At 44.4% G+C, this 144,179-nt stretch overlaps 5 protein-coding genes across 8 annotated transcripts in view; 3 read left to right on the forward strand and 2 right to left on the reverse strand.

Annotated features, from left to right (window-relative positions):
• adam15 (ADAM metallopeptidase domain 15) overlaps window positions 1-3,465 on the forward strand; it is a 50,106-nt gene extending 46,641 nt beyond the window's left edge. For all 4 annotated transcript variants that reach the window (XM_080768473.1, XM_080768474.1, XM_080768475.1 and 1 more), the window contains 2 exons: window positions 397-650; window positions 2,293-3,465. In XM_080768473.1, coding sequence (XP_080624599.1) covers window positions 397-650; window positions 2,293-2,359 — 321 coding nt within the window. In that variant the 3' untranslated portion in view covers window positions 2,360-3,465. The remainder of the gene's footprint in view (window positions 1-396; window positions 651-2,292) is intronic.
• A 14,687-nt stretch (window positions 3,466-18,152) lies between these two features.
• Window positions 18,153-33,475, reverse strand: LOC308317965 (CD82 antigen; the record flags this gene model as incomplete). The annotated part of the gene is made up of 7 exons (XM_080767311.1): window positions 18,153-18,182; window positions 18,236-18,415; window positions 19,574-19,678; window positions 21,527-21,601; window positions 21,853-21,965; window positions 31,967-32,059; window positions 33,382-33,475. 7 exons carry the CDS (start codon window positions 33,473-33,475, stop codon window positions 18,153-18,155), a joined length of 690 nt encoding a protein of 229 aa, XP_080623437.1.
• Window positions 23,387-26,386, forward strand: LOC308318472 (E3 ubiquitin-protein ligase TRIM21-like). Its single transcript, XM_080768041.1, has 2 exons — window positions 23,387-23,497; window positions 24,626-26,386. The coding sequence occupies exon 2, from the start codon at window positions 24,635-24,637 to the stop codon at window positions 26,273-26,275; it is 1,641 nt and encodes a 546-aa protein (XP_080624167.1). The 5' UTR covers window positions 23,387-23,497; window positions 24,626-24,634; the 3' UTR covers window positions 26,276-26,386.
• A 3,941-nt stretch (window positions 33,476-37,416) lies between the features above and the next one.
• Window positions 37,417-96,840, forward strand: gon4lb (gon-4 like b). Its single transcript, XM_080767312.1, has 37 exons — window positions 37,417-37,499; window positions 38,706-38,939; window positions 40,834-40,941; window positions 43,089-43,336; window positions 44,694-44,768; window positions 45,432-45,482; window positions 46,928-46,975; window positions 48,034-48,132; window positions 48,668-48,781; window positions 50,416-50,640; window positions 52,850-53,060; window positions 53,291-53,392; window positions 53,909-53,949; window positions 54,896-54,993; window positions 56,294-56,513; window positions 58,049-58,135; window positions 58,882-59,095; window positions 61,461-61,617; window positions 62,645-62,795; window positions 63,091-63,207; window positions 64,264-64,467; window positions 69,674-69,949; window positions 70,507-70,697; window positions 71,733-72,003; window positions 72,814-73,565; window positions 76,122-77,043; window positions 79,888-80,161; window positions 80,937-81,094; window positions 83,267-83,497; window positions 84,814-84,957; window positions 88,638-88,955; window positions 89,745-89,855; window positions 90,551-90,731; window positions 90,786-90,803; window positions 91,235-92,732; window positions 93,170-93,272; window positions 96,361-96,840. Exons 2-37 carry the CDS (start codon window positions 38,786-38,788, stop codon window positions 96,514-96,516), a joined length of 8,328 nt encoding a protein of 2,775 aa, XP_080623438.1. The 5' UTR covers window positions 37,417-37,499; window positions 38,706-38,785; the 3' UTR covers window positions 96,517-96,840.
• A 2,844-nt stretch (window positions 96,841-99,684) lies between these two features.
• Window positions 99,685-113,497, reverse strand: LOC308318346 (uncharacterized protein). The gene is made up of 11 exons (XM_080767869.1): window positions 113,281-113,497; window positions 110,067-110,221; window positions 107,865-107,994; window positions 107,179-107,466; window positions 106,044-106,205; window positions 104,768-104,905; window positions 103,648-103,847; window positions 103,335-103,433; window positions 102,411-102,629; window positions 100,722-101,993; window positions 99,685-100,376 (listed from the first exon to the last, which is right to left on the reverse strand). Exons 1-10 carry the CDS (start codon window positions 113,324-113,326, stop codon window positions 101,922-101,924), a joined length of 1,509 nt encoding a protein of 502 aa, XP_080623995.1. The 5' UTR covers window positions 113,327-113,497; the 3' UTR covers window positions 99,685-100,376; window positions 100,722-101,921.
• Window positions 113,498-144,179: the final 30,682 nt, after the last annotated feature.

The following is a 144,179-nucleotide window of genomic DNA, read 5'->3' on the forward strand; positions in this document are numbered from 1 at the left end:
TGTCATGGAAATCAGCGGACATTCCTGGTTCAATAATTAAATATACGGTGTTGCTGTGTTGCTTGTAATGGTGTTGACGGTGAGTTGTGATTTGGTGAACAGGTAGGTTGTAACTCAAAAGCAAGTAAGGTAAGGAAAGAATATAATGAAAAATAATACAATTTAAGATTGATTGATTGAATACTGTATTAACCCGATAATTAACCGCAGAGGTAGTACACACAAAAAACATTTTTGTTTCCATTGTGGTTCATTGTACTCAATTAATCAGTAATACGACGTATATCGCAATGAAAACTCCGTAAAATGCTTCAATAGCAACTCAAGCCCTAATGATTATGTCCCCATCTCTCTCTCTCTCCCTCTCTCTCTCCCCCCATCCTTCCATCCATCCAGGAATCAGTTCCACTCAAGCCGTTGGTGCCAAGGAAACCACCCCAGTTCCCCCCTAACCCTAATCCTCCTGTCCCCCAGTACCCCCCTAATCACACCCCTCCGCTGCCCCAGTACCCCCCTAGTCATCATACCCCTCCTCTGCCCCAGTACCCCCCTAGCCATACCCCTCCTCTGCCCCAGTATCCAGGCTGTTCAACGGTCTCTGCTCCCCTGCAACAACATGGAGACCACGGAGCAGCCCCGCCTCCTAACGGGTAAATACTACCACCACTACTAAATATAGCTGCAAGCAGCGATAAGACGGGGGGCACAAGCCACAACGTTGGAAACTGGAGAGATGACAAATGCTGACAGTTTTCTAAAATACCTGTGTTTCTTTATCAGTGGTGCTCAAATATTTCATGTCAAGGACGCCGAAAATGATATGTATTTGGCCGCCGACCCCCCCATCTGAAAATATGTTGTTCCAGGAACCCCCCAGAAGCAAATACTTGAGTTAAAAATGTTCACTTTGAAAGAATATAATATTCAAAGATTTGTGCCGCATTTTCACGATTTTTCAGTGCCGCACTATGAGCTTGTAGATCTGCTATTTTTCAACAGCTAACATGACATAATGCTTAAAAGGGGTTCCCGCCCAAAATGGGTTATGGGCAGAATGTGGTGAAAGAAAGAAAAAACTGTAGAAATGAGATGTTTTAACTCGACATTCGACCAGGGGGAGGCGCTAAGGCTGCCTCTCCGGCTGCAACTTCTTTGAAAAAACATGGCTAATTTAGATTTAAACGCTCGTTTCAACCTGTTTAATATTATTATGGATTTTCTTGTCCGGGGAATAAAGTAAAGTTAGTTTAGCTCATTATCGGACTTTAACTTTTTGGATATTATGTGCAGAAAAGGGTAAGAAATGTTCCATGCGGCGGTTTTGAAACGCGGCTGAAGGCTACCACGGTGGGACCTCATCTCGGAGCTACAGAATGAGCGTAGGGACTAGGGGACCGTATGGGGCTATAGGTAGGAGCTACAGAATGAGCGTAGGGACTAGGGGACCGTATGGGGCTATAGGTAGGAGCTACAGAATGAGCGTAGGGACTAGGGGACCGTATGGGGCTATAGGTAGGAGCTACAGAATGAGCGTAGGGACTAGGGGACCGTATGGGGCTATAGGTATAGGAGCTACAGAATGAGCGTAGGGACTAAGGGACCGTATGGGGCTATAGGTAGGAGCTACAGAATGAGCGTAGGGACTAGGGGACCGTATGGGGCTATAGGTAGGAGCTACAGAATGAGCGTAGGGACTAGGGGACCGTATGGGGCTATAGGTAGGAGCTACAGAATGAGCGTAGGGACTAAGGGACCGTATGGGGCTATAGGTAGGAGCTACAGAATGAGCGTAGGGACTAAGGGACCGTATGGGGCTATAGGTAGGAGCTACAGAATGAGCGTAGGGACTAGGGGACCGTATGGGGCTATAGGTATAGGAGCTACAGAATGAGCGTAGGGACTAAGGGACCGTATGGGGCTAGACCAACGAATGCGTCCTGATTCCTAGCAGGTTAGTTAGTAGTCAGCTAAGGTAAAGGAAAGGTAAGGAAAGGTTTACCCAGCAGGGTAACTGGACTAAGCTCAAGAACTTGTTTACAGCCAGGCCCTGCTCATAGAACATTTCATGGTAGGGGGTTCAATGCCTTGTCCAAGGGCACTTCAGCGGTGGTAATTTTAACGTGCCGGTCCGGGGATACAAACCCTACGACCTTCCGATAGCAAGACCGCTCCGCAAACCGTTCGGCCACCGCTGCCTCGCATTACTATTTGGAACTAATCCCCTTGGTCTGCACATAAGAAAAGATATATAAAATTTGATCTAAAAAGTCTTCTTCATTGTGTTACCTCCAGGGGCCGCCCTCTTCCTCCCTCGCGACCCGCCCACCTCAAGAAACCCAACGCCTCGCCTCGCCTTTGACCTTTCACCCTCAAGGTTCAACCTTTTCAAACCTTTCGCCTTAAGTTTCGCCCATTCTGGGTACAGGAAGTACCAGAAGCGACTATAAGCTGCTCTTCAGAAAAATTGTCAACTTTAAAAAAAAAGAAGAGAGAGAGAATCTTTTTGAAGAAAAGAAAACAGTTGAGCACATTGAGGTCTTGTGGTCAACACAGCTGGACTGTTGCACTGCAGTGACCTCTTGTGGTCACACAGCGGCACTGCTGTGTAGGTTGACTGTTTCCCCAAACAGTGGGTCGTGGGACCCATGTTGTGGGTAGCGCACATATTTGTATGGGTCCCGATATTGTTTTGTTTCCTACATTCCCTTTTATTTTATTTTGTTTTGTTTCCAACATTTCGTTTTTTAATTATTATTATTTTTTAAAACCTTCTAAATACCTTTAAAAAAAAAACATTCAATGATTTATTTTTCATTAATTTCATGTAATAAAAGACAAATTAGAAATCAGATGTTTGAGTAGTTGTGAAAATAGCCGCTTGGGGCCGCATTGCAAGCTTGTAGATGTAGCTGTTTTCTCTACAGTTTGGGGGTCCCTCCCTTCCGAGGAGTTCGACATCTAAATGTCTCTTTAGCCCCTTTGACCTCAAACGTTTGGGAACCAGGTGGACTGTTGCACTGCACTGACCTCTTGTGGCCGCACAGCCACACTGCTGGCGAAACAAAACATCAATTACAGGTTTGGACGGACACGTTGGAGGATGGTGTGGGAATCGAACCTGCTGGCACTGTCGTCCACGCCAAAGTGACTGATTGACTGATTGACTGACTGACGGGAAGCACGGGAAAGCAAAGTTCACTACAAGGTCTGGTAAGAAGATTTTAAACCCAAGAAAGCACTATGGATTGTTTCCATTGTGGTCCTTTTTTTACTCGATTCATCGACAGACGTTGCATAAGGGCCTTATGCATCATTCACTGTGTAATGGAGACATTGCATAAGGGCCTTATGCATCATTCACTGTGTAATGGAGACATTGCATAAGGGCCTTATGCATCATTCACTGTGTAATGGAGACATTGCATAAGGGCCTTATGCATCATTCACTGTGTGATGGAGACATTGCATAAGGGCCTTATGCATAATTCACTGTGTAATGGAGACATTGCATAAGGGCCTTATGCTTCATTCACTGTGTAATGGAGACATTGCATAAGGGCCTTATGCATCATTCACTGTGTGATGGAGACATTGCATAAGGGCCTTATGCTTCATTCACTGTGTAATGGAGACATTGCATAAGGGCCTTATGCATCATTCACTGTGTAACGGAGACATTGCATAAGGGCCTTATGCATCATTCACTGTGTAATGGAGACATTGCATAAGGGCCTTATGCATCATTCACTGTAATGGAGACATTGCATAAGGGCCTTATGCATCATTCACTGTGTAACGGAGACATTGCATAAGGGCCTTATGCATCATTCACTGTGTAATGGAGACATTGCATAAGGGCCTTATGCATCAAAGGGCCTTATGCATCATTCACTGTGTAATGGAGACATTGCATAAGGGCCTTATGCATCAAAGGGCCTTATGCATCATTCACTGTGTAATGGAGACATTGCATAAGGGCCTTATGCATCATTCACTGTGTGAGGGAGACATTGCATAAGGGCCTCATGCATCATTCACTGTGTAATGGAGACATTGCATAAGGGCCTTATGCATCATTCACTGTGTAATGGAGACATTGCATAAGGGCCTTATGCTTCATTCACTGTGTGAGGGAGACATTGCATAAGGGCCTTATGCATCATTCACTGTGTAATGGAGACATTGTATAAGGGCCTTATGCTTCATTCACTGTGTAATGTAGACATTGCATAAGGGCCTTATGCATCATTCACTGTAATGGAGACATTGCATAAGGGCCTTATGCATCATTCACTGTAATGGAGACATTGCATAAGGGCCTTATGCATCATTCACTGTAATGGAGACATTGCATAAGGGCCTTATGCTTCATTCACTGTGTAATGGAGACATTGCATAAGGGCCTTATGCATCATTCACTGTAATGGAGACATTGCATAAGGGCCTTATGCATCATTCACTGTAATGGAGACATTGCATAAGGCCCGATGACCTGGCTGCATATTTGGAACGACCTTTGAACTTTAATTTGAACGAACGAATTATCTTAAATAAAATCATGCCTTATTATCCCGAATGTAAAAAAAAACAAGCCTTTATATTACCCTGAATAAAAGCACGTCTTATACCATATATGACCATCTGTATGCTGTGTGTGTGTGTGTGTGTGTGTGTGTGTGTGTGTGTGTGTGTGTGTGTGTGTGTGTGTGTGTGTGTGTTTGTGCAAACTAGAGAAACGGTTGGATGGCACTTACACGGTGTAAGTGCCATCCAACCGTTGTCTCTAGACTCCTCGACAACTAAGAGAGCAAAGAGATAGCTCCGCCTCTGCAAGCCACAAGCCCAAACTCGTCGCTGATGCAACACGATGTAGGCTTGTGGATCAGCTATGTTCCCTGCGCGTCTATTAAGAGAAGAAAATAAATAAATATCGTGTGACTGCGTGTCCGTGGGAACCGATAGAGAGAACCGAAATTGAATTATTGTAATGGGTACCCGGTACCCAGGCACGTTCGGTTCGGTACATACTTGGTCCCGAGGTTCGGGACCCACCCCTACTTACACCCGCCTTCTAATGAGAGCGCAACATCTGTCTTTGAAGAGCCACCCATCGACTTCTCTAATTAAGCAATATTACACGAGAGTGCGTGGGTTAACGTGATTATTGCCACGACAGGGATATGCGGTCGGGAACGAGACGAAGTCGAGTTCCGTAAGCATCTCTCTCTCTCTGCATGTCTTTCATTGATTCAGTTAAAGTGCAGTAAACTAAATGTTTTATTATCTCAAAGTCAAATCAGCCAAAATATGCTCTTTAGGGATAAACAATCATCTCATGAAGACACTTAACAATGTGTGTAACTTATCACTTATTATACAGTATATGCATATAGCCCATTTGTCTGGCCGGGTAAAACACTCTAAATATTAGTTTTATCAGTTAAATGGTACCATAGTTGCTACATTTAGTCGTATGTTTATCTGATCATTCACACAACCATGTCCCTGCGTTACAGATAGTCACATGGTATACAATGTCACCAATGACAACATTAGAGGCTAATAAAGTCTGGCCTCCAGGTTGAATCTTATATTATCATATTATATTATCATCTTATAAAGTCTGGCCTCCAGGTTGAATCTTATATTATATCATATTTTATTATCATCTTATAAAGTCTGGCCTCCTGCAGGTTGAATCTTATATTATCATTATTATATCATATTTTATTATCATCTTATAAAGTCTGGCCTCCAGGTTGAATCTTGAAACACATCCTCTGTAAAGGTAAGAGAAATGACTTAATATTCACATCTATAGACCAAGGGTACAATGCTTTGGGATTTTTCATTATAGTTTAGTTTAAGCTTGTTTTGACTTTTCCCCCCTAATTCAATTAGTTTTAGTTACTTTTCAGAGCAGGTTTGCTACGAATGGCATTTTGTCTACGATTTATTCAGTTTGTTTTAGTCAGTTTTCTAAACACCATACAGTTATCGTTTATGTTCATAATAGGTTTTTTTTCTTTTATCGGTTAATGGAAATGTTTTTTTTTTTTGTGAGTTTTAGTATACACGCTAATGCTTTAAATGGTGTTATCCCACATAACAATTAGGCTATGTTGTAAATCAAATGTTCTACATGCATGCACACATAGAACCAGCCATGTTTAGTTTAGTTATGTTTAGTTTTCATTGTGTTGCTTTCTTGCGTTAACATATTTTTTCCCCCGACAGGTTTGTGTGAGTTGTGCAGTGTGTGGACCAGTGTGGTGTCAGCTGTTGTGTTGGTGGTGTTCATACACAATGCTAGTGGAAACCCAGCAGGTAAACTCACTATACGTAGAGATAGAATGATTAATATCATACATATTTATAGATATTATGACTTTATAGTGTTAATAATAATGATAATAAAACTTTATTTGTATAGCACCTTTCATGACATGAAATGCAGCTCAAAGTGCTTTACAGAACAATGGAGAATAAAATAAAAGCAAGGCAACAGCATTAAAAAACAAGCAGTAATGCAATACAGTGAGGACATGAATAACAAAAAAATAAAAGATCAATTAAAAGCAATGTTGTAGAAGTGGGTCTTGAGCTGAGCTTTAAAAATGTCTACAGAGGCTGCCTGACGAAGGTACAGTGGGAGCTTGTTCCATGCCGACGGCCCGTAGAAGCAAAAAGCTGCTTCCCCGTATTTTTTAGTTGCCATTTTTTTAGGCAAAGCGAGCAGGCCAGCAGTGGAAGACCTTAGGGGGCGGTTTGGGACATATTTAGGCAGGCAGTCATGTAGGTAGAGACCATTGAGAGCTTTATACATTATTAAGTAAAATAATTTTTAAATCAATCCTAAAAACAACCGGAAGCCAGTGCAGTGAAGCCAAAACTGGAGTAATACGTTCTCTCATCTTAGTTCTAGTTAAACCTCTGGCTGTGTCAGAGTTCTCTTCATGTGTCTTTATTCACTGAAGACCATGTATAGGTACAGAGCAGTTATAGGATATTAGGTATAGGATTTAAAACAAGCAATGGTGGAAAAAAGTGCTATATGTCGGATTATATGGCCGGAATGTATCTATGGCTGAAGTGGTTAATGTGTGTTTTATAATGATTCATGATGACAATTACTCAAATACTTAACACAATCGGTGCCGGGATTCCTTCTAAATAGGAGCTCTGGGGTGCCAGAAAGACATGGGCGCTTTTACTCTGATTGACCTATAGGGCTAAAGTGGCTAATGTTTGTTGTGCTAACTTGCATTAGAATCTCTAAAGCGACTATTATATAATTATGGTTTTCTAATAATTGCAGTGGGGTAAAGGCATAATAATTGCCTCTGAGATGATGTGGAGTAAAAGTATTAAAATGAATAGTATATTCAAGTAAAAAACGACCTAAAAATGAATGTACTGCAGACATACTTAGTTACTTTGTGTGTGTGTGTGTGTGTGTGTGTGTGTGTGTGTGTGTGTGTGTGTGTGTGTGTGTGTGTGTGTGTGTGTGTGTGTGTGTGTGTGTGTGTGTGTGTGTGTGTGCGTGTGCGTGTGTGTGTAAAATGTGATGTTGTTTGGAAAGAACCTTTTTTACTCCAACTCTCCAACCGTCAGTGGGAGGTCTTCTCCTCTATGCTTTCTCTCATGTTGATTTAGTGCACTCTTTGTGCGGAACCGTTTCCAACACTGGTTACAGTAGTAGGGCTTCTCTCTGGTATGGATTCTCTGGTGAACTTTGAGGTAACTGTTATGGCTGAACCGTTTCCCACACTGGTCACAGTGGCAAGGCTTCTCTCCAGTATGAATCCTTTGGTGAACTTTGAGCTTACTCATTTCTCTGAAGCTTGACCCACATTGGTCACAGGAGTAGGGCTTCTCACCTGTATGAATTCTCTGGTGAATCTTGAGATGACTGCTCTGACTGAACCGTTTCCCACACTTGTCACAGTGGCAAGGCTTCTCTCCAGTATGAATCCTTTGGTGAACTTTGAGATTACTCATATTGCTGAAGCTTGACCCACACTGGTCACAGTGGCAAGGCTTCTCTCCAGTATGAATCCTTTGGTGAACTTTGAGATTACTCATATGGCTGAAGATTGACCCACATTGGTCACAGGTGTAGAGCTTCTGGTCACAGGTGTAGGGCTTCTGTCTTATATGAATTATCTTGTGACTTTTGAGATGACTGTTCCTGTGGAACAATTTCCCACATTGGTCACAGGAGTAGGGCTTCTCTCCTGTATGAATCCTCTGGTGTTCTTTGAGATGACTGTTGTTGCTGTACTGTTTCCCACACTGGTCACAGTGGTAAGGCTTTCCAATATGAATTCTCTGGTGAGTTTTCAGAGAACTGCTCTGTCTGTAGCTAGTCCCACATTGGTCACAGGTGTACGTATGAATTCCCTGGTGATCTTTGAGATGACTGCTCTGACTGAACCGTTTCCCACATTGGTCACAGTGGTAGGGCTTCTCACCTGTATGAATTCTCTGGTGAGTTTTGAGATGGCTGCTCTGGCTGAACCGTTTCCCACACTGGTCACAGTGGTAAGGCTTCTGTCCAGTATGAATTCTCTGGTGTACTTTTAGTTCACTGGTTGTGCTGAACGATTTCCCACATTGGTCACAGGCGTAGGGCTTCTCTCCTCTATGAATCATCTGGTGTTTTTTTAGAGTACTGTTTGAGCTGAACCTAGTCCCACATTCGTCACAGGCGTAGGGCTTCTCTCCTGTATGAATCCTCTGGTGTTCTTTTAGAGTACTGTTCGTGCTAAACCTTGTCCCACATTGGTCACAGGCGTAGGGCTTCTCTCCTCTATGAATCATTTGGTGTTTTCTTAGAGTACTTTTCGAGCTGAACCTAGTACCACATTGGTCACAGGTGTAGGGCTTCTCTCCTGTATGAATTATCTGGTGATCTTTGAGATGACTGCTCTGACTGAACTGTTTCCCACACTGGTCACAGTGGTAGGTTTTCTCTCCTGTATGAATCCTCTGGTGATCTTTGAGATGACTGCTCTGACTGAACCGTTTCCCACACTGGTCACAGTGATAGGGTTTCTCTCCTGTATGAATCCTCTGGTGTTTTTTTAGATAACTGTTTCTGCTGAACCTAGTCCCACACTGGTCACAGGCGTAGGGCTTCTCTACTGTATGAATCCTCTGGTGTTCTTTCAGGGTACGGTTTCTGCTAAACCTAGTCCCACATTCGTCACAGGCGTAGGGCTTCTCTCCTGTATGATTCCTCTGGTGATGTTCGGGATGTTTACTTCCGCTGTAGATATGTTTGAGTTGGGCAGGAAAGACATCTGGGATAACATTGTGTTGTATAGAGCACCGAAGTCTGACGTCACTTTCAGTAGAGGGCGTCAGTCCCCAGGTTCATGTATTTGTTTAGTTGCATTGAAATCCCCATTGAAGCGATTTTAGATCGCCTCATATAACAACTGTGTTTGAAAAATAAACATGTCACCCCGTCCGCTTCACTCATATGGATATGAAGAATCAACTGACTGAGAGAAAACGCTAATGTTACTGCTGCTGAATTAGTTAGATTTTCGCTAGAAGCAGACTGTATCATATATGAGTGACTGACTGTTGCAAACGATACAGAGACACCTCCCTGACAATAACGCCGAGACAGCTTGTTTATTTTTGGACCACAACGCTTATAGTAGACGATATTAAGATCACCCCATGTTATTCTCCATAGAGAAATTACTTCCGCGAACCAGGGGAATCGTCGGGATGAGCGAGTTACGTCAGGACTTCGGTGCTCTATTACGAACTGATAATGTTCTAAATGTACATTAAATACTGCATGCAAGCTGTGTTGTATTACGAACTGATAATGTTCTAAATGTACAGTAAATACTGCATGAAAGCTGTGTTGTATTACGAACTGATAATGTTAGGGCTGATTCCTGGCCTGCCTGATGACTGATAGATCTCGCAGCCAGTTGTGATTTCAAATACATGAAATTAGGATGTTATCCACGTTTCCCAAAGAGCATACTGGGGGGGGGGGCGTGGTCATTTGGGCATTACTTCCCGTTGGCACTCATTCAATTAATTAATTTGAAGGATCAAATCAGAGAACAATAATGACCTGACAGAAATCAGAAAGGTCATATTATATTAGTCTGCCTACTTACTCTACAACATCTCCCTCCACACCGATGATTCAAACCACTTAACAAGCACCATGTGATCCCCATGCAGGGATCCAGGTGTCAGGGCCATGAGTTGCTCTCATGTCTGCTTATTAAAAGCAACTTTTGTCATGTTTTTCTGTAAAGTCGCTTGTAAATATAAATATTGGTATTTTGCAAGTTGTAATGTTGTAGTACTCGAGTCCGGTTAGAGCTGCCCCCCTAGCTAACGATGCCACTCCTAAAGTAAACCCTTAGATTTGTTTTTATCAGTACATTTTTTGTGACACTTTAGTGACACGCCTTCTTATTCGCTCCTAGCTGGAGGGGGGGGGGGGGGGCTCAGTAAAAGGCCTCCTGGTGGCGCTATAACAGGCGTGTTAACGGTGCCGGAGATTAGCTGTTCACACACGGACACACACACACACACACACACACACACACACACGGACATGCAAAACATACTCTCTCCCCATGCCTTCGGCCTGGTGGAGACAATAAGGCAGATGTTGGCAACTTTGATAATTAAGAGGGCCACTATTATTTCCACACTGAGCACATTTCTGTCGGGTAAAAACCTCTTATGTGCGCGTTTTTAATGCCCTACTTTGTCATTCTTTCAGTAGCAAAAAACAGCCAATCTACAAGCTCAAAACGTGTCTCAGTGTGACTTGTATATATCTTCTATTTTTGCTATTTTTTCATTGGAATTCTGAAAATCCTATTGGTAAATGGTGCATTTATATAGCGTCTTTATCCAAGGCGCTTTACATAGAATCCATGTAAAGCGCCTTGGATAAAGGATTTTTTTTTTTTTTTACGTTTCCTCCTCCTCCAGTCTGGAGGCTCCAGATGTGACACTCAGCCACTGCCTGAAACCTGATGCCGCAAACTCCCTCCCCCCCCAAACGCTCTGAAATGCGTCTCTCTCTCTCTCTCACTCTCTCCCTCTCACAGACAGACAGACAGACAGACAGACTCTACAGTAGGTTTAGTGCTGGGAGGAAGCATTAATGACTCCGTTACTCCACAGAGTACCGACCACATTTCTGTACATCTGCTTTGTTCAGGTTCAGGTTCAGGTTTATTTGTCATGTGTAATAGATACAGAGTATAAATACAATGAAAATTATTTTGCTCAGAGCACTCTCAGTCTTACATACACAGGACATAAACAACATCTACTGTATAGTGCAAGAAAAAGACAAAAAAACAGGAAAAGAAAAGTGCAAGTGAAGTGACAAAACAGTGGCAATATTAAGTTCAAGGTCAGCTGTTCAGCAGCCTGACTGCCTGGGGGTAGAGAAACTGTTACTGAGACGAGATTTGATGCTCTGGTAGCGTTTTCTGGAAGGGAGTGGTGTGTTTAAAGAAGATAAAGAAAAGATGAACAGTATAAACATATAAAAACATGCACACACCTATTCTGTGTAACTGTATCTGTTCCTCCTCTATTCTGTGTAACTGTATCTGTTCCTCCTCTATTCTGTGTAACTGTATCTGTTCCTCCTCTATTCTGTGTAACTGTATCTGTTCCTCCTCTATTCTGTGTAACTGTATCTGTTCCTCCTCTATTCTGTGTAACTGTATCTGTTCCTCCTCTATTCTGTGTAACTGTATCTGTTCCTCCTCTATTCTGTGTAACTGTATCTGTTCCTCCTCTATTCTGTGTAACTGTATCTGTTCCTCCTCTATTCTGTGTAACTGTATCTGTTCCTCCTCTATTCTGTGTAACTGTATCTGTTCCTCCTCTATTCTGTGTAACTTTATCTGTTCCTCCTCTATTCTGTGTAACTGTATCTGTTCCTCCTCTATTCTGTGTAACTGTATCTGTTCCTCCTCTATTCTGTGTAACTGTATCTGTTCCTCCTCTATTCTGTGTAACTTTATCTGTTCCTCCTCTATTCTGTGTAACTGTATCTGTTCCTCCTCTATTCTGTGTAACTGTATCTGTTCCTCCTCTATTCTGTGTAACTTTATCACGGGCTGCTTCAGCATGGCTCGCTGGTAGATCTCTCGCTGCTCGGCCTCTGACGCAGCGGCAGAAAAGCTGTCGGCCTCGGACGACATCTCTCTTTCAAAAGCCCCAAATAGTCCCTCTCCTTCGGTCCGCTCTGACGGTCCACAGTACTCCAGGCCCGCTTTTGCCGTCTGGGACGTGACTTCACTTGCTGACATTTTGTGGTCTTTAGTTTGAGGTCATATGAGTCGACCCAGTCCGATCTGCTCCGCTTCCTGGCTAAACTCTGGCAGATCAACTCTGTACAGAAGAGTTCTTACATAACCAGGACCTCGGGTGCGGCCACTGTCCAGTGTCCACCCACTCACTGTACTCTCTCTCTCCACCCACTCACTGTACTCTCTCTCTCCACCCACTCACTGTACTCTCTCTCTCCACCCACTCACTGAACTCTCTCTCTCCACCCACTCACTGTACTCTCTCTCTCCACACACTCACTGTACTCTCTCTCTCCACCCACTCACTGTACTCTCTCTCCACCCACTCACTGTACTCTCTCTCTCCATCCACTCACTGTACTCTCTCTCTCTCCACCCACTCACTGTACTCTCTCTCCACCCACTCACTGTACTCTCTCTCCACCCACTGCTGCAGCGCTCACAGTCTCTTTGCACAGTCTCTTTGTACAGATATGCGGCTACTGTTAGACGGATGAACCTTGATGACAAATTATTTATGTATTTGATGTATTATTGCCATTGGTGGTTTTCTTCCGTTATAGACCTAGATGACAGACGAGCCTATATGGTATTTAAGTAAAAAAGGTTTATTATAATCCAACAAAGAAATTAGTCCATGGTACAGCTAGTCCAAGATCGATGCATCCAAAGATACAAATCCCAAAAGAGGTTCATGCCCAAAGCATAGATCGGGCCGAGAGCAACCGAACCGCCTGCCTGGTTGGTTGACTAACTCCGTCAGTTTCTCGTGAGGTTATATACTTCCGTGTCCCAAAGATCGGTTCTCCCGCCGGCTCGTTTATCAACCCCTAAACTGGCTCGATCGGCACCGAACTCCATTTTTGGCGAGACTCTCTAGGGCGCCCAGCCGCCTTTACGATATTCGTGCGAATGTGTCGTCACTTTCATGTTGCAATACAACAACAACAACACCCCCATTCTCGGAGGGGTTGTTGAACAATTCAAGTCTCAATATTACGGTTATACTGTTGCTGTTATTGACACAACTTGGCCGGTATTATTACTTTTCTGTCAATGACAGCATCCCTCCGCCATCTCCTCCCATCAATCCAGGAGGCCTATATTGGCCCTGGGTGAACAGACCGCGTGGCCCGCGTGTATCACAGCCTGTCCCATTCTGACTTGAGATCAGATTCATACGAGGTTTCCACTGGACACACACTGGTCTGATTAACCCATTCTGACTTGACATCAGATTCATACGAGGTTTCCACTGGACACACACTGGTCTGCTCAAAGCCGCTGCCGATAAGGCCTTCCGTTTGTTAACCACAGAAGTAATTTCTAGATCAGTCAGGCTTTTCTCCCCCAGCACAGCTGCGTTATTTATGACTCCTGCATTCCATCTCCATTCCATCTTCAATACCCATGAAGTGAAACCGTGAGACTGCCATCGCGCACATTCCAGATTTTCACCAGAGGAGAAAAACTTTTTTTTCTTTTTCTTTTTCAAAATGAGTTAATAGCACAGGCAGACTCTTCACATATAGAGCATGTCTGAAATAAGTGTCAAAGCTGAAATTGACATGTAAATATGAAATAAATGCTTAAACATGTAGCTATAGGTGTAATGTTAGAGACCACAGAAGACATGTAAATATGAAATAAATGCTTAAACATGTAGCTATAGGTGTAATGTTAGAGACCACAGAAGACATGTAAATATGAAATAAATGCTTAAACATGTAGCTATAGGTGTAATGTTAGAGACCACAGAAGACATGTAAATATGAAATAAATGCTTAAACATGTAGCTATAGGTGTAATGTTAGAGACCACAGAAGACATGTAAATATGAAATAAATGCTTAAACATGTAGCTATAGGTGTAATGTTAGAGACCACAGAAGACATGTAAATATGAAATAAATGCTTAAACATGTAGCTATAGGTGTAATGTTAGAGACCACAGAAGACATGTAAATATGAAATAAATGCTTAAACATGTAGCTATAGGTGTAATGTTAGAGACCACAGAAGTGAACCTTTCAAGCCTGTTTACTCAACCAATATGTCAATTTGAAGCTATATGATTCCCTGCTTTGATATGAAAACAAAAATTCAAAAAGATCCAATGGCAGTCTCCTAGTCAAATGTGGTCACATTTTGTACACAGGCTGAAAGAATACATAGTGTTGGTACTGTAGCCTACATGAGCGTAGAGTATTCATTAGATACATGGTGAGAGTACATGACATTTGAGTGCCACTTGAGTGATTCATACAATACAGTCCATACAGTACAGTCCATACCTCAAATATTCCCCAACACCATGTGTTGTTCTTGCTTATGTATACGTCGCTCTGGATTAAAGGGACACTTCACTCTTTTTGCTAAAAAAAATATATATATATGTTAATGATGTTTATAAGATTTAGAACACTTTCATGGGGGGGGTCTTTATGTGATGATTATATTGATCACCCCCGGCTGGGTCACCACCTGAGTGCTCACTCACTCACTCAAGTGTCACCTGAGTGAGGGGTATGATGTTGGGAGACCCGAAACCCCTGATGATCTTGGGATACATCACTGAGGATACGTCCCCAGGTGGAGCATCATTGCGATGTGTTTTTGTTTTAGTCATTCTGTTTATAGTGACTCATAGGAATAGACTATACGTGCCGACCAGGAACATTCTGGTGACCACCGGAGAGACGGACCGTGGCAGCCGGAAGGTAGAGACGGCACCCGGCAGCAGTATGGGGTTCTCGATTCCCAACCACCTAGCATTATGTTATGCTTTAGCTATTGGAAAAATAGCAGATCTACAAGCTCGTAGCGCGCCACCGAGTGGCGCGCTACGAGCTTGTAGGTCTGCTATTTTTTTGAAAAATCGAAGAACCACTGACATTAGAAACATAGCTTTTTCAGAAAACTGTCGGGATGTAGAAGAACATTTTTAGAATCTGATCTCGGGTCAGAATGGAAAACTGTCCACCTATACTGTAAGACTGATATGAAAGAATATTTACAGTCTAGAAAATTGCATGGAATGGAACAGGTCGGAATAACGTGTCACCCCCTGTCGGGTGAAAAGAAGCAGCTTGGACTCCTCATGCATAGGAGGAAGCATGAGGTCAGTCCCCTGCAGGTTGGCAGAGGAAGTGTAGCGCCCAGGATTACATTAGCTAATAATGACACTGGGTGAAAAAATGGGTTGCAAAATCGTGGGATAAAATTTAGAGACAAAATAAATTGCCACGGTCAAAGAACTTATGGAGTACTAACCATATTTAAAGGATGCCCCCAAGGCTTATATGTAGCCTACACAAATTCCAAAATAAGTATTAGCAGGCTACCTCCCAGGCTGATTATAAGGCAGGCGAACACATGAACAAACCCACAGTTAAACTATTCCTTCAAAGCTGTCACAATTATGGTAGTCTCTCAAGACAACAGGGGAGGCGCTGTTTTCCCGAATATTTGACGATGGGATTCTCAGATTGCAATTATGGTAACAGACCTCCAAGTCACATAGGATGAACGTGTAGCCTTTCAGCCTGATAGGACTCACAGAACATGTATACTATGTATATATGATTCTAATCAGCTCGTATTCATTATAACGCACTTGGAAATCACAAAGTAATACAGGGTTAAAAAAAACAAAAAAGTGTGAGACAGATTCATTCTCTTCACTTTCTCTTGATTTTATTTTAGCTTGGTTGTGCCCATAACAAACAAAAAAGAGATGATTTTAATATTTACACACATGGATGTGGTTTAACGTTGTCCTTGCGGCGGTGGTTCTATGTAACCATTGTCATCATCATACAATGTAAGCCCGGTTCTCCGCTCCATTCTGCTCCGTGTAGTACTGCCCCGGGTCGCGGTGCTCATACTCTGGGTCGAATGGCTGGTGTTCTGGGTCGAATTGCTCATAGTGCGGGTCATGCTGGTGTTCTGGGTCGTATTGCTCGTCGTACGGGTCATGCTGGGGTTCTGGTTCCGGCGGTGGGTGGACCACGGCCTTGGCTCCCTTCAGCCGGGTCTTCTCGCCCACCGTCTGGTACAGATACACGAACAGGATGAACTGGAGCACCTAGAGACAGACAGACAGACAGACAGACAGACAGACAGACAGACAGACAGACAGACAGACAGACAGACAGACAGACACGACGCAGAGATGACGCAGAGGGGGTGCATGCTTAGTTACTTTAGACTAGTCATTGGTTAAACATGGGTTAAGGTTAGGTTTAGGTGTGCTGCCCCGTGGGAGAGGTTAGGTTTAGGGTGAGGGTTTGAGAGGGGTGCATACTTAGTTTAGACTAGTCATTGGTTAGACATGGGTTAAGGTTAGGTTTAGGTGTGCTGACCCGTGGGAGAGGTTATGTTTAGGGTAAGTGTTTGAGCTAGGTTGTAGTTGTATAGGACTAATGACAGGTCTATTTGGTTTAGACTATAGTCATTGGTTAGACGCCAGTCATTAGTCTATAGCAGTCCGACATTAGACATTAGTCCCCACATCCTATACCCAAAACCTATAACCTCACAGTGTACATTGACTTGTACAGTATACCGGATCTCTTGTCCACTATAGTCCCTTCCTAACATTTTAGTCTATAGTTTGTATCTGTTGACGGAATTTTCAATACATTTAAGTCTCAGTTTTAGTCGTCATAGATTAGTTTTCATTTAGTTTCCATTTAGTTTCCGTCAGTGAAAAAAAAAGGTATAATTCTTTCGTCTTAGTTTTAGTGGACAAAAACAACACTGTAGTAGTGTGGTATAGTTATACCTGTATCACTGTGAGACTGTGAAACAACACTGTAGTAGTGTGGTATAGGTATACCTGTATCACTGTGAGACTGTGAAACAACACTGTAGTAGTGTGGTATAGGTCTACCTGTATCACTGTGAGACTGTGAAACAACACTGTAGTAGTGTGGTATAGGTCTACCTGTATCACTGTGAGACTGTGAAACAACACTGTAGTAGTGTGGTATAGGTCTACCTGTATCACTGTGAGACTGTGAAACAACACTGTAGTAGTGTGGTATAGGTATACCTGTATCACTGTGAGACTGTGAAACAACACTGTAGTAGTGTGGTATAGGTCTACCTGTATCACTGTGAGACTGTGAAACAACACTGTAGTAGTGTGGTATAGGTATACCTGTATCACTGTGAGACTGTGAAACAACACTGTAGTAGTGTGGTATAGGTCTACCTGTATCACTGTGAGACTGTGAAACAACACTGTAGTAGTGTGGTATAGGTCTACCTGTATCACTGTGAGACTGTGAAACAACACTGTAGTAGTGTGGTATAGGTATAGTATCACTGTGAGACTGTGAAACAACACTGTAGTAGTGTGGTATAGGTCTACCTGTATCACTGTGAGACTGTGAAACAACACTGTAGTAGTGTGGTATAGGTCTACCTGTATCACTGTGAGACTGTGAAACAACACTGTAGTAGCGTGGTATAGGTATACCTGTATCACTGTGAGACTGTGAAACAACACTAGTAGCGTGGTATAGGTATACCTGTATCACTGTGAGACTGGCATCCATCCCTAGGACCGTCAGCGCATTCTCCTGCAGCCAATCATTGATCTGCGTTTCACAGCCCTATGGAAACAGTAGAGGGTATATGCGCGTGACATCATCATCAAACCAGGAAGTTATGCAGGAAGGTCTACTGAGTGGCAAAAAACTACTTTCTGGCCTCGACAGCCCAGACATCCACACAGAGAAGTCCTGTCTGATTGCGTTAAACAACATTAAACTCGCTTTGCCACTCGATGTGCCATTCACTTTAAGCATGCGCATACCCTCTATATAGGGGTCCACTCCTGAGTCTGACCCTGCACGTACAGTTGGGGGGGGTTACATGAAGGTTGTGTGTGGTACGATATACCTGCACATAGCTGTGGTTCCCCCGTCCAAACAGCAGCGTGTGGGACCCAGGGACGACGGGACAGCGCGTGGAGTTGAAACAGGAACAAGGAAGTAGGCGCTCCTCGCGGCCGGCGCTCTGGTTCTTAATGAAGGAGTTCCCTAGCCAATCGTCGGGGCCGATCCTCCCACAGCACCGCCCCTTTATGAATACATAATATGGTTATATACGGAGGTACAGTATACCTCAAAAACAGAACTAGATTTATGAGAGAATATATTCTTAATCACGTAACCCATTGTGGGCGGGAACCCCTTTTGGTGTTTTAAACATTATGTTATACTGATATACTCTATATAGCTATTGAAAAATATCAGATCTACAAGCTCATAGTGCAGCACCGAGTGCCGCGCTATATACGACCTTGTAGATCAGCTATTTTTTTGGTAAAATCGCGAAAATGTGGCAGCAAATCTTTGAATATACATTCTTTCAGAGTAGAATATTTTTTAACTCAAATCTTTGCTTCTGGGGGAGGGGGGGGGGGTCCCTGGAACAACATATTTTCAGAAGGGGGTCCGCGGCCAAATACAGATAATTCTGGGGGTCCTTGACATGAAAATGTTGACATATAGAAACATGGGTTTCTCTGAAAACTGGCGGACGTAGATGACACAGAATCCAAGATGGTGGCGTCCATGGCAGCTGTGGTGTTGTGGCGTTAGGGTAACCAGATCCAAACTGCTCATTTGAGGGACAGAAGTATCGCTTGTGTGGGACAAGTGGGATGGGGGGGACGGGGGTTTGCAACTTACTGCTTGAGTTGCTATTAAATGCCTTGATGTCATATTCGACCATAGGCCTATATATTGGCTATCATTTAATAAACTCCTTTGGTGTCTCACATTTTGTTTTAAAATCATGCTTTATTTTTTATTTTTATGCTATTTTAACAGGCTTAAAAACACATCTTGCAGGAAGAGACAAGGAGAGAGCTTTACAACAGAAGGCCAACTATTATAGGGCCGGGGACTATTACAACTATTAGAGCATTTGAACACTGATGCAATTGCCTGTCATGAGTCACAATGTGGGACAGACAGGGTCTCAATTTGTGGGACGCCTGAAAAGTCTTGGCAACGAGGGACTGTCCTACGAAAAGAGGGACATCTGGTCACCCTATGTGGAGTGTTTGTTTGAATATACCAATTTAATTAGTCTCATGTGGCAGACAGACTGTTTCCTCCCACAATTTCCAGTCATAGCATTCTGATTGATTGATTGATTGAATACTTTATTAGACATAAATGCAAACGGCAACAGAGTACAGGTCTCGGATCAAAATGGATGAATACTTACATAGCGTTGGACGTTGTCCAGGACCATGTCTTGTGGCTCTCTGTCTGAGGTGTGTCCATAGTTCACTATTACACCAGCTATCGTTTTGTCAAGACTCGCTCCGATCTGTGGAGAGAAAAGGTCATTAAGGAGCCTATATGGCTGGAAGTGGATTTTAAACCACATTCAACCTGTTCATCCCTATTGTGTGATTATAGGTTAAAGGAAAACGTTTAGAAACTGTCATTTTCAAATCATATAGCCGATCTACAAGCTCACAACGCGCTGTGGTGCAATGCATTCTGTGCTTACTGCATGTATACATTGGTTATGTGGTTATGTTATGTGTGTGGCTCGAACCCAAGAGAAGGTCACACATGTGCATATGTGTGCACATGTATGTGCATGCGCTGATTTCTGGGGGTGGTCTTTTTGTGGTGTCGGTCCCTTGTGTCATTTCATGTCATTGTAACAGTAAAATAAGCAATACATTCTATAGTCTGAATCTAAAACGGAGTGACGGATGGCAGCCAGCACATGTTCGTCCTGGCCTTAATGGCCCTTATGTGGACTGGAAAAAATAATCCTGCCCAATATCCGTGGCATAGGATTCTTTTTTCTTTTTTTTTTAGCGAAATGATATACTTTGAGGCAAAAGGGCAGCGGGGCTCAATTTAATTCGAACACAATTAAAACAAATACGAGCCGCTTTCATTTCGAACGTAATGCACGATGCGGAATCCACGTAATGCACAATCTGTGCATATCGCTACGTCATGTTGTAGTATTGTTTTGTAGTCATCAGGATGATATCGTTACGTCATGTTGTAGTATTGTTTTGTAGTCATCAGGATGATATCGTTACGTCATGTTGTAGTATTGTTTTGTAGTCATCAGGATGATATCGTTACGTCATGTTGTAGTATTGTTTTGTAGTCATCAGGATGATATCGTTACGTCATGTTGTAGTATTGTTTTGTAGTCATCAGGATGATATCGTTACGTCATGTTGTAGTATTGTTTTGTAGTCATCAGGATGATATCGTTACGTCATGTTGTAGTATTGTTTTGTAGTCATCAGGATGATATCGTTACGTCATGTTGTAGTATTGTTTTGTAGTCATCAGGATGATATCGTTACGTCATGTTGTAGTATTGTTTTGTAGTCATCAGGATGATATCGTTACGTCATGTTGTAGTATTGTTTTGTAGTCATCAGGATGATATCGTTACGTCATGTTGTAGTATTGTTTTGTAGTCATCAGGATGATATCGCTACGTCATGTTGTAGTATTGTTTTGTAGTCATCAGGATGATATCGTTACGTCATGTTGTAGTATTGTTTTGTAGTCATCAGGATGATATCGTTACGTCATGTTGTAGTATTGTTTTGTAGTCATCAGGATGATATCGTTACGTCATGTTGTAGTATTGTTTTGTAGTCATCAGGATGATATCGTTACGTCATGTTGTAGTATTGTTTTGTAGTCATCAGGATGATATCGTTACGTCATGTTGTAGTATTGTTTTGTAGTCATCAGGATGATATCGTTACGTCATGTTGTAGTGTTGTTTTGTAGTCATCAGGATGATATCGTTACGTCATGTTGTAGTATTGTTTTGTAGTCATCAGGATGATATCGTTACGTCATGTTGTAGTATTGTTTTGTAGTCATCAGGATGATATCGTTACGTCATGTTGTAGTATTGTTTTGTAGTCATCAGGATGATATCGTTACGTCATGTTGTAGTATTGTTTTGTAGTCAACAGGATCAATGTAAAGTGCTTTGGTTAAGAGCGCTATAAAAAAAATGCACCATTTAGACGAGGAACTAACTTACTTTGTCCTTGTTGATAATACAGCACGAGAGCGACAAAGGCCTGACCCAGGACCAGAACTAACTTACTTTGTCCTTGTTGATAATACAGCACGAAAGCGACAAAGACCTGACCCAGGACCAGAACTAACTTACTTTGTCCTTGTTGATATACAGCACGAGAGCGACAAAGGCCTGACCCAGGACCAGCATGACCAGGAAACTCATGTACTGCACGGGAAACAGCACGCACGCACACGCACACACACACACACACACACACACACACACACACACACACACACACACACACACACACACACACACACACACACACACACAGATAAAGTTTAAAATAATGGCATGATTTGACAATACCTTATAGCTTTTAACCACTTTTATAGTGGTTAAAAGCTAAGAAGGTGACACGCATGCTTTCCAGGTCTTAATGGGCTAAAAAACCTGCATTGTGGGTAATTCACCGTTATCATTAAGACTCTGCTCTCAGTCTGCGCTCCGGCGCAGCCCACGGCGAACACCGCGACCACCACCAGACCTATGACCAACAGCCCGCCGGCCGCCGTCTTCAACTCAACTGCACGCACGCACACACATACACACACACACACACACGCACACACACACACACACACACACACACACACACACACACATGCACGCACGCGCACACACACACACACACACACACACACACGCGGAAAGAAAGCGATAACAACAATTATTTCATTTGTTCATTTGTCATTGTCCTAGACATATACGTATAATATAACTGTTGGGGACAGGTTAGACAGCTCGATGGGTTGCTATGGTCACGTGGTGTCAGACAGGTAGTAAAGTCAGCTGTTCACCGGTGGCATTTTCATGAATGGAGAGAGAGAGGGGGTGAACGGGGAATGTCCAACTTTGTTGACCGCAAATCGCTTTTACTATATGCTGTGATTCACTGTGGTACTAAACTTTTAACTTTAATAAACATAACAAAAGCAGTAGCCTACCCTGGCCTGGAGCAATGATTCTCACATGACAACGAGTGAAGCAGCGAGTCTGACAGCCAAAACATTTCCCCGCTTTAGCCTCTCGGCGTCATACGGTATAGACGCCCTACAATAACCATATACTGTAACTATATATTGTGTGCATGATGTTGCAGATGCTTGCCGCAATGTGTCTTTTGATCTTATCAATATAAGTTATACCTCTCTAGTGATGTTGACTATATCATTGAAGAATGGATACTTCGATTTATTTATATTATGAACTTATACTAGATATGGGGCTATAATTATTATTTGAATAACACGCGATACAAAATGTAAAATATGATCTAAAGGCCATATCCTACTTTATAATTTAATGTTTATATAGAAATATGCTATGACTTGTTTATTTTTCTTTGTTTATTTATAGAACCATCATGGCAATCATCACTGTGAACCCAATGTCAATGACCTTTCATGAATTTCCTGCAAAATAAAACTGGATAATTAAAATGAATAAAATCCCTGTTTCCAGGTGGTTTGTAGCTCCAGTTTGAACTTTATAACCTAACCTAAGTACCACACGTATAACATTCTGGTGTAGCATGACTCATGAGGACCCATCCAGGGGTTTCTGTGGGGCTTGTGTTAGTGTCCAGCATTCACAGCCATAGAGGAGGACGGACTCCACCGGTAGCAGAGAATAAACTGATTCTTGATGTGTCTGTCGGGGGAGGTTGGATTTCCACACACTGGTCATACCGTTAAGAGTTCTCCATGCTAGGGTTCAAATAATCTGAGTTCCCAGAAGTTTTATTTTTCGCCACTATTAGTGGGGCGAGAAAGGTTCAAATGAAGTGTTTCTTCCAACAGGTGGCAGTACAGGGTTAACAGCTCCAGTTCCTTAGCCTGACACTCAGCCTGAATTTTCATTTCGTTTCACTAATCGCCTGAACATATTTTTTAAATGGGCGTGGCTAGCGATTCAGGGAATGGAGCAAGGCTACCTGAGTTCCTATTACTTCCTAGTGAAACGAAAGTATAAGCGACTCACTCTCTGTCTCTAGACCTTTCAACACTGACAACAACAACAGCACGTTTTACACGAACACTGACAACTTCAACATTGGTGAGTTCTGCATTTAGTTCATATAATTTATCCTAACAAGGAAATTAACCTTTCAGTCAGTCACTCTGTTTAACCCTCGTCTTTAACACACATGACCATCATTAACTATTGATTAGCACATGGACACTCACTGTGAGGAAGACGATTTTACACTTACCCCAAAATGTAAGCGTGTGTGTGTGTGTGTGTGTGTGTGTGTGTGTGTGTGCGTGTGCGACTTTAGAAACTGCCAATATTAAGAATGAATGTGTAGCCTATTGACGACAAAAAAACAACCTGATCAATGTGCACTTTAGACATAGTGAAATAATAAGATAATATTATCTATGGACCACAGCTAAGAAAATATGCAAATATGACCAACTGAATGACCTACACATACACCATCATACCGTTACGGCATCATTATATTTACACTGCAATCATTTTATAACGTAAGAAATCGACTTATATATTAACCAAATAGTAGCCTAATAAATGCAATGCAATTCGAAACTGGCCCCCGTAAAATCTGAATCCCCCACCCACCCCTTTCCCCCCTCACTGTATATGTTTCTTTTCCTTTTTTACCTATGATGATTTCCTGTTTTGACTTAGCCTGGGCACCATTTCATTTCTGGTATATGATCCTGTCGGGGGAGCGGATGATATGGTTACGTCATGTTGTAGTATTGTTTTGTAGTCGACAGGCAGGAACAACAGGAGGCAACTTCCTTTCCCCTCTCAATAAAAGCTACAGGCTAGAGAGCTTTTATTGAGAGGGAACAGGAAGTTGTGACTCAATGACTCAAAAGTCTTCCAAGACCTTCCAAAAAGTTTAGGCCTATTTGGCCATTTGTTTGTAAACAAACAAATCCCAAATATTTGTAAACAAATATCAAGTGTTTGTAAACAAACCCATAATGCTTATAAACACACAAACAAAACAAAAAAATCCAGAATGTTTGCAAACAAATCCTGAATGTTTGTAAACAAACACAAAATGTCCATAGGGCCATCAGCAGATGAACACTCATGTTTAGACATTATTTGAGTTTTGCGCAGGGCTGCCCACAACTTGACAGAAGCACGTTGGACTTTAATTGTCACTTTTATCCAAAACTAAATTTGTTTAATTTTTATTCTCAGTGTGAAGGAATGGCGTCGTCTGCCAGCTGTCTCCTGTCTGAAGAGCAGTTCCTGTGTTGCATCTGTCAGGATGTGTTCACTGATCCAATCACCACTCCATGTGGACACAACTACTGCAACGCCTGCATCACACGCTACTGGGACACTACGGATGTGTTTCAGTGCCCACTGTGTAACGAACCCTTCAATAAGAGACCGAAATTATCTGTTAATAAAGTTCTCTCTGAGATGGCCGATCAGTTGAGGAAGTCAAAGCAGCAGAGACAAACTTCCAGCACAAACCCGAAACCTGCTGAACCAGATGACGTCTCCTGTGACGTCTGTACCGAGACCAAACTCAAAGCCCTGAAGTCCTGCCTGGTGTGTCTGACCTCCTTCTGTGACGCTCACCTGGAGCCTCATCACAGAGTCTTGAGGTTAAAACGACACAAATTAATCGACCCTGTGAAGAACCTGGAAGACATTCTGTGTAAGAAACATGACAGACCTCTGGAGCTGTTCTGTAACACCGACCACACGTGTGTCTGTCAGTTCTGCACTGAGTCAGACCACAAGTTACATCAGATTGTATCTCTGGAAGAGGCATATGCAGGAAAGAAGGCTGAGCTGGGAGAGACAGAGGCTGGAGTTCAGCAGATGATCCAGGAGAGACAACAGAAGATTCAGGAGGTCCAACACTCAGTAGATCTCAGCCAGAAAGACGCAGACACAGTGATAGCAGACAGTGTGCAGGTCTTCACTGCTCTGATCAGCTGTATTGAGAAAAGCCAGGCTGAGCTCATTGATGTGATCGAAGACAAGCAGAAAACAACAGAGAAACAGGCTGAAGGCTTCATCAAAGATCTGCAACTGGAAATCACAGAGTTAAAGAAGAGAAGCTCTGAGCTGAAGCAGCTCTCACTCACTGAAGACCACCTCCACCTCCTCCAGAACCTCTCATCCGTCAACACCTCTCCATCCACTAAGGACTGGACAAAGGTCAATGTCCCTCAGTCTTCGATGGGGACTGTGAGGACTGCTGTGGCTCAGCTGGAGAAGAAACTCAGTGAAGAGATAGAGAAGAACCTGCGTGATGCTGAGCTGAGGAGGATCCAGCGACGTGCAGTAGATGTAACTCTGGACCCTGATACAGCACACCCCTACCTCATCCTGTCTGAGGATGGAAAACAAGTTTGTCTTGGAAAAGTAAAGAAGAATGTCCCAGACAACAAAGAGAGATTCTCTGTCTCTGTCTCTGTCTTGGGAAAACAAAGCTTCTCATCAGGAAGGTCCTACTATGAGTTTCAGGTTGGAGGTAACACTGAGTGGGATGTAGGAGTGGCCAGAGAGTCCATCAACAGGAAAGATGTAAACAAGCGGAGTCCCAACAATGGTTACTGGTTTATAGTGTTGAGGCATGGAAGGCTTTTCGCTTTTGCTAACCCTGATTTCCGCTTCCCTGTAAGAGAGGAGCTCCAGACAGTGGGAGTGTTTGTGGACTATGAGGAGCGTCTGGTCTCCTTTTATGACTTGGAGGCCAGAGTTCTTCTCTACTCTTTCACTGGCTGCTCCTTCACTGAGAGACTCTATCCATACTTCTGTCCACATCTTAATGATGATGGTGAAAACTCTACTCCTCTGATCATCTCTCCTGTCAATCATACAGATTAGACTAATCCTCAGCTAGCCTCGGAAACCCAGATGTTTTTATTTCCAGGGAGGGTGAAAAAAAGTCTGGGACCGAGTCCACTTCAATACGGCATAGAGTAGCGCAAACGTCGATCACTCTCTGCTGATTTCTGATCGTCTGCACCTTTGTTAAATTGACGCACACACATACACCTGGCCATACACACACACACACACACTCCTCTCTCTCTCTCTGTCGCTCTAATTAATTCGTCTCATGTCGCGCAGCTGTGTGTAGATTCTCCCGGCGGTCTGTGAGACTTCAGCATTCAGGTTTCAGTTCAACTTTAGATCTTTGTTCATTAATTAATGTGCAGGATTAATATCGTCATGAGTATTGTAATAATATCACTACGGAACATTTAATTAAATAGTAAAGCAAATATTCTGCAAGGTAGCATCATTCCCAAGTAGGCCGGATGTCCCACGGACACACAGGTCTAGTGTTATTATAGTAGGATGTCCCACGGACACACAGGTCTAGTGTTATTGTACACGATGGACATTATTGCTCTTCGTTGTAATTCATTATGTGCACATTCTTTTCTCAGTGCAGAGTTCTACTGATTAAGTTTACGTGATTGTTGGTGTTTGGGTTTAAAGGACCACTTCACCACTTTTCAACCTATCTTCATATAATAGGTCCTCACTAATAATCATGATAAAACGGCACGATTGTTTTCTACTCAGTCTGTGTCTCATAGGAGGGCTGTGGGCAGTTTAGAAACCGTCTTCCAGTGACATCATCATTAGGCAGATTGTTTTTTTTAAACAATATTCTTTTTACAAAAATGTTTAGATTTTCATTATCGTGAGAACGATGGCTTCCATTTTCGCATTGCAACTTTTCAGGACTAGAAAGCCTGCAGTTTCTATTAGCTTGTATTCCCCATCGATGATGTCACTGGGAGACGGTTTCCGAACTGCCCACAGCCCTCCTATGAGAGACCGACCAAGTAGAAAAACATTGCGCCATTTTTTCATGATATGAAGATAGGTTGAAAAGTGGTCCTTTAACCCATTCTGAACGGGAACCCATTTTGGTGTTATAGCATCATGTTATGCTTTAGCTATTGAAAAATAGCAGATCTACAAGCTCATAGCGCGCCACCGAGTGGCGCGCTATGAGCTTGTAGGTCTGCTATTTTGTTTTAAATCGAAGAACGACTGACATTTGTAGAATCTGATCTCAGGTCAGAATGGGTTCATCAGACCAGCGTGTGTCCAGTGGAAAACCTCGTATGAATCTGATCTCAGGTCAGAATGGGTTAATGGGTTATGTCACATTGATCAACGTTTATTTTGGGGTTCATCCAACGAGGAATTGTACCACGTTGTTTTTGCATGTCTTTGATTTGCTACAGAAGAGTTCTGTGTTTGAAACAATAACTGTTATCTGGTGGTTTTACCAATACATATTCATGGGAACATTATCCAGTGTGCAGACTCTATATTCATCTGTCTTTCACCTGTTCTTCTGTCCTGTAGTATTTTATTGTCTGGATGTATACCGACAATTTAGGCATTCAGCAGACGCTCTTAATCCAGAGCGACTTACATTAAGCAAGAACAAAAGCATGGGAATACATCACATAAAAGCATTTATCATGAAACATGCGTAAGCTAAGAAAATAACAGTGGAATATATATATATATATAATGAAACTATACATATAAACTATACATATATACTACTATGCTATACATATGTACTATGGCGTGCTATGACTACATACAATGCACTTATAGTGCTGTCTACATAACATGCTATAAGTCTGTATCAAATGCTATCTAAGTCTACAGAAATGCTATCTAAGGGGGGTAGGGTAAGTGCTATGGGCCATGATGGAGTCTGAAAAGGTGGGTTTTCAGACTACGGCGGAAGATTGGGAGTGATGCAGTGGACTAGATGTAGTATTTTATTGTCTGGATGTATACAGTGGACTAGATGTAGTATTTTATTGGTTGGATGTACTGTGTTCTAATAATAATATGAAGTTCAGTCCATTGGTTTATTCAGCATAGATTCAGACAGAACGCTGCAGCACTAGTTGGCTAGCCAATTCATTTGAGTTACTCTTATGTGTTTGCTACAAGAGAGAGACTTGGTTTAACTCTTTAACCCATTTAGTTAAAAACAAACACTTTGAAAGAATATATATTCAAAGATTTGCGCCCAACATTTCTACTATTTTTCAAAAAATAGCAGACCTACAAGCTCGTAGCGCGCCATTTTTCAATAGCTAAATTATAACATGTTTAAGCACTTTGATGTTGTCTGGTTAAAGCCACAGTAGTTATGGCTCCAGGTGACACATTGTGAATGTAGTACGTATAGGCTAATGTTCAGCAACTACAGACTAAGGACAATATATGTATATCAAAAAAGAGAAAAACCTTCCAAGGAAGGGACTGACCGCACACTCCAGGGAATACAGAGACGGACAACTTACTGCATCAAACTCATAATAAATAAGTTTGATGCAGTAAGTTGTCCGTCTCTGTTCCCTGGAGTGTGCGGTCAGTCCCTTCCTTGGAAGGTTTTTCTCTTTTTTGATGTCTATGCCTGCTAACTATAGACTTGCACCTCCTACGGGTCTTTTTGGATGTGCAGGAGTCCCTTTTTTGTGACAAAATATCTATATGTTTGCATGGAAAAAATTGAGAATCGTGATCTTAATTCTTTTTTTTTTATATATTATTTTATCCCACGATTTTGTAACCCATTTTTCACCCCTGTGTCAATCATCTACTGTGATCCTGGGCTCTACACACCCTCCGCCAACCTGGGGAGAGCAACGGACTTAACTCATGCTTCCTTTATGCTTGAGTGTCCAAGTTGCTCCTTTACACCTGACAGGGGGGAGATTCCCTGGTTGGACGTAGCGCGTGGAAGGAACACGTTATTCCAACCAGTTCCTTTCCCCTCCATCAGGCGCCCCGGCTGGCCAGGGGGAGGCAGTTTAGAGACCAGGATTACTGCATGTTTTTGTGAGGGTATCTACCCTAGGGGACACGGGGAGAACATGCAAACTCCACACAGAAAGGCCCTTTCGCCAACCCCACCTTCGGGTATGGGCACTGATGACGCGGAGGAGGAAACACGCCGCCAGCACCCACAGTTAATTCTTGTGAAGGAAAATCCAGATTCATATTTGAGCATGAATATAGTGCCGCACTACGTGCAAGGTGTGCATCATTTGAAGCCGGGCCTGATGCGCCTGTTCGGTTTGTGGTAGTGACGGGGGATTGATCGGCAAACGCATCGGTATGGGCCGATATTGACCTTTTAAAAGGATATATCGGTCATCGGTATCTGTAAAATAATATATCGGTTTTTAGAAGAGATTTTATTAATTTAATAATTATGTTGAAAAATCAAAGCCTTATAATAAAAAAAAGCCTGACTTGAAGGCTGCAAATTATATCAATGTTTTCTGGGTTTTGAAGTTTATAGGCCTATAAGCCTTTTTTTCAGAATGGCAAAAATGATTATATTTTCTTAATACACAATGAGATCATATCGACATCGGTTATTGGCCATAACGGCAATTAATTGTATCGGATATCGATATCGCCCAAAATGTCTCATGGGTACATACCGGTACATAGTTTAAACGTCTCATGGGTATACCGGTACCTAGTTTAAACGTCTCATGGGTATACCGGTACCTAGTTTAAACGTCTAATGGGTATACCGGTACCTAGTTTAAAGGTGTCATGGGTACATACCGGTACCTAGTTTAAAGGTCTCATGGGTATACCGGTACCTAGTTTAAAGGTGTCATGGGTACATACCGGTACCTAGTTTAAAGGTCTCATGGGTATACCGGTACCTAGTTTAAACGTCTCATGGGTATACCGGTACCTAGTTTAAACGTCTCATGGGTACATACCAGTACCTAGTTTAAAGGTCTCATGGGTATACCGGTACCTAGTTTAAACGTCTCATGGGTATACCGGTACCTAGTTTAAACGTCTCATGGGTATACCGGTACCTAGTTTAAAGGTCTCATGGGTACATACCGGTACCTAGTTTAAAGGTCTCATGGGTATACCGGTACCTAGTTTAAAGGTCTCATGGGTATACCGGTACCTAGTTTAAACGTCTCATGGGTACATACCGGTACCTAGTTTAAAGGTGTCATGGGTATACCGGTACCTAGTTTAAAGGTCTCATGGGTATACCGGTACCTAGTTTAAAGGTCTCATGGGTATACCGGTACCTAGTTTAAAGGTGTCATGGGTATACCGGTACCTAGTTTAAACGTCTCATGGGTACATACCGGTACCTAGTTTAAACGTCTCATGGGTACATACCGGTACCTAGTTTAAAGGTCTCATGGGTATACCGGTACCTAGTTTAAACGTCTCATGGGTATACCGGTACCTAGTTTAAAGGTCTCATGGGTACATACCGGTACCTAGTTTAAAGGTCTCATGGGTACATACCGGTACCTAGTTTAAACGTCTCATGGGTATACCGGTACCTAGTTTAAACGTCTCATGGGTATACCGGTACCTAGTTTAAACGTCTCATGGGTATACCGGTACCTAGTTTAAAGGTCTCATGGGTATACCGGTACCTAGTTTAAAGGTCTCATGGGTACATACCGGTACCTAGTTTAAAGGTCTCATGGGTATACCGGTACCTAGTTTAAAGGTCTCATGGGTATACCGGTACCTAGTTTAAACGTCTCATGGGTATACCGGTACCTAGTTTAAAGGTCTCATGGGTATACCGGTACCTAGTTTAAAGGTCTCATGGGTACATACCGGTACCTAGTTTAAAGGTCTCATGGGTACATACCGGTACCTAGTTTAAACGTCTCATGGGTATACCGGTACCTAGTTTAAAGGTCTCATGGGTATACCGGTACCTAGTTTAAACGTCTCATGGGTACATACCGGTACCTAGTTTAAACGTCTCATGGGTATACCGGTACCTAGTTTAAACGTCTCATGGGTATACCGGTACCTAGTTTAAAGGTCTCATGGGTACATACCGGTACCTAGTTTAAACGTCTCATGGGTATACCGGTAGTCCGGTACCTAGTTTAAAGGTCTCATGGGTACATACCGGTACCTAGTTTAAAGGTCTCATGGGTACATACCGGTACCTAGTTTAAACGTCTCATGGGTATACCGGTACCTAGTTTAAACGTCTCATGGGTATACCGGTACCTAGTTTAAACGTCTCATGGGTATACCGGTACCTAGTTTAAATGTCTCATGGGTATACCGGTACCTAGTTTAAACGTCTCATGGGTATACCGGTACCTAGTTTAAACGTCTCATGGGTATACCGGTAGTCCGGTACCTAGTTTAAAGGTCTCATGGGTACATACCGGTACCTAGTTTAAAGGTCTCATGGGTACATACCGGTACCTAGTTTAAACGTCTCATGGGTATACCGGTACCTAGTTTAAACGTCTCATGGGTATACCGGTACCTAGTTTAAATGTCTCATGGGTATACCGGTACCTAGTTTAAACGTCTCATGGGTATACCGGTACCTAGTTTAAAGGTCTCATGGGTATACCGGTACCTAGTTTAAACGTCTCATGGGTATACCGGTACCTAGTTTAAACGTCTCATGGGTACATACCGGTACCATATAGTGTGTGGGGTTTAAATTTCCTAATTGTAACACATGTTGTCAGGCTGAGTTACCAGACGTGTCTCCGAGGCTACCAGTCGTGAGGAAGGAGAGGAAACCGCTTCCATCGAACAGGATCCAGGCAGCACAGCCGAAGATACTCAGCCCTAGAATCTGAGGGAAGAGAAATGGCAGAAATGGTAAATAGTGCATTGATTTATAACGCCATTATCCAAGGCGCTTTACATATAGACTGTGTATTTCATTCACACAACGATGGCGGCGGAAACCATGCAAGGCACCAACCAGGAGGAATTATAGGGGTTCAGTGTCTTGCTCAAGGACACTTGGACACTAACTCTGGGGGAGCCCACAGGGTTTGAACTAATAACAGCCACTCTATACCCCTGAGCCACCTGTTGAACCATCCGTTAGTCCACGCTACGGTATATATATAGTTAAAACAACACTCATACAAACCAGTGTTCATTTCGTTGACTAAGACTAAAAGACTAAATATTCCGATATTTTAGTTGACTGAAACTAGATTAGAAATAAGACTAAAATGGTGTGTTAATAAAAAAAAAGCCCTATTGTGGTCATTTTTTTCTTCTTTTCTTTTTACTGTTTTTAAAAACATTCTTGAATAGTTCAAATAGCCCGATCTTCAAGATGACAAACGTGTCGATGTAGATTTAAAATGTGTTTCAAAATAGTACTAAATAGTTTAGGGATAATAGTTACGCCACTGACCGAAATAGGGTCACTGCATGAACCGAGACTGAATCAGAATGTGCTGTCAAAATGAACACTGGATCAAAACGTCATGCACTTATTAAAATCTATATATAACTATAGATCTGTTTCTGTGTTGCACGGCACAATCGAACCAACCATTTATTTGACTAAAGACTTAAACTAAAACAGAATTTAGTATCTAAGATTAACACTGACACAAACGAACCCAAGCATTGCATTCGCTCCAAGCTATATAGGCTATCACTTCTGTCAGGGCATAACATCTACCGAAAGTAGTCAGTGTATACTGTTATTGTATATAAACCATCACACTCTTAAAACTGGATTTTACAGTGTGCTATAGCTCTTATTAGGGTGAAAAGATGCCCCCCTATATGCGTGGGACAATCCAGTGTTCACTTCAAAGGCCCTAATATAGTTAGTCCCCTAATAGTTGACCTTCCTGCAAGGTGATATGTTTTTAAGCCTGTTAAAATAACATGAGTAAAATCCCTATAGGCTACACACAGCACCAAGTCGGCCATATATGACCAAGATTTGCATTTTATAATGAGACACCTCTCCATGAGGGTTTCATAATAACATTATAGCCAATATTATAGGCCTATAGTCGGATATGACATTTAATAGCACCTTAAATAATAACTTGCCAACCCCGTCCCCTCCCACTTGTCCCACACGAGTGATGCTTCTGTCCCTCAAAGGAACAGTTTGGATCTGGTGGTCAGACCATAGCTCTCGTCCTCCTGTCTGCTCACCAGGAAGATGGAGTTTAGAATCCCAGAGAAGAATCTGAGGACATGGATCTTCTCCTCCAGCTTCATGACTCTGCCTCAAGAAATGACAAGAAATGGACAATAAAAAAAAAAAACCTTCTAGCTCCTCTGTTAAATGTTCAGCTCTTCACTTCAATAAATGACCGGAAATGGACGATAAAAGCCCTTCCTTCCCCCCGTCTGTTGTATTTTAAGCTCTTCACGTCAATATGTCCCAAACCTCCCCCACTTTAGGTCCGCCACTGCTGGCATGCTCGATGTGCCTAAATAAATTGCATCTAAAAAAAATACGGTGAAGCAGCTTTCTGCTTCGACCCCCCCGACGGCCTGGAATAAACTCCCACAGCGATTTACAGTAAAGCAAGAACAACACATGATTTAAATAGTCGTTAAGAATCATAAGGAAGCTAAGTACCAAAAAGCAAAACAAAAATGCATCACATGGATGCACCTGGGACGTATCCTCAGTGTTGTGTCCTATAAGTTCATCAGGGTTTCGGGTCTACCAACCAACATCATACCCCTCACTCAGGTGACCCAGCCGGGGGTGACCAACATCATACCCCTCACTCAGGTGACCCAGCCGGGGGTGACCAAATCCCGACATACGTCCCAGTAGCTATACCCTCGATCAGTCCCATTAAGGGAAATATCCAGAATAAAATATGTCTGACGGGGGTTAGCGGCCAAATACATACAGTATCATTCTCTAGGGGTTCTTTACTTGCAAAAGTTTGAGCACCGTGATTTATAGAAACATAGGCTTTGTATAAGATAGGATTTAAGAGGAGATTTGTCGAATCGGGTCCTCAGGTGTTAGTGGGTTAATGTACAATAAAAGTATTTCATGTTAATAAGTAGGCTACTATTATGAGAGAGAATGAGAAGCGCTTACCTGCGTGGTGTGTTGTGTGTGTGTTGTGTGTGTGTGTGTGTGTGTGTGTGTGCGTGCATGCGTGTGTTTGTGTGTGTGTGTGGGTTGTGTGCGTGTGTGTGTGTATGTGTTGACCCGGGTGATGTGTCTAATTACAGGAATTCTCGCCAAGCTGCAACGGTGCCAGAGTTCACTTCACTTCCTTGTTGCTTGGCTGTTAATATTAAACTACTCGCTGTGTGTGTGTGCAGTGTGTGTGTGTGTGTGTGTGTGTGTGTGTGTGTGTGTGTGTGTGTGCGTGTGTGTGTGCGCGTGTGTGTGTGTGTGTGTGTGTGTGTGTGTGCGTGTGTGTGTGTGTGTGTGTGCGTGTGTGTCAGGGACACATATAAGGCCTACTTCCCATAACTTGAAGGCCTTCTATGGGGTCAGGGTGTCACAGTCCCGCCCCCTTTCATGACGCCAGGCCCAGGAAATGAATCCCAATGCATTTTTTTCCCATAGAGATTGACAGCCTTGAGGATCCCTGCAGGAACTGAAGCAAAATACAAACGGTTGTGGTGCACGTGACGTTCATCAAAAACATAAAATGAATAAAATATTGTCACTTATATCCTACATTACTGAATGCATCGCCACGGACCACATGCAATATATACACCGTTGAAAACCCCTGGATATCAAACTTTTCTTTTAAAATTTCAAGTAGCTGCCTACCCCCATAACTCTCACTGAGAGTACATGTGTACAAATGGAAACAATTGATTGATTGATTGATTGAAATATTTATTAACAGTTTGCAGAATTACAGTACATTTCAAGCACAAACTCAAGTCAATACAAAGACTGTTAACTGTGAGTGGACGACCCAATGAAGCATTACACTTGTTTACAACAGGGTCCGGTCCACATTGTTCAATTCATCAAAACATTTAGAGACATGCAAATAGACACTTCTATATAGTTAAAGAACAGAACAGGAATTCATCATTATATAGGAAGCAAAAAGGGAAAAGATACATAATTATACAGTGAGGGGAAAAAACAACACAATAATTGGTTCCATTTGTACACACTCAGAGTGGACCCCACTTTGAGAACCACTGGTCAAGGTCTATATAATATATTCAAACAACTGGCTATAGAGCACAGACTGCACAGCAAAGTATAGGCCTATACCAAGTGTAACCGAGACCCAACAGGGCCTCCTTATCTGGTCTTGTGAGTATGGTGCCGAAGGATTAGGGACAGGGCCTTATATTTCCTTTGAGCGCGAGTTCGAACTGGGGGTCACTTAATGAGACCTTGATATGGTCTCTACGTCTGCTACGTGATCCTGGTTCTTTCTCAATTCATACTGTCTTAAACTTGCATAGGCACGATATTTATAGTTCTGGGACGTCGGGGGTAACGTCACCCCTGACGTCCTGGTTGTGATGTCAGAGACATCGTTCACGTTCCTTCGTAACACCAAGCCTTTTGGTCTTCTGTCCACTACACCTCTGAGATGTATAGGCTACTGTAGTGGAGCCAGGGGTGGCCTTAACCCATTCTGACCTGAGATCAGATTCATACAAGGTTTCCACTGGACACACACTATGGTCTGATTAACCCATTCTGACCTGAGATCAGATTCTCAAAATGTCAGTCGTTCTTCGATTTTTCAAAAATAGCAGACCTACAAGCTCGTAGCGCGCCACTCGGTGGCGCGCTACGAGCTTGTAGATCTGCTATTTTTCAATAGCTAAAGCATAACATGATGCTAATACCAAAATGGGTTCCCGTTCAGAATGGGTTAAGGATCGGGGAGGCCTTGTTCTTGACGTCATCATTTTAATAATTAATAATTATTTAAATTAAATTAAAAAAAAGTCAGTGTGTATTATCATCGGATTATTCATGACAGGTTTTTGGTCGTGAACACATGGCAACATAATTATGACTAAAATATCTTAACCTTAAAGACCGCAAGGTCTTTCTTCGGTGCTGTCCTTTTGGACCAATGCTGTGCTTGACGTAGTACCCTGTACTGTTTGCATCTTATTGTAAATGGTAAATGGTGCATTTATATAGCGGATAAAGGCGCTTTACATAGATTGTGCATTACATTCACCCATTCATACACCGATGGCAGCGGAAACCATGCAAGGCACCAACCAGCACATCGGGAGCAATTAGGGGTTCAGTGTCTTGCTCAAGGACACTTCGACAGTAACTCTGGGGGAGCCCGGGTTCGAACTGGCAACCTTGCGGTTCCCATCCAGGCACTCTACCCCTGAGCCACCGCCGCCCCGGAATTGCCCCGGAATTGTCTAATAAGGCCTACAATTATCTATCAATCAATCAAACCCTCCCACATAATTTACACACAAAACCCACAGGAAAGTTTTCTTGTGTCCTAAACATCATTACAATAAGATCTGGTTGCAAAATGGGTGAAGTGGCCCTTTAAGGGATACTTGAGCTATGATACCCACGTAAACTTTTAATTCTAAATAAAAGAAAAGTGTGACAAAATACTGAATGGATCATATGTGGAGTATCAATGTTTTATTTTGTGTGTATATTATTTTTTATTTTCTCTGTTTTATGATGAACTATATATATATAACAAAAAATACTATAAAATGAAATGTAGGCTGTACAAAATTACAAATACAACTTGATTCATAGGCTACGTTTTTTTTTCCAACATTATTATATTATTATAATAATATGTTTCAAAGTCACTCACAATCCTGCGACATTTTCGACTAATCTTTTTGACTGCATTTCGCGGGATCATTAAATGTAATATAGGCTTCAATAAAACATATCGTCTGTGTTTTAATACAATTTATGAATCATTATGCTCTGTAGGCCTATCTGTATTTGACTGTATATGAATTTACTTTGTGTAACAAAGGGACATGCTTTTGCATACTTAGATTATACACAGTATAATGATTTAATGGATGATGTATACATAAATAGCCTACATGTTATTATAATAATTAATGGGGGAGGGAGGAGGATGCATATAATTAAATTACATCGAACGAAAGGCAAGTGGGAACAATAATCCAACAGCACATGCGTTTCTCTCTACCGGGACGGAGGCGTTTGAGTGGAACACACAGAGAAATGGCGCCCAGCGTTCGGCTCGGTGTTTATTAGCGTCGTTAGCTTAGCGTCGGTGTTATTTAAGCACAACACGAACAGGTAAGACGGACAAACAACTACTTTAATAAACATACGCGGTATCTGTGGTTGTTACATGTAATTCGTCTGGTTGCATAACAGCCAACATTCCGTATCTAAGCCTTCTGGCGACAGATAGCTGCTAGTTGCTAACGAGAGATAATAACAACAATAACAACGTTTTTTTACTTCTACGTGCTGCTTGCACGTTATTTATGGGGGATATTCGTATGATTCGTATACATTTTCATATGTATATCATTTATATATTCGTTGGGTGTTTCTCTAGTCTCAAACCCCCTTCAAATTAAACGCAAATGTGTACAAATATGATGAGAAAAGACCTAAGCAGATATTTGTAATCTTTCCATCTCTTTGTAGTGCCAGACAGTAGTTTCCAACTTTCCAAGAGGATGTGGCAGACTGTAAAAATAATGTCAATTTACAATTTAGATATTTTGCAGACCCTCTTAATCCGAAGCCATTTACTACAGTCGGTAAGCAAGAACATCACATGGCAATGCATCGAAAGCAAGATGTTAGGTTCTTAAAGAACCTATTGATTGAAATATGTATTAACAGTTTGCAGAATTACAGTATACATTTCAAGCACAGCTCAATGCAAAGACTGTTAACTGTGAGTGGACGACCCTATAAAGCTATTATGCTATCTAAATTACATAGGTGTAGCCTGTTGGCATACGCCTGTAAGGTCGTCGAGGCTTGTGTGTCAACTCTGAGACACTCCTGACGGTACTGTGGAGACGATATGAGATGAGTTCAGTTAATTAATGATTTGCACCTTGTTGAATGAGTGCGTCACACGGGTATTAGGGACACCATTTGCCACTGGTCCTCAGTGGCTTTTCAAGATCACTGGCCCCATTGCAGCTGCTGGACCGGGAACATTTTTGTTTTTGAGCGGTGCTAGCCCCTCCTATACGCCCAGCTTTCCGGGTTTGTGTGAACACCAACATTGGCTTGTGATTGGCTGATGATTGGATTGGCTAAAGCAAAGTCCATATTGAAGATAAAATTCACACCCGTGTGAATTCTAGTATAAAGCAATACGGTATAGGACTGCAAATCATAGACTGTGCATACAATACCTCCGAAAAGGCATGTCATGATGGAGACATCCAGATTGTATCATCTCGGCGATATATATATTCATCACCATAATGGCCCCACCCGTAACCGTAACGTTGTATACCCTCCTCCACACAGAGACTCTTCATGGTTTTCGCCACGCCGCCGGCGCCACCACCCCCGTCCTCACTGAGCCGCTCGGTGGCAGAATGAGACGCATGGCGGGCCGCAAGCGTAAGAGCAGCTCCCCGCCGGACGCGTCATGGCCGCCCGCCCCCGCCAGCAAGGCTCTGAAGAAGGACGACATGGTCTGCAGCTCGCTGCTGACCACCGATCTGGACGGACACCCGAAGCAGAGGTCTGCCCTCCCAGGTACACCACACTCTTCTTCTAGTGTCTAGAATGATGGACACCCGAAGCAGAGGTCTGCCCTCCCAGGTACACCACACTCTTCTTCTAGTGTCTAGAATGATGGACACCCGAAGCAGAGGTCTGCCCTCCCAGGTGAGTAACGCTCTTCTTCTAGTGTCTAGAATGATGGACACCAGAAGCAGAGGTCTGCCCTCCCAGGTACACCAAAACATGAGTCACGCTCTTCTTCTAGTGTCTAGAATGATGGACACCAGAAGCAGAGGTCTGCCCTCCCAGGTACAACACACTCTTCTTCTAGTGTCTAGAATGATGGACACCAGAAGCAGAGGTCTGCCCTCCCAGGTACGCCAAAACATGAGTCACGCTCTTCTTCTAGTGTCTAGAATGATGGACACCAGAAGCAGAGGTCTGCCCTCCCAGGTACACCAAAACATGAGTCACGCTCTTCTTCTAGTGTCTAGAATGATGGACACCAGAAGCAGAGGTCTGCCCTCCCAGGTATAACACACTCTTCTTCTAGTGTCTAGAATGATGGACACCAGAAGCAGAGGTCTGCCCTCCCAGGTACACCAAAACATGAGTCACGCTCTTCTTCTAGTGTCTAGAATGATGGACACCAGAAGCAGAGGTCTGCCCTCCCAGGTACACCACACTCTTCTTCTAGTGTCTAGAATGATGGACACCCGAAGCAGAGGTCTGCCCTCCCAGGTACACCAAAACATGAGTCACGCTCTTCTTCTAGTGTCTAGAATGATGGACACCAGAAGCAGAGGTCTGCCCTCCCAGGTACACCACACTCTTCTTCTAGTGTCTAGATTAATGATGGACACCAGAAGCAGAGGTCTGCCCTCCCAGGTACACCAAAACATGAGTCACGCTCTTCTTCTAGTGTCTAGAATGATGGACACCAGAAGCAGAGGTCTGCCCTCCCAGGTATACCAAAACATGAGTCACACTCTTCTTCTAGTGTCTAGATTAATGATGGACACCAGAAGCAGAGGTCCGCCCTCCCAGGTACACCAAAACATGAGTCACGCTCTTCTTCTAGTGTCTAGATTAATGATGGACACCAGAAGCAGAGGTCTGCCCTCCCAGGTACACCACACTCTTCTTCTAGTGTCTAGAATGATGGACACCAGAAGCAGAGGTCTGCCCTCCCAGGTACACCAAAACATGAGTCACGCTCTTCTTCTAGTGTCTAGAATGATGGACACCAGAAGCAGAGGTCTGCCCTCCCAGGTACAACACACTCTTCTTCTAGTGTCTAGAATGATGGACACCAGAAGCAGAGGTCTGCCCTCCCAGGTGGTATACCTACATGAGTCACACTCTTCTTCTAGTGTCTAGAATCAGTGGTTCCTGATCCTAAACTGGAGAGGTACCAAATGAGTCCCGCTGTTCTCAGTATCACAATGTCATTTAGTCCCCACACCGACATTTATTTTGTCACTACATTTTGCAAAATGTTGTCCTCTGCATTCACCTAGCCTTGCGTAGCGATACGAATACCACTGCATGGATATTGGTCTCGTCCCTCTCTGTGTTTTAGACTTTATTTCTTTCTTTCTCGCAAAGTCCCGCCCCACTTCACGGGGCCAGGCTCTTCTACGTAGACTTCTATTGAAAAGGGACAACCCGGAAGTTTACAGAATGCATTGGGAGTCTATGGGCTCACGCCGAGTACATGAACCAACGTGACCACCGGGCTGTTTTCTGACCCCTCAATGTCGTTATTCTGTCTTACTCTATGGCTCTGGTTATAGCCTGGTTCCAGACCAATATGGTAGGCTGTGATGTCCTTCCACACTTGAGAGGGGCCAGACTGGGAGCAGTGTGCCAATGTTTTCTTTCATTGATATATTGTCTGTCTGTCTGTCTGTCTGTCTGTCTCTAGGCAGCGACGGGGAGGAGGAAGAGGACGAGTGTGACGTGGATTATGTCCGTCCCTCTCAGTGCTCCCCTGGTGGTCGGGACCGAGAATTACACCTGTTCATCACTGTGGGTGAGTGGTCGCGACGCGAGCTTGTAGGTTGGCTTTTTTTCCCGGCATGCAGCTAAGCCAAGATTTTCATACTAATGTGTCTTTTTAAAGTTAAATCAGGGGATGGTAGGTCGCCCTGAAAATATTCCCTCATAATATGGGGTTGAGGATGCCTGACATTGACCACAAATATCACCTAATACTCTTCAGTCACACAATATTACTGACATCAATCCTCGCAAAGTAATTCACACAAACACACCTACAGTATGTAGGCAAGATGCTTCACTTATGACATCCAGGGGCGGCAGTGGCTCAGGGGGTAGAGTGGCCGGTAGAACGTCCGTGTTAGAAACACTAGTGTTGGTCATGTTTTCTGTCTCTCTGGATGTCATTGCTCGTGTCTGTAGGATGGCATTCTTTAAATAAACCTTTTACTTAATAAATAAATAATAATAAAATAATTGTGCTCATGTCAAATAATAATTGCAATGACCCTAAACTAAAGCAGGGGTGCCCACACTTTTTTGACTTGATAGCTACTTTCAAAATGACCAGCTCAATAAGATCTACAGTACCCACCGAAAAATATTATAACACCATTGCTGAAAATGGCTTTGGAGTAGCGGCGCTGGCATTACACGTAAGACAAATACTTTTGGAATGGGAAGAGATTTTGTATTTACTTTGTAATTCTACTGACATTTGTGCACAGCAACACTCTTGAAAACAAAGTATTCCATTGTGGGTTTGAGCTGACAGGCCCCTTTTGGAAGGAGAATTCCATACTAAAAGGCTTTCTTACCTTTCTTTGTAGTTGTTACGTCCCCATCAAAGAGGTCCAGGTGTTATTTTGTGCAAAAGCTCCTTATTGGCTATTTCCCCTACCATAAGCCCTAAATGAATTGCATTGAATTGAATGGGGCTATATGGGGTGTTGTGCTAATTCGCTTATTTCCATCGCTCAAAATTAGATTTTTTTTGTATTATCATCTCTTCATAATGTAAATAATAACCCAAGCGGCACACTTTACTACTTCTTTCGATGGAAATAACCGAATTAGCACAACACCCCATACATCCCATTCAATTCAATGCAATTCATTTAGGGCTTATGGTAGGGGAAATAGCCAATAAGGAGCTTTTGCACAAAATAACACCTGGACCTCTTTGGTGGGGACGTAACGACTACAAAGAAAGGAAAGAAAGCCTTTTAGTATGGAATTCTCCTTTAAGCGGCAGATGCCAACAATAGTTTATATTTAAATTAAATAGTCTTTAGGGGCATGTCATGTGATCTACTTGCCTGGCCTTTGTGATCTACTGGTAGATCACGATCTCCTTTTGGGCACACCTGCCCTAAAGCCTCTGTTGCTCTTCTATTGACACAAGTAGATAGATCCTGTGGTCAGGTAGGACACCTACTGGTTGAGATGAGGTACTGCACGGAAGTCAAATCACAACATATCCTGGGCTCTACTTTTGACATGACTACCCATTTTTTTTAGGCATGTGTTGTTCTTGCTTACTGTAAATCGCTCTGGATTAAGAGAGTCTAATAACATTTCCGCCCCAAAGCATTGAGGTGACCGATTCTCACACGATTCTGATTTAATTGTAATATGTATTGTCTTGTCTCAGTGTGTAGTTGAATGAATCCTCTTATTAATGTCTCTCTCTCTTGTAGCAAAAACACAAGAGTAAAACATAAATAAAAATAGACAGTATTTTTATTAGAAGTCTTGCTCAAATTAAGAAAAGAGATTGCACAGGTGTCTGAATCTATAAGGATCTTTTTTTCCGATCAATTGTGCAGCACTATGTACAGATTAAAAACATTTAATTCGTCCAACTAAGTCGAGGACTGTACATTTTTTACCCATTCTAGGCGGGAACCCCTTTTGGTGTTTTAAGCATTATGTTTGTAGCTTGTAGATCTGCTATTTTTTTTAAATCATGAAAATGTGTGGGGCACACCTTTTGAATATATTCTTTCAGAACGAACATTTTTAACTCAAATCTTTGCTTCTGGGAGGTCCCTGGAACAACGTATTATATAATATATATGCTATATTTTTGAAAAATCGTAAAAATGTGGCGCAAATCTTTGAACATATATTCTTTCAAAGTGAATGTTTTTAAATCAGGTCTAAATGGGTTTTTAACAGATGACGGTGCCGGTGCCGGGGGGAACAACAGGACCAGGGTCGAGGAGGAGGGAGGTCCTTCCTGGGACAAGGATGCTGAGGACGGGAGGATGGACGGCTGGTTGCCTAGCAACAGCGACCCCAGCGACGATGACGATGCTGAGGATGCTGAGGAGGACGAGGAGGAGTTTGGCCAGCTGGACATCGACCTGGAGAGGAAGTCCAGAGAGCACAACCTGACATCGGGCAACATCCGGTCCATCCTGCACGTCAGTATCACTCCCTTACATAAAAATGTCTTCTACATCCTGACAGTTTTCATTCTGACCTGAGATCAGATTCTAAAAATGTCTTCTACATCCTGACAGTTTTCTGAAAAAGCTATGTTTCTATGTCAGTCGTTCTTCGATTTTTCAAAAAATAGCAGATCTACAAGCTCGTAGCGTGCCAGAGCTTGTAGATCTGCTATTTTTCAAAAGCTAACACCAAAAGGGGTTCCCGCCCAGAATGGGATAACATCAGTGTTGAATTCGTCGACTAAAAACTAAGACGATTTTCTTTCCGTAGACTACCTTTTTTCACTGACAAACTAAATGAATTCTATGATGACTAAAGTAAGGCTAAATCAATTGGCAATTTCGTCAACAAATAAAAACTACACTGAAATGTTAGGAAGGGACTAGTAGACAAGAGATCCGCTATAAGTCATTTTACACTTGGTTGCATGCTGAAAATAGTCGATCTACAAGCTCACAACGCGTCACGCTGCGACGTGTTGTGAGCTTTTAGATCAGCTATTTTCAGCAAGTGTAAAACCAGTCATTACGACGGCATCAAGACCCGCCAAAATACATTTTAGCTGACCTAATCAACTGTAGTTTTAGTTGAGTAAAATCTTATAACATTTAGTCGACTAAAACTAGACTAAGACATTCCAGGTGACTAAAATGTGACTGATATCATTCATTGGTTTAATGAAATGCTACGTTCACATTGACAGATTCACTACTTTGCAATGCATTTTTATTGCGAGCCAGAGACATGATCATAAAAAGCTACAGTTCCAAGACGGTAGTCAAACTATTGCCAAAACCCACAATATTGCCAACATGTTAATGCACATGAATGGAACAATGATTCCAGCCTCACTCCCAATCTTCCGCCGTAGTCTGAAAACCCACCTCTTCAGACTCCACCATGGCCCGTAGCACTTACCCTAGCCCCTTATATAGCATTTTATGTCGACTTGGATAGTATTTTAGGCAGACTTATAGCTCGTTAGGGTAGAAGGCACTAGAATTGCATTTTATGTAGTCATAGCACTTTATAGTACACATGTATATTGTATAATATATAATATAGTATAGTATGTATAGTTGACATAGATACTCCACTGTTACGTTCTTAGTTTATACATGATTCATGATAACTACTTTTTATTATTATTGTGTGATGTATGCCATGCTTTTGTTTTTGCTTAAATGTAAGTCGCTCTGGATCATTCAGCGTCTGCTAAATGCCTAAATTGTAAATTGATTAGTGAATGAACCTCCGAAGTATATTTTTTCCCTGGGATATGAACACATCTGACGGTAGACTTGTCATCTCTCTCTCTCTCTCCTTCAGGAGGTCATCACCAACGAGCATGTGGTGGCCATGATGAAAGCTGCCATCAGAGAGACCAAGGACCTGCCGCTGTTTGTGAGTGTCACCAGCTTTTGTTTTTCTGAAGGCAACGGATCAAATGTTTTAAAGGACAACTTTAGTTTTTTTCAACCAAGGTTGAATGTTTTAGGTTGTTATTAGAGAAAGTAAAAGATGCGTTTTTTTATTTCCATTTGCTGCTTTCTTTCGTTTTAGGGATTTTAGCTGTTTTTGACAGGGGGGCTAAATATGTATTTTTTAACATTTTATAGCGATTTATTTTTTAATTATTTACTATAGTCCTAATAAACCCCAGGAAATTTCACCTGTCCACAAAAGATCACGGGATCTACTGAATGTGACAAACTGACATATTGAGCCTATGACACACAGTGTGGCTTCCCCCCAGTAGGCTACCTTCACATTCAGTAGATCCTGTGATTTTTTTGTGTTTATTAGGGCTATAGTAAATAATAAAGAAATAAATCGCCATGATATTTTGTAAAAAAATACATATTTAGCCCCATGCTCGAATGCCCCCGCCACCCTGTCAAAAACAGCTAAAATCCCTAAAATGAATGAAAGTAATTTTATGAATAAAATAAAAAATTACTCATCTTTTAGTTTCTCTAATAACAACCTAAAACATGAACCTTGGTTGAAAAAAACTAAAGTTGTCCTTTAATATGAATGGATTTAATGACAGTATCTCTCTCACAGGAACCCAAGATGACCCGGTCCAGACTCAAACAAGTAGTGGCTCAGGGAGAGGTTTGTCTCTTATATATATTTTGTTAATTATCAGTATTATTAGTATATCATTATGTACAAGAGTGAGTCTATAAGTCGTTTGAGTATAGAGTGTATGTGCATGCATAAAGCGAATGGCAGATCGAGTGGCAAAGTGAGTTTAACTTTGTTTAACCCTTTTGGTGTTTTAAACATTATGTTATAATTTAGCTATTGAAAAATAGCAGATCTAAAAGCTCATAGCGCGCCACCGAGTGGCACGCTACGAGCTTGTAGGTCTGCTATTTTTGAAAAATCCTTAAAATGTGCCTCAAATCTTTCCGGAAAATTCTCATGATTTAGAAAACTTTTTTTTTTTAAATTTCGACGTCAGGCCCGAATGGGTTCGTTTTATCAGATAAAACTTCTCTGTGTTATGAATGGGCTGTCGAGGCCAGAAAGTAGTTTTTTTTAAAACTCAGTAGGCGTTCCCGCATAACTTCCGGGTATGATGATGATGTCACACACATACCCTCTATTCTGCTAGTAATATCCTACCTGACGTTCACAAAATGTTATTTCTGTTTCTACAAAAAGATTTATCGTTTTTGTACCTGCGTGCAGATCAATATTCGCAGATCATACATTGCATTCACCATCGCCCCCTGTGTCTGACCATCTTTAGTGCATCTTTGCTACATTATGTGCTTTTGCGCTCCTCTGTTGAAATCCCATCTACCTGCCTATAGGGTGCATGTCAAAGGAGAAGGTCACTCACAAAAATGACTTATTTTGTGTCTATTGCAAAAGCCTTGAATCCATGGACATTATTTTTTATTTTCTAGAGCCATTAACTTGATGAGTGGCATCAGCACCCATACCCTAGGTAGGGTTAGCGAAAGGGCCTTTCTGTGTGGAGTTTGCATGTTCTCCCCGTGTCCCCTTAAAAAAAACATGCAGTAATCCTGGTGTCTAAAACGGCCTCCCCCTGGCCAGCCGGGGCGCCTGATGGAGGGGAAAGGAACTGGTCTCTATACTGCCTCCCCCTGGCCAGCCGGGGCACCTGATGGAGGGGAAAGGAACTGGTTGGAATAACGTGTTCCTTCCCTTCCACACGATGCGTCAAACCGGGGAAACCCCTCCGACGGGTGGTAAGAAGTGGCTTGCACTCCTCATGCATAGAAGGAAGCGTGAGGTCAGTCCGTTGCTCTCCCCAGGTTGGCAGAGGGAGAGTTACGCCCAGGATTAGAGTTTAGGAAATTGGCACCAGGTGAAAAAAATGAGTTACAAAATCATGGAGAAAAAGAAAAAAAAAAGCTCCATGGATTTAAGCCTTCATGGGGCGTGTAATCAATATAACATAATTATACAAATAAGTCCTTTTTAAGTATGAAGGGGGCTAAAATCATACAGATCTGACCTGGAAGTGAAACGTGCCGCTGACATTGTGACCCCTCTCTCTCGGCTTCCTGTGTCTTGGCATGCAGTCTGTCCTCAACCTCAACCTGTCACCCATCAGAGGAGCCCTGGCCAAGGTTCGTCTCCTCATCCTCACATCCTGACATAAACACATCTATTGTTCTCCTCATCCTGACATGAACACAGCTATTGTTCTCATCCTGACATGAACACAGCTATTGTTCTCCTCATCCTGACATGAACACAGCTATTGTTCTCATCCTGACATGAACACAGCTATTGTTCTCCTCATCCTGACATGAACACAGCTATTGTTCTCCTCATCCTGACATGAACACAGCTATTGTTCTCCTCATCCTGACATGAACACAGCTATTGTTCTCCTCATCCTGACATGAACACAGCTATTGTTCTCCTCATCCTGACATGAACACAGCTATTGTTCTCCTCATCCTGACATGAACACAGCTATTGTTCTCCTCATCCTGACATGAACACAGCTATTGTTCTCCTCATCCTGACATAAACACAGCTATTGTTCTCCTCATCCTGACATAAACACAGCTATTTTTCTTCTCATCCTGACATGCACACAGCTATTGTTCTCCTCATCCTGACATGAACACAGCTATTGTTCTCCTCATCCTGACATGAACACAGCTATTGTTCTCCTCATCCTGACATGAACACAGCTATTGTTCTCCTCATCCTGACATGAACACAGCTATTGTTCTCCTCATCCTGACATGAACACAGCTATTGTTCTCCTCATCCTGACATAAACACAGCTATTGTTCTCCTCATCCTGACATAAACACAGCTATTGTTCTCCTCATCCTGACATGAACACAGCTATTGTTCTCCTCATCCTGACATGAACACAGCTATTGTTCTCCTCATCCTGACATGAACACAGCTATTGTTCTCCTCATCCTGACATAAACACAGCTATTGTTCTCCTCATCCTGACATGAACACAGCTATTGTTCTCCTCATCCTGACATGAACACATCTATTGTTCTCCTCATCCTGACATGAACACAGCTATTGTTCTCATCATCCTGACATGCACACAGCTATTGTTCTCATCCACCATTCTTCTGTGCGTTAGAATCTGATCTCGGGTCAGACTGGGTTAAAACATATGGTTGCACCCCTCCCTCCCTCCCTCCAGGCCCCTCAGTTCGTTGACATCCCTCTGGAGGAAGAGGAGGATTCGTCGGACGAAGAGTACTGCCCAGACGAGGACGAGGATGACGAGACTGCAGAGGAGGTAAAGGATCGGCCCGTCGCCATTATTACATCATCACAATTATTACATCATCGCAATTATTACATCATCGCAATTATTGGAGATGATCGGCAATTATGTTTTTGCATAATCGGTCAATCGTTTCCATATTGAAAGATGCCCGTACATTTTTAAACGTTTTTCAAAAATGGCATATTTAGTAGCTTGTAGATCAACTATTTCCGCTATTTTGTATTTTTTTTATAAATGTATATTTACCCTTTTGGTGTTTTAAGCATTATGTTATACTTTAGCTATTGAATAATATTTATCGGTTTTAATTCATTAAGATGTATGATGATGTTTTCATTTGGTCAACCTTAACATTTATTAATGAATCCAGTGAGGATCCAGTCACGATAAAATTAGGCATAATGTGTTAATTCCACGACCGCGTCTCTGTATCGCTTTCGGAAATTAGGACTTGGACAATGGTGGGATAGCGGATGAATTTATTATTTATTTAATACATTTTGTAATCGTGACAGCCCTAATGTGTGTGTGTGTGTGTGTGCAGTCGTTTCTCAGTGACGTGGACAGCTTGGGGTCGTCCCCCAGAGTGCCCAGAGGCGCGTCCAGACAACACCCCCCTGATGACGGTGTCCTGGAACACACTCACTGTGGCACAAAGGTACCACTCACTCACTCACAGTGCACTGGAGGAACACACCCACTGTGGCACAAAGGTACCACTCACTCACTCTCAGACCCCTTTTCCCCCGGTTGGTTCCCAGTGGGAACCGGTTCAGTTCTTTTCCACCGGTTGGTTCCCAGTGGGAACCGGTTCAGTTCTTTTCCACCGGTTGGTTCCCAGTGGGAACCGGTTCAGTTCTTTTCCACCGGTTGGTTCCCAGTGGGAACCGGTTCAGTTCTTTTCCACCGGTTGGTTCCTAATGGGAACCGGTTCAGTTCTTTTCCACCGGTTGGTTCCCAATGGGAACCGGTTCAGTTCTTTTCCACCGGTTGGTTCCCAGTGGGAACCGGTTCAGTTCTTTTCCACCGGTTGGTTCCCAGTGGGAACCGGTTCAGTTCTTTTCCACCGGTTGGTTCCCAGTGGGAACCGGTTCAGTTCTTTTCCACCGGTTGGTTCCCAGTGGGAACCGGTTCAGTTCTTTTTGGTTTTTAGTCCATGAGCGAGAGCTCCAAAATTGGTGGGCAAACTATACCCTATATTAAATTGTTTATAGGATCAATACCAGTAAATTAATACATGATAACCCTTCCACAGTAGTAGCTTTTTTTTTTTTTTTTGCATATTTTCCTACATAATGCCTCATTTGCATATTTTAAAATGTAAAATTTGTAATACAATAAATCCATTGTATTCGTGTAAGTACTCAATTGGGGAAGTTTAATGGTGATAACAATCTAATATAGGTATGGTTTTGCTCCACTCAATTCATAATTAACGTTTCAATTTTGGAGCTCTGGCTCATGGACTAAAAACCAAAAAGAACTGAACCGGTTCCCATTGGGAACCAACCGGTGGAAAAGGGGCCACAGTGTACTGGAACACACCCACTCTGAGTACCTGTTATCAATAAGCTTTGGGCTTATCAAGCCTGTTATCGAGCATAGCGGCCCCATGACGTCATGTTTATGCAATCACAAGACGAGAGGCAATCAAGAAATAAATGTAATCTCTCACACTGGCACAAAAATGTCACTCTAAAAGACTGTATTGATACCTGCCAACCAGCGCTGTCAAGGGTAAACAAAATTACACTTTTAAAGTATTATTTTCCAAAAGATGCCGGTTCTGTTCAGAATTCGTCACCTCCTGGCGTTCCACAAATTAATAGAAAATGCTTGACAGTGGGCTCGATAAGCCTGATGGATAAGGTGCTCCTTATCAATAAAAACTAACGAGCTGCACCCATAGAGTAATAAAATGATAGCGTTAGCTACTGAGGGCTTGGCTGGTAAATGGTGCATTTATATAGCGCCTTTATCCAAGGCGCTTTACATAGATTGTGCATCACATTCACCCATTCACACACACACATTCATACACCGATGGCGGACGGAAGCCATGCAAGGTACCAACCAGCACATCGGGAGCAATTTGGGGTTCAGTGTCTTGCCCAAGGACACTTCGACATGTAGACAGGAGGAGGAGGAGCTGGGATTCGAACCGCCGACCCCAGGGATCATTGGACGACCTGCTCTACCTCCTGAGCCACAGTCGCAGCACCCCTAGTGTGTTGCAGTGTGTGTGTGTGTGTGTGTGTGTGTGACCTCCGTCTCTCTCTCTCTCCCCTGCAGAGAGCCAGATGCTCCAGACAGCTGCAGCGTGTGGATGCTGCAGACCCCACGGCTCCACCTCCTCCTCTTCCTCCTCCTCCTGCCTTCTGTTGTTCCTCCAGCACGCCTGCAGCGTCTCCGCAGCACCTCCTGCTCCACTCGGGGCCCACGGACACCTCCTTCCTGGAGAGGCTGTGTGCCGTGGAGGAGGAGCTGAGCTTCAGCCACGACTGTCCCCCCTACCAGGTACGTACACGCACACACATGTGCACACACACATGTGTACAAGGCATGTGGAAAATAATCGATGCGTATCGATACAGACGTGTGCCATGCGAGTGCATCGGTTCATACACTGTGTATCGGATACAATTGACGGGTGAAATCTCGATGCATCGTTCGCGGAGTGCTTGCATCGGTAAAATCCGTGGTTGCACCGTTTTTTCATGGTAAATTTCACCCTATCCTGTGTTTCCGAGGCGCATTGAACGTGCCATCAGAAAAGGAAGAAAAAAAAGGTCTCTCGCAGCGCACACACACAGTCAGTGAACAGAAGCTACCGTACGGCGGTGCAGAGTAGACACTGTGAGACAACAAACAGACTATAAAGAGCACCCGCGACTAACAGAAGTGAGCCCCACGCATTAAACAAGAGAAGCACCACCTTTAGCTTTATAAAATAGCTGTCCGAGGAGCTTTGTCCGTCGATCAGTTGACTTTTCACTGTAGCGCTGCGTGCTGGTAATTATCCACACTCCACAGCTGTTCTCACTGATTCTCCGACGCGAATCTGCGTCGCGATCATCAATTTGTAATTAAAGAAAGCTTCTGCAGTCTGCACACACGTGTACAACAACAACAACGCCACAGCTGGGTGTACTGCTTGTGTTTAAAGTCGTTTACAACCGTTTCACAACTTTCCACTGTCCAGCTTTCCCCTGCTGTTCTCTGGGATAGAAGCCTTATTTATATTCTGCAGCAAGACGGTGTCGCACGCCTAAAATTGCAGATCCACAAGCTCACAGCGGGGCGTGGATGAGACGTGTTGTGAGCTTGTACATCTGCTATGTATTTATAACGTTAATAATACATACAGGCCAGGGTCTTCAATGTTTTTCAGGTCAAGCCAAGGACCACTTAGCTGAGAGTGAGAGATCAAGCAGGGTCCCTCACTATACATAGGCACTTATATTATAAAACTGTGTTGCAGATTAAACTAGACAGACTTGTTTGACAGCACTACGAGTGTGACCTGTAACTTTTGTTTTGTTTATTTGTTTCTTTTCTATTTATATGTTGGTAACATTAATTGATGAACGATAGGCTATTACATTTTAATCTCTTGAACCCTCTATACTCAAAACCTCAAATTGGCCTTTGAGATATAATAATTATACTAGTATAGCCTATGATTATTAGTAATCTAACAATTCCACAATAACCAGCAGAGAGCAGACCCTTTGTTTACTTACAGAATTCTATAAGTTGGGTTGTTTGAGATGCAGAGCTATAATACTAACCTACAGTAAAACAATAAATTGCTTTGAATTTAAATGTAATGCATTTTTACATGTTTTGGGAAATTAATAGAGTTTTAATATAAATCCTTTCTATTGTGTTGAATCGCCATCAAATCGCATTGCATCGGATCGCAATGTCCAGAATTGAATCGCCATCAAATCGCATCATATTGCATCGTATCGCAATGTCCAGAATTTAATCGCCATTAGATCGCATCGTATCGGTAGAGGGGTGAATCGTATCGCATCGCATCACCAGGAGATTCCATGTATCTCTAAAGTATTGTATCGCTGGCAGTGCATCAAGATGCGTATCTAATCGTGAGATGAGACGAGATTCACATGCCTTTTAGGATTGATTTTAAAATTATTTTACTTGTCTATAAAGCTCTCAATGGTCTCGCACCTTCCTACCTACATGACTGCCTGCCTAAATATGTCCCAAACCGCCCCCTAAGGTCTTCCACTGCTGGCCTGCTCGCTTTGCCAAAAAAAATGGCAACTAAAAAATACGGGGAAGCAGCTTTTTGCTTCTACGGGCCGTCGGCATGGAACAAGCTCCCACTGTACCTTCGTCAGGCAGCGTCTGTAGATATTTTTAAAGCTCAGCTCAAGACCCACTTCTACAACATTGCTTTTAATTGATCTTTTATTTTTTATTTTGGTTATTCATGTCCTCACTGTATTGCATTACTGCTTGTTTTTAATGTTGTTACCTTGCTTTTCTTTTATCCTCCATTTTTCTGTAAAGCACTTTGAGCTGCATTTCATGTCATGAAAGGTGCTATACAAATAAAGTTTTATTATTATTATTATTAATGTGTACGTCACCCTACTCAGAAGTTGGGGGTTGTTCGTTTTGTGCGAGTGTGATTTTCCATATCGCCCAGCCGAAATTGCAATGTACTTTAACCCCCCCTTTGTGTTTCCTGCAGGGCCTGAACGAGGTGGACCCCAGCGGCCTGGTGGCGCTGCGGACGCGCTCCAAGCGCCCGCTGCGCGACGTGCCCCTGGGCCTGCTGGAGGCGGAGCTACGGGCCCCCGACACCACGGCCGACATGTACGACGAGGTGGTCCCCACGGTGCTGGAGGAGGACCGGCACTGGAGCCGCTGGCTGCAGGGCCTCATGGCCTTCGACAACGAGGGTACGCACGCACACACACACACACACACACACACACACACACACACACACACACACACACACACACACACACACAGGCTGCAGGGCCTCATGGCCTTCGACAACGAGGGTACACACACACACACAGAGACACAGACACACACACACACACACACACACAGAGACACACACACACACACACAGACTGGCTGCAGGGACCGTCTAACTAAGTAACAATGTGTGTGTTTTCAGAGGACGGTGACGATGACGACGACCCAGAGTACAACTTCCTGGAGGAAGTAGACGAGCCGGACAAGGAGGACTACAGGACGGACCGCGCCGTGCGCATCACCAGTACGCACACACGCACACACGCACACACACACACACACACACACACGCACGCACGCACGCACACGCACACGCATACACATGCACACGCACACACACACACACACACACACACACACACACACAGACACATGCGCATGCACACACACACGTCACTGAACCAACCCTACTCAGAAGTCGGGGTTGTCCAGTGTGCGTGCGTCAGTGCACTACGGTGTCTGGAGTGCTCCCCGGGGTGGCGAAAGCTAAGCGTAGCTAATTGCAAGCATTTAGTACGGCATTTTTTCTTTGGCCCATGTTTTTACTGGTTGAAACGACCAGTTTTAACTGGTCATTCGTAAAAATAAGCCCAACACTGTGCTCTGTGACGTGATCGGCACTGAAAAAAACTGAGCACATTCCTGGTGCGCGTATCCGAACGCACCCTTAGTTCAAGTCACAGCGCGGTGCGGAGTTGTTTTAATATTAACGTTATCATAGTTGTTATTCGTCTTAATAACATTCTGCCTTTTTTTTCAGAAAAGGAAGTGAATCAACTGCTGGAAGAACTCTTTGACACGGTGAGTTGCATTGCAGTCTGGAGCAACGGAAGCTCTGATCACCAGTCAAATATAAATGCTTCCGTCATACAGTCTGGAGCAACGGAAGCTCTGATCACCAGTCAAATATAAATGCTTCCGTCATACAGTCTGGAGCAACGGAAGCTCTGATCACCAGTACAATATAAATGCTTCCGTCATACAGTCTGGAGCAACGGAAGCTCTGATCACCAGTACAATATAAATGCTTCCGTCATACAGTCTGGAGCAACGGAAGCTCTGATCAGTCACACAGTCTGGAGCAACGGAAGCTCTGATCAGTCACACAGTCTGGAGCAACGGAAGCTCTGATCAGTCACACAGTCTGGAGCAACGGAAGCTCTGATCAGTCACACAGTCTGGAGCAACGGAAGCTCTGATCAGTCACACAGTCTGGAGCAACGGAAGCTCTGATCAGTCACACAGTCTGGAGCAACGGAAGCTCTGATCACCAGTCAAATATAAAGCGGAAGTGAAGCCTCCTTCCCCACTTCCGTTTCGTCTTTTCAGTCACGCAAATTCATCCTAATATAAATCGAAATCTTATAAGAATATATAGCTGGCTGCCTAGCAGAAATTTATATTAAATAAATAATGTAAAGATATTTGAAATATTCATTTCCGTGAACAGAAATGCCAGCTTCCTCGCTCGGCTTTCGGGAGTAGTTCCAGACTTCTGTATAGCATTCATTTAACAAAAAATAAATACATAACTGTTACATTACAGTCCTTCCTGTTCATATTACGTCTTACCTTATCACAGTGCATACACACCCTAAATTAACACGTACAGTATTTTAACAAATACGAGACGATGCCATTTATGCATTTTTACGTCCTCATTGACCCGGGCCTTTTCAAGAAATGAGGCAAATGGAAAACTTAATGTCTTATATAATGTGTCCTGTAATAATGATGTGTTCTTCAGTTCCAGGATGAGGTGGTCGTTGAGGAGGTGGAGGGAGAAGAGGAGGAGGAGGACTCACAGCAACTTGTACCCAAATACAATGTCCCCCAAGCGCTGCGGTACTGACCATGCACGCACACACACACACACACACACACACACACGCACACACACACACACACACACACACACACACACAGGCCTCCCTTCGGGACAGGGCAGCAGAGTGGTGCTGTGTCTGTTTGGGTAGGGAGGTAGAGAGAGATGTCCTCGGCTGTGGTCTTCTACACTCAGTGACATGTAGGAGAGACTCTGTGACAGAGGAGACATTACATTACAGTACAGTACAATACAATATGCATAAGTGCATTGTATGTAGTCATAGCAAGTCATAGTACATATGTATAGCATAGTATTATAGATGTATAGTTTATATGTATAGTTTCATTATATAGATATTCCACTGTTACTTTATTAGCTTACGCATGTTTCATGATAAATGTTTTTATGTGATGTATTCCCATGCTTTTTTGTTCTTGCTTAATGTAAGTCGCTCTGGATTAAGAGCGTCTGCTAAATGCCTAAATTGTAATCATGATAAAATGGCACAATTTTTTTCCTACTCGGTCTGTGTCTCATAGGAGGGCTGTGTCTCATAGGAGGGCTGTGTCTCATAGGAGGGCTGAGGTCAGTTCAGAAACCCGTCCACCAGTGACATCATCGACGGGGAATCCAAGCTAATAGAAAATGCAGTCATGAAAAGTGAAAATGTGAAAAATGTGAAAATGGAAGCCATCGTTCTCACGATATTAATGAAAACATCTTCCTAACGGTGATGTGGACGGGTTTCTGAAGTGCCCACAGCCCTCCTATGAGACACGGACTGAGTCGAAAAATATTGTGCCATTTTATCATGATTATTAATAGTGAGGACCTATTATATGAAGACGGGTGGTGAAGTGGTCCTTTAACCCATTCTGGGCGGGAACCCCTTTTGGTGTTAGCATTGTTATGCTTTAAGCTATTGAAAAATAGCAGATCTACAAGCTCATAGCGCGCCACCGAGTGGCGCGCTACGAGCTTGTAGGTCTGCTATTTTTGAAGAATCGTGAAAAGTGACATGAAAGTGTTTGAGAACGACTGACATAGAAAAACATAGTTTTTCAAGAAAACAGTCATGATTTAGAAGACATTTGCAGAATCGTTCCCAGGTCAAAATGGGTTAAGACCTGAGGGCGATTTAAAAAATGTAAATCTAAATTCCAACAGTTTGCTATATCAGTATTGCTGCTCAATGTCTTCCCATGTCAAGGACCCGCTTTGAACCGATTGTATTGGTTTGTCTCTCTCTAAGGAGGGGGGAAAGTTAAACCTAACTTGATTTTACTTCCTCCACTCTCTCTCTCTCTCACGCTACAGCTTCGACGCGCCGCTAGCCAGCATGCTAACGGAGCGGCGGCGTGTGGTGCGCCAGCAGTACGAGGCGGCGCAGCAGAGGCGAGCGCTGCTGGCCACGCCCGGCCACGGCCCCTCCCCCAAGGCCCCGCCTCCCCCGCAGCGCACGCTGGTGACGCGGCCCCCCGCCACCCTGCTCCTGGACCGCGCCCAGAAGCTACGGCTGCAGCAGCAGGTCCAACAGGTAAGGGCCCTCACCGTTAGCTACAGGTCCAACAGGTAAGGGCCCCTCCCCCCAACAGGTAACCCAGCGGCAGGCTGGGGTCGACCGCCATTGTTGGCTTGTGGCGGACATTTGTTTGTTAAGTGTAATGTTTTTTTCATTTGCTGCTTTAGGGATTTTAGCTGTTTTTTCTTGGGTTCTAGTAGGACTGTAGTAAATAATAAAATAAATATTCGCTATACAATTTTGCAAAGAAAATAAACATATTTTAGCCCCTTGCTCGAATGACCCCGCCCCCTGGCAAAAACAGCTAAAATCCCTAAAACGAAAGAAAGCAGCAAATTAAAGAAATGAACACTCATCTTTTACTATCTCTAATGACAACCTAAAACATGAACCTTGGTTGAAAAAAAACTAACGTTTAGAGAGACCAGGTTTACTGCATGTTTTTTGTGAGGGTACCTACCCTAGGGGACACGGGGAGAACATGCAAACTCCACACAGAAAGGCCCTTTAGCCAACCCCGCCTCGGGTATGGGCACTGATGGCGCGGAGGAGGAAACTTGCCGCCAGCACCCACAGCGTCCCCTAGCGGGAATCGAACCCAGGACCTTCTAGCTGTGAGGCGACAGCACTACCAACTGTGCCCGGTGTCCTTTAACGTTCCATTTTTTTGCCACGGACATACATGAGTGAACGATAATATTACCAGAAAGGCATGAATAGATGGCCCTGAATGACCACACCAGGTCTGTAACTCTGAGAGTGTTCAAATGGGGACCCTTACGGGTCTGTTTGGTTCCATTTGAACAGTCTCAGAGTTAAGGAGGTCTTTGCAAATACAACATTTGAGAAGCACTCGTACTGGTTGGACTCCTAATGGGCCATATTAGAGTCATAGTAAATAATCGTCATACGTATTCTGAAGAAAACCTGGAGACGTGACATTCAGTAAGTGGGTATTATGATCAGAATAATAACATTATAATGGTGTTTAATGTTGATTAGGTCTTAATAAACACGACGTTTATTCAGTTGTAGATCACTTTATTCACTGTACACCGGCTCGACATGTAAATGCTGTTCCCTCCACAGTTCACATCTGATTACCTGCGCCCACTGCGCATGCGTATATCCCTCAGAGTACATTACCGTAAAGGAGTACTGTCGTAAAGTGGAACACAGTTAACATTTAAAAACAATTGCCACGGACAAGACTAAGTCTTTGCCACGGACACATTTGTCCGTGTGCGGACATGTTGGTGACCCCTGACCCCTGAACTCTGAACAGCGGATATTTCCTCGACTGAAGCTATGACAAAAAAAAAAAACGTTTGTCGAGAATGCCCACTATACCTTTTTTTTTCCCCCACTGGCGGAAAAGTAAATAAAAACTAAGCTATGACGACTAAAGCTAGAGCACGCCTATTGGCTGTTAACAAGGTCCACGCCGTTGAACTTCACGTGAGCATGTCGGGCGGGCGGCGTGCGGGCATGTGGTCGTGCGTGCGGGCAGGCGGGTGAGCGTGTCTAATGATGTCTGTCTCTCTCTGCAGCATGTCCAGCTGTTGACCCAGGTCCACATGTTGACCCACCACGTGGAGAGTCTGCACTATGAGGCAGGCGTCACCAAGCACTACCTGGTACGTTAACTATGGCAGCCAACCTCTCCTTCAACTGGTTATTATTTACAGGAAATGTAGTCCTCATACACCAGTTTTAGGTGATAAGATGACCACCCAAAACTACAACATGATGTCCCTGAGCCGCGGTGGTAAGCCACTCGCCGTCTCACCCAAACTCCTCTCTGTTTTGGTGGTCACCTTATCAACTAAAACTGGAATAGTGAATGAATAGGCCTTGCCCTTTTAGATAAACGTAACGGCGCGTGTCCTACAACGACACACACACACACACACACACACACACACACACACACACACACACACACACAGGCCTCCCTTCGGGACAGGGCAGCAGAGTGGTGCTGTGTCTGTTTGGGTAGGGAGGTAGAGAGAGATGTCCTCGGCTGTGGTCTTCTACACTCAGTGACATGTAGGAGAGACTCTGTGTCAGAGGAGACATTACATTATGTTACAGTACAATAGATCCTGGTGTCAGAGGAGACATTACATTATGTTACAGTACAATAGATCCTGGTGTCAGAGGAGACATTGCATTACGTTACAGTACAATAGATCCTGCTCTTATGTTGCGTTCACACGGGAAGACGCAAAGACGGATGGAGTATAATTTGGAGCAGCTACATGCATCTTTGCATCGTCATGTCGCTGGCTCCCATTGACAAAGAACGTTAGGCTGTATCTTTGCATCGTCATGAAATGAACCGTCCTTGTCTGTACCCGTCTCTCCTCTCTCCTGGCTTCAGGAGGAGCTAGGTCAGTACGCCAGGAAGGTCCCCAGGAGGCCTGCAGCGTCCACCAGCAGCCAGCAGAGGGCGCCAGTGGAGGGTGGCAGCAGCAGCAGCTTCAGGGCCTCCAACCTCCAGGGGGCGCTGGAGATCCTACAGGAGGAGGAAGCGGCCACCAGGGGGCAGACTGCTCCCCCCGTCGCCCCCAACACCTGGCTGCCCAAGAAGAGGAGTGAGTCGTCAAACGTTATTATGTGTTTTAACGATTAACACACACAGAACGGTGTTGATTCTGACAGCAATTTTATTTTATTTTATTTTTAGTCCTTTGAATAGTTTAGTGTTAATCACATTGTAGTCACCTGGAATGTTTTAGTGTTGTGTAGGGCTGACCTTCGATTCCGTATTTGATGATCGATTGTCGACACTTCGAAACCCGGGGGGGGGGGGGGGGGGGGGGGGGGGTAAACCATAATAAGTAAACTTTAAGAAGAGATCTGCAGTCATTGTGCTGCAGACTGCAGTGCAGAGTGCATGAGAGCAGCTCCGCTTGCTAATTGAGTTGACATTTGCGCAACTTCACTGCATGGCATTACAGTAATTAGTTATTTGCCAGCACCTGCTCCAATATAGGCCTAAATCAAACTTTATTTATATAGCACATTTAAAACAATAAAAGCTGACCAAAGTGCTGTAGGCCTACAGGCTGAAACAAGTGGAGCATCACCATCGGCGCACAAAAAAAAGCATAATTAAAAGAAAAAACACAGGCAAATAGTATAGGCTACATAATTACAATAATACGATCAGGTGCAATTAAATGTCAAAGAGAAAAGGTGTTTTGGTCTGGGTCTGTATATGAGCTGCTCTGCTGCATGGGAGTTCACAGTGATGGAACGGTCAGTCTTCAGACAAGAAAAAATATATATATCGCTGGCAACGGCAAAATCAATTCTCTGCATCGCCAAAATAAATCTATAGGCCTAGTTTCATTCGTGCCATTATACTCAGCCAATATGCACAACGCAGCGCATGAGATTGCAGATCTTTGAATTTTCGGTGCGCGCACTCACCATGTGAATCCAAGCAGGTCCTCACAAGTATAATGTACACCGCCAGGCTCCACAAGGTTCTCAGCGCAATGGCGCATCGATAAAAGTTGGGATTTTATAGTGGCATTATTCAGGCAATACTCAACAGATTGTTATAATTCCAAGTGATCTATAAGTTTATATTTTCATTTGGGTGTAAGTAATGTTTTTATATGACTTATCAAACATGGTAGCCTATATTTAATGTCCACTGTGCTGTGGTGCATGCGCTTGCCTACACTCTCTCAATTAGGGATTTTCCCAGCGGTCATTTTCACTCTCGTGTAGCCTACAACCTTTATTCAAATAGGGTATTTTAAAATGCAACCACACTTTCGATTTATTTTTCCTGGCACCTGGGACTGCAGCTGCACTTGTTCAGTTGACTTCCTTGTTGTTCACACGGGGAAAGAGGAGGCGTTGAGAGGTGCTGCGAGGCGCAAGCGTGGCTCGCGGACCAAATGGGGCCGTCTCGCGGACCAAAAGCGGACGCTTTTTAAAAAACTACTATTCGATTCAAATTTTAAAAATCGATTCCCGTGCGTATCGATTGAACGTCGATTAATCGATTTTTTTGGGTCAACCCTAGTGTTGTGTTTGTGACTAAATTAACTGTAGATTTAACCCATTTTGGGGCGGGAACCCCTTTTGGTGTTTTAAACGTTATGTTATAATTTAGCTTTTGAAAAATAGCAGATCTACAAGCTTGTACAGTAGGTCTGATATTTTTGAAAAATCGTAAAAATGAGGCGCACATTTTTGAATATATATTCTTTCAAAGTGAATGTTTTTAAATCAGGTCTAAATGGGTTAAAATGTATTTTGTCCGCACCTTTATGCCGTCGTAATGGCTGGTTTTTTAACACTTGCTGAAAATAGCCGATCTACAAGCTCACAACGTGTAGCAGCGTCATTTTCAAATGATCGAAATCGGCTCGGGAGCCAAACGTCGTGATCGGGACATCCCTGGTATCAATAGGATAACATAGAATATTACCTGTCATTCGGGATATTGTACGTTTTGTGATCTGGCATAAACGTGTTCTATAAATATAAATACTACTGCAGCGGCCACTGAGGCCTCTGTTTTTGGTAGTTTTTATTTTTTAACCCATTCTGACCTGAGATCAGATTCTAAAAAAATGTCTTCTACATCCTGACAGTTTCCTGAAAAAGCTATGTCGTTCTTCGATTAAAAAATAAATAGCAGACCTACAAGCTCGTAGTGCGCCACTCGGTGGCGCGCTATGAGCTAGTAGATCTATTTTTCAATAGCTAAAGCATAGCATAATGCTAACACCAAAACGATTGGACATGCAGCTGTCCAATCGTGTCAGAGGAGAAACGGCTACCTGGGACGTTGGGAAGCATCCTTCTGCTATCGGAAGATGTTCACATTGTTTCATTCTCGTGCGTGTGCTTGTGCTTGTGTGTGTGTGTGTGTGTGTGTGTGTGTGTGTGCCTGCCTGTGTGTGTGCCTGTGTGTGTGTGTGTGTGTGCACACAGGTCAAGCTTTCCCCCAGCTGCCTGCAGACGCAGCCTGGCTGTTGGCCACCAGGGGGAGTGTTTTCCTCTACCCAGAGCTGCTGCCCACCCGCTGCCTGGACCCCGACAAGCAGCCCCAATCACACGCCAAGACCTGGTACCCCAACGGAGAGGACTGGTACGCACGCACGCACACACACACACACACACACACATACACACGCACATACAAACACACACACACGCGCACACACCAAGACCATGTACGCGCACACACACACACACACAGGCCTCCCTTCGGGACAGGGCAGCAGAGTGGTGCTGTGTCTGTTTGGGTAGGGAGGTAGAGAGAGATGTCCTCGGCTGTGGTCTTCTACACTCAGTGACATGTAGGAGAGACTCTGTGTCAGAGGAGACATTACATTATGTTACAGTACAATAGATCCTGGTGTCAGAGGAGACATTACATTATGTTACAGTACAATAGATCCTGGTGTCAGAGGAGACATTACATTATGTTACAGTACAATAGATCCTGGTGTCAGAGGAGACATTACATTATGTTACAGTACAATAGATCCTGGTGTCAGAGGAGACATTACATTATGTTACAGTACAATAGATCCTGGTGTCAGAGGAGACATTACATTAGTTACAGTACAATAGATCCTGGTGACAGAGGAGACATTACATTACGTTACAGTACAATAGATCCTGGTGTCAGAGGAGACATTACATTACGTTACAGTACAATAGATCCTGGTGTCAGAGGAGACATTACATTATGTTACAGTACAATAGATCCTGGTGTCAGAGGAGACATTACATTATGTTACAGTACAATAGATCCTGGTGTCAGAGGAGACATTACATTAAGTTACAGTGCAATAGATCCTGGTGTCAGAGGAGACATTACATTACGTTACAGTGCAATAGATCCTGGTGTCAGAGGAGACATTACATTATGTTACAAAGAATGGTAGGCTTTATCTTTGCATCGTCATGAAATGACTCTCTCTGTCTCTCTCTCTCTCTCTCTCTCTCTCTCTCTGTCTCTCTCTCTCTCTCTCTCTGTCTCTCTCTCTCTGTCTCTCTCCCTGTCTCTCTCTCTCTCTCCCTGTCTCTCTCTCTCTGTCTCTGTCTCTCTCTCTCTCTCTCTGTCTCTCTGTCTCTCTCTCTCTCTCTCTCTCTCCCCCTCCCCCCAGCCTCATGGCGTTGGGCCTGAGGCACTTTGAGCACACGGTCCTGCCCGACGAGCAGCTCTGCAACTACCTGGTCCGGAAGCGGCGCCGCTACACCCGCCGGCACATCGTGGACATGTGTGGCCCCAGCGGGCCCCCGGGGAACGTCCTCAAGGTCTGTGTGTTTAATACTGTGTGGTCAGTCTTTTGAATAACATAGTAATTTAGTTTCAGTTATAATTTAGTCACCTGAAATGCTTTAACACCACTGACAAAGAAACATAGGGTTTTTCAGAAAACTGTATGCAGAATGCATTTGTAGACTTGTCCTCAGGTCTAAATGGGTTAAAGTCTCTCTCTTGTAGCAAAAACAGTTGCTACAGGTAAACCCTTTGCCAGATTTTCATTCCGAGTAACTAAAGTGAAATGGACAGCCGACCCATAGCTCTCTCTCTGTGTTTTGTTCCCAGGTGTTCCATGAGACCGGAGAGCTCCCTGCCATGCCTGTGGCCTGCAGCGCGGCCGTGCAGGGCGAACAGCGCCCCCCGGTGGACAGAGACGTCTCTCTCCTGCCTACCTGGCTCAAGGTCTCAGCACTGCCTCACACATTGGACACACACCGACAACACTGCATGTCCCCATAACACACTGCCTCACACACTGTACACACACAGACACACTGCATGTCACCATAACACACTGCCTCACACACTGTACACACACACACACACCACACTACTAGTCACCATAAGTTGACATTATTTTCATTAGGAATAACTCCTTGGGATACAGTATCTCTCGTTTTCGAGAGGGTTTTAAGGACGGCAGTATTTCGTCGCTGTCTGCAGGAAACCACCCAACTCCAACTAAATGGGGACCCATAAGGGTCTTTTTGTTTCATTTCACGCTCACGAGGGCGTATTGAAGAGGGGTTGAAGATCTATACGGCTCCATTTGTTTACCACTCTATTTAGCTGGTGGGACCACCTGGACCACTGGTTGAGAACCACTTGTTCTCCAGGTACAAAGAAAACTGGTGTAGGGACCTATGGTACAAACCTAAGTTTGCGAACCTACTGCCTTTTTATAAAGGACATATACACTGTAGAACCTTATGTGAAGTATAATTTAAACAAAAGGCAACGATCTCTTTGTGCTCAAATAAGGTCAGGTTTAATGCCACCCCTGAAGATGAGAGATATTGTCTGTTGTGTGATCTAGATGAAAAGTTCACTTTTTGTTTTACTGCTCTAAATATGATGACTTAAGGGATATTTTGGTTAATAAGATGTCTTCTATATGGGGGGATTTCCTAGATTTAAATGACTATGTAAAAAATGGAGATATGTTTTGCCAAAGGGACTTTCGTTGTAGCAGATTTTATCTGTCAAGCTTGGGAAAGAAGACAGAGTACTGTGTATACATCTGAGGTGTAATATAATGAATTATCTAATGTAAATATGCTGTAAAATGCATAAATTATGTAATGTAAAACTTGCAAATGTAATTGCAAATGTGAAATGGTGTCTTATAAACCCATGAGGGTTGGGCACAAGGTGTGCATGACACGAAAATAAATAAACAATCAATCAATCGTATCGTTTTTTTATAACCTCGCTGCTTTCCTTTTGTGTCCCTTCCAGAAAAGCCAAGCCGTGATCCACGGCGCGAGGCTGCCCTCCGGCGGGTACCCCCGCGCCCTCCCCAAAAACGTCACCCTGCGGCTGCACCCGGCCCTGAACAAGAGATGCCTGGTCGCTCAGCTCAGACCCACCGGCATCTTCCCCCTGGCCCACAACAACGCTCTGCCTCCGCTGGCCAGCGCAGGCCTCGTCGGCCACACACAGGTACCGCTACCTTTTTATTAGGCTACCTTTCAGGCCCCGTCAGCCACACGGAGGTACCGCTACCTTTTATTAGGCTACCTTTCAGGCCCCGTCAGCCACACGCAGGTACCGCTACCTTTTATTAGGCTACCTTTCAGGCCCCGTCAGCCACACGCAGGTACCGCTACCTTTTATTAGGCTACCTTTCAGGCCCCGTCAGCCACACGGAGGTACCGCTACCTTTTATTAGGCTACCTTTCAGGCCCCGTCAGCCACACGGAGGTACCGCTACCTTTTATTAGGCTACCTTTCAGGCCCCGTCAGCCACACGGAGGTACCGCTACCTTTTATTAGGCTACCTTTCAGGCCCCGTCAGCCACACGCAGGTACCGCTACCTTTTATTAGTTTATTATAAACTACAAGTATATTTATTCCCATTACTGCATTACTGTATTGCACTCTGGTTGGACGCCACTATTCATTTCAATTCAATTCAATTCAATTTTATTATAGTGTCAAATCACAACAAGTTGTCTCAAGACACTTTACAACCAACAAAGATCCACCCAGAGCAAGCAACATTGCGACAATGGTAACGAAAAACTCCCCTTTAGGAAGAAACGTCAGGCAGAACCCGACTCTAGGGTGGGCGGCCATCTGCCTCGACCGTGTCGGGGGGGGGGGGGGGGGGGGGGGTAGAGGGAGAGAGAGAGAGATAGACAGAGAGAAAAGACAGAGAATAGGCAGGTGGGCTCCGTGGAGGGGTCTGGTCCACATCTGGTCCAGGTCGAGCTCTGTGAGGCCGGGTCCAGGTCACACTTCTGGTGGGCTCCATGAAGAGGCCTGATCCACGGTCACACTCGGCAGTCAGTTGGGGGTTAATATTAGAGGTCCACAGAACTGCGACGGGGAGGACGAAAAGAGACTCCGGGGAGAGATTCCCCGGATGCTGGATTAGTGGCAGGCCTTACTGGAGCCTATATAGTGTATATTACAAGTACTGCTGGGAGATAAACCCACACAACAATGTACGACCATGGTATCCAGCTAGACCCGGAGACAAGTCTGGCCATAGGCTTTGTCGTAGAGAAAGGTTTTCAACCTTGTCTTGAATGTGCAGAGCGTGTCAGCCCCACGGACCGAAGCCGGGAGAAGGTTCCACAGCTGCGGTGCCTGGGACCTAAACGCCCTGCCTCCTATTGTAACTTTTGATATTTTTGGAACAGTAAGCATGTTTGCATATTGCAAACGCACTGCTGTTCTATTTGGTTTGTAGGGATCAATGAGATCCTTGAGATATTGTGGTGCCTGACCATTGAGGGCTTTGTAAGTGAGAAGAAGAACTTTGAACTCTATTCTGTATTTGACCGGGAGCCAGTGTAGGGAGGCCAGTGAAGGAGTGATATGGTCTCTTCTTCTGGTACCTGTCAACACACGCGCCGCAGCATTTTGAACTAACTGTAGGCTTTTCAGAGACTTGCCTGGGCAGCCTGATAATAGCGAATTGCAGTAGTCCAGCCTTGAGGTGACGAAGGCGTGGACAAGTTTTTCTGCGTCATTTTTGGACAGGATGTGCCTGACCTTTGCAATATTTCGCAGGTGAAAGAAAGCATTCTTTGAGATTTGTTTGATATGAGATTTGAAAGACAAGTCTTGATCAAAGGTAACCCCCAGATTCCTCACAGTGGCCTTGGAGGCCAAAGTAATGCCATCTAGAGAAAAGTTCCCATCGACCAACTTGTCTCTCAGGGGCTTAGGGCCGATCACGATAACTTCCGTTTTGTTAGAGTTGAGGAGTAGGTAATTACCTGCCATCCAACTCTTTATGTCTTTAAGACATGCTTGAAGTTTGACTAGTTGGTCCGTTTCGTTCGGTTTCATCGATAGATATAGTTGAGTGTCGTCTGCGTAACAATGAAAATCTATGGAGTGTTCCCTGATGATGTTGCCCAGAGGGAGCATATATAAAGAGAAGAGTATTGGTCCAAGCACAGAGCCTTGTGGGACTCCGTATTTGACCTTTTCACGTGTAGAGGAGCCATTATTGACCTCTACAAACTGAAAACGATCAGACAGATAGGACTCGAACCATTTCAGTGCGGCACCCCTGATGCCAACCAGATGTTCCAGTCTCTGTAGCAGAATGTGGTGGTCAATAGTGTCGAATGCAGCACTAAGGTCCAGCAACACCAGTACGGAGAGGAGGTTATTATCTGCTGCAGTCAGGAGGTCATTTGTAACTCTCAGCAGGGCCGTCTCAGTGCTATGGTTAGCTCTGAAGCCCGACTGAAAGCCTTCTAATATATTGTTGTTTTGTAGAAAGTCACACAACTGTTTGGCGACCGCTTTCTCGAGAATTTTGGAGAGAAACGGAAGGTTCGATATAGGTCTATAGCTAGCTAGAATGCCTGCATCAAGAGTAGGCTTTTTGAGTAGAGGTTTGATTACCGCTACCTTGAAAGATTGTGGCACGTAGCCTGTCACCAAAGACATATTGATCATATTGAGTAGGCATGTACCAACCGGAGGCAGGACCTCTTTGAGTAATCTAGTCGGAACTGGATCCAGGGTACATGTCGTTGATTTTGAAGAAGATATCATTGAAGTGAACTCAGAGAGCTCGATTGGAGAGAGACTATCCATATATATATTTGGGTCTGCGGCCACCTCTGAGACCACCATATTTGGTGGCAGTCCAGTGGGAGCCGAGAGTAGTTGTAGATCAATTTGATCTCTGATAGTTTCTATTTTGCCATTGAAGAACCTCATGAAATCGCTACTATTGAGAGTCGTAGGAATCCGTGGGTCCGTGGAATCACGGCTTTTTGTCAGTTTTGCCAAAGTATCAAAAAGAAACTTTGGGTTACTTTTGTTTCCCTCTATTAGGGATGAATAATAAGTGGCTCTGGCCGTGTCGAGAGCCTTTTTGTATATTTTGAGGCTATTCTGCCAGTCTATACATGATTCTTTCTGTTTGGTTGAACGCCATTTCTTTTCGAGTTTGCGAGACGTTCGCTTGAGGTTTCTAGTTTCCGAGTTGTACCATGGGGCTAGCCTTTGTTGCTTTATTACCTTCCTTTTCAGGGGAGCAACAGAGTCTAGCGTAGTTTGAAATGAGCATGTGACACTATCAACAAGTTGATCGAGTTGATGAGAACTATATGTGTGAAGGTCCTCTATTTTGTTGAAATATACCGAGTTGATGGCTGATGGAACCATTTCCTTGAATTTGCTTACAGCGCTCTCGGATATACTTCTGCCAAGGACATTTTTGTCCAGTGGTGTATAATCGATCAATGTAAAATCGAAGGTGATCAGATAATGATCAGAGAGATCACGGTTTTCTGGAAAAACTGTGAGGTGCTCTATTGCAATACCATAGACCAGAATGAGGTCAAGGGTATGGTTGTGAATGTGTGTAGGTTTGTCTACACATTGAGAGAAACCGATTGACTCAATCAATGAGATGAACGCTCTATTCAAGCTATCAGTTCCTATGTCCGCGTGAATATTGAAATCACCAATTATGATGATTTTATTAGACTCGAGAACTAGACTTGATAGAAATTCTGAAAACTCTGATAAAAATTGTGTGTAAGCGCCGGGGGGGCGGTACACTGTAATGACTATCAGCGGCTGTATTGATTTCCAGCTTGTGTGTGAAAGGTTGAGAATCAAGCTTTCAAATGATTTGTATGTAGCTCTAGCTCTAAGACTAATTGCTAGGCCTGTATTGAAGATAGCAGCCACTCCACCTCCAGTTTTCCCATTGTCTCTAGGTATATGTGCATTGGTGTGACTTGGTGGGGTGGCTGTATTTAAGCTAACATATTCTTGCTCACCTAGCCAAGTTTCAGTCAGAAAAAATATATCAAGACAATTGTCTGATATAATTTCATTGACTAATGTTCCTTTTTTGCGTAGAGATCTAATATTTAGAAATCCACATTTGATATTTGTGTCTTGTGGTACAACTGTATTGGTCTTGATTTGTATCAAGTTTGTATGTACAGCTCCTATTTCCTTTTGCTTTTGTTTGTGCAGCCTATATGGTTTGTTCAGCCTGTACAGAGACTGTATAGTTTGTATAGTTCTGATTTGTGGGACAGGTTGGGTAGGCGGCTGCACTGGAGGAAGCACAGAGAGCTGTGTAGGACTGCAACTCTGTTTCCTGGTCCCAACTCTGGGTGGTCATGATAATCTATCTATAAAATCGTCCATATTTCTAGAGATGAGCTTTGCACCGTCCCAGGTTGGATGTATGCAGTCTCTCTCTATCAGACCAGTATTCCCCTCAAAGGTTTCCCAATGATTTACAAAGCTCACGTTATTATCTGGACACCACCTAGACAACCAGTTGTTGAGTTGGCGCATACGGCTAAACATGTCATCATTGCTCATGTTTGGCAGGGGACCAGAGAAAATTACAGAGTCCGACATTGTCTTTGCGTATGTGCAAACTGACTCAATATTTATCTTCGTAATCTCAGATTTCCGAAGTAGAGTGTCGTTGCCCCCGCAGTGAATTACAATCCTATCATAGCGATTACATTTACTTTTAGCAATAAGTTTCAGATTTGATTCGATGTCGCCAGCTCTGGCCCCGGGGATGCATTTGACTATGGTTCCTGGAGTCTTTAAATTCACGTTTCTCATTATAGAACTACCGATAACCAGAGTTGTATTCTTAATGACACGCCGCTGCTTGCGTTGCGGGCCATCAAGTGGAACTGAAGGCTCACCGTTACACTCAACGGGTATAACAGTGAGTGGGGAAAAACTGTTTGAAACGTGAAGTGGTTGGTGTCCCGTGTGCTTTTGTTTACTTCCACGCTTTCGACCAGTAGTAGCCACCTTGGCCCAGCCGTCCTGTTTGTGGGAGCCCCGACCACCCGCGGTCACCGGCGACGGCATGCCCGTCCCCGTCAACCGCGAATGGTGGTGGGCTCCCCGTGGTTGTGTGTGAGCTAGGCTAACGTTTGCACCGCTAGCCAGAATTGCCTCCAACTCGCCGAGCCTCCCCTCCAGTCAAAGGATTTTATACTTTGACAAAGTAATTGTCAAAGTATTTGTATACTATGTGCAGTGACAATAAATTGAATCTAATCTAATCATATCGACATCGGTAATATCGGCCATAACAGCAATTAATTATATCGGATGTCGATATCGGCCAAATTCCCTAATTTGATTTATTATTGACAAAATGTTCATGACGGTCGACAGCCTTACCTGCAGGAAGTCCTTCCCGAGGCGGCGGGAGCCCTGCCTGTGCAAGGCTTCATCCCATTGGCTGAGAGCGCGTCGTGCAGTCTGGCCCAAGAGCCATCGCCATTGGCCCGGGCCATGTTTGTGCCCGCCCAGGAGCCCGTGTCATTGGCCGCCGTGTATCCTACAGCCTCCGCCCCTACCCCGGGGGCTCTGCTGCATGCGCCCGAGTCCTCCCAGTCGTCCCTGACTGGAGCGCTCCCCGGTGGCCGGAGGACTGCGCGCAGGAAACAGGTAAGGTCTGTGGAGTAATGTAGACCATGGGTGGGCAACTGGCGGCCCCGGGTGGGGGCTGCATGTGGCCCCCACCTTCACTTAATGCGGCCCGCATGTTAAGGGTAAAATCTGCTATACCTACGGCACCGCAGGCGTGCATTAATGACTATAAAGAACACCCTCTCGTGTAATATTGCTTAATTATGCGGGCTAAAATCCTTGATTTTGTGATGATATATGCAGGTTTTTATGTGATTCTTTTTTTTTTCTGTGGTGAAATAGCGAGAAGTTGTGAAAATGTCAAAATGCGAAATTCCAAATATAGTTCCAAATATGCCACAGCCAATCATCTTCCTGCAACCATGTGCACCTTTTGTTTTCCCGAGCCTATGAAGGCCAAACCGCACAAAGCAACTAGTCACAACTCTTCCTTCTGAGGCAGAATACCTATTATTATGTTACGATGTTTAATGCAAACAACAACAACCGAAAAACACAATTAAACCCATTCATCACAGTTATGTGTTTATATGCGAGACAATTAATCATCCACTCCGACTCCGTGATGGCGACAGCCCAACAGGCAGGCCAAAACCACCTCGAAAGCCGCTCCGGTGCGCTCTGCCTCCCGACTGAAGAAGACCCCTGCTCCCTGCGACGCTCCCTGTGACGATCCCTGCGACAGGACGGAGAGACGACGCTCCACACCTCCGTCTCCATCTCCGCCTGCGTCCCCCAGGACCAGTGAGGAGGCCAGGGTGGCAAGGTAGGTTATTATTATTATTATAGTTTGGGGTTTTAGTTTTATTATAGTTTTAGTTATTGTTGACTTCGTTTTTTTTCTAATTCAGTTTAAGTTCGTTTTTTTAGAGCAGTTTTGCTAGTTTTTATTTAGTTGAAATTTTTGTAGCAACTCTTAATTTTGTATTAGTTTTATTATAGTTTTAGTTATTGTTGACTTCGTTTTTTTTCTAATTCAGTTTAAGTTCGTTTTTTTAGAGCAGGTTTGCTAGTTTTTATTTAGTTACATTTTTTGTAGCAACTCTACTCTGTCTCTTTTATTACACAGAGCAAGTATCGTGTAATAAAACCTCAAGAAAAGATGGCATTTAAAATAATTATATTATAGTTACGGAATTCTGGGTATTCTGTCTATCATTTCAGTTTGGTTTTTAGTTCGTTTTGTAAACTCACAATACAGTTTCAGTATTGTTTTTTTCTTCTTTTCCTTTTCTAGTTTTCATTTAGTTCAGTTTTTTTAGTTTTAGTTTTTATTTTTATTTTATCCCACGATTTTGTAACCCATTTTTCACCCCTGTGTCAATCATCTAATGTGATCCTGGGCTCTACACACCCTCCACCAACCTAGTCCCCATATATGGGGGACAAGGGGAGACCAACCTAGTCCCCATATATGGGAGACAAGGGGAGACCAACCTAGTCCCCATATATGGGGGACAAGGGGAGACCAACCTAGTCCCCATATATGGGGGACAAGGGGAGACCAACCTAGTCCCCATATATGGGGGACAAGGGGAGACCAACCTAGTCCCCATATATGGGCGACAAGGGGAGACCAACCTAGTCCCCATATATGGGGGACAAGGGGAGAGCAACCTAGTCCCCATATATGGGGGACAAGGGGAGACCAACCTAGTCCCCATATATGGGGGACAAGGGGAGAGCAACGGACTTGAACTCATGCTTCCTTCATGCCTGAGTGTCCAAGTTGCTCCTTTACACCTGACAGGGGGGAGTTTCCCTGGTTGGTTTTAGTTAACTATGCTACCCTTTCTTGCAGGACGGACCAGACCAATGGGGAGGCCAGAGCCCGGGGCGCGGGCCGGGGCAAGGCCCGCAGGGTGGGCCGGCCGCCGAAGGCCCGGGAGGAGGAGGAGGCGGAGGCGGGCCGGGGCAAGGCCCGGGCGCCGCCCCGACGTCGTGGTGGTCGCACCAGGACCATCCTGCCCGACCTGCCCGAGGAAGTGTGCCACCCTCGCTCCTCCACCGCCACGCCCCCGCCGCTCCTCGCGGCCGTATCCTCGCCGCACTGCCTTGCGCTGCCCCCACAGGTAGGAACAGTCTGTGTCTAAAATGCTGAGGTTTGGCTGCTTTCTCATCGAAAACGATGTATTTAAAACTCCAGCTTCGCCAGACGTTCCACCTCGGAGGGAAAGCCTGGTCTGTGTTTCTAACTATGACTCGGACATCACCGTTTATAGAGATCACTAGGACTCGGACGTAACCATATTATTGTACAGATGTGCCCTTTGAGAAGTTCACATGTGTCCTGGCATTGTCAGAAACGGAACATTGTCACTAGAAAGGGGGGGCATTTATTTGTCAAGGTGTTCTCTGTCTATACTCTGTCTAGGGGCGGTGGTGGCTCAGGGGTAGAGTGCCTGGATGGGAACCGCAAGGTTGCCAGTTCGATCCCTGTGGGCTCCCCCAGAGTTACTGTCGAAGTGTCCTTGAGCAAGACACTGAACCCCTAATTGCTCCCGATGTGCTAGTTGGTGCCTTGCATGGTTTCCGCTGCCATCGGTGTGTGACTGGGTGAATGTAATGCACAATCTATGTAAAGCGCCTTGGATAAAGGCGCTATATAAATGCACCATTTACCATTTATTCAAGGAATCTGAATAGAATGAACAGAATGAGTTCCTCTGCTGGACACTTCTTTGCAGTAGCAAAGCAGTATAATTCGCATGAGGCTAATCGGTGAATAAGACCTTCAGGGATAACTTATTAAGCATGTTCAGAAAAACCTTCAGGACAAGAGTTGGAAAGCTTGAGTTTTTGAAAATTGTTTTTTATGACAAATTACGTGCCAACTAAAGATGTCATGACAATTTGTGTCCACCCTTCCTTCCTACCCACAGGTCACCCAGACCAGTTGGATAGTGAGGCCAGTGAGTGGTGGTACCACACTGAACCAGACCATCTGGACCCCATCAGTAAGACCAGTGAGTGCTGGTGGTACCACACTAAACCAGAACAGTTGGAACCAGGCAGTAGGACCAGTTAATGGTACCACGCTAAACCAGACCAGTTGGAACCAGGCAGTAGGACCAGTTAATGGTACCACGCTGAACCAGACCAGTTGGACCCCTCCACCAGTGAGACGAGTTAGTAGTGCCACACTGAACCAGGCCATCTGGACCCCATCAGTAACACCAGTTAATGGTACCACACCAAACCAGGCCATCTGGACCCCATCAGTAACACCAGTTAATGGTACCACACCAAACCAGGCCATCTGGACCCCATCAGTAACACCAGTTCATGGTACCACACTAAACCAGAGCAATTGGACCCAGGCAGTAAGGCCAGTGAGTGCTGGTGGTACCACACTAAACCAGAACAATTGGACCCAGGCAGTAAGGCCAATGAGTGCTGGTGGTACCACACTAAACCAGAGCAGTTGGACCCCACCGTGTGCTGGTGTGGTGCCAGCAGCACCCAACCAGAGCGGTGACTACGTTCTGGTCCAGATCAGAGACTCCTCTCAGGTGCTGTGGATGAGGGTGGAGAAGAACCAGAACCAGAACCCCGGCCTCCCTCCTCCCGCTCCTCTGACTGCTCAGAGCGCCTCCTTCCAGAACACCGCCACCTCTGACGGTCACACCATCAGGTAAGGATGCAGGTTCAGGTTCAGGTTCAGGTTAATTTGTCATGTGTATAGATACAGCGTATGCATACAATGAAAATGTGCTCAGAGCACTCTCAGTCTTACATACACAGGACATAAACAAACATCTATAGTGCAAGAAAAAGACAAAAAACAGGAAAAGAAAAGTGCAAGTGAAGTGACAAAACAGTGCAAAACAGTTCAAGGTCAGCTGTTCAGCAGCCTGACTGCCTGGGGGTAGAAACTGTTACTGAGACGGGTGGTACGAGATTTGATGCTCTGGTAGCGTTTTTTGGAAGGGAGTGGTTTGAACAGGGTATTTGCGGGGTGGCTGGTGTCTTCCATGATGTTGTGGGCTTTTTTCATACAGCGAGTGGTGTAGATGTTAGGAGACTGGGTAGTTCTGTGCTGCCGATGATTTTAGCTGCTGTTTTAATGGTCCTCTGCAGCCTGTTGCAATCCTGAGCGGCCGTGTTACCGTACCACACTGTGATACAGCCAGTTAAGACACTTTCAATTATACAGCGATACAAATTCACTAGTCCTTTACTCCTTTTGTACTTAAGCCAAATTTTTTAAGGCGCCTCAGAAAGTACAGTCGCTGCTGCGCCTTCTTGAGGATGTACTCGCTGTTGAGTGAGCATGTGAATGTGTCTGTGATATGTATGCCCAGGAATTTTAGGAAAGTTATCAACTATGTCGACGGATCACCTCCCTGAACCACTTTGACCATCTAAAGGGGTTGAATCCGTTTAGACCCGACGTCGACATTTAATCAGCTTTTAGTCGGCCTGTATAACGGGAGGTGGACGGGGCCGCTGTTGCGCAACCCGGGTCTAGGATCGCTAAAGAAGGAAAGGCTGAGCCAAATATATATCAATAATAAAGCTAATCTGACGGAGCATTCCGACAGGAGTGGAAGTATTATTACATTCCTTATGGCGGAGCGTTCCGCCAGAAGTAGGGATTGTGTTAATAGATTATATTTACAAATGATATGGAGAACAGTTTAGTGAGTGGGCTGCTTATGAATGACATCAGTGACCATCTGCCAGTTTTTGTGATCCATGACTGTGACTATGTGAAAAGAAAAGACCAAACTATTAAATACAAGAGAATAAGAACAGAACAAAACATGAATGCATTTTAGAAGTGGTTTACTAGCACAGAATTGGAATAACCTTTATGAAGAAGGCGACATTGACAAAGCCTACGAAACATTTCTTGAAATATTAAGTCGTGTTATACAACACCAACTGTCCAATAAAGACAATCAATGGCGGGCTAAACCAAAACCACACTAGCAGACCATGGATCACAAAAATACTGCATAATGCTTGTAAAAAAAAAAAAGAACACTGTCTATAAGCAATTTCTAAAACAAAGAAATGTAGAGGCAGAGCATAAATATGAGAAATACAAAAATAAATTAACTAATATTATGAGAACATGCAAGAAAGAATATTATAGTAAATTATTAGAGAATAACAAAAACAATATTTCAGGTATATGGAAGATATTAAATGGTATTATCAGAACAAAGCTTGCACGGAGCATTGCAGTTCTACGGAAAACTAAACACATTTTGGATCATAAATCACTACACTTATTATATTGCTCGCTTGTCCTGCCATATCTCAATTACTGTGTAGAAATGTGGGGGAACACCTATAAAAGTAATCTAAAACCACTATGCATCCTGCAAAAAAAAAAGCAATCAGAATGGTCAACAAAGCAGGATATCTGGATCACACCAATATACTATTTTTACAAGCACACATCATGAGGTTAATGGACCTTGTTGAATACAAGACTAATGTTAAGAGCAAGGAAAAATATTTTACCAGGTAATGTACAAAAAAAATTCAGAGATAGAGAAGGGGGTTATAATTTAAGACGAGAACTTAACTTCAAAGTACACTGTGTTAAATTACAATCGAAGAGTATGTGCATCTCAGTTTGTGGAGTTCAACTGTGGAACGGACTAAGTAAGGAGGTGCAACTGAGCCCTAATATTAACCACTTTAGGAGGTCATATAAAATTATTATATATGTTTTATTCGTTAAAGTACCCGTTTTACCAGTTGTATCGATTTTATTTCAGTTTTTGCCGAGATAGTTCTTTTATTTGCTCTATTTTCATGTCTTCCTTAAAGCAACGATAAACTGGGTTGTTGTAAATATATGTGTGCACACATGTGTATATATATTTTTTAAGTTATATGGGTAAAAGGGGTTAAGGGCTTAATAAGTTTAATACTCCACCCTACTCCTTTTCGGACATTGTTCCTTTTGTTTCAGTGTTTTAATGTATTTGATTTCAAATAATGTTCGAAATAAACTCATTCATTCATTTTAAAAATAAATCAGAAAAAAAAGGTTTTCAAGATACAATACTTTATTGCCATGTCAAGTTGTCGAGTTGATTGGAATTAGTTTCAGTGCACTAAAAGCAGACATACAAAAAAGACACATATTCACATCACGTAATTATTCAGACAGTAGAACAAGATACCAAAGTACAAACATGTCTTCGTCCGTCCTATCGCCCCTCTGCAGGTCCAGCTTTGAAGAACAGCTCCATAGGCTGGTGGAAGGGCTGAGAGAGGACGAGGAGAGAGGGGGAGGAGAGGAGGAGGAGGAGGAGGAGGAGGAGGAGAGAGAGGGAGGAGAGGAGGAGGAGAGAGAGGGAGGAGAGGAGGAGGAGAGAGTGGGGGTAGAGACGGAGAAGGTAACCGTGGAGAGGGAGGAAGGTGGAGGCGCAGGGGTCAGTGCCTCAGGAAGTGTCACATGCTGCACTCCTCTCCACACCCTGGAGGAGGAGGAGATGGATGGAAGGGGAGAGGAGCAGCAGGAGGAGATGGATGGAAGAGGCGAGGAGCAGCAGGAGGAGATGGATGGAAGAGGCGAGGAGCAGCAGGAGGAGATGGATGGAAGAGGCGAGGAGCAGCAGGAGGAGATGGATGGAAGAGGCGAGGAGCAGGAGGAGCCGTTGGGAGGAGTGGAGACGATGGAGGAGGACGGCTCCGAGTCGGCGCCCAGCTCCGTCTCCTCCTATCTGGACGAGGAGGAGGAGGTCCGAGATTCCGTCAGCACCTCCTCCTCCTCCGATGGGGAGAAAGTGACGGAAAACGAGGGGGAGACGGAGGACGGGGGTGGGGCCCCGGGAGAGGAGGAGGAGGAGGAGGAGTCAGGAGGAGACCGAGGGTCAGAGAACGGAGGAGGAGGAGAGGAGAGGGGGGACGAAGGAGGAGGAGATGGAGGAGAGTCGAGCGGACAGGGGGACGGAGACGCGGGAGGAAGGAGAGGGGACGAGGAAGGAGAAGGAGACGCAGAGGGTCAGAGCGGAGGGGAGAGGGACGAGGACAAGGACGAGGAGGAGGAGGAGGAGGACTTTGACGACCTGACGCAGGACGAAGACGAGGAGGAGGCGATGTCGTCGGCCTCCGAGGAGTCCGTGCTGTCCGTTCCTGAGTTACAGGTACAGAGCAACGTTATTCTTTATTTTTATATTTATTTAGGGTACCTACCCTAGGGGACACGGGGAGAACATGTGAGGGTACCTACCCTAGGGGACACGGGGAGAACATGTGAGGGTACCTACCCTAGGGGACACGGGGAGAACATGTGAGGGTACCTACCCTAGGGGACACGGGGAGAACATGTGAGGGTACCTACCCTAGGGGACACGGGGAGAACATGTGAGGGTACCTACCCTAGGGGACACGGGGAGAACATGTGAGGGTACCTACCCTAGGGGACACGGGGAGAACATGTGAGGGTACCTACCCTAGGGGACACGGGGAGAACATGTGAGGGTACCTACCCTAGGGGACACGGGGAGAACATGTGAGGGTACCTACCCTAGGGGACACGGGGAGAACATGTGAGGGTACCTACCCTAGGGGACACGGGGAGAACATGTGAGGGTACCTACCCTAGGGGACACGGGGAGAACATGTGAGGGTACCTACCCTAGGGGACACGGGGAGAACATGTGAGGGTACCTACCCTAGGGGACACGGGGAGAACATGTGAGGGTACCTACCCTAGGGGACACGGGGAGAACATGTGAGGGTACCTACCCTAGGGGACACGGGGAGAACATGTGAGGGTACCTACCCTAGGAGACACGGGGAGAACATGTGAGGCTACCTACCCTAGGGGACACGGGGAGAACATGTGAGGGTACCTACCCTAGGGGACACGGGGAGAACATGTGAGGGTACCTACCCTAGGGGACACGGGGAGAACATGTGAGGGTACCTATACCCTAGGGGACACGGGGAGAACATGTGAGGGTACCTACCCTAGGGGACACGGGGAGAACATGTGAGGGTACCTACCCTAGGGGACACGGGGAGAACATGTGAGGGTACCTACCCTAGGGGACACGGGGAGAACATGTGAGGGTACCTACCCTAGGGGACACGGGGAGAACATGTGAGGGTATACCTACCCTAGGGGACACGGGGAGAACATGTGAGGGTACCTACCCTAGGGGACACGGGGAGAACATGTGAGGATACCTACCCTAGGGGACACGGGGAGAACATGTGAGGGTACCTACCCTAGGGGACACGGGGAGGACATGTGAGGGTACCTACCCTAGGGGACACGGGGAGGACATGTGAGGGTACCTACCCTAGGGGACACGGGGGGAACATGTGAGGGTACCTACCCTAGGGGACACGGGGAGAACATGTGAGGGTACCTACCCTAGGGGACACGGGTAGAACATGTGAGGGTACCTACCCTAGGGGACACGGGGAGAACATGTGAGGGTACCTACCCTAGGGGACACGGGGAGAACATGTGAGGGTACCTACCCTAGGGGACACGGGGAGAACATGTGAGGGTATACCTACCCTAAGGGGACACGGGGAGAACATGTGAGGGTACCTACCCTAGGGGACACGGGGAGAACATGTGAGGGTACCTACCCTAGGGGACACGGGGAGAACATGTGAGGATACCTACCCTAGGGGACACGGGGAGAACATGTGAGGGTATCTATACCCTAGGGGACACGGGGAGAACATGTGAGGGTACCTACCCTAGGGGACACGGGGAGAACATGTGAGGATACCTACCCTAGGGGACACGGGGAGAACATGTGAGGGTACCTACCCTAGGGGACACGGGGAGAACATGTGAGGGTACCTACCCTAGGGGACACGGGGAGAACATGTGAGGGTACCTACCCTAGGGGACACGGGGAGAACATGTGAGGGTACCTACCCTAGGGGACACGGGGAGAACATGTGAGGGTACCTACCCTAGGGGACACGGGGAGAACATGTGAGGGTACCTACCCTAGGGGACACGGGGAGAACATGTGAGGGTACCTACACTAGGGGACACGGGGAGAACATGTGAAGGTACCTACCCTAGGGGACACGGGGAGAACATGTGAGGGTACCTACCCTATAGGGGACACGGGGAGAACATGTGAGGGTACCTACCCTATAGGGGACACGGGGAGAACATGTGAGGGTACCTACCCTAGGGGACACGGGGAGAACATGTGAGGGTACCTACCCTAGGGGACACGGGGAGAACATGTGAGGGTACCTACCCTAGGGGACACGGGGAGAACATGTGAGGGTACCTACCCTAGGGGACACGGGGAGAACATGTGAGGGTACCTACCCTAGGGGACACGGGGAGAACATGTGAGGGTACCTACCCTAGGGGACACGGGGAGAACATGTGAGGGTACCTACCCTAGGGGACACGGGGAGAACATGTGAGGGTACCTACCCTATAGGGGACACGGGGAGAACATGTGAGGGTACCTACCCTATAGGGGACACGGGGAGAACATGTGAGGGTACCTACCCTAGGGGACACGGGGAGAACATGTGAGGGTACCTACCCTATAGGGGACACGGGGAGAACATGTGAGGGTACCTACCCTAGGGGACACGGGGAGAACATGTGAGGGTACCTACCCTATAGGGGACACGGGGAGAACATGTGAGGGTACCTACCCTAGGGGACACAGGGAGAACATGTGTGAGGGTACCTACCCTAGGGGACACGGGGAGAACATGTGAGGGTACCTACCCTAGGGGACACGGGGAGAACATGTGAGGGTACCTACCCTAGGGGACACGGGGAGAACATGTGAGGGTACCTACCCTAGGGGACACGGGGAGAACATGTGAGGGTACCTACCCTAGGGGACACGAGGAGAACATGTGAAGGTACCTACCCTAGGGGACAATGTTATTCTAGTTAACTAGTTACAGGTGCAGAGCAAGGTTATTCTAGCTAAACCTACTTATTGCCCTTGACGTTATTGACGCAATCCCTCTTCCAGGAGACCATGAAGAAGCTGACGTGGCTGGCCTCGGAGAGCCGTCTCTGCGGCGCGGACGGGGACTCTGAGGAGGACCACTCCCCCGCCTCGCCGGGCTCCCCCCTCTCCCAGGAGGACATCTCCGAGGAGGAGGAGAAGGAAGAGGAGGAGCTGCTGCTGCTGGCCAGGGCCGGCCAGGCCCGAGGCCACGAGGAGGAGGAGGAGGAGGCGGCCTCCGGGGAGGGAGAGGGCACGCCACGGAGGTCCGGGAAGGGTCCCCCCGGGAGAGGCAGGGGTCAGTTTGGTGGTTGTGTATTATTTAACACAATACATCCCGTTTTACAATTCAATTCAAAGGGCTTTATAGAGCGTCGCAGTCCCGCCCCCTCGAGAGACCCGGAAAATAAATCACCGTTCGTTTTCCTCATAGGCATTTCTTAAATTAAAGCCAACTCGGATCGTGACAAATCATGACAATGAACACAATATTTTGGGCAGATCAAATCATTAGAAGAAAATAAAGGCAGGAGACAAGACTATTTGTTTTGTTTTTCTTCTTATAAATTATTTGATCGGATGGATGGATTTTAGCGAGACCGTCATTATATATAGATTAGAAATATCTTAAAACATCCACAGTCGCTAGCACCAGTGTTGGTTTTGTCGACTAACACTAATATAAGACGAATCATGTTCGTCGACTGCCTTTTTCCACTGACAAAAAATAAATGGAAACTAAATGAGAACTATGCTATGATGACTAAAACTAAGACTAAATATACTCTCTATTTCGTCAACAAATAAAAACTAGGCTAAAATGTTAGGAAGGGACTAGTGGACAAGAGGTCCAGTATAATAAGTCATTTTACACTTGTTTGCATGCTGAAAACCGCCAAAATACATTTTAGTCGACTATATATCAACTGTAGATTCTAAAATCGACTAAAATCAAATGTTATTTGGTCGACTAAAACCAGACTAACACTAAAACATTCCAGGTGACTAAAACTATTCCAGAGACTACGACCAAAAACAACAACAACATAAACACAATCTCTGTTTTCCGCCAGGCCGCGCCAGACCCGGCCTGCTGCGGAGGAGCCGTCGTCAGGAGCGCCACAGCAAGGACACGTCCAAGCTGCTCCTTCTGTACGACCACGACATCCTGGACAACGACCCGCTGAGGGAGAGCAAGGACACGGCCTTCGCCCAGGCCTACCTCACCAGGGTAAGACCTTAACCCAGGCCTACCTCACCAGGGTAAGACCTTAACCCACTACCCAGGGCCTTCGCCCAGGCCTACCTCACCAGGGTAAGACCTTAACCCAGGCCTACCTCACCAGGGTAAGACCTTAACCCACTACCCAGGGCCTTCGCCCAGGCCTACCTCACCAGGGTAAGACCTTAACCCACTACCCAGGGCCTTCGCCCAGGCCTACCTCACCAGGGTAAGACCTTAACCCACTACCCAGGGCCTTCGCCCAGGCCTACCTCACCAGGGTAAGACCTTAACCCACTACCCAGGGCCTTCGCCCAGGCCTACCTCACCAGGGTAAGACCTTAACCCAGGCCTACCTCACCAGGGTAAGACCTTAACCCAGGCCTACCTCACCAGGGTAAGACCTTAACCCAGGCCTACCTCACCAGGGTAAGACCTTAAAGGAGAATTCCATACTAAAAGGCTTTCTTACCTTTCTTTGTAGTTGTTACGTCCCCATCAAAGAGGTCCAAGTGTTATTTTGTGCAAAAGCTCCTTATTGGCTATTTCCCCTCCCATAAGCCCTAAATGAATTGCATTGAATTGAATGGGATGTATGGGGTGTTGTGCTAATTCGCTTATTTCCATCGAAATAAGTAGTAAAGTGTGCCGCTTGGGTTATTATTTACATTATGAAGAGAGGATATATACAAAAAATATATAATTTTGAGCGATGGAAATAAGCGAATTAGCATAACATCCTATACAACCCATTCAATTCAATGCAATTCATTGAGGGCTTATGGTAGGGGAAATAGCCAATAAGGAGCTTTTGCACAAAATAACACCTGGACCTCTTTGATGGGGACGTAACAACTACAAAGAAAGGTAAGAAAGCCTTTTAGTATGGAATTCTCCTTTAACCCACTAGGCCTACCTCACCAGGGTAAGACCCACTACCCAGGCCTACCTCACCAGGCTAGGGTAAGACTAACCCATTGAGACACGAGACCTGATGCTACAAAAAGGTCTTCGAAATCCTGACAGTTTTCTGAAAGGACAAACAACTAAACTGTTTCTATGTCAGTGGTTCTCAAACTTGTTCATGTCAAGAAGCCCAACACATATTATGTATTTGGCCGCCAGCCCCCATCTGATACGTTGTTCCAGGGAAGCAAAGATTTTAGTTAAAAACGTTCACTCTGAAAGAAAATAATATATTCTAACATTTGGGCCACATTTTCAAAATAATTCAAAAATAGCAGACCTACAAGCTCGGAGCGCGGCACCGAGTGAGCTTGTAGATCTGCCATTTTTCAACAGCTAAAGTACAACATAATGCTTAAAACACCAAAAGGAGTCAAACAAGCTTTCAAAAGATTTCAACACATTTACACGTAGATAAATAAATAGAAAGCCTGCAGATTATTTTAGCTTAGATTCCCCATCGATGATGTCACTGGTGGACGGGTTTCTGAACTGCCCACAGTCCTCCTATGAGAACACAGACTGAGTAGGAAAGAAATGTGGCATTTTATCATGAACTTTATCATGAATTAAGTGAGGACCAATTATATGAAGATAGGTTGAAAAGTGGTGAAGTCGTCCTTTAATAATAATATTTAACCACTTCCAGACAATTATTTAAAAATAGCTAAACATAATAGCAGATCTACAAGGTCACGACAACGCAACAAAGTGACACAATGTGAACTTGTAGATCTGCTATTTGTGGCCTGTGATAGCAAGGGCTGAAATGCCACTGAACAGGGTGTTGTAGCCGATTAAAACCACTAGAGTGTGCTGTTGGCTCAGTCACTGAACAACAACAACCAGTATTGAAGGAAACTCCCCCCTGTCAGGTTGTAAAGGAGCAACTTGGACACTCAGGCATGAAGGAAGCATGAGTTCAAGTCCGTTGCTCTCCCCTTGTCCCCCATATATGGGGACTAGGTTGGTCTCCCCTTGTCCCCCATATATGGGGACTAGGTTGGTCTCCCCTTGTCCCCCATATATGGGGACTAGGTTGGTCTCCCCTTGTCCCCCATATATGGGGACTAGGTTGGTGGAGGGTGTGTAGAGCCCAGGATCACATTAGATGATTGACACAGGGGTGAAAAATGGGTTACAAAAATCGTGGGATAAAAAAATATTTAAAAAAGAAATTAACTTCATGATCTTTGTTTTCCTATCAAATCCCAGGTGCGAGAGGCTCTCGCGGACTCGCCGGGCAAGATGGAGGAGTTCCTGGGCCTGCTGTACGAGCACGGGCAGCTAGGGGGCGAGCACGGGCAGGCGGGGGGCGAGGACGGGGGCGATGGCGACGTGGTGCAGCTGTTCAGGAAGCTCCGTGGCGTCCTGGCGGAGCAGCCCGACCTCCTCCGAGACTTCGCTGCCTTCCTCCACCCGGAGCAAGCCCTGGACTGTGGCCTGGTAACACAATACATCTTATTATATACTTTATTATTACATTAAACTGCCCTGGACTGTGGCCTGGTAACACAATACATCTAATTATACTTTATTATTACATTAAACTGCTCTGGACTGTGGCCTGGTACACAATACATCTAATTATACTTTATTATTACATTAAACCATATGTGGCCTGGTACACATTAGGGCTGCAACTAACGATTATTTTCATAATCGATTCATCTGACGATTATTTAAACGATTAATCGATTCATCGGATTATGACACTTATTTAGCTATCACCTTAAAATATATATATATATATATATATGTTCTAACTAACAAAAAATAAAAGACAAACTAAATTAAAATTAATTAAAGCAACTCATGGTGTCTTTAGGCTTATTCTGACTGCATACATTTGATTAAAGAATAGCTAGAAGGAACAGTACTTTTCTGAACTCAAATAGGTAATTTAAAAATAAATATTCAAGCCATATGTTTTGTTCTTGATACTATAATCGTTATGTGTCATATTTAGCTTTGCAGTCACTACTGTGGAACTATTATCAGATTGTAAGGGAAGAGAGATGGATCACTCCTCTTTAGTTTAGTTACACTTAATACTTAAAAACTATGGTTAAGTAGGAAATCACCTAGGATAAATTGCAAAAAACTCTAGTGATTAGTTGCCGATTTGATTACTAAATTAGTTGACAACTAAATTTGAATAATCGATTTGATTACGATTAATCGATGAATCGTTGCAGCCCTGGTACACATCTTATTATACTTTATTATTACATTAAAATGCCCTGGAGTGTGGCCTGGTACACATCTAATTATACCTTATTGTTATATTAAACTGCCCCAGAGCAAGCCCTGCGACCGTGGCCTGGCACAGAACATTTACATTATTACATCTGGAGCAGTGTTGATTTTGTCGACTGAAATGTATAAATCTTATCCCCCTTTTATACGTTATTTATTTAGTTTTACATCACTTCTCGTGTGAAGTGATGTACATGAAACATGAAAGTTAATGCCGTTCTACATGCGTAACCAAATGGTCCCCTTATAGATCACTAACTCTTGAGAGTGTGAAATTAAATCAAATGTACCCCTTGTGTCCAGTTTCATATTTGGTTTAATTTGTTTTCCTTTTATGTAGATCTGCTGTTTTTGCTGGTATTGCTATAGTTTTGTATTTACTATTTTCTCTTTTGGGGTCACGGAAGAAAAAAGTTTTGGAACCACTGCTCTAATCCTCCTCTCCTCTCCCCTCCCCTCCCCTCCCCTCCCCTCCCCTCCCCTCCCCTCCCCTCCTCGTCCAGTTCGAGGAGCAGCAGGCGTTTGAGCGTAGCCGGCGGTTCCTACGTCAGCTGGAGATCAGCTTCGGGGAGAACCCGACCCACTACCAGAAGATCATCAAGGCTCTGCAGGGAGGAGTCAGCCTGAGCCAGGCCAGCATCGACGAGGTGTGTGTGTGTGTGTGTGTGTGTGTGTGTGTGTGTGTGTGTGTGTGTGTGTGTGTGTGTGTGTGTGTGTGTGTGTGTGTGTGTGTGTGTGTGTGTGTGTGTGTGTGTGTGTGTGTGTGTGTGTGTGTGTGTGTGTGTGTGTGTGTGTGTGTGTGTGTGTGTGTGTGTGTGTGTGTGTGTGTGTGTGTGTGTGTGTGTGTGTGTGTGTGTGTGTGTGTGTGTGTGTGTGTGTGTGTGTGTGTGTGTGTGTGTGTGTGTGTGTGTGTGTGTGTGTGTGTGTGTGTGTGTGTGTGTGTGTGTGTGTGTGTGTGTGTGTGTGTGTGTGTGTGTGTGTGTGTGTGTGTGTGTGTGTGTGTGTGTGTGTGTGTGTGTGTGTGTGTGTGTGTGTGTGTGTGTGTGTGTGTGTGTGTGTGTGTGTGTGTGTGTGTGTGTGTGTGTGTGTGTGTGTGTGTGTGTGTGTGTGTGTGTGTGTGTGTGTGTGTGTGTGTGTGTGTGTGTGTGTGTGTGTGTGTGTGTGTGTGTGTGTGTGTGTGTGTGTGTGTGTGTGTGTGTGTGTGTGTGTGTGTGTGTGTGTGTGTGTGTGTGTGTGTGTGTGTGTGTGTGTGTGTGTGTGTGTGTGTGTGTGTGTGTGTGTGTGTGTGTGTGTGTGTGTGTGTGTGTGTGTGTGTGTGTGTGTGTGTGTGTGTGTGTGTGTGTGTGTGTGTGTGTGTGTGTGTGTGTGTGTGTGTGTGTGTGTGTGTGTGTGTGTGTGTGTGTGTGTGTGTGTGTGTGTGTGTGTGTGTGTGTGTGTGTGTGTGTGTGTGTGTGTGTGTGTGTGTGTGTGTGTGTGTGTGTGTGTGTGTGTGTGTGTGTGTGTGTGTGTGTGTGTGTGTGTGTGTGTGTGTGTGTGTGTGTGTGTGTGTGTGTGTCAGGCCCGGCTACAGAATGGAATGACTCAGGGTGCACAATAAGTGTTGTTTTTTTCCCCATTTCATACAGCTATAGAGCGTCGCAGTCCCTCCCCCTTTCAGAACAACAAAGTGGCCCAGGAAATGAATCCCAATGCATTTCTCCCATAGGCTTTTCTTAAAGTATTTATTTAAAGACGGTTACGCCGCGGACAAAGCCAACTCGGATCGTGACAAATCATGACGAACACAATGTTTTGGGGCCGATCAAATAATTTATAAGAAGAAAAACAAAACAAATAGTGTCGTCTCCTGCCTTTATTTTCTTCTTTGTAATGATTTGATCGGCCCAAAATATTGTGTTCATTGTCATGATTTGTCACGGACCGAGTTTGTCCGCGGTGTAACAGTCTTTAAATAAATACTTTAAGAAAAGCCTATGAGGAAAAATGCATTGGGATTCATTTCCTGGGCCACTCGTCGTTCTGAAAGGGGGAGGGACTGCGACGCTCTATAGCGCTGTTAAATTAAACGGCTAGGGTGCGACCTGTACGTTCCTCTGCCTCTAGAAGGCGCAGTGGACTGTGTGTGGGTTTGGAGAAGTCATCTGACAGAATATAAGAATGGCTCGTCTGTGCCCAGCCCTGCACACATTTTATATAAAAAACTGAACAGTAGGTTGTCATCCTGTAGCCGCATATGTTGATTTGATTTAACAATGCAATAGCTGCATCCTGAAATAAAATAACATTTACTAGCACTGCTGTTAAATAGGCCCTATTTATTTAACTTAATTAAGTGGTGGCCTACAATCTGCAATTCAACCAAAAACCAATTACCAATTAATCAATAAAAAAAACTGAATTTCTGAAACTGCAGCATTTATTGAATTAAGTCAATCAAAAATGTATTCAATCATGAATCAATCAAACAAAAGTGCAAACGTTTAGCCTAACAGGCTATTCAATAATTAATGATAAATATAGGCCTAAATCAAAAACAGATTTTAACTGCAGGCTGCAGCCCATATGCTGCCCAGCCAAGACACAACATTTTCTAAAACAACAATTAAACAGTAGTAGTACAATCCTATCTTTTAATGTAGCCATGAAAAACAAAAAAGATGAGATCGGATGCCTATATTGTCTCTGGTGTGTTACGCAGTAACGCAGCTCGGCGGCTGTCAGTCAGTGTTTGTGTCTCTCGCTCTCCCCTCCCTCTCTCTCTCTCGCTCGAGAGCTTACTTTACGAGCACAATATTCCTTCCATAGCGAAGTGCATTTCATTATGTTCCTTGCCGGATGCATGCATCTGTCTTTTTCCATCGCTGTTTTCCAGCTAGTGTCAAGCCGGTTTCAGTGATAAGGCTTTGTCTGAATTTGCACTATAGAACCGATATGAAATCTCCGACATGGATAACAGAAGCCAGCATCAGAAACCACAGAATATTCCAGCCACTCATGTTCATTATACCAGGTTCTGTGAAATGAGCGTGCTTTATTATAAAACTTTGAGTTGGTTATGATTGCGAACTCAGTGAGCACTTACTATGAGACCTAGCAGATCATGTCTGTCTGTCTGTCTGTCTGTCTGTCTGTCTGTCTGTCTCGCTTTTGTGCCCATATATGGAGCTGAGTGATTTGTGTCACCATGACTCAGCCATAACCATATAAGGAGTCCCCAAAGCAGCTATACGTCCAAAACCCAAATATGTACGAGCTGCGTTCGCTTCCCGCGTTTGCGCGTCTTACTGGTTGTAGCACTATACCTGTGCTGGTTTCTCCGTCCCCAAATCAACCGGCACACACCCAGCAGCAGCAGCAGGGCATGGGCGAGGCAGGGGGGCTGAGGCAGCGGGTGTGGCTGGCTCACCGGCGCCGAGGTGGAGGGCTTTTCCACGGGGGGGGAGGAGGCGGCATTTCTTCGGTCTCTGAAGCCCATCCCACACACCGGGTGCGCAGCGACACGGCACGGCAACGCCTGGAAAATAGAAAAGTTAGTCCTCTAACTGGGGCTGGGATCGGTGGTGCTGCTACTTTCCTCCGCACGGGTAGTTGCAGTGCCAGTGCCAGTGACAGTCTTTTCTTTATTTTTACTACCTCCTTACCACTTTCTAATGTCCATTTTCTGCTGCGTAGGCTCCACAGAGAAATTAGTTTTTTTGCGCTTTCCACTTCCCGGTGGGTGTAGCCTATATAGAGGACGTCACTAAACGGCTCTGTGGTGCTGACTGCTGAGCAGGTGGTTTTACATTGGGATTAGATGGGAGCTCGCTGCAACGAGCAAGATACAATTATATGCTATATTACTGTGTGTTTCGATACGGTTATTGTGATCTCTATGACAATTATAATATTCCGAATATATTTTTATTATTTTTGGTATTTTCATAACTTTTCATAGAACATAAACTGAGGGTGCACATTTTTCAACTCGGGGTGCTATGCACCCCCTGTGACGCCGGGCCCGGTGTGTGTGGTGGACTCGCATTTCGACCTGAACTCGATTCTAAATCCTGACAGTTTTCAGAAAAACCCTCATGTTTCTATGTCAGTCGTTCTCAAACATTTTCATGTCAAGGAACCCCAAAAATATTTGTATTTGGCCGCCGACCCCCATCTGAAACTATGTTGTTCCATCCAGGGACAAAGGTTTGCCCACAGATGTACGAGCTTGTAGATCTGCTATTTTTCAATAGCTAAAGTATAACACAATGCGTTAAAACACCAAAAAGGGGTTCCCGTCCTGAAAGGGTAACCTAAATGTAATTGTAATTTCATCTCGTCCCCTCAGTTGAAGTCCCAGATGTCCACGCTGCTCAGAGGCCACACCCACCTGCAGGGGGAGTTCTGGGTGTTCTTTGACGAGCTGCGCCCGCCCCCCGCCCGCCCCGGGCAGTTCGAGGAAGCCCATTGGCCGGAGGAAGGAGGAGGGGGCGGGTCCGACGGCGAGGTGGGCGGGGGCGGGGGTGGGGCCTCCGGAGGCGGCGGCGGCGGTGGGTTCGAGGAAGTGACGCTTCCCGACCTGGAGGAGGAGGAGGAGGGGCACAAGATCCAGCCAATGGTGGCGCGGCGCCGCAGGAGGAAGATCGGTTCCCACGGAGACTATAAGGTTTGTGGAAGTAAGACTTTTAGAGTTGATGAGATTAGACTAGACACAAATAGCAAAATCTGTAAAACACCGTTTTATGGAGATGTATAGAGCCACAGCCGCTCCGAGTGCAGTCAACATGGGTAAGGGTTAAATATTCAGGAAAGGTTTTGGAAATTCATTGGCCCCAAAACGGGGTCATCCCTATGTTCCCCAGGTTCTATGTTCCCCACTTACCTATAGGGTTTAGGGTTAGCGTTATAGGTTTCTGGTTTAAGGACTTCAGTGTTTTGTAAATATATTGTATACTATACAATTGTATGTATAAGTACAGAACAAATGTTTGTTTTTGCCATCTTTGTTGAGTCTGAGCAATTATGTTTTCGTTTATTTTATGCCAGTGTTAATTTTTTGTTGGCTAAGACTAGATAGTTTAAGTAGCCTAGGCAGGCCTCAAGTTCAACGGATTGTTCAAAGACTGAGCTCCAATCAGAATTTGCTAAAGACAAAATTGCTAAATTACTAGAATTACAAAAAATACTAGGTTAGGTTTCTGTTTTAGGTTTAGGTTTATTCTAAGTGGGGAACAAAGAACCTTGGAAACATAGGTACGCTCCCCCAAAAATGTGTGTGAACCCTAGTAGATTTTAGATCCTTCTGACAGAGCCTGGTCACACTGGTTGGCCTACCACCCCCCCTGAACCCTAGTAGATTTTAGATCCTTCTAACAGAGCCCGGTCACACTGGTTGGCCTGCCTCCCCCCTGACTGGCCTTGTCTCACTGATTGGCCTGTGGTTTGACTCTCCTAGGAGTGTGATTGGTCGGATAAGGACTGTTCCTGTCCGTGTCACGAGTCCAGCCACGACGCCAAGCTGCGCAAACACCGGAGGAAGGGATGTCCTCGTTGCCATGGGAACAAGGTATGTACATACATACATACACCGGCGGAAGGGATGTCTATTTCAACTGGGGACCCCAAAAGAATAATACTATTTCAACTGTGGACCCCCCAAAAAATAATACTATTTCAACTGTGGACCCCCCAAAAAATAATACTATTTCAACTGGGGACCCCCCAAAAAATAATACTATTTCAACTGTGGACCCCCCAAAAAATAATACTATTTCAACTGGGGACCCCCCCAAAAAATAATACTATTTCAACTGGGGACCCCCCCAAAAAATAATACTATTTCAACTGTGAACCCCCCAAAAAATAATACTATTTCAACTGGGGACCCCCCAAAAAATAATACTATTAAAATAATACTATTTCAACTGGGGACCCCCCAAAAAAGAATACTATTTCAACTGGGGACCCCACAAAAAATAATACTATTTCAACTGGGGACCCCCACACGCTGACAAGCCCTATGGCAGTACATGTTAAAGAAAGAAAAGCAGTGCAGCACTGACTCTTTCTCTCTGTTTCTGGCACAACAGCGTCTCTACTGCTACTCATAGTCATACTGGTGCTCATTAACGTCACATAGGTGAACCAACACATAGGTGAACACGGACATCGCTGTTCCTTGGAGTGGTTGCACCACTCAGAAAAGATGCACGACTGACTCGGATGCAAATTTCTCATGTTTTATTATTCCTCCCCGTCTAGACCTCGGACGGGGTCTCCAGGGCCATGAAGAGCCTGGACCCGCTGTACAACCTGTCGGTCAGTCCCACGGCCAATCAGCCCACAGAACCCGGCCTGGAGGAGGGGCCAGAGGAGAAGGACGGAGAGCTGGAGGCGGAGCTCAAAGAGGAGCTGGACAGCGACGTCAACAGCCCTCTGCCAGGTGTGTTTTCTCTGCCAGGTGTGTTTTCTCTGCCAGGTGTGTTTTCTCTGCCAGGTGTGTTTTCACTGCCAGGTGTGTTTTCACTGCCAGGTGTGTTTTCACTGCCAGGTGTTTTGTCTGCCAGGTGTGTTTTATTCTATTCTACGTCCGAGCATAGACATGGTAACGCCCCGCCTGCCACTGATTGGCCTAGCATAGACATGGTAACGCCCCGCCTGCCTCTGATTGGCCGACAACACCAGACTTTCCTCCGAGGTGGATAGTCTGCCGCGAGGTTTTACTCCTTGGTGGGAAATAAATAATACAAGTAAGATGTAATACAAGAGAATGACAGCTTGGCACGCGCGACAGTGTGTTTTGTAAAAAAGGTCTCTTTTCCCTTTTTTTTATTTTTTTGTATAATAGAGCTAGCCGTGTGCCATTATTTCAAATGGTGATTTCACTTGACTTCAGTTCTATCCGCTGCCTGTAATATCAATAGTTAAAAGTTTCTCCTCTGACAGAACGAGGCACGACATCGTGGGAAGGCGTCGAGGAGGACGCCTCCTCCTTCCCTCCTCCACCCGCGGGGGGCGTTGTAGGGAAAGAGGACGAGGTGGAGGAGCCGGAGGAAATGGAGGAGGACGAGGGGAAACTCCACGACGTCTGTGGCGAAGACAGTCCTCCTGGTGCAGGGATGATAGGAGGTGAAGCCAGTCCTCCTGGTGCAGGGAGGAGAGGAGGTGAAGCCAGTCCTCCTGGTGCAGGGAGGAGAGGAGGTGAAGCCAGTCCTCCTGGTGCAGGGAGGAGAGGAGGAGACAGTCCTCCTGGTGCAGGGAGGATAGGAGGTGAAGCCAGTCCTCCTGGTGCAGGGAGGAGAGGAGGAGACAGTCCTCCTGGTGCAGGGAGGAGAGGAGGTGAAGCCAGTCCTCCTGGTGCAGGGAGGAGAGGAGGAGAAGACAGTCCTCCTGGTGCAGGGAGGAGAGGAGGAGAAGCCAGTCCTCCTGGTGCAGGGAGGAGAGGAGAAGACAGTCCTCCTGGTGCAGGGAGGAGAGGAGAAGACAGTCCTCCTGGTGCAGGGAGGAGAGGAGGAGACAGTCCTCCTGGTGCAGGGAGGAGAGGAGGTGAAGACAGTCCTCCTGGTGCAGGGAGGAGAGGAGGAGAAGACAGTCCTCTTGGTGCAGGGAGGAGAGAAGGAGAAGCCAGTCCTCCTGGTGCAGGGAGGAGAGGAGGAGAAGCCAGTCCTCCTGGTGCAGGGAGGAGAGGAGAAGACAGTCCTCCTGGTGCAGGGAGGAGAGAAGGAGAAGCCAGTCCTCCTGGTGCAGGGAGGAGAGGAGAAGACAGTCCTCCTGGTGCAGGGAGGAGAGAAGGAGAAGCCAGTCCTCCTGGTGCAGGGAGGAGAGAAGGAGAAGCCAGTCCTCCTGGTGCAGGGAGGAGAGGAGAAGCCAGTCCTCCTGGTGCAGGGAGGAGAGGAGAAGACAGTCCTCCTGGTGCAGGGAGGAGAGGAGGAGACAGTCCTCCTGGTGCAGGGAGGAGAGAAGGAGAAGCCAGTCCTCCTGGTGCAGGGAGGAGAGGAGAAGACAGTCCTCCTGGTGCAGGGAGGAGAGAAGGAGAAGCCAGTCCTCCTGGTGCAGGGAGGAGAGGAGGTGAAGCCAGTCCTCCTGGTGCAGGGAGGAGAGGAGAAGCCAGTCCTCCTGGTGCAGGGAGGAGAGGTAAAGCCAGTCCTCCTGGTGCATGGAGGAGAGGAGAAGCCAGTCCTCCTGGTGCAGGGAGGAGAGGAGAAGACAGTCCTCCTGGTGCAGGGAGGAGAGGAGGTGAAACCAGTCCTCCTGGTGCAGGGAGGAGAGGAGGAGAAGCCAGTCCTCCTGGTGCAGGGAGGAGAGGAGGAGAAGAAGGAGGTAGCGACGAGGAGAGACTTATCTCCTCCTCATGCCTCAGCCCCCCCACTGGCGCCGACTCACCGGTCCCCGCCAAGAATATGTCCCTGACGCCCTCCGGACAGAAGGTCATCCTCTGGACCAGGTCTGTGTTCAACCCTAACTGTGTTTTAACCCCAACTGGGAGGTGATGATCGGGACCTAACTGGGTGTCTGTGGGAGGTGATTGGGACCTGACTGGGTGTCTGTGGGAGGTGATCGGGACCTAACTGGGTGTCTGTGGGAGGTGATGGGGACCTAACTGGGTGTCTGTGGGAGGTGATCGGGACCTAACTGGGTGTCTGTGGGAGGTGATTGGGACCTGACTGGGTGTCTGTGGGAGGTGATCGGGACCTAACTGGGTGTCTGTGGGAGGTGATCGGGACCTAACTGGGTGTCTGTGGGAGGTGATCGGGACCTGACTGGGTGTCTGTGGGAGGTGATCGGGACCTAACTGGGTGTCTGTGGGAGGTGATCGGGACCTAACTGGGTGTCTGTGGGAGGTGATCGGGACCTAACTGGGTGTCTGTCTGTCTCTTCCAGGGAGGCGGACCGTGTCATTCTGACCACGTGCCAGCAGGAAGGAGCCAATCAGAGCACGTTTCAGGCCATCTCCGCACAGCTGGCCAACAAGACGCCCAACGAGGTGAGAGGTCATTAGAAGTGTGGGAGTTAATTAGATTAACGAGCTGATCTTATTCTGTGGACAACATGTGTCTCTCGGGCTTTGCTTGGCATCTCCAAAGTAAAACAAAATTATTATAATGCTAAAAGTAGAATCCATAGCAAACTAATCAAACACTGGAGCACAGAACTGACTGACACAGTGAATAGCTGGCAGGCTGACAGTGAAGTAGTATAACGCCAAAGAGGCAATGCAATGTGTGTCTTGATTTATTGGAGACTATGTCGCAGAGTTGATGGTCAGTGTCCCAAGCACAGCGCCACCTGGAGGATCAAAGTGTGTTATGCAAGTGTACCCGGGTGAGCTGTTGAATCTGGGGCAATGTGAATCATGGCCAGCAGGGGGACCAGGCAACCGTATTCTGAAACGGTTCCAATTAAACGGACTCGGTGTGAATCCCCTGTAAGTCACTTTTTAAATGCTTTTCAACAGTTCAATATTTGTAAAGCCCACACAGACATGAATAGGGATGGAGCTTGATAACCGATACCCGAAGAAACCCGAAAACAAGCTTATTGAGTACCCGTTATCAATAAGCTTTGGTCTTATCAAGCCTGTTATCGAGCATAGCGGCCCCATGACGTCATGTTTAAACAATCAAGACGAGAGGCGATCAAGATAATCGCCCACCCTGACACAAACATGTCTAAAGGTGTATCGATACCTGCCAACCAGCGCAGCCCGGGTAAACAACATTACGCTTTTAAAGTCACTGTCTGTACACATATTAACCAGTTAACCCATTCTGAACGGGAACCCATTCTGGTGTTAGCATAATGTTATGCTTTAGCTATTGAAAAATAGCAGATCTACAAGCTCATAGCGCGCCACCGAGTGGCGCACTATGAGCTTGTAGGTCTGCTATTTTTGAAAAATCGAGTGGAAACCTCGTATGAATCTGATCTCAGGTCAGAATGGGTTAACAGTTCCTTTAATATTATTTTATTGGTAAAAAAGGTCAGTTGCCTTTCCGTTTGAAAAGTACTGTAGTTGAAAGGCCCTTATAGTAAAATATACTGGTTCTGTTCAGAATTTATTATCTCTCATCTTTCCACAAAATAATAGAAAAGGCTGGATAGTGGAGCTCAATAAGAACCTGGCTCGATAAGCCTGATCGATAAGGTCATCGTTATCAATAAAAATGAACGAGCCCCATCCTTAGTCATGAAGGCTGTTCAGTAGCACTGACTTATGTTCAGTAACACTGACTTATTCAATAAAACAAGTCTAACAACGTCCGACAACGACGATATGTAATATACACTGTAGTTAGGAGAAAAGAGGAGGCACTGGAGCAACTCAGACAGTTTAAGGCCTTCTTTTATTATCCGGGTGAGTTTGAGTTTGAATCTTTATTTCGGTCATTTCGGTCAGGTTTAAGGAATTTACATTGCTTAGTCTACATTACCTAGTCCAGGGGTTCCCAAACTTTTTTGGACCAGGTACCCCTTTTGGGGTAGATATTTTTCCAGGTACCCCCTCATCCTCGCAACACGGATAACAAATAAATGTATACGTCTAAATGTAGACGTCTAAATGTAGACGTCTAAATGTGTACGTCTAAATGTAGACGCTAAATGTGTACGTCTAAATGTAGACGTCTAAATGTGTACGTCTTCTCTTATGGGGGTCCCTGGCATATCTTTTCAAATGGGGGTCCACGGGCTAAGTAGTGTCAATTTGGGGGTCCTTGACATGAAAAAGTTTGGGAACCACTGCTTTAAACACTTTAGCACTTTATGAACATGAACAAAATAGATGGGTCCCCCCTGGAACTCCCTCAGGTACCCCTGGGGGTCCCCGGACCCCACTTTGGGAACCACTGACCTAGTCAACGCAGTGACCTGTTCTAACCGAAAAGGTATGGGCTGAAGCATGAAGCCTATTTTGCCCACCTTTTTATATAATACAAATAATAATAATAATAGTCTGTGATCAATTATCACAGTAGCATAATTTATGAAGAACACAAATCAAAAAGAGCAATACGATAGAAATATTACTAAAAACAGAAAAGTAAAGAGAAATATAACAAAAGTAAACAAGATGTTGATTTACATTTGTCCTTATAATATAATATACTGTGCAATTAAGAAAGCGACAACATTTGGATGTATGAGTCACATCTTCATCAGGTCATGATCTCATGTCATGTCACCTGACGAAGATGTGACCGATACATCCAAACGTTTTTTTAACTTGAACCCAAATCTTTGAATATATATATTCTTTCAGAGTGAACGTTTTTTAACTCAAATATTTGAATATATATATTCTTTCAGAGTGAACTTTTTTTTAACTTAAATCTTTGCTTCTGAGGAGTTCCTGGAAGAACATATTTTCAGATGCGGGGTCGATGGCCAATTACATTATCATTTTGGGGGTCCTTGACATGAAAATTTCTGAGAACCACTGACATAGAAAACTGGGTTTTTCAGAAAACTGTCAGGATTTAGAAGACACCGGCCTACTTGGTAACGATGCAACTTGAGAACCTAATAATACCCTTTGTCAACGTGTCATAGCATCCGTTTTAACTCCCTACCCTACCCCCTTAGATAGCATTTTATGCATGTTATGTAGACAGCACTAGAATTGCATTGTATATAGTCATAGCACGCCATAGTACATATGTATAGCATAGTAGTATAGATGTATAGATTATATGTTTAGTTTCATTATAGATATTCCACTGTTACTTTCTTAGCTTACGCATGTTTCATGATGAATGTTTTTATGTAATGTATTCCCCATGCTTTTGTTCTTGCTTAATGTAAATCGCTCTGGATTAAGAGCGTCTGCTAAATGCCTACATTGTAAATTGTAACTATCTGTCTGTGTCCCTTTTGTGCCCATACTGTGTATGGAGATATCTGTAGTATGCAATACCTGTCTTCATAGCACCTGTTTTAACTGTCTGTCTGTGTCCCACATGGAGATCTCTGTAGTATGCAATACCTGTCTTCATAGCACCTGTTTTAACTGTCTGTCTGTGTCCCACATGGAGATCTCTTTAATGCAACATGCTCTTCTCCTGTGTGTCCACTAGGTGTCTCAAAGGTTCCAGGACCTGATGACGCTGTTTCACACAGCTGCTCGTCAGACCAACTCTGATGACGAGGCTCCGCCCACCGGCGAGCCGCCGTCTACCAATCAGGAGGAGGAAGAGGTGGCGGTGGCGGCGGCGGCGGCGGGAGTGAAATGAGAGCCTCGGACCCAAAAAAACGATCCACGTGCAGAAAGTTGGGCCTCTTCCTTCTTTAACTTCCTTATTAACCAAATGGACTATCGCAGGGTCCATTTGGTTCCATTGTCTACGGTCTACGCTCTCAGTAGTTAAAGGAGAATTCCACGCTAGAAGGCTTTCTTACCTTTTTATTTGTAGTTGTTACGTCCCCACCAAAGAGGTCCGTGCGGTCTTCGCTTCCTAACCTTATTTAATTAACCTTGCACCTGTGAAGGAAAGTAGAGGAAGGGCCCCCCCCCCCCCGAGTTCATTTCCAAAAAAACATAAGAGTATCCACACTTTTCCTGGGCTGTGTGTGCTCCAGTCCCTGTCGATTTGATCCAATGAAAGCCAATGAAACTGGTCAGATGACCAATGATATCCAATGAAATCAACAGGAACTGGAGCACACACAGCCCAGGAAAAGTGTGGATAAAGGAAGGATAGAGACTGAACAGGAACGTTAGCCCCGCCCCCCGCTATTCGTTTCAGTGGAAGTTGCTCAGTGGCGTTTTGAAGCACCCGGAAGAACCGCGTCTACTTCTGCCTTTGAACACCAAATTTCCTCTGAAACAAGAACCGACCGACCGCCACTCTTACGCCAGGGCTCCACTGGGCGCGTCTGCGTCGCGTCTCGTCTCGTCTCCGTCAGCGTCGGGAATGTTCCCTTTTAACCCATTCTGACCTGAGATCAGATTCATACGAGGTTTCCACTGGACACACACTGGTCTGATTATAACCCATTCTGACCTGAGATCAGATTCTAGAAATATCAGTCGTTCTTCGATTTTTCAAAAATAGCAGACCTACAAGCTCGTATCGCGCCACTCGGTGGCGCGATATGAGCTTGTAGATCTGCTATTTTTCAATAGCTAAAGCATAACATGATGCCAACACCAAAATGGGTGCCCGGTCAGAATGGGTTAATCAATGGAGGGTGGCTCCACTGTCCGCGTTGCGTTGCGTTGCGCTGCGTTCAGGTGACTCAAAAATTCCCCCCGTTCGTTTTTTGACGCACGCACGCGTTGACAGCAACATAAAATAATGTTGCTGACGCGCAGTTTTCAAAAGCCCGCGGTGGAGCACCTCTAGCGTGACGTTGACGTTGTCATGACGCGAGCAGGACGCGACGCGCCCAGTGGAGCCCTGGCGTTACGCTGCGGAATGGTGTTTTTATGTTCATTTATTTATTTCCGGTATATTATGGCTAACGCACACAGTTGTCATTAGGTCTGACTGGCACATAGAGAGGTGGTGATTTGTTATAAAAAATGTAATTATTATATTCAAGTAAAGGTTAGCTGTAACATTTTGATATATATATATATGCAGTGTAGCTATATCGTTGTGTCAACGTTCGTTTTCTCCGTTTAAATTAGCTATAGAGCACCGAAGTCTGACATCTCATAGCACGGCACTCGGTGCTGCGCTACGAGCTTGCAGATCTGCTATTTGTAGATCTGCTATTTGTAGATCTGCTATTTGTAGATCTGCTATTTGTCAACAGCTAAAGTTTAAAATAATGCTTAAAGTGGTCTAACCTCGGCTCTAGGCGGGTTAAAATAATAATAATAAAACAAAAACGATCTACAAGCTCATTGCATTGCTAATTCTGTCAGGCAGCTAAGTATATATTATAAACCCAGCCTAGATGTGTTATTAGTATAAACCCAGCCTAGATGTGTTCGTTGTGTTTCACAGAAAGGACAGTTATGTAAATATATGAGGAAGCAGAATGTTACAGAGTGAAGACATTAACTGCTGTACAAGAGTTCTATTTTGTACACATACAGTACATTAAACGCTACATTTGTGATTACATGTGTTTTCTGTGCATACATGTATTTATTTTTAAGGTTGCTTTGAATTGAATTCATACATTTATCTTGTCATATAAGCATCAGGTTGTCGACAGGTCTGGGGGATGTAACTACTTCAACTTCAAAGAACTTTATTTTTCCTTTCTGAAACTTATTTTGTGCAGTGGTAAAGACAACCGAAATCACAGTACACACAGACACAGTTACTATATAAAAGATCATAAAAACGACTTTTTAAGAGAGACTACTTAAAAGCATAATATATTAAAAATCTGTTCTAGAAGTACTAATAATTAAAAATCTAAATATTTACTGTATGCAACCTATGCGTTCACTATATAGTCAATTAGGTGGAAAGGCGGGGGTGTTGTTTGTTAACCCATTCTGACCTGAGATCAGATTCATACGAGGTTTCCACTGGACACACACTGGTCTGATTAACCCATTCTGACCTGAGATCAGATTCTAAAAATGTCAGTCGTTCTTCGATTTTTCAAAAATAGCAGACCTACAAGCTCGTATCGCGCCACTCGGTGGCGCGCTATGAGCTTGTAGATCTGCTATTTTTCAATAGCTAAAGCATAACATGATGCTAACACCAAAATGGGTGCCCGGTCAGAATGGGTTAAGGATTCCAACGAGGAGGAGGGGGGGGGGGGGGGGTCAGCCTAGATGTTCAAGAGTCTGATGGAGGTGGTCACAAAGCTATAGCTGAGCCCCTTTTAGTGAGTTTTGATGCTCTGTATTAGCCTAGTGGTCAGGATATAAATATTAAACCTGTTAAGGCCTGAGGCTGATTTCGGAGGTCTTCTAAATCCTACGGTTGGCTGAAAAAAACAAAAACGTATGTTGCTATATTTTCATGTCTAGGACACACAAAATGATAATGTATTTGGCCGCCGGCCTACTGTAGCCTGACACTCGCACTGTATTGTGTTCCAGGATCCCCCAGAAGCAAAGATTTGAGTAAAACATGTTCGCTTAAATTTTCAAATATAAAAAATTGAATGAATGAATGAATGAAAAAATATATTTTTATTAATATTTCAAAAATAGCAGATCTACTGTTTGCTCGCTGTGCTAATGTTGGCTAAAGAAGCAAAAACGTTTTTTGCATCGTGACTACGAGCTGTGAGATCTCTCCTTTTCCAAAGCCAAAGTATACAATGATGGTTAAAGTGCGTATCAAATCTAAAATTACATATGCTTTCTGTGATTCAATGGCTTGAGCGTTAAAAACTAAGATTTTTAAAAACCGGTTCTGCCTTTGACCGGGAGGGAGACGGGCTGCAGCATGTTGCACTGGTTGAAGACTGGAGAGACTTGACACTAGTAAAGGCATGTTTAATGTGACATAAAAACATTGTGTGCCCCATACAAAACCATGACCTGAGCTCCCTGAACCATACAGTCTGCTATATCCAGAATAAAATACACAAAATACGTCATATTAAAAGTACAAGTTAGAATAAATGTAACAGACGACACTCCCGATTGCTTTTCCAATGGCTACGTAATGGAATTATTAACTAATTGCGGTCGCCTCACAGCTGTTAGGTCCTGGGTTTGATTCCTGTCGGGTTCTCTCCTCTGCTTCATCAGCACAGAAGAGACGTTTGCTTGAAAACAAATCTATATATACGGTATTCAAAGATTTGCACACATTTGCAAGGTTTTTTCAAAAATAGATCTACAAGATTGTATCGCAAAGACAGTAAAATGTATACAATTTTTGAAAAACACCAATAAACAAAGTACTAAAACATGTATATATACACCGGTATATTAAAAGAAAACGTGAGGCACAGCTGAGATGGCTCGGTGGCCTTGTGGTTAGTGTTCGCCCTGAGGCCGGGGTTCCATTCCCCCGGCCTGGTCATACCAAAGACTCAATGCCTCCCTGCATGCTTGGCACCGGTAAGTCCCTGTGACATACTAGCGTCATGTCCAGGAGGTGTGCTTGTACATCAAGATGCCTCACGCTACAGAAACAGAGGATAGGCTCCTGCCCCTATGGGCCTCATGGCTACAGAAACAGGAGATAGGCTCCTGCCCCTATGGGCCTCATGGCTACAGAAACAGGAGATAGGCTCCTGCCCCTATGGGCCTCATGGCTACAGAAACAGGAGATAGGCTCCTGTCCCTCTGGGCCTCATTCCTCTGCAAGGCTACAGAAACAGGAGATAGGCTCCTGCCCTCTGGGCCTCATTCCTCTGCAAGGCTACAGAAACAGGAGATAGGCTCCTGCCCTCTGGGCCTCATCCCTCTGCAAGGCTACAGAAACAGGAGATAGGCTCCTGCCCCTCTGAGCCTCATCCCTCTGCAAGGCTACAGAAACAGGAGATAGGCTCCTGCCCTCTGGACCTCATCCCTCTGCAAGGCTACAGAAACAGGAGATAGGCTCCTGTCCCTCTGAGCCTCATCCCTCTGCAAGGCTACAGAAACAGGAGATAGGCTCCTGCCCTCTGGACCTCATCCCTCTGCAAGGCTACAGAAACAGGAGATAGGCTCCTGCCCCCTATGGACCTCATCCCTCTGCAAGGCTACAGAAACAGGAGATAGGCTCCTGCCCCTCTGGGCCTCATCCCTCTGCAAGGCTACAGAAACAGGAGATAGGCTCCTGCCCCTCTGGGCCTCATCCCTCTGCAAGGCTACAGAAACAGGAGATAGGCTCCTGTCCTCTGGGCCTCATCCCTCTGCAAGGCTACAGAAACAGGAGATAGGCGCCTGTCCTCTGGGCCTCATTCCTCTGCAAGGCTACAGAAACAGGAGATAGGCTCCTGTCCTCTGGGCCTCATCCCTCTGCAAGGCTACAGAATCAGGAGATAGGCTCCTGCCCCTATGGGCCTCATGGCTACAGAAACAGGAGATAGGCGCCTGCCCCTCTGGGCCTCATCCCTCTGCAAGGCTACAGAAACAGGAGATAGGCTCCTGCCCCCTATGGACCTCATCCCTCTGCAAGGCTACAGAAACAGGAGATAGGCTCCTGCCCTCTGGGCCTCATCCCTCTGCAAGGCTACAGAAACAGGAGATAGGCTCCTGTCCTCATCCCTCTGCAAGGCTGGCTTACTTGGATGAGATGGAAAGTAAGTAGGGATGTCCCGATCATTTGATTCTTCCCGATCTGATATTTATATCTTTATATAACACTTATGCCATATCACAATAGTACAATATCCAGTGTAATATCATGATATGGATATACTATTGATACTAGTGATGTCCAGATCATGTTTTTTTCCGCTCCAGATCCGATCGTTTGGAAATGATGTGATCGGCCCCCGATTTCCAATCACGTGATCGGATCAGGCCAACCCTGATGGAAAGCAAAAAATAAATATGTTCAAAGGCGGGAGGGAGAAGAGCTGTGTTGTTTAGTGTCAAGGGAAGGGGTGTAGGTCTGACTGGAAGTGTTAGACTATTCCACATCATTTTGGACCAGCCAGAGAGAAGGCCCTTGAGGTCCCTTTTAGTTTGAGGCAGGTTTTCGTGGAGGATCTCGGTGGCCTGTTCTGGGTCTGGGGTTATGAACGATGGCCTAGTGGTTGAGTGAGTTGAGTAACGCTAGAAGTGGGTCGTTGGATGGACGAAGACTGGAAGACCAGGCGCTGGACTCGACTCTACCGGACCAGGAGCCTGGAAGATCAATCACAGGGTATTGGATTATTGATAGATTTTTACTGGAAAAAAAAGCATAGACATGATTGTACACAATCTGTCAAAAGGATAACACAAGAAAACCAGATAGCTCATCTACATTGTTGTCCTATGGGCAAACTGTGTGTAACCAAATGCCTTTTTTAAGGGATTAGCAGAGATGTGAAGGTATGGGGAAAAGAAACCTGGCGCAGGCTTACTAAGTGGCACTGAACAATTAAGCGTCTCTGACACTATTTCAAGAGCACCAGATACAAATACATTGGACGTGGATCAGATGTAGCCTGGATCCAGCCCAAAGACCCCGCCCACTCTCTGAGTAGAAAGCTATACAGTCTGATAATCAGGCTAGATCAGATGGTGGTTGGGTATATATGCTATAATCAGAGCTCCTACCAGTGGTTGGTAGACGGCCGAGCGGAGCTCTGTGGGGCGCGAGAAGGAGGAGGAGGAGGAGGGGAAGTTGAGTTTGTCTGAGGTGTAAACGTTGCAGTCGGGAGGAGCGGACGGGATTCCCTTCAGCTCAAACTGCACTCCGGCTCCGGTGGACGAGAGAGCGTCGCTTGAAGCAGCAGGTTGACGCGACGCTGACGAGGAGGAGGAGGAGGCGTCCATCTGGAAGGAGAACCACAACCAAGCTCACTGTGAAGCCCGGCCACTGAATTAACGCCATCACAATATATAACAAAACTACTTTCATCCAGAGCTTATGAGCGAAGCGACGGGACTTTATATTTCAGCGTGGAGTGGATTTTTTAAAGTTTTCGTAATAAAAGGCGCTAAGAGTGCCAATTAAGCAGATGAGGCAGATTTTACTCTGAAAAGGCCCACCTTCCAGTAGATTTTACTCTGAAAAGGCCCACCTTCCAGTAGATTTTACTCTGAAAAGGCCCACCTTCCATTATTACAGACACTTTTATTTGCAGACAGTGTTAGAGAGGCAGGGGCTGAAATCCAGAGGGCACTTTTTTGGACAAAAGAATTGCAGATCTACGAGCTCACAACGCGTCGCGCTGCGACACGTTGAGAGCTTGTAGAACCTACCAGTGGGTGGAGGAGGTCAGTGGATCCAGGCTCTTTGGGGTAGGTAGGTCCCCCTGAGGATGAACCTACCAGTGGGTGGAGGAGGTCAGTGGATCCAGGCTCTTTGGGGTAGGTAGGTCCCCCTGAGGATGAACCTACCAGTGGGTGGAGGAGGTCAGTGGATCCAGGCTCTTTGGGGTAGGTAGGTCCCCCTGAGGATGAACCTACCAGTGGGTGGAGGAGGTCAGTGGATCCAGGCTCTTTGGGGTAGGTAGGTCCCCCTGAGGATGAACCTACCAGTGGGTGGAGGTCAGTGGATCCAGGCTCTTTGGGGTAGGTAGGTCCACGTGATGAAGGAGCAGGATGAGCTGAAGTGGAAGGCTGAGTGGTGTCCACCTGGAAGCAAGTGTATAAAAACAGTCATTACGACGGCACCAAGAACCACCAAAACACATTTCAGTCGACTAAAATCCTATGATATTTAGTCGACTAAAACTAGACTAGACACTAAGACATTCCAGGTGACTAAAATGTGACAAACTAAATGAAAACCATAATTCAAGAGAACTAAAAGTCTAAATTTGCTGCCGTAAAACAACCCTGTCCTTACGTCGGAGAAAGCAACGGCTCCTGTTCCGTCCGTGTCAGCGAGAGGAGCGGAGACGGCCTCTGTCCTCCTCTTGTCCCTGTGCCTCTTCACACACAGGGTGACACAGCAGACCGCCATCAGCAGAGACCACAGCACCACGGCCACGGCAACGCTCACATAGACGTTACTGGAAGAACCACTATCGTCGTCGTCGGCAGAGCCTGGGAGAACATCGACCAGAACACACAACGTTTATGGAGACGTCACCGGAGGAACCACCACCATCGTCAGCAGAGCCTGGGAGAACATCCACGAGAACACACACACGTAACGGTACGTTTTAACGGCGTGCGACAGCCAGACAAATTTTTCCGAAAGTGCATTATTTGTCAATACCCTACTGGCAACTACTGCCGATGGAGGCGATAGCAGGCGAACAGGCGATGGTCGGAAAGCGGGCGGAGGAACGTCGGCGCCCGGCGATCGTGGGCGATTGGGCGATAGCCAACGAAATTCAAGCGACACTCGCCGTTGGTTAAAACATACTGTAAGTGTAAGACATACATGGGCAACTGGCGGGCTTCAGAGTAAAAGCGGACATGTCTTTCCGGCACCCCAGAGCTCCTATTGTGAAGGCATCCCGGCACCGATTGTGTTTTAAAGGTATATTCAGTGATTTCACTTATAGTTCAAATATCACCTGTTTTGTTGTTTTGTTGTGATAATCCTCCTACTATAGAGTCTCTGAGCCAATCAAACGCTGGTCCTCACCTGACACCCTCAGCGTGACCCTCAGAGCCACGTTGCCCCGCTCGTCTCTGAGCCAATCAGACGCTGCTCCTCACCTGACACCCTCAGCGTGACGCTCAGAGCCACGTTGCCCCGCCCGTCTCTGAGCCAATCAGACGCTGCTCCTCACCTGACACTCTCAGCGTGACGCTCAGAGCCACGTTGCCCCGCCCGTCTCTGAGCCAATCAGATGCTGCTCCTCACCTGACACTCTCAGCGTGACGCTCAGAGCCACGTTGCCCCGCCCGTCTCTGAGCCAATCAGACGCTGCTCCTCACCTGACACCCTCAGCGTGACGCTCAGAGCCACGTTGCCCCGCCCGTCTCTGAGCCAATCAGACGCTGCTCCTCACCTGACACCCTCAGCGTGACGCTCAGAGCCACGTTGCCCCGCCCGTCTCTGAGCAGGAAGACGCCGTCGTCGGACGGACGGACGTTCAAAACGCTGACCTCCAGCATGTCGTCATGGACCGTCGTCAGGGACATCCGATCTATAGGGTTATATATGTATAGGGTCATCTATGGGGTCATCTATAGGGTCATCTATAGGGTCATCATGGACATCCGACCTTTAGGGTCGTCACAATGACGAGAAAAACACAATCTAATCGTTAATCACAATCTATTCACAAACACATATTTTCAGCATGCAACCAAGTGTAAAATGACCTGTGTCTTACTTATTTACTGGATCTCTTTCGTCCATTAGTCCCTTCCTAACATTTTAGTCTAGTTTTTATTTAGGAAATTGTCAATATATTCAGTCTTAGTTTTTTAGTCATCCCCTGTAGCTTAGTTTTAATTTAGTTTCCATTTGGTTTTTAGTCGACTGAATCAACACCTACTCCTACCTCCAAAGACCCGCTGCGCCCCGGCCCATCTGATCCATCCTACCTCCAAAGACCCGCTGCGCCCCGGCCCATCTGATCCATCCTACCTCCAAAGACCCGCTGCGCCCCGGCCCATCTGATCCATCCTACCTCCAAAGACCCGCTGCGCCCCGGCCCATCTGATCCATCCTACCTCCAAAGACCCGCTGCGCCCCGGTCACCATCTGATCCATCCTACCTCCAAAGACCCGCTGCGCCCCGGCCCATCTGATCCATCCTACCTCCAAAGACCCGCTGTGCCCCGGCCCATCTAACCCATCCTACCTCCAAAGACCCGCTGCGCCCCGGCCCATCTGACCCATCCTACCTCCAAAGACCCGCTGCGCCCCGGCCCATCTGACCCAGCCTACCTCCAAAGACCCGCTGCGCCCCGGCCCATCTGACCCAGCCTACCTCCAAAGACCCGCTGCGCCCCGGCCCATCTGATCCATCCTACCTCCAAAGACCCGCTGCGCCCCGGTCACCATCTGATCCATCCTACCTCCAAAGACCCGCTGCGCCCCGGCCCATCTGACCCAGCCTACCTCCAAAGACCCGCTGCGCCCCGGCCCATCTGATCCATCCTACCTCCAAAGGCCCGCTGCGCCCCGGCCCATCTGATCCATCCTACCTCCAAAGACCCGCTGCGCCCCGGCCCATCTGATCCATCCTACCTCCAAAGACCCGCTGCTCCCCGGCCCATCTGACCCAGCCTACCTCCAAAGACCCGCTGCGCCCCGGCCCATCTGATCCATCCTACCTCCAAAGACCCGCTGCGCCCCGGCCACCATCCGTCCTCGCACCATCAGCAGCACCCCGGCGCCCCTCGGTGGCGTGTAGCTCATGTCCGCCCCGTATCGTTCGCCGTCATACGTGAAGGTCAACTCCTCGCCGCTCTCTTTGTAAAAGTCCGCCCGCATCGCTGTGATTGGTTTACGAGAGAAAACGAGAGATTATTATGAATTAATTATGCAACCGGGTCGTTTTTACAGGAAGCAATCCGATTTTTAATTGGTTGAAACAGCCATCTATAGCCATGCTTAAAACGAGCATCAAAACATCGATACATCCGTCCCGCCCCAGAATGGGATAATAATGTCACACCGGGTCGAAATGGGACCTCATTTTCACAGTGAAAAACTAAAGATTCCACCTGTGTGTGAAGTGAGGGGCGCTCTTATCATCGCACATCATCATATCCATAACGCAATGTATAAAATTGCTCTGACACTATCATCATCATCATCATCATCATCATACTAAAATTCAGCGAATGTCTGTCTGTCTGTCTGAATGTCCCTGACAGCGCTTTATCTCAACATTGGCTGGCCCAATCACTCCCACTTTTCACACAGGCATGGACCATAATTATATGGAGGTCTTAATGGAGCCCTTTTTCCAATTTGACACATTAATGATTTATAATGAATTTATTAGTGGATTAAAAAATGCAAAAATGGGTATTGTACTGTCAATATGACATGAATATGAATGCAAAGTAGCGGTCCATGTGTGGACAGGCTACCTGTCGCCGTTGTGCATGGTGAGATGTGTGCAAACCGTGTAGTTTATCAGGAGAAGAATACCAAAGGATGCAAGATTTATTACTGAATTAAAAACGCACCGGGCGCAGTACCCCCCCCACGGCAACAAGAGGGGGGCAAATATCTCACAACGGGTAAGGGCTAGTGATGTAAAATTCTCCATTCATTGTCAATGGGAATTCAATGTTTGTGTAAGACGAAAATCTACACTAATAGCTTAATATAGCGCCCCTCAAAAAAGGATTAAGTTCCTTGCATTACATCTTCATTAAGACAAATCTTGTATTTCCTTTCAAACAACGTTAAAAGAAAGGACCTGTATTTGTGTTGTATTTTATATTGAATCCTAACCGTGAACCGTGATCTTGCTCCTGTAAGACAGTCCCCGGTTCTCCTGCCTGAAGGTGTAGTAGCCGCTGTGCTCCTGCGTGAGGCGCTGCATCGCCCACAACCCGCCCAGCAGCAGCCTTCCCCTGCGCGGCTCGGCGGCGGCCGGCGGGTTCCCGCTGCGGTTCCACAGCAGCAGCGGCGGCTCGTCCCAGAACCACTCCGGGGCGAGGTCCAGGGTGTGAACCCCCGCGCGCACCGAGAGGTTGTAGCTGTCTCCATAGGTTACGTCCACATGCCTTCCTGAGCAATCTACGCACACACACACACACACACACACACACACACAGACACGGAAGGGATGAACAGTTGGCATAGTAGTGGTGTGCTGATACATTTTAACCCATTCTGACCTGAGATCAGATTTTAAAAAATTCTTCTACATCCTGACAGTTTTCTGAAAAAGCTATGTTTCTATGTCAGTCGATCTTCGATTTTTCAACAATAGCAGACCTACAAGCTCGTAGCACGCCACTCGGTAAAACGGCAAATGAAACATTTAAAACAGATAGCGGGTTTAGCGTGGGGAGACACGATGGAATAGTTGTCGTGTATGTGGCGGGTTATGCAGGGAAACGGTTGACTCTAACGACCCTGTATTGAAGCGTCCGTCCAGCGGACTGACCTCTGACCTCTGACCTCAGACTGACCTCTGACCATCAGCATCAGGACGTCCGTCACGACGCCGTCCCGCCGGACGGAGAACATCCCGTCGTCTTTCTCCGTCACGTCGCGGATGCCGAAAGCGTCGTCCGAGAGCACGTAGTGTGCGTCTGCCGTCTGCAGGGGGAGCCAGAGACAACACAAATTAACCCATTTAGCCCTCTAACACCCGCATTAATTTCTACTTGCAAAAAATAGATTTCAACCTTACTACTACTTTGTACTACTAGCACTGACACTAAAAAATATGTTAAAAAAAATAAAAAATAAAAGTTTGATGAAAAATTTATAATAATTATATAATAATATAATAAATTAATAATTTACATTTGGGGGATATCTTTCACAATAATGAATAAAACATGTTCTAGACATTCTAATGATCACAAAAAAACATATATTACAATTATTTTACCTACTTTTAATTAGGGTAAAGGTCAAAAGTTTTAGGTTAAAAAATGTCCAAAACATTTTTATTTGTGTGAATTTCAGCCTCTGTGGGGGGTATTTATATGCAAATATCATGACTAATGGCATTGAATTGGCATTGCAATGAACATCACTGATGACATTTAGGTGAAAAAAGAACAGAAAAAAATAATAATAATTTAGTAATTAATTAAAATAAAATTGTAGCTAAAAAGCAACTCTGGGTGCTAGAGGGTTAGACCTGAGCTCCATTCTACAAAATAATGTCTTCCAAATCATGACAGTTTTCTGATAAACCTCCGTTTCTGTGTCATTGGTTCTCAAACTATATTTCATGTCAACGACCCCCCCCCCATCTGAAAATATGTTGTTTCAGGGACCCCCCCCAAGAGGCAAAGATTTGAGTTAAAAACGTTCGATCTGAAAGGATATATATTCCAAGTTTGCGACACATTTTCGCCATCTTTCAAAAATAGCAGACCTACAAGCTTGTAGGGAAACTGTTGACTCTCAGTGCCGCGCTATGAGCTTGTAGATCTGCCATTTTTCAATAGCTAAAGTATAACATAATGCTTAAAATACCAAAAGGGTTCCAACAAATACCTATACGTATAAGTCACACAAATACATGAATCAATACATGGTCAGAGATGACATGCAAGTGTTATTCTGCACTTGAAATCCGTTCTAATTCACGTCAGATCTCTGTGTGGCAGGGGTGTGATTTTAACCCATTCTGACCGGGCACCCATTTTGGTGTTGGCATCGTGTTATGCTTTACCTATTGAAAAATAGCAGATCTACAAGCTCATATCGCGCCACCGAGTGGCGCGATACGAGCTTGTAGGTCTGCTATTTTTGATAAATCGAAGAACGATTGACATTTTTTAGAATCTGATCTCAGGTCAGAATGGGTTAATCAGACCAGTGTGTTGTCCAGTGGAAACCTCGTATGAATCTGATCTCAGGTCAGAATGGGTTAAAAAGAAATAGGGCGTGAAAAACAATAATTTACAACGCAAGCCCCACTTCTACAATAGCGGAAATAGTGGATCTACAAGCTCTCAGCGCATCGACCAAAGCCACGCGTTGAGAGAGCTTATGTGTTTGGGGCGAAAAGAGAAAACGTTTGCCTATAATGACATTCCCAAAACAGGGATACCACATTGAAAGTGGCTAATAATGGTTGCATACAAAATGCAAATGCGCTATAAATCTAAATTATAACGCATTGATTGCGACCTCCCAGTTTCAGGGCGGACACTAAACCACAAGGCAACTGTATGTACCAGTTGTGAACACCACTTGACTGCACATAGGCCCAGAATATATCCACACTTTTCCTGGGCTGTGTGTGCTCCAGTTCCTTTCGATTTGATCCAATGAAAGCCAATGAAACTGGTCAGATGACCAATGATATCCAATGAAATCAACAGGAACGGGAGCACACACACACAGCCCAGGAAAAGTGTGGATAGACCCTGGCCCGGCCCGGGTCTAGTGTGGAGTTCATTGGAGGACATTTACATTTTCTTTTTTTAGATATTTTTTTTGCGCCTTACGCCTTTTTGAAGGGACAGACAGTAGGCTGACAGGAAATGGGAGAGAGATGGGGGGGGGGGGAAGACATGCAGTAAAGGCCGTGTCGGGGCTCGAACCCGCGGCACACTGCGACTGACTGGATTACCAGTCGGACCGGTGCCCAGACGGTTACGCTACTGCCTGGGCTGGAGGACAGACATTTTCCATGTTTTCCTCACCACTCCTTTGTCAGACACTCGTCTCCTTGGGCTGCCAGGCTGACTGGGAGTGAAGAACATGTTCAGCTTGTTGTTGTGTTTGACGTCCATGTCCGTCCAGTCGGTCGTGGAGTTATCCCCGTAGCACGGGGACCTTTTGATATGCCCGTAGGAGCCTTACAGACCAGAGACAGAGGAAAGGTAGAGTTATCCCCGTAGCACCGGGACCTTTTGATATGCCCGTAGGAGCCTTACAGAGCAGAGACAGAGGAGAGGTAGAGTTATCCCCGTAGCACCGGGACCTTTTGATATGCCCGTAGGAGCCTTACAGAGCAGAGACAGAGGAAAGGTAGAGTTATCCCCGTAGCACGGGGACCTTTTGATATGCCCGTAGGAGCCTTACAGACCAGAGACAGAGGAGAGGTGGTTGGTTGCACACACGCACGCACACACACACACACACACACGTCATCGATCCAAGTCAAATGACTAATATGTATCAGTGATGCGATAGGAATTACTATTACTATTATTACTTGCGCAAGCAGAGCGCGCAAGTAATCGTTTCGCTTGGTCTCTTCGAAGTGAAGCCAAGTTTTCTTCAACGGTGAATCTGTGCCTGGTTTGCTGGGACTAGTTACAACATTACGTCATCCTTGAGAGAGTACATGGTGTGTATATGACGTAATGTTACAAGTTACAACATTACGTCATATACACACCATGTACTCTCTCAAGGATGACGTAATGTTGTAACTGGTCCCAGCAAACCAGGCACAGATTTACCGTTGAAGAAAACTTGTCTTCACTTTTTGGAACCAAGTAACCACAGTATACTGCTAATCAAATTACAACTACATACATACTCTGTATGTAGTTGTAACTAGAACAACTACATACAGTCTGTGCCTGGTTTGCTGGGACTAGTTAAAAGTTACAAGTTACAACATTACGTCATATACACACCATGTACTCTCTCAAGGATGACGTAATGTTGTAACTAGTCCCAGCAAACCAGGCACAGATTTACTGTTGAAGAAAACTTGTCTTCACTTTTTGGAACCAAGTAACCACAGTATACTGCTAATCAAATTACAACTACATACTCTGTATGTAGTTACTTGCGCAAGCAGAGCGCGCAAGTAATCATTTCGCTTGGTCTCTTCGAAGTGAAGCCAAGTTTTCTTCAACCGTAAGTCTGCCTGGTTTGCTGGGACCAGTTACAACATTACGTCATCCTTGAGAGAGTACATGGTGTGTATATGACGTAATGTTACAAGTTACAAGTTACAAGTTACAACATTACGTCATCGTTGAGAACTGGGACCAGAGTACATGGTGTGTGTATATGTATGACTAGCTCTCAGTGATGACGTAAGAGATATGGTCATCTGTGTAGTCTGTTCCCAGCAGACCAGGCACAGATTTACAAATTACAAATCACATTACAACTACATACAGAGTATGTAGTTGTAATTTGATTAGCAGTATACTGTGGTTACTTGGTTCCAAAAAGTGAAGCTAAGTTTTTTTCAACCGTAAGTCTGTGCCTGGTTTGCTGGGACCAGTTACAACATTACGTCATCCTTGAGAGAGTACATGGTGTGTATATGACGTAATGTCAATGGTCCCAGCAAACCAGGCACAGACTTACGGTTGAAAAAAACTTGGCTTCACTTTTTGGAACCAAGTAACCACGGTATACTGCTAATCAAATTACAACTACATACTCCGTATGTAGTTGTTATAGGAGATAATAGGAGATTTCAATGAAGACCATTATACTGAAAAAGATATAAATATAAAGACCTTCATGTCAAGATTAGGCTTTAAACAATTAAATACAAATCCAACTACAGATTTCGGAAGTATTTTAGATCATGTATATTTCAACAAATTTGAAAGTATTATTACAGAAATTGAAGTTAGAGACACATATTACTCTGATCATGATTTAGTATTAATATCACTATAGTACAAAATGAAATACATTTAAAACAATTGACAATTTACAATAAGTAATAAAATAATTATACTGTATAATATATTTTAATTCAGTTTATATACCTTTTTTTTCATCACATATCAATGATTCATTTTTCTGTAAAAAAGTAGTTAGGTAGCAAATAGTTACACGTAATGATTATACATTTCAAACGTTCCTTCACAGAGATACTGAGATGTGATACTTTCCAGCGGTCGAAAGTACTTGCGCGCTCTGCTTGCGTACTAGTAGGCCATTTATGGCCTACTAGTGTGCAACAAGCAAGTATGCACTCGGCAGAGTGCAGTTCTAGTTATTATTATTATTATAGAGGGTATGCGCATGACATCATCATCATCAAACCCGGAAGTTATGCGGGAACGTCTACCGAGTGGCAAATAAACAAACACTTTCTGGCCTCGACAGCCCCGTCCATCCAAACAGACACGTTGTATTTCATTGCATTAAAACGACATTAAACTGACTCAATTTGGCCACTCACTTTATGCATGTGCATACTCTCTATTATTACCTCTGACAATTCCATATTTAATACCAAATCCTGTCTCTTTGTGATGAAGTCAGCTGGGACCATCTCTTGTTTGTCTTTCATTCCAGGCTGAATGCACTCAGAGACAACTTGTCTTGACGGATGTACTGCAGTTATTATTTAGGGGGGAAAAATGTGATGTCTGAATTCTAATGAAAGGAAGGAGTTTCCTCGTCTTAGCATGCAGAGACAACTGTACGATCGTTCTGTACTGTACGCAGTCCTCTATAATTAGATAGTCTAGTTAGTAGACATGTTTATGTATTTGGAATTCAGAATAATTACTTCTGAAAGTGTCAGAATCAGTGACTCAATAATAGAATTAGGAAGCGAAATAAACTTAAAGGTGTATACAAACGTGTGTGTGTGTGTGTGTGTGTGTGCAATGTACAGTATGCTTAGTGTAATGTCACTTATTTTTCTTAATAGGCCTACACTTTAACAAAATTAACATGTCTTATAATATGACACAATTGCCTGTACATGATCTTATAATGGCAATAAACAAGTTAAAAAAAGAAATAAACTTAAATGTGGATTGTAAAGCACCACTAGGTATTTAACGTGTGTGTGTGTGTGTGTGTGTGTGTGTGTGTGTGTGTGTGTGTGTGTGTGTGTGCGTGCGTGCGTGTGCATGCATGGGTGTAGCCTCCCAACAGATGAATGACATTGAAAAGACATGTATTTATTTAGTTACTTACCAGCAAAAAAACTCAGAAGGACCACGAGGAAGAAAAAACTGAACATTGAGACTGACTGGAGCCAAAATTAAGCTGCACTATAACTTATATGTTATTATTAATGTAGAACAACAACTATATAGGTTCTATCTTTACTTTATAAACACGAACAAAACAGAATGCTGTCTGGCAAAAGAATGTTTTCCACAACAAACCGCTCCTCCACCCATAGATATGAGCCTCCACCACCCCAGAGCAGCAACAACAACAATGTTATGAAAGTTATATTGTGCCCACTTCCTGTCGGTCTGAACCGTTACCGAATAGTAAGAGCGTGGCGACACGCTTTGATCTCTTTAGTTCCAAACATTGCTCCTAGTGGCTGGAACTATCCCATTGAGATATAGAATGAGCTTTTCCGCATTCCATTGTTACAATAGGAGACGGAGTCAACGCTAGTGTAGGTAGAGAAAAGTTGTGTGTGGGCGCGCAGGAATTGCGTGTTTCATGTTTATTTAATTTACATCGTGGGTGTTTAGTTGTTTACATACACGTAACTCTTCTATGGCGTGTGTTAGCCAGAGGACCTCAATAACAGATTAGGCGGTCATTTGGACGTGTGTGTATGACAACATTATGTAAGAGTTGACTTGAAAGACGAGTCATTATCCTCGTCTGAACCGGAAACACATGTAATCATGGCGTGTAAATAAAAGCAGGACTACATTTCTATCCAGTTCATTGTTGAGCAACTTTATCCTGATTTCAGGTAAAATTTCTTCTTGTGTTGTTGTTTTCGCTTGTTACTGTAGCACTAGCCATGGTCTAGTTCTAGTCAGTGCATAGCGAGTTATCTATTAAATGCACTCGCTTCCAATATGCCTTTGCAATGCATATCGCAGTATGGCCATGCGAGGCTAGTATAATCATAGCCCAACATTTAGACTCTCGTAGAGTCTATCTGACGATAGAGAGCGATATCGTCAGAATCGGGAAAAACTCTTACGAGAGTCTAAATATTGGGCTAGTATAATCATAGCCTCAATATGTTCCCTCAGTCCCTATAGAGAGAGCACATATGGGGCTGTATAGAAGCTACAGAATGAGCGTAGGGACTGAGGGAACATATGGCTATTAGTATCATAGACTAGTCCTATAATGCCCTACCAGGAATACTTCCACTATCGTTAGAATGGTTGTTGAAAGTCTATTCTCCAGGGTGAGAAGCCTCTTAGGACCCCAGCTTCTCACTATAATATATACGTTTTGTGGGCATAATAACTTAGCATGGTGTGCCACTGCTAACGCTAGTCGAGTAGAGAGTAGAGTTTATTTTTTGCTCATTGTAACAAATGAATACAGTGCCTGCTTTTTTTTGCAAAAGAAACATTGACCAAAAAGGTGTAGGCTGAAGCCTAAGCTTATAGTGGCTACCCTTCTAACAGATAAACGGCTTTCAGAGGTAAAATAATACAACAAAGCAAACCGCGAAGGGGGAAAAAACAAACATAACATAAAACAAAAACAAAGACAGACAAGACGATATATACAGTTATCAGGAACAAGACAAAAAAGAACAAAAACAACAAAACAAAACGAGAAAACAAACCATCATATGAATGTTCTATAATGTATCTATAACTGTCCAGTAGTTGGATCAGATGTTTGTATTCCAACAACATGTTGATGCTAAAAATCGTTTGATGCTTAAATCGTTAAATCACTTGATGCTTAAATCATTTGAGAAGTTATACAAAAAATAACTAGAAATTAATGTTCCTGAAGAAACAGTGTGGGAAAAATAATGTTGATGTTGATCGATGGTGCTATGAGTGTTAAAGGTATTTTGAAAAGTATAATATGATTATTGTGGGGGTTCCCAGTTCCAATATGATATTTTTGGGGGTTCCCAGTTTAAATAAGATTATTTTGGGGGGTCCCCACTTCAACTATGATTATTTTGGGGGGGTTCCCACTTCAACTATGATTATTTTGGGCGGGTCCCCATTTCAAATTGGGGGTCGCCTTCTGAAAAGCATGAACCACTTCCATCCCCTGACTGAAACAGTCAGCAACACGTTCGTCCTCCTCAGCCGATGTGATCTGAACAACTGCAGGCAAATGCCGTGTCACATTTCAATAATGTAAACATGTTTATTTGTAATATTGTAAGATTTTAGACAGATTTTAGATTGTAAGACAGACTAAAATGTATTTGTGTCAGGCAACATCATGGCCCTCGATCGCAGAAGAGGCATGAACAGATGTGATTGGGATGGTTTAAAAGGCTTGTAAGAGCCATTTGAGCCACCATATTGTTTCTAGGTTTCATTTGCCAATCAAGGGTGCCATGGTTACAGGGAGGGTATTTAACCCTGGCCCTAATCAGTCTCCGGTGTTGCCAGTGGCAGAGGAAGACCAGTTTGTGACTGTGTTCATGAGGTGATCTGTGTCCTATCCTGTGCGTTTGATGATTTATGTTATGTTTATTTTGTATGACGAAGTATAGGACTTTGAGCGGCTAATGAATATAATTACATTTCTACTCAACGGACAGTTATTTTGATCACACGTCTGAACTTCCTCGGCAACCAGTATCACCCAATTATATAGGGACTTGGGCGTTACAGGGCTAAGGGGGGGGGGGGGGGGGATCCAGAGTGCGTCCACTAAGGAAAGTAGGCTTTCTAATGACACAACCCGCCTGTGTTTTGATGAGTAGCAAAAACGTTATTTTTATTTACGCTAAAGAGGACTGGAGAGGCTGGTCTGAGTTCCATGTGAGATTTAAAAGCGAATGCAGGGCAGAATCATAGAAGCATTAGGCTATGGACCAGAGCTATGTTCCCTCAGTCTGTTTTACACTCAACCTTCCATCTACAACTCATATTACAACTACATCACAGTCCTTATTGTTTTCCTTCATTCCAGACCAGCGTGTGGAGAGTCCAGCTTGGAGGCAGAGATGAGTTCTCCAGAACCAGCCTGTACTGTCCCTGAAGACCTCCTGGACACCGGGACTGTTTCCGTTAAACGGGAACCTGATGACCTCCTGGACACCAGGACTGTTTCTGTTAAACAGGAACCTGATGACCTCCTGGACACCGGGACTGTTTCTATTAAATATGAACGCCAAGGCCTCCTGGACACCGGGACTGTTTCTGTTAAACAGGAACGTGATGACCTCCTGGACACCGGGACTGTTTCTGTTAAACAGGAATCTGATGACCTCCTGGACACCAGTAAGTGTCATGCTCACTCACTCACTCACTCACTCACTCACTCACTCACCCACTCACTCTTCTGTTATGTTAGGGCTATCAACATTATAATATTGATCTAATATGTTTATATGCTTATTTTCTTTTAAAAAGACATTACTCTAAAATGTTCTTTAATATTGTGTATTATATGTTCATAACACTAGTCCTATAATTTTTAAACGGATCATTTTAAATGCTGGATATGAAACTGTCTGAGGTACAGTATGTTTTTCAAAATATTTTGTCCTCGGGTCGCTCACAAACATTTTCCTACAGGGCTAAATCCAAAATGGCCGCCGCCGCCCTCGTGAAAATGTAACTTTTGAATCGGAGCACCTAGAAGTATGTGTGATGTCTCGCGTGGCCAGACTGTTGTCAAATGCCTCCATCATGCAGTCTGCTGCGGCACGGAAGCTCTGATCATGAGTGATAAAAAAAGTGATAAAACGGAAGCGAAGCATCCTCCCCACTTCCTTTTTGTCTTTACAGTCGCGCAAATATACCCTAATATAAATAGAAATCATCTAAGCATAATTATATAGCTTGCTGCTACTTAGCAGAAAGGGTAATAGAAAAATAAAACATAAGGAGATATTTTGAAACATATTTCCGTGAACGGTAATGGCAGCTTCCTTAAGGTCAACACAGACACACACAGACAGCACAGTATCGGTGTGTGCGTGCCGCTCATAGGCACCAACCATCATTTTTCACCACACTGCTACGAAATAAACCAGCAGCGCATAGGAGCGATCCCACAGCCAACAGGGTCTGGTTTGGAGTAGCCTAATTTAAACCACTGTCCGACTTTTGTTTTGAGCCAATATTAATACCACGTGCTATTGTAACAGCCAGGTGCATTGCTCAGACGAAATATACGACATCAGATTTATTTTGTCATTTTAATGAGAGAGAGAAAGACACATTAGGCTAAACGTGTAGCCTATGGATAAGGGCGCAGCGATGTAACAGGTTTCAACTTTGTATATTTGATTTGAGCCGGCGGAGAGAGGTCCGCATCTCATTCAAACAGCAGCACGGTTTATATACCAGGGGATCGGTCAAGTAATGTGACGCATCACCGGCACAAATAGTTCCACAGCATTATGTAAAATGCACTTCTGCTAACCTCACGTACATACAATCACTTGGATTCATGAACATTGCATGTGACGTGCAGTGTCTGTCAGCGAGAGACGAGAGAGGGAGAGAGCCAGGCAGAGTTCCACTGTAGGTCGCTCACGGAAAAGGTTCACAGACCGGACGGACGGAACTGTTTTTATCTTTTGACTGACACAACATTTAGAGGTTTAAAACTCTTTCAGCGCCACCTGGTGGTCACCAGTTTAGGCTCTGAGTGCCAATTCTCCCATTATAAAGAAATAAATAATTTGTAATTCTATTATGCATGTAATGTGCATGTCATCACCTGTACACCAGATTAGAGGAATTTTCAAAATATGGATAAAAAAAAGAGAGACGTCTTGACGCCCCGTGGCATCCATTACATAATAGGCAATTAGACGTCTTGACGTTTTTGGCTACTAAACCGTAGTCTATCGGGTTGGAATGATTTCAAACACATCAATAGGAATCGCAATAGCAAGCATTCTCACTCCAAGTCCAAGGGGGGTTACGGACGTTCGTATCCTGCCAACGTTATGCTGCATTCACACGGGCATTCCAGCGCGTGTATAACCTACATTGTTTTAGTGACGGATAGTTTTCATATTGTAAATATGGTCGCTAAATGACACCATAACGTTCCCTTTCCGTCATCTAGCTTGTTTACAACTGAAACGCACTTCCTGTCCCGACTTCCTCATCAAGATAAGAGCCTCTTGTAATGATTAGTCAACACTAGTTTTATTTCTAAGTGTACTTACACTGTAAGTACACTTAGAAATAAGTCCTGTAAGTCTTACAGGACGTTAACTCATCTCATTTGAGTGCCTGTCAGCATTCTCTAAATTCCTGTCTCTCAGCTGTTGGTGCGCAGATGCCTTGATCTGCCGTGCACCAAACGTTTTGACGACACATGCTCACTGGTGCACCGCTTGTGTGCTCCCCCCCTGTATATAATATATGATGAATTGAAAGGTTCAACTTCCAGCCGCTCCACCACCACGCCTTCCCAAGCCATGAGTTAATATTATTGCTGACATCAAAGTCAAAGTCATATGATTTGTCACACACGTTACCGCAGTGAAATTTGTTCTCCGCATTTGACCCATCACTTGGAGCGCTGAGCCGCAGCCAATGAGCGTTACGTGAGCTGCAGCCGTGCCGCGCTCGGGAATCATTTGATTGAGTGCCAAGCAGGGAGGCATTAGGGTCCCATTTTTTACAGTCTTTGGTTTTCAGGGCGGACACTCTAACCACAAGGCCACTGTCTGGTTGGCATGATTAAACTGGAACAACATATTTTCAGATGGGGGTCCGTGGCCAAATACAGATAATTATAGGGGTCCTTGACATGAAAAAGATTGAGCACCACTGACATAGAAACATAAGTTTTTCAGAAAACTGTTAACATTTAGAAGCATTTCTTTTAGAATCTGCCTCTGGTCTAAACCTAATTACATCATTGTTGATGTTGATCTCTTCCTTTCACCAATCCAAAAATGGTGTGAATGCATTACTGAAGGATAAACTCTGTCTTTCAAACTCTGCCATTTTGCACATATGCGACAAACAAATATAAATAGGCCCAGCCGTGTATCACACCTAAAGTGGTGACCTATTGAATACGGTAGATCAGAATGATTACGTTATTATCACCACAGACGAAAAGCATGGGTCACTGATTTTCCAGGACTGTGCTTGCACATCTCCGTTGACAGAGACAAGCTTAGTCATTCAGGAAGCGGCACAAATTTGTCAGACGGATTGTTTTTCCTTTGTGGCAACAGAAAGAACAGGGAAATATAGGTTTTAAATGTAACTGAGTAACACCATTATTTTAGAAAAGGTAACTAAGTAACTGATGAATTGCAAATGTGTCAGACGGATAAACACCTTTGTGGCAACAGAAAGAACAGGGAAATATAGGTCTTAAATGTAACACCAGTCCATTCTTTTGGAAAAGTTAAGGTCATTAATTACGAACAAATGCGTTAGCTTACTCCTTTACCCAAACAAAGTATTCCGTAACACTGGTTGTTATATAGGTCGTTACGTTCAAACATCACATTATGAAACTGATAATTCCACCAGAGTCGGCGTGTTGGTAAATTACAATCCTGTAGAGTGTAGATCAGGGGTAACCAACCAGGGGTTCGCGATCTACCTGTCGATCGCGGGAACGTTTCCAGTCGATCGCGAAGTGTTAGACCCATTGGAATAATGTCAGTGCCGCTCGTCACATGCAAATTAATTTTGAGCAGAGCGCTGTGGCTCTGAGTTTGAGAATAGACCCCATCGTCCAAGGGTGTGTGTGCGTGTGTGGTGGGAGGGGTGGTATCTTAGCAACACTGAATGACCTGTCCCATTGGTCGTGTGCTCGTATCATGAGCCAATGGCTGCAGCTCTGAGCTTCCCAGACCCAGGTTCACATACTACACTACACAAGCCTAAAGAGAACTGACAGGTCAGCCACAGGGCTGCTACCATATTAGCAGCTGTGAGCGCTCTTCTCTTCTCGTGAAGAAAGCAGGACAGAGTTGTCAAATAAATCCCGCCGTCATTCATACTGTATTTATTCTCCGACCCGACATTAAAATACGGAACAACGTGCGTTCATTACGGGGCTCGTGACAGGCTGCAGACACAGATAGATAGATAGCGCCGCTGCTCCTTCAGTTTTCGTTGTTCGTTGTTATAATATTTTTTATTATTGGGATTTGATCATTGATGCAAATTCTAAACATATGGATGCAGCTGCAGAAGTTGTGTTGCTTAAAGGAATGCATAGTTGCGTTCTCCTCAACTGCTGCGCACTGTGCGTAGCAACAACAAAAATATAAATGAGAAAAATTTACTGAATATACCAGTCTGCAATGCAAACTAATAGGCGAGTGCACTCCAGGGCATATGCAAAGGGAAAGAATGACTTCTGTCCGTGACAATAATCAATGCTACAGTTTGAATTCTGTACACATGCACACATAGAGCAAAAAATATGATAAATATGAAAACTTGTTGAAGTACAACGCATGAGTCAAGTAGCTGCTTTTGTATCAAACCCTTTCCTCTTTACTGAGCCTACTGTCATTGAACTGCTGTCCGATAAAATGCAGGATGTGTTTGCATTAACTTCAGATATTTAAATGGAGATTATTGGATTAGTAAGTAATTTAAGCTTTAGTCTTTGTGTGGATGTGTGCACATGCATTGAGCCTGTCAGAAATAGCAAAAAAACAAGTGTTTTTTCTAACACGTTTTAGTGGTAGATCTTGGCTTACAATTGGGAATAAAATGGGCTCTTGGGCTTGAAAAGCTTGGTTACCACTGGTGTAGATGATACTCATGAGGATGCATTGATGCTTTGGGGAATTGATTTACTGCAAGCTCCTCCAACTATCACAGATCTAAAACAAGAATCACTGCATGGAAAAGTTTTAGAGTCTTCTCTCTTTTATCTTTTTGCCTAGACTTCTTGCACCTCCCTGTGTGTGAAGAGCTTCCACCTGAACGGCAGAAGAGAAGCTCCCGTCTGGTCCAACAGGAACACATTAAAGAGGAACAGGAGGAGATAACTATAAAACATGGGTCAACGTCGACATTACTAGCAGTGAAACATAAAAGTGATGAAGAAAACGGAGAGACAGAGCCTCGAGCAGGAAGCTCTACTGAACCCATGCAAACACAAGCTTATATAGAGTACCAGGTTCCATCTGGTGATGACCAGCTCCTCTCTTCACACTGTTCTGAATCTGACATAACTGAAGACAGTGAGTGTTCTGAATCTGACAGCACTGAATCTGACATCACTGAAGACAGTGATGAGTGGGAGGAGACCAGGGAAGGTCAGTCGGCTTCAAACGCATTGAAATCACACAAGACACACAATGTGAAAGGACAAATATTGTCTTTGAGCAACAAGCTGTCGCAGGACCTGCAAAATCACTCCATGAGGACTCATACAAGGAGAAAAGGCTTAAGTGTGAAGGGTACTCGTACAACGCGCTGTACTTGTGGCACATTTGTTAAGAGTTCTCTAGAAGCCCACATGTGTGGCAAAGGCTGTACTAATACAAGTAATCTACAAGAACACATGAGTACTCATAATGTTGAGGGGCCAAAGCTAAAGCCTATATTGAGACCTAAGACAACACCTCTGGTTAAGACAACACCTCTGGTTAAAAGCAGCCAACATATCCTCTCTCATACAGGGGAAAAACCCTTTGTGTGTACAGTTTGTGGGAGAGGCTTTAGCTTGAGGTGTAGTCTAAAAAAACACATGATGATTCATACAGGGGAAAAACCCTTTGTGTGTACAGTTTGTGGGAGAGGCTTTAATCGGAGTAATAGTCTAAAAACCCACATGGTGATTCATACAGGGGAAAAGCCCTTTGTGTGTACAGTTTGTGGGAGAGACTATAATCGGAGGAATAGTCTAAAAACCCACATGGTGATTCATACAGGGGAAAAGTCCTTTGTGTGTACAGTTTGTGGGAGAGGCTTTATTTGGAGGTGTGGTCTAAAACGCCACATGATGACTCATCCTGGGAAGAATGCCTTTCCACCGATATTGAGAAGTAAGACAACACCTCTGGTTAAAAGCAGCCAACATATCCAGAATTCCATTCAGTCTCCTACAGGGGGAAAACCCTTTGTGTGTACAGTTTGTGGGAGAGACTTTAGTTGGAGGTGTAATCTAAAGACTCACATGATGACTCATACAGGGGAAAAACCCTTTGTGTGTACAGTTTGTGGGAGAGGCTTTAGTTGGAGGTGTACTCTAAAGACTCACATGACGACTCATACAGGGGAAAAGCCCTATATGTGTACAGTTTGTGGGAGAAGCTTTGGTTGGAGGATTAGTCTTACAAATCACATGAAGACTCATGCTGGGCAAAAGCCCTTTCCTCTGGTTGGCCAACCAATCCAGAGTTCCAGTCCGACTGATACAGGGGAAAAGTCCTATATGTGTACAGTTTGTGGGAGAGGCTTTGGTTGGAGTGCTAGTCTTAAAATTCACATGATGACTCATGCTGTGGAAAAGCCCTTTCCTCTGGTTAACAGCAGCCAACCAATCCAGAGCTCCATTCAGGAAAAACCCTTTATGAGTCAGACGGAAATCTCACGTCATCTAAAAGATCAGATGATTACTCATTTAGTCAGAGGGCCGGGGCTAAAGCTGGGTAAGATAACACAGACTCCCACGGGGGAACCGTTTGTGTACAGTTTGTGGGAAAGGCTATAGTAAGTTGGGTGGTCTGAACAATCACATGACGACTCATATGGCCATTACGTGTCCGGTCTGTGGCAAGGGCTTTATTTGTGAGAGTCATCTAAAACAGCACAACAGCTCACACAGCCCAAAATACATTTCAGGAAGTATAAACAACCAATCAAAATGCATGTAATTTATCCAAACAGATAGAAGGTCGCAAGACCGAAACGTTGCTCAATAAAATGCTCTGAACTAGCAAGTGGCAGTGTGCGGATGTCCCTCCTTTCACTGATAAACTAAAAGACTACATTAAAACCCAGCTATGATGACTAAAACTGAGATTAAATATAGTATATTGTCAATTTTGTTATTTTGATCACAAATATTATTTGTGTCCACAGAGTTTTGTCCTAAATGCGTTTTGTCCTCCCTTCTCAGAGCTAGAGTTATTTTGTATTCATATATTTTTGTCTATACCTAATGGTTAATGGATATAGTAACATCAGAATTTGTCAATAATAGTCCGGCATTCTCCTTCTAAATGACGTGTGCAGACAGTGCTGCACACGCAGTCATTTAGTTATCAATATTGTTACTTTTTTATATATATATGTTTATGTTCAGTAAATGGAAGTCTCTCCAGCTCTTTATTAATCAGAAAATGCATTTTCTTCCAGGTCAGGATAAAAATGTTATCCAATCAGGATTAAGAACTCAGACAGGATACAGATTAAACCAGTGACATTGGAACGGAAACACAATAATTAAACTGGTAAATGGGTTCTCTCTCATCATTGGCTGAAAATGTGAAACCTGAAAATGTCATTCATGTTTATTGAAGAGATGGGGAGACTCAGCAGCGGTGGGTCAGCATGTAGAGTGGCCGGATGGTAACCGCAAGGTTGCCAGTTCGAACCCGGTCTCCCCCAGAGTTAGTGTCGAAGTGTCCTTGAGCAAGACTCTGAAACCCTTGCGGTGCCTTGCATGGTTTCCGCCGCCATCGGTGTATGAATGTGTGAATGAATGTAATGCACAATCTATGTGAAGCACTTTGGATAAAGGCGCTATATAAATGCACCATTTACTCATGTTACTCCACACACACACACACACACACACACACACACAATAGCAATGATTATAGAAAAGTGTACTTCAACCTTTTTCACCTAGCCTACATGTGACAATCAGTGTTGATTTTGACAGGAGATTTTATTTAGTTTTAGCCATATTTCTTGTAATCTGACTTTTGGTCTAGTTTTAGTCGACTACATATCATAAGATGTTTGTCGACCATGTATGTTGGTGGACCTTGATGGCGTCATAATGGCTGATGTTACACTCGGTTGCATGCTGAAAGCTGAATAGCCACTGTGACGCGTTGTGAGCTTGCAACACTTGAACGCAACCACACATAACATTTCTGATAATGTAAGGAAACGCATTGGTCATTTTTTTTTTGTCTTGCTCATCAAATAAATTTCATATTTTTTCACCAAAGACGGCGTGCCTTGGAATATTTTTCTTTGCAACTCTGCACTTTACACCTTTCAGGAATTAAGCAGTAGGCCTACTACTTTTGTTTATAAAAATTACTCGATTGAGTTTTAGTTCTACTGGATCTCTTCCCCACTAGTCCCTCCTTAACATTTTAGTCTATTTAATTTGTTGACGATATTGTCAGTATATTTAGTCTATCATAGCGTAATAGTTAATTTTGTTTAGTTTGTCAGTGAAAAGTTATAAATGTTGACCCAGATTAAGACACAATGCTCCATTATGGCCGCAGGTCGCCATCTAGCGGCCAAACATTGTAATTACATAGAACTTCATGCACACTGTGCCCATGCAGCCCACCTATCCTTTCTTTGCCACGTGGCAATAACAACAGTAACCGTCTGCACCACACTATATGACTAACTGACATTACATTAGGCCTATATGTTGCTTAATAATACGTACTGCTTTTCAATGATATTCTGCTGCCTGTAACGTTCCAACATTATGGAAGAGCTGGCTTGAAAGACTACACAACTGTAGTCATTTTTGCCTGGTTCCGGTTCAGTGTCTCATATCTTCGTTTGATTGGCTCTGCAGCATTTGAACCGGAAACAGCGTTATCAAGACTGTTGAGTGTTTACCGACTTGTCTCCACTCTCGAAATGTCCAAGGTCCAAACGGCTCCGTCTTATGAGCTAATTTAGAACTTCCTGTCTGAGAGCTAGCTAATTTAAGACATCCGGTTGCCTTCAGAATAAAATAAGGATATTTAATTCGTTATTTAAATAATTATTACATTACATTATTAGTATTATTATTACATTACAGTTATTGTAAAGACACACATTATGTTTCTGTGTAAAAATAAGTAATTAAATAACATAAAAAAGTTATCTAAATGGATAAATGCTATTCACTGGAGTGCATGGACTTTATAAAGTGGACACTGGACAAAAGACGGCTCCGCGAGGCAACTATCTGGACATACCCACGCGTTCGGGAAGATGTCCTCTACCACCCCACAGTCTCCGCTAAGCGGGAGAGGTGTAAAATTCACAGCAGCAGAGCTTCTACTGGGGTCAATGCAAAAAAATGTACCGTTTCCGGACCCAGAATGGACACTGGACAAAGAGGCCTCCGCGAGGCAACTATCTGGACATACCCACGCGTCCAGGGAGATGTCCTCTACCACCCCACAGTCTCCGCTAAGCGGGAGAGGTGTAAAATTCAGAGCAGCAGACCTTCTATTGGGGTCAACACTCAAAAAAGTGCCGTTTCCAGACCCAGAATGGACACTGGACAAAGAGGCCTCCGCGAGGCAACTATCTGGACATACCCACGCGTCCGGGGAGATGTCCTCTACCACCCCACAGTCTCCGCTAAGCGGGAGAGGTGTAAAATTCACAGCAGCAGAGCTTCTAATGGGGTCAATGCAAAAAAAATTACCGTTTCCGGACCCAGACTGGACACTGGACAAAAGACGGCTCCGCGAGGCAACTATCTGGACATACCCACGCGTCCGGGGAGATGTCCTCTACCACACCCCACTCTCCGCTAAGCGGGAGAGGTGTAAAATTCAGAGCAGCAGACCTTCTACTGGGGTCAATGCAAAAAAAATTACCGTTTCCGGACCCAGACTGGACACTGGACAAAAGACGGCTCCGCGAGGCAACTATCTGGACATACCCACACGTCCGGGGAGATGTCCTCTACCACACCCCACTCTCCGCTAAGCGGGAGAGGTGTAAAATTCACAGCAGCAGAGCTTCTACTGGGGTCAATGCAAAAGAATGTACCGTTTTCGGACCCAGACTGGACACTGGACAAAAGACGGCTCCGCGAGGCAACTATCTGGACATACCCACGCGTCCGGGGAGATGTCCTCTACCACACCCCACTCTCCGCTAAGCGGGAGAGGTGTAAAATTCAGAGCAGAAGACCTTCTATTGGGGTCAACACTCAAAAAAGTGCCGTTTCCAGACCCAGAATGGACACTGGACAAAGAGGCCTCCGCGAGGCAACTATCTGGACATACCCACGCGTCCGGGGAGATGTCCTCTACAACCCCACAGTCTCCGCTAAGCGGGAGAGGTGTAAAATTCAGAGCAGCAGACCTTCTATTGGGGTCAACACTCAAAAAAGTGCCGTTTCCAGACCCAGAATGGACACTGGACAAAGAGGCCTCCGCGAGGCAACTATCTGGACATACCCACGCGTCCGGGGAGATGTCCTCTACCACCCCACAGTCTCCGCTAAGCGGGAGAGGTGTAAAATTCACAGCAGCAGAGCTTCTAATGGGGTCAATGCAAAAAAAATTACCGTTTCCGGACCCAGACTGGACACTGGACAAAAGACGGCTCCGCGAGGCAACTATCTGGACATACCCACGCGTCCGGGGAGATGTCCTCTACCACACCCCACTCTCCGCTAAGCGGGAGAGGTGTAAAATTCAGAGCAGCAGACCTTCTACTGGGGTCAATGCAAAAAAAATTACCGTTTCCGGACCCAGACTGGACACTGGACAAAAGACGGCTCCGCGAGGCAACTATCTGGACATACCCACACGTCCGGGGAGATGTCCTCTACCACACCCCACTCTCCGCTAAGCGGGAGAGGTGTAAAATTCACAGCAGCAGAGCTTCTACTGGGGTCAATGCAAAAGAATGTACCGTTTTCGGACCCAGACTGGACACTGGACAAAAGACGGCTCCGCGAGGCAACTATCTGGACATACCCACGCGTCCGGGGAGATGTCCTCTACCACACCCCACTCTCCGCTAAGCGGGAGAGGTGTAAAATTCAGAGCAGAAGACCTTCTATTGGGGTCAACACTCAAAAAAGTGCCGTTTCCAGACCCAGAATGGACACTGGACAAAGAGGCCTCCGCGAGGCAACTATCTGGACATACCCACGCGTCCGGGGAGATGTCCTCTACAACCCCACAGTCTCCGCTAAGCGGGAGAGGTGTGAAATTCAGAGCAGCAGACCTTCTATTGGGGTCAACACTCAAAAAAGTGCCGTTTCCAGACCCAGAATGGACACTGGACAAAGAGGCCTCCGCGAGGCAACTATCTGGACATACCCACGCGTCCGGGGAGATGTCCTCTACAACCCCACAGTCTCCGCTAAGCGGGAGAGGTGTAAAATTCAGAGCAGCAGACCTTCTATTGGGGTCAACACTCAAAAAAGTGCCGTTTCCAGACCCAGAATGGACACTGGACAAAGAGGCCTCCGCGAGGCAACTATCTGGACATACCCACGCGTCCGGGGAGATGTCCTCTACCACCCCACCGTCTCCGCTAAGCGGGAGAGGTGTAAAATTCACAGCAGCAGAGCTTCTACTGGGGTCAATGCAAAAGAATGTACCGTTTCCGGACCCAGACTGGACACTGGACAAAAGACGGCTCCGCGAGGCAACTATCTGGACATACCCACGCGTCCGGGGAGATGTCCTCTACCACACCCCACTCTCCGCTAAGCGGGAGAGGTGTAAAATTCACAGCAGCAGAGCTTCTACTGCAGTATAGATTGTAGAGTTGCATTTAGCCAACAATTATTTTCATTATTTGCAAACCTGCATATACTAATGCAAAATCCTGTCTCTGTGCTTCTGATTTGTGGCTTTGTTTTGTCTGGCACACTTGCTGAGCTTTGATTTTGTAAGAACATCTTTGAATGTGGGGATGGCCGGTGTTGATAAGAGCCCCTAAGATGTTTAGGCAATTTTCGTTTTTTGTTCCAGTTTTCTACAGGTGCATGGTGCTGGGTTTGTTTGGGTTTGCTACCTGTGTTGTTCTGTATGCTGCTTTGTCACAGAAATCTATGGCTGACTGGTTGTAAAATAAGCGCATGTGCTGTACACATTCGTCAAGTCTGTGTTTCTCATTTCGTAAAAGCAACACTTTTGTGTTTTTGAATGTGGCCTCAGAAATAGCTGTGCTTTTCTTACACAGGTTTATTTGTGCAGCATAGGCTCCAGAGAATCTCTGCAAATCACCTGAGAGGAGATCTGACCATATTGGAATAGTTGAGAGCATCTTGAACAGCTTGTTTAAAATCAGTTCCCCATGGTAGGTATTTTCACCTGTGTCATTGGTGGTTTTCATTGCTTTATTGGCTTCAGTCCTTACTGTTTAAAAAAAAAAGATTGAAGGGAGATGTACTTTCACTGACATCCTCAAAATCACCAAAGAAGTCATGATCAATCACAGTGTCATATGGACTGTCTTGTCGATCATGCTTTGTATCAACATTTTCTTTCTGTGGCGCTAGTTTCTGTGTCTCAGACATGATGGTGTCAAGACTGGCTTGCACCACGCTAGAGTTCCTTTTACTACCAAGTACAATACAAGCAGCTTGTACTATTGTACTTGTTTGTTGTAGTGTTTTGGCATTAACTAAAGTGCTGAAGATGTACATAGCCAAATTATACCTCTTATCTCTGTGTATGTATTGTTGTTTGCAAATGTGACTTGCCTGTTTCATCAAATGACTTTTACATGCCCTTATGGTACAGAAATCTAAATCTTTGTTATCTGCCTTTCCTACCACTATTCTCCAGCAGCGTAACAAGTACATACTCATGCTATCTTGATTGAAGATACGCATACTGGCTTTTAAAAGCACTATGGACCTGTCACTATTAATCTGAATCGGTGTTGTGTTTGTACCAAATATCTCCTTCTCTTTGCATCTCAATTGTGTGAGTAGTTCCTCTATAGCCGATTGAGTATGTTCTTCAGAGATCATGAATGCAACAGGAGTTGATGAATTAAATGAACTTACTATAATTTCATAATACAAAATCCTTTTCTCTGTTAGTTTAGTCTTAATGATCCCCCCTGTGGCATCCCATGATGATTGTCAGACATGGCTTGCTTGATTTTCTAACGACAGCGGTAGAAAAGTAGTGATTAACAAAACGGATTATACAATATGGATTCGATTCCTTGACTTTGCTGGCAAACAGCTCTTGCCATTCATACATCTTAAAATATTTATTTCCTTTGACTCTTAAGGAGTTTACAGTGTCCCATTCTGAAGACTTCAAAGTAAAGGTAGTAGGTTCAATGGCACTGTGTTTGAAGGGTCCTAATGTAGCACTAGATAGTCCCATGACACTCTGAACAGTACCATCATCTAGACTCAGAGTCTGTACAGACTGATTATGTACAGTGCTATACGAGTGATCTATTTCTACAGCATCTAGACTCAGAGTCTGTACAGACTGATTATGTACAGTGCTCTCATGAAATGCGTGGTGCACAACAACTGGCTTTATAGGCACATGAACACTGCTGGTTTGATTTAAATGTGATTCATCTACACTAGTGCTGTCTTCCTGCACATGAACACTGCTATTCTTTTCAGGCTTTATCGGCTGCACATGAACACTGTTGGTTTGATTTAAATGTGATTCATCTACACTAGTGCTGTCTTCCTGCACATGAACACTGCTATTCTTTTCAGTATATAAAAACGGTAAACGGTACATTTTTTTGCATTGACCCCAGTAGAAGCTCTGCTGCTGTGAATTTTACACCTCTCCCGCTTAGCGGAGAGTGGGGTGTGGTAGAGGACATCTCCCCGGACGCGTGGGTATGTCCAGATAGTTGCCTCGCGGAGGCCTCTTTGTCCAGTGTCCATTCTGGGTCTGGAAACGGCACTTTTTTGAGTGTTGACCCCAATAGAAGGTCTGCTGCTCTGAATTTTACACCTCTCCCGCTTAGCGGAGAGTGGGGTGTGGTAGAGGACATCTCCCCGAACGCGTGGGTATGTCCAGATAGTTGCCTCGCAGAGCCGTCTTTTGTCCAGTGTCCAGTCTGGGTCCGGAAACGGTATTTTTTTTTGCATTGACCCCAGTAGAAGCTCTGCTGCTGTGAATTTTACACCTCTCCCGCTTAGCGGAGAGTGGGGTGTGGTAGAGGACATCTCCCCGAACACGTGGGTATGTCCAGATAGTTGCCTCGCGGAGCCGTCTTTTGTCCAGTGTCCAGTCTGTGTCCGGAAACGGTAATTTTTTTTGCATTGACCCCAGTAGAAGCTCTGCTGCTGTGAATTTTACACCTCTCCCGCTTAGCGGAGAGTGGGGTGTGGTAGAGGACATCTCCCCGGACGCGTGGGTATGTCCAGATAGTTGCCTCGCGGAGCCGTCTTTTGTCCAGTGTCCAGTCTGGGTCCGGAAACGGTACATTTTTTTGCATTGACCCCAGTAGAAGCTCTGCTGCTGTGAATTTTACACCTCTCCCGCTTAGCGGAGACGGTGGGGTGGTAGAGGACATCTCCCCGGACGCGTGGGTATGTCCAGATAGTTGCCTCGCGGAGGCCTCTTTGTCCAGTGTCCATTCTGGGTCTGGAAACAGCACTTTTTTGAGTGTTGACCCCAATAGAAGGTCTGCTGCTCTGAATTTTACACCTCTCCCGCTTAGCGGAGACTGTGGGGTGGTAGAGGACATCTCCCCGGACACGTGGGTATGTCCAGATAGTTGCCTCGCGGAGGCCTCTTTGTCCAGTGTCCATTCTGGGTCTGGAAACGGCACTTTTTTGAGTGTTGACCCCAATAGAAGGTCTGCTGCTCTGAATTTTACACCTCTCCCGCTTAGCGGAGACTGTGGGGTGGTAGAGGACATCTCCCCGGACGCGTGGGTATGTCCAGATAGTTGCCTCGCGGAGCCGTCTTTTGTCCAGTGTCCACTTTATAAAGTCCATGCACTCCAGTGAATAGCATTTATCCATTTAGATAACTTTATTATTATTATTATTATTATTTAATTACTTGTTTTTACACAGAAACATAATGTGTGTCTTATAGCATCATTTAAATGCTTAATTTGTAGTTCTAATGTGCAAATTAAACTTTTTTTCAACGCTCTAGAGGGTACTCTTATTTTGAAGAGATCGTCCACCGCAAGTCTTAAATTAGCTCACTAGATTAGCTCACTAGACAGTGCCGGTCCAAACGCTTATTCGGAGATTGTGGAATAGTATAGTTGTCTGGCTACGCGAGACTATCGATCTGTAAACAAAGCAGGACTAGTGCGGACTACGCTTCCTACCGCTTCCTAATTCATTGTTATCCTGATTTCAGGTAAAAAATAATAATACAAAGATCCTCATATTTGTGCTCGTTTGTTGTTTTGACTTGCTCCTGTACCACTAGCCCTTGTCCAGACCTTAGAGAGTATGAAGGTCCAGACGCATGATAGAGTTCTCTAATGCCATAGCCTCGCGTAGCCATTAGCCTAGCTGGGTTCCGTGGGCTACATAGCCATAGCCTGATGCATATTACACTTACAGTGATATTACTAATACTGAGTATGTCTACGCGAGGCTAGTAATGAGGCGACTGCTTGCACACCAACAAAAAAGTCCACTACCGTTTCTTTAGAGGGGTCCGACTTTATAGTAACAAAATAAATAAACAACAAAACTATGCCTTGCTACTCACTGAAACAACCGACTGTTTTTGTTGTTGAAAGTCTATTCCCCAGGAACTTAGATGGAAGCCTCTCGAGACCCCACCTTAATGCTCTATAATATACGTTTTGGAGCAGAAAGTTAAATATGTCTCAGTCTGCCAGACAGCACAGAAAGACACATGAATACTTATTATAACACTTGGATAGCTAGATGTGTTTATTGTTTATAAGGATCCCCATTAGCTTTTGCCTTGATAAAATAAGAAATAAAAAACATAGGAGAAATAAAAAACAAAGAAAAACATAGCAAAAAATCACTTTCAACAAATTGAATTATTATTTTCCCAGGGTTACTGCAGTATGGTTTACATAAGGTGTTCTTTTAACTTGATTTTAAAGATGAATTTTGTATTTGTATTGGTTATACACTTTGGTAGAGCATTCCAACCTATTACTGCTCTATAGATAATAGAAGATTTAAGAATATTTGTTCTTGGTTTAAGTGCCACCAAAACACCCGAACTGGCTTGTCTAGTCATATGGTTATGTTCGTCTCTTACATGTGTGACCGTGTGTTGTTGGTATATGTATGTTGTTTGCATTCCAATTTCCAACAACACATTGATGCTTAAATCACTTGATGTTTATATCAGTGGTGTCTGGGGCGGGGACCCCAAGGGGTCCTTGAGGGAGTTCCAGGGGGTCCCCAGCTAAATGATAGTTAGGAACCAAATGGACCCTTGTTATGGGTCTGTAACTCTGAGAGTGTACAAATGGAACCAAAAGGAGTCGGACCCGTTTAGGTTCCATTTGTAAACTCTCAGAGTTAAATGAACATTGAATTTTACTATATAAATTGGGGGTCCCATAGATAGAAATGCCATCTAATGGGGGTCCAATATTAGTGTCAATTTAGCGGTCCTTGACATGAAAAAGTTTGGGAACCACTGGCTTAAATAATTTGATGCTTTGATGCTTAAATCATTAATGCTTAAATAGTTATAAAGATAAATAGAAAGTATTGTTCCTGTACCAGCTCAGTGGCCTTGTGGTTAGACTAGTGTCCGCCCTGAGACTGCGAGGTTGGGGTTCAATCCGTTTGTTAATAAAAGGATCCCTGACTAATAAGACATTATGCCTTTTAATACAGTATAATTGCCCTCTATAACTAAAATCTAAAATGTATAACACCTTAAACATTGTATTTATTTTATAAAACTGATAATCTCTCACTCAATAGGGAGAACTTGATGATGTAATTCGTCCATGTGTGGTCTAGCCCTATGGAATATATAGAATGCATGTGCTAATAAAATTAAAATACTGCTTTGATGCTCATATTAACCCCAGGAAGTATTAAGTTGTTTTTATTAACACGTGCATTCCATTTATTCCATAGGACATATGACATCATTAACTTGCGACAGGAGTTCCCCCTATTGAGTGAAAGATTATCAATTTATGAAATAAATAATAAATAAATAAATATGTAAGGGGTTTTAAATATTAGATTTTTGTTATATATTATCAATTACAATGTATTAAGGCATATTTGTCTTATTAGCCAGGGTTCCTTTTAAGTTCTGTTACGTTTTAGTATTCTGAAATGGTTTAGTGTTGGTCTAAAAATGTATAGTTGATTTAGTCGACTAAAATGCATTTGTGGTGGGCAAAATCACGGTATGCAGAAGACCTAATATTTTCTTTTTTAAAATTCACTTCTTTAGTTTACACCCTCTGTTCCCTCAGTCTGTTTCACACTCAACCTTTCATATACAACTCATGTTACATCGCAGGCCTTGTCAGGGGTGTGCTGTGGATATTTTAACCAGTGGGGCTATGTCGCGCGCACATCCATGCGCTCGCGAGCAATCACAGATTTTAAACTAGAACTGCACTCTGCCGAGTGCATACTTGCTTGCAAGCAGAGCGCGCAAGTACTTTCAAACGCTGTAAACTGTCAAATCTCAGTATCTCTGTGAAGGAACGTTTGAAATGTATAATTATTAGGTAACTATTTGCTACCTACCTACTTTATGCATATAAACACCTAGTATTATTAAGTATGGTTCAAGTTTCTATCTATATAGTCATACGTATACTATATACATAATCAGTAAAATAAAATAGAAAATTGTGCCTGATCTGCTGGGACCAGAGTATGTGGTGTGTATATGTATGACTAGCTCTCAATGATGACGTAAGACATACGTATACACATACATATACTATATAGAGTATGTAGTTGTAAGTTGATTAGCGGTATAGTGTGGTTACTTTGCGCCAAAACGTGACAGCCGTCCCGCCATTTGATGCGTATGCAAGAAAAACAGCAAATCTGTGCCTGGTTTGCTGGGACCAGATTACACAAATGACCATATTTCTTACGTCATCATTGAGAGCTTGTCATACATATACACACCACGTACTCTGGTCCCAGCAGATCAGGCACAATTTGCTATTTTATTTTTACTGAGTATGTATATAGTATACGTATGACTAGCTCTAAATGATGACGTAAGACATATGGTCATTTATGTAATCTGGTCCCAGCAAACCAGGCACAGATTTGCTGTTTTTTTTGCATACACATCAAATGGCGGGTTGGCTGTCACGGTGAAGAGACCGGGCGAAATTATTACTTGCGCGCTCTGCTTGCGCAAGTAATAACCTCTTAAATGTAGACCTATTTATTAACCCACAATAAAGGCTACTGTATACTTCAGTGTTTCGTTTACCTGGCAAAAATGTAATTGAATTAGTTCATGAATCCATCAGCCACTGTCGTCCAACTCTTTAGACTGCTTCAAAGTTCAGACAGAACGCCTACAGTAGCCTACTTAGCAGGTCGACACAATGGATGGAACGTCCGTCACCATTGATATGCATCCACTGTCGGTCATTCCTATTGTTTCAAGCTGTGAGCCGCCCGTGACACTTGGTTAGAAGTTAGTGAGTGTACTCCACTCAACCTTTCATCTACAACTCATGTCCTTAATTATTGTATTCCTTCATTCCAGACCAGCGTGTGGAGTCCAGCTTGCAGGTGGAGATGAGTTCTCCAGAACCAGCCTGTACTGAACCTGAAGACCTCCTGGACACCAGGACAGTTTCTATTAAATACGAACGTCAAGACCTTCTGGACACCGGGACTGTTTCTGTTAAACGGGAACCTGATGACCTCCTGGACACCAGGACAGTTTCTATTAAATACGAACGTCAAGACCTTCTGGACACCGGGACTGTTTCTGTTAAGCAGGAACCTGATGACCTCCTGGACACCGGGACTGTTTCTGTTAAGCAGGAACCTGATGACCTCCTGGACACCGGGACTGTTTCTGTTAAGCAGGAACCTGATGACCTCCTGGACACCGGGACTGTTTCTGTTAAACAGGAACGTGATGACCTCCTGGACACCGGGCCTGTTTCTGTTAAACAGGAATCTGATGACCTCCTGGACACCAGTAAGTGTCATACTCACTCACTCACTCACTCACTCACTCACTCACTCTTCTGTTATGTTAGGGCTATCAACATTATAATCTTGATCTAATATGTTTATCACTCCAAAATGTTCTTTAATATTGTGTATTATATGTTCATAACACTAGTCCTGTGATTTAACGGATCATCTTAAATGCTGGATATGAAACTGTCTGAGGTACAGTATGTTTTTCAAAATATTTTGTCCTCACAAACGTACTGGCATTTTCCTACAGGGCTAAATCCAAAATGGCCGCCGCCGCCCTCGTGAAAATGTAACTTTTGAATCGGAGCACCTAGAAGTATGTGTGATGTCTCGCGTGGCCAGACTGTTGTCAAATGCCTCCATCATGCAGTCTGCTGCGGCACGGAAGCTCTGATCATGAGCAAGAGATACAACGGAAGTGAATAGGTGTCCTCCCCACTTCCTTTTTGTCTTTACAGTCGCGCAAATATACCCTAATATAAATAGAAATCATCCAAGCATAATTATATAGCTTGCTGCTTAGCAGAAAGTGTAATAGAAAAATAAAATATAAAGATATTTTGAAACATATTTCCGTGAACGGTAATGGCAGCTTCCTTAAGGTCAACACAGACACACACACAGACAGCACAGTATCGGTGTGTGCGTGCCGCCCATAGGCACCAACGTCATTTTCCACCACACTGCTACGAAATAGAACAGCAGCGCATAGGGGGAGGGATAGTGTTAATTGGAAACCTGGACACATCAAACGGCACACCAAAGCTCCGCGACACACAGGTTGGGAAAAACTGCTGTAGATGATACTCATGAGGATGCATTGATGACTTGGGGAATTGATTTACTGCAAGCTCCTCCAACTATCACAGATCTAAAACAAGAATCACTGCATGGAAAAGTTTTAGAGTCTTCTCTCTTTTACCTTTTTGCCTAGACTTCTTGCACCTCCCTGTGTGTGAAGAGCTTCCACCTGAACGGCAGAAGAGAAGCTCCCGTCTGGTCCAAGAGGAACACATTAAAGAGGAACAGGAGGAGCTAACTATAAAACATGGGTCAACGTCGACATTACTAGCAGTGAAACATAAAAGTGATGAAGAAAACGGAGAGACAGAGCCTCGAGCAGGAAGCTCTACTGAACCCATGCAAACACAAGCTTATATAGAGTACCAGGTTCCATGTAGTGATGACCAGCTCCTCTCTTCACACTGTTCTGAATCTGACATCACTGAAGACAGTGATGAGTGGGAGGAGACCAGGGACGGTCAGTCGGCTTCAAACACACTGAAATCACACAAGACACACAATGTGAAAGGACAAATATTGTCTTTGAGCAACAAGCTGTCGCAGGACCTGCAAAATCACTCCATGAGGACTCATACAAGGAGAAAAGGCTTAAGTGTGAAGGGTACTCGTACAACGCGCTGTACTTGTGGCACATTTGTTAAGAGCTCTCTAGAAGCCCACATGTGTGGCAAAGGCTGTAGTAATACAAGTAATCTACAAGAACACATGAGTACTCATAATGTTGAGGGGCCAAAGCTAAAGCCTATATTGAGACCTAAGACAACACCTCTGGTTAAAAGCAGCCAACATATCCTCTCTCATACAGGGGAAAAACCCTTTGTGTGTACAGTTTGTGGGAGAGGCTTTAATCAGAGGCATAGTCTAAAAATCCACATGGTGATTCATACAGGGGAAAAGTCCTTTGTGTGTACAGTTTGTGGGAGAAGCTTTAATCGGAGGCATAGTCTAAAAATCCACATGGTGATTCATACAGGGGAAAAGTCCTTTGTGTGTACAGTTTGTGGGAGAGGCTTTGGTTGGAGGCATAGTCTAAAATGCCACATGGTGATTCATACAGGGGAAAAGTCCTTTGTGTGTACAGTTTGTGGGAGAAGCTTTAATCGGAGGCATAGTCTAAAAAGCCACATGATGACTCATCCTGGGAAGAATGCCTTTCCTCCGATATTGAGAAGTAAGACAACACCTCTGGTTAAAAGCAGCCAACCTATCCAGAATTCCATTCAGTCTCATACAGGGGAAAAGCCCTTTGTGTGTACAGTTTGTGGGAGAGTCTTTATTTGGAGGTGTAGTCTAAAAAAACACATGATGACTCATACAGGGGAAAAGCCCTTTGTGTGTACAGTTTGTGGGAGAGGCTTTAATAGGAGTCATAGTCTAAAATGCCACATGGTGATTCATACAGGGGAAAAGTCCTTTGTGTGTACAGTTTGTGGGAGAGGCTTTAGTCAGAGGTGTAATCTAAAGACTCACATGATGATTCATACAGGGGAAAAACGCTTTGTGTGTACCGTTTGTGGGAGAGACTTTAGTTGGAGGTGTAATCTAAAGACTCACATGGTGAGTCATACAGGGGAAAAGCCCTTTGTGTGTACCGTTTGTGGGAGAGGCTTTGGTTGGAGGGTTAGTCTTAGAAATCACATGAAGACTCATGTTGGACAAAAGCCCTTTCCTCAGGTTGGCCAACCAATCCAGAGTTCAATTCCTACTCATACCGAGGAAATGTGCTTTATGTGTACAGTTTGTGGGAAAGGCTTTAAGGAGATGTCGTATTCGTATATAAAACGTCACATGGCGAGTCATACAGGGGAAAAGCCCTATATGTGTAAAGTTTGTGGGAGAGGCTTTGGTTGGAGGTCTAGTCTTAAAAATCACATGATGACTCATGCTGTGGAAAAGCCCTTTCCTCTGGTTAACAGCAGCCAACCAATCCAGAGCTCCATTCAGGAAAAACCCTTTATGAGTCATACGGAATACTCACATCATCTAAAAGATCAGAAGGTTACTCATTTAGTCAGGGGGCCGGGGCTAAAGCTGATATTCATACCTAAGACAGAACCACAGACTCCCAAGGGGGAACCGTTTATGTGTACAGTTTGTGGGAAAGGCTATAGTAAGTTGGGTGGTCTAAACAATCACATGACGACTCATGCGGCCATTACGTGTCCGGTCTGTGGCAAAGGCTTTATTTGTGAGAGTCATCTAAAACAGCACATGGCGACTCACACAGCCCAAAAGCTCATTAGTTGTTTGGATTGTGGCAAAGGCTTTACACAAACCAGCCATCTACAAGAACACATGAGTACTCATATAGTCACAGGGCCAGAGCCGATCACACCCGTGTGAAGTGAGGGGCGCTCTTGTCGTTGCACATCATCCAATAAGAAATTAATTTATATCTTACAACATAACAATATTAAATTGTTGTTATATTTGACGTACATGACCTTATTTATACTTTCATTGTCAATGACAAATATTAGACATATGAGGACAAAAGCAAAGCATAGGACCTAAAAGAAATCACACCTGTGTGAAGTGAGAGGCGCTCGCCTCTTATCATCCTCACCTTCATCTTCAATGTTTGTGTTTACACAAACAGTCAAAGCTGGCCATTCATTGTCAATAGCATGTGTTTGTGTTAACACAATGTTTGTGTGTGCACAAACACTCAAAGCTGGACATAGGGAAAACAAAGAACACCTCAGCAGACGACCTACCCGGGGAAAGACCTTTTAAAAGTACTCTTTATGACAGGAGGCCAAAGCTGATATTGACACCTAAGATACCATCTGATTTAGAAAACACCTGAGCAGACAACCTACCTATGAGTCAGATCTTCTCTTATTGACACCTAGGAAAAGCAGACAACCTGTCCAGTATTAATCTTTAATCCCATGGCATGTTCGAGCCTGGTTGGCGTCTCAGAATTTTCTTTTCTATGACATTTATATACTTAAAACTCGTACAATCAGCAAGATGGCCCGCCATGTGAATATGTTGAATTGAGTCTCTGCCGGTCATTTTAGTCATTTTTTGGGTGAACTACTCCTTTTAAACCTCACTACAAAGGAGTACATGAATAGTATTTTTTACAGCCCTGCATACTGTATGTTTTACATTGTACCGTAACTGGTCTGTAACATAAAGATTGGGCACAAACGAGGGACTAAATTATTTTCGCTCCCATGCCACCAAAATGTGGAACGCCCTACCGTCATTAAGACTTGACTCCTTCAAAACCGCTCTGAAAGGGCACCTACGGACGGCTGCAATTCGAAACTGGCCCCCCTTTTTTCCCCTCGCATCTTTCTTTTCCCTTTTTGCTTCCTTTATGATGAATTCCTGTTCTGTTCTTTTACTATATAGAAGTGTCTATTTGTACGGCTCTAAATGTTTTGATGAATTGAACATGGTGGACCCTCTTGTAAACAAGTGTAATGCTTAATTGGGTCGTCCACTCACAGTCAACTAAAACTGAAAGTTTTGTCAACTAGATTTTTTTCACTGATAAACTAAAAGACTACATTAAAACCCAGCTATGATGACTAAAACTGAGATTAAATATAATATATTGTCAATTTTGTTATTTCGATCACTCAATTATTTGGTTTTTGTTTGTGTCCACAGAGTTTTGTCCTAAATAAGTTTCCGTAAAAGGTGTGATTTTGACAGGACATTTTATTTAGTTTTAGCCATATTTTTTTGTCGTCTGACATTTTGATCTAGTTTTTGTCAACTAAATATATCAAAATATGTTTGTCGACCATGTATGTTGGTGGTGCCTTGATGGCGTCATAATGGCTGATGTTACACTCGGTTGCATGCTGAAAGCTGAATAGCCACTGTGACGCGTTGTGAGCTTGCAACACTTGAACGCAACCACGCATAACATTTCTGATAATGTAACGCGTTGGTCATTTTTTGTTGTCTTGCTCATCAAATAAATCATATGTTTTCACCAAAGACGGCGTGCCTTGGAATATTTTTCTTTGCAACTCTGCACTTTACATACCTTTCAGGAATTAAGCAGTAGGCATAGGCTACTACTTTTGTTTATAAAAATTACTTGTGTTTTAGTTCTACTTGATCTCTTCCCCACTAGTCCCTCCTTAACATTTTAGTCTAGATTTCATTTGTTGACGATATTGTCAGTATATTTAGTCTATCATAGCTTAATAGTTAATTTTGTTTAGTTTTCGTCAGCGAAAAAAGGTAGTCGACAAAGATGTTTTTGTCATATTTTGTCTATGAAATTAACACTGAGAACAATGTATGTGTGCACACAGGGAGGGATTAACCTTCTTCTCTTTTTTTTTACCCCTGGGCCCTGGCCCCACTGACCCAATGGCTAATTTGGCCCTGCAATGGCTAATTTGGCCCCTGCATGTACCCACCCCCCCCCCACACACACACACACACACACACACACACACACGCACACCCACTGGAATTATAAACACTGACCCCAGATTAATACACAATGCTCCATTATGGCCGCAGGTCGCCATCTAGCGGCCAAACATTGTAATTACATAGAACTTCATGCACTCACCAAACCATAGAGTATTAGTCCAAACGCTTATTGTGGAATAGTTGTCTGGCTAAACGAGACTATCGCTGTGTAAACAAAGCAGGACTAGTGGATTACGCTTTCTACCGCTTCCCAATTCATTGTTATCCTGATTTCAGGTAAAAAGAAAAAGATCCTCATATTTCATGTGCTCGTTGTTGTTTTCACTTGCTCCTGTACCACTAGCCTAGCCCCGCGAGACTCAGAACCCAATGGTAGTGAAGTTTCTGACATTTTGTTCGGCACGATATAATGAGCTGACCCAGGGGGTTCCGAGAGGGGCTACCACTAGCCCTGGTCCAGTCAGACCTTAGAGTATGAAGGTCCAGACGCATAGAGTTCTCTAATACCATAGCCATGCATTAGCCTAGCTGGCTTCCAGCCTGATTCGCTGCGTTCCGTGGGTCTGGAAATCTCACGCAGGCTACATAGCCATAGCCTTTAATCTGCCGTTGCGATGCATATTACACTTACAGTGATATTACTGTCACTTAAGTCTACGAGGCTAGTAATGAGGCGACTGCTTGCACACCAACAAAAGAAAATCCACTACCGTTTAGAGGGGTACGATCGACTTTATAGTAACACAATAAATAAACAAAACTACGCCTTGCTACTCACTGAAACAACCGACAGTTTTTTGTTGTTTTTAAGTCTATTCCCCAGGAACTTAGATGGAAGCCTCTCGAGACCCCACCTTAATGCTCTATAATATACGTTTTGGGGCAGAACGTTAAATATGTCTCAGTCTGCCAGACAGCACAGAAAGACACATGAATACTTCTAATAACACTTAGATAGCTAGATGTGTGACCGTGTGTTGTTGGTATATGTATATTGTTTGCATTCCAATTTCCAACAACACATTGATGCTTAAATCACTTGATGTTTTGGTGTCTGGGGCGGGGACCCCAAGGGGTCCTTGAGGGAGTTCCAGGGGGTCCCCAGCTAAATGATAGTTAGGAACCAAATGGACCCTTGTAGCGGTCTGTAACTCTGAGAGTGTACAAATGGAGTCGTACCCGTTTAGGTTCCATTTGTACACTCTCAGAGTTAAATGAAATTGCTTTTACTATATAAATTGGGGGTCCCAGAGATAGAAATGCCATCTAATGGGCGTCCAATATTAGTGTAAATGTAGCGGTCCTTGACATGAAAAAGTTTGGGAACCACTGGCTTAAATCATGTGATGCTTTGATGCTTAAATCATTAATGCTTAAATAGTTATAAAGATAAATAGAAAGTATTGTTCCTGTACCAGCTCAGTGGCCTTGTGGTTAGACTAGTGTCCGCCCTGAGACTGGGAGGTTGGGGTTCAATCCGTTTGTTAATAAAAGGATCCCTGACTAATAAGACATTACCCTAGTCAAAAAGTCCTACAGGATCTTCGAAATGTCCAATAGGATCCTACAGGATTTTGAAATCCTATAGGAATCCTATAGGAATCCAGCAGAGGAATCCAGTAGGATTCCAGTACAATAATCAAATGGGATCCTATTGGATTTCTTATTGGATAATAATCCTATAGAAGTAAATCCTATGAGAAAAAAATCCTATAAGATTTTGGAACAAATCCTTTTGGATAATTTCTTATAGGATAATAATCCCATAGAAAAAGTCCTATTGGAAATCCAATTAAAAAATCCTATAAGAATTTGGAACAAATCCTATTGGATAATTTCTTTTAGGATAATAATCCCATAGAAAAAGTCCTTTTTATAGGATTATAATCCTATAAGAAAATATCCAATAGGATTTGTTCCAAATTCTTATAGGATTTTTTAATTGGATTTCCAATAGGATTTTTTTCTATCGGAATCCTATTGGACTTTTTTACTAGGGTATGCCTTAATACAGTATAATTGCCCTCTATAACTAAAATCTAAAATGTATAACACCTTAAACATTGTATTTATTTTATAAAACTGATAATCTCTCACTCAATAGGGAGAACTTGATGATGTAATTTGTCCATGTGTGGTCTAGCCCTATGGAATATATAGAATGCATGTGCTAATAAAATAAAAATACTGCTTTGATGCTCATATTAACCCCAGGAAGTATTAAGTTGTTTTTATTAACATCAAAAACAACACAGAGCACATAACACCAAGACAGTACAAAAAAAAAAAAAAAAAAACAGGAGGTCCCCACTGTGTACAGAACCATCCTATCGGCAGGGCAGTTTGTTTAATGCCGCGATGGCTGAGGGGACAAAACTCCTACTAAAACGGACCTTTTTCCATGGCAAGGTTCTGTATCTTTGTCCAGATGGCATGAGGTTAAAGAAACGATACAGAGGATGGTCAGTGTCATTTGATATCGAGAGTGCTAGTCGTGATGTATACAACTCGTGTTACATCGCAGGCCTTGTCAGGGGTGTGCTGTGGATATTTTAACCAGTGGGGCTATGTCGCGCGCACATCCACACGCTCGAGTCGCGAGAAATCACTGATTTTAAATAACCTCTTAAATGTAGACCTATTTAGTAACCCACAATAAAGGCTACTGTATATCAAAATGTATCGGGATATAACAAAATACATAAATAAATGGATGCACCTGGGACGTATCCTCAGTGATGTATCCCAAGGTCATCGGGGTTTCGGGTCTCGCAACATCATACCCCTCACTCAGGTGACCCAGCCGGGAGTGATCAAGTCCCGACTTACGTCCCAGTAGCTACCCTCGATAAGTCCCATTAGGGAAAAACCAGGGCCACACAATCCATACAGTGTTTCGTTTACCTGGCAAAAATCACCTCCTGTAATTGAATTAGTTCATGAATCCATCAGCCACTGTCGTCCAACTCTTTAGACTGCTTCAAAGTTCAGACAGAACGCCTACAGTAGCCTACTTAGCAGGTCGACACAATGGATGGAACGTCCGTCACCATTGATATGCATCCACTGTCGGTCATTCCTATTGTTTCAAGCTGTGAGCCGCCCGTGACACTTGGTTAGAAGTTAGTGAGTGTACTCCACTCAACCTTTCATCTACAACTCATGTCCTTAATTATTGTATTCCTTCATTCCAGACCATCGTGTGGAGTCCAGCTTGCAGGTGGAGATGAGTTCTCCAGAACCAGCCTGTACTGTCCCTGAAGACCTTCTGGACACCGGGACTGTTTCTGTTAAACGGGAACCTGATGACCTCCTGGACACCAGGACAGTTTCTGTTGAATATGAACGCCAAGACCTCCTGGACACTGGGACTGTTTATTTTAAACAGGAACCTGATGACCTCCTGGACACCAGTAAGTGTCATGCTCTCTCTCTCTCTCTCTCTCTCTCTCTCTCTCTCTCTCTCTCTCTCTCTCTCTCAATTAAATTCAATTCAATTCAACAGGCTTTATTGGCATGACGTTTTACAAGTGTTGCCAAAGCACAATCACAATCTCTCTCTCTCTCTCTCTCTCTCTCTCTCTCTCTCTCTCTCTCTCTCTCTCTCTCTCTCTCTCTCTCTCTCACACACACCCACTCTTCTGTTATGTTAGGGCTATCATGCATAGGGCTATGCATATTTTCTTTTAAAAAGACATCACTCCAAAATGTTCTTT

The sequence above is a fragment of the Protomyctophum bolini genome (genome assembly GCF_963924005.1).
Source record: "Protomyctophum bolini genome assembly, chromosome: 7".
NCBI lineage: Eukaryota > Metazoa > Chordata > Actinopteri > Myctophiformes > Myctophidae > Protomyctophum > Protomyctophum bolini.

Excerpts from the sequence above, each read along its gene's own strand:
- LOC308318346 (XM_080767869.1), bottom strand. The coding sequence starts at position 113,326 with ATGTTCAGTTTTTTCTTCCTCGTGGTCCTTCTGAGTTTTTTTGCTG. Across the intron at positions 110,222-113,280 it reads CCTTCTGAGTTTTTTTGCTG|GCTCCTACGGGCATATCAAA; the intron begins GTAAGTAACTAA and ends CTGGTCTGTAAG. Across the intron at positions 103,848-104,767 it reads CGTCACGCTGAGGGTGTCAG|GCTCTGCCGACGACGACGAT; the intron begins GTGAGGAGCAGC and ends ATGTTCTCCCAG.
- gon4lb (XM_080767312.1), top strand. The coding sequence starts at position 38,786 with ATGGCGGGCCGCAAGCGTAAGAGCAGCTCCCCGCCGGACGCGTCATGG. Across the intron at positions 46,976-48,033 it reads TCAGAGGAGCCCTGGCCAAG|GCCCCTCAGTTCGTTGACAT; the intron begins GTTCGTCTCCTC and ends CCCTCCCTCCAG. Across the intron at positions 53,061-53,290 it reads CATGGCCTTCGACAACGAGG|AGGACGGTGACGATGACGAC; the intron begins GTACGCACGCAC and ends GTGTGTTTTCAG.
- LOC308318472 (XM_080768041.1), top strand. The coding sequence starts at position 24,635 with ATGGCGTCGTCTGCCAGCTGTCTCCTGTCTGAAGAGCAGTTCCTGTGT.